The sequence below is a fragment of the Rhea pennata genome, chromosome 25, assembly GCF_028389875.1.
Source record: "Rhea pennata isolate bPtePen1 chromosome 25, bPtePen1.pri, whole genome shotgun sequence".
Lineage (NCBI taxonomy): Eukaryota > Metazoa > Chordata > Aves > Rheiformes > Rheidae > Rhea > Rhea pennata.
The window spans coordinates 4,261,059-4,401,589 of record NC_084687.1 but is presented as its reverse complement, the minus strand read 5'-3'; the positions used below and the strand labels follow the sequence as shown (position 1 = coordinate 4,401,589).

At 46.4% G+C, this 140,531-nt stretch overlaps 7 protein-coding genes across 24 annotated transcripts in view; 4 read left to right on the top strand and 3 right to left on the bottom strand.

The window, feature by feature from the left end:
• Positions 1-72,307: 72,307 nt before the first annotated feature.
• On the top strand, positions 72,308-78,636 carry LOC134150750 (polymeric immunoglobulin receptor-like). The gene is made up of 8 exons (XM_062594801.1): positions 72,308-72,367; positions 73,765-74,112; positions 74,492-74,806; positions 75,036-75,365; positions 76,391-76,487; positions 77,283-77,395; positions 77,849-77,898; positions 78,370-78,636. Exons 1-8 carry the CDS (start codon positions 72,325-72,327, stop codon positions 78,574-78,576), a joined length of 1,503 nt encoding a protein of 500 aa, XP_062450785.1. The 5' UTR covers positions 72,308-72,324; the 3' UTR covers positions 78,577-78,636.
• Positions 78,637-82,465: 3,829 nt separating this feature from the next.
• LOC134150914 (triggering receptor expressed on myeloid cells 2-like) lies at positions 82,466-88,131 on the top strand. Of its 2 annotated transcripts, none has more exons than XM_062595081.1 (4): positions 82,466-82,586; positions 85,264-85,605; positions 85,961-86,021; positions 86,466-88,131. In XM_062595081.1, exons 1-4 carry the CDS (start codon positions 82,544-82,546, stop codon positions 86,611-86,613), a joined length of 594 nt encoding a protein of 197 aa, XP_062451065.1. In that variant the 5' UTR covers positions 82,466-82,543; the 3' UTR covers positions 86,614-88,131. The 2 variants fall into 2 exon arrangements, with proteins under 2 accessions (XP_062451065.1, XP_062451063.1); XM_062595079.1 differs by having other exon boundaries at positions 85,261-85,605.
• Positions 88,132-89,042: 911 nt separating this feature from the next.
• Positions 89,043-94,532, top strand: LOC134150948 (uncharacterized). Its single transcript, XM_062595143.1, has 7 exons — positions 89,043-89,126; positions 89,792-90,145; positions 91,003-91,323; positions 92,047-92,146; positions 92,936-93,039; positions 93,281-93,333; positions 94,146-94,532. The coding sequence occupies exons 1-7, from the start codon at positions 89,084-89,086 to the stop codon at positions 94,407-94,409; spliced, it is 1,239 nt and encodes a 412-aa protein (XP_062451127.1). The 5' UTR covers positions 89,043-89,083; the 3' UTR covers positions 94,410-94,532.
• Positions 94,533-99,793: 5,261 nt separating this feature from the next.
• On the bottom strand, positions 99,794-116,531 carry NFYA (nuclear transcription factor Y subunit alpha). 16 transcript variants are annotated; one of them, XR_009960742.1, is made up of 11 exons: positions 116,384-116,531; positions 113,134-113,255; positions 111,391-111,477; positions 108,977-109,123; positions 107,469-107,600; positions 106,723-106,828; positions 106,018-106,184; positions 105,044-105,217; positions 104,575-104,676; positions 99,992-100,236; positions 99,794-99,834 (listed from the first exon to the last, which is right to left on the bottom strand). XR_009960742.1 is itself a non-coding variant. In XM_062595117.1 (10 exons), exons 2-10 carry the CDS (start codon positions 113,206-113,208, stop codon positions 103,777-103,779), a joined length of 1,044 nt encoding a protein of 347 aa, XP_062451101.1. In that variant the 5' UTR covers positions 113,209-113,255; positions 116,384-116,531; the 3' UTR covers positions 100,251-103,776. The 16 variants fall into 16 exon arrangements, 8 of the variants coding, with proteins under 8 accessions (XP_062451101.1, XP_062451104.1, XP_062451103.1 ...); XR_009960746.1 differs by having other exon boundaries at positions 106,018-106,166; XR_009960745.1 differs by having other exon boundaries at positions 111,394-111,477.
• Positions 116,532-116,850: 319 nt separating this feature from the next.
• Positions 116,851-120,887, top strand: OARD1 (O-acyl-ADP-ribose deacylase 1). Of its 2 annotated transcripts, none has more exons than XM_062594871.1 (6): positions 116,851-116,983; positions 117,283-117,347; positions 117,893-118,037; positions 118,185-118,243; positions 118,613-118,725; positions 119,062-120,887. In XM_062594871.1, exons 1-6 carry the CDS (start codon positions 116,908-116,910, stop codon positions 119,162-119,164), a joined length of 561 nt encoding a protein of 186 aa, XP_062450855.1. In that variant the 5' UTR covers positions 116,851-116,907; the 3' UTR covers positions 119,165-120,887. The 2 variants fall into 2 exon arrangements, with proteins under 2 accessions (XP_062450855.1, XP_062450854.1); XM_062594870.1 differs by having other exon boundaries at positions 117,280-117,347.
• Positions 120,888-121,180: 293 nt separating this feature from the next.
• APOBEC2 (apolipoprotein B mRNA editing enzyme catalytic subunit 2) lies at positions 121,181-131,328 on the bottom strand. The gene is made up of 3 exons (XM_062594869.1): positions 130,998-131,328; positions 122,374-122,921; positions 121,181-121,824 (listed from the first exon to the last, which is right to left on the bottom strand). Exons 1-2 carry the CDS (start codon positions 131,126-131,128, stop codon positions 122,381-122,383), a joined length of 672 nt encoding a protein of 223 aa, XP_062450853.1. The 5' UTR covers positions 131,129-131,328; the 3' UTR covers positions 121,181-121,824; positions 122,374-122,380.
• Positions 131,329-138,508: 7,180 nt separating this feature from the next.
• Positions 138,509-140,531, bottom strand: part of TSPO2 (translocator protein 2) — a 4,887-nt gene continuing 2,864 nt past the window's right edge. The window contains exon 4 of the mRNA XM_062594914.1: positions 138,509-139,919. Within this exon, the coding sequence (XP_062450898.1) occupies positions 139,737-139,919 (183 nt within the window). The 3' untranslated portion in view covers positions 138,509-139,736. The remainder of the gene's footprint in view (positions 139,920-140,531) is intronic.

Genomic DNA, 140,531 nt, shown 5'->3' with positions numbered 1-140,531 from the left:
TTTCCGAGACTCTACACATCCACCTTCACCTCCTCTCCAGGATATACCCCTGCCCGCGCCTGCTGAGCGTGCTCCCCGCGCCGAAGTCAAACGCAGTCTTCCTTCCCCAAAATCCCCCCAAAGAGGCAAGAGGACGCCGTGCCACGGGCGCTGCAGGCGCGCCGGTGCCGCTCCGCGGGCCGCCAAAACCCACTTCCAGCAGCGGCGGTGAAACTGGGGGAAAAACCGGGCGCTTCTCTCGGCATTTTGTTAGCTGGGCTGAAAGAAGGAGAAATCAGGGCTGGCGGATTAATACCGGGCCGAGAAAGAGACTCAGCGCCCTGGAAAGGCGGCTCGGCGGGGACACCTCCGGGGCCGGCGCCTCGCCGGAAGGAGGAGGCGCGAGGTTTGCCCCGCTCGGGTTTTATAGCTTTTCCCTTGCAAACAAACCCAAGCGGCGACTTCCCCGGCGAGGATGCCCTCCCGGCCGCCGCCGCCCCGCGCCCGCTCCCGCTCCCGGCCGAGGTGTTTATTTAATTGTTGTCCCTGCTCGGCGGTGGCAGCGCCTTCCTGCCATTAAACCCTGCCATCCGCCTTCTGACTGTGTAATTTAAAGCTATAGTTAAATTATGACTTCTCTGAACCTGTTGTGGCACTGACGCATAACCCTAATTAAATGATCACATCCATTCTAAAGCCAGTCTTTTCTCCCCTCAAACGTTAATTACAACATAAGAGGCTTTAATGGCTCGCCTCACCTCCAGCTCCTCGAAAGAAAGGTCATGCGATTAATTTTCGTCATTAATCTTTTCCCAATGTGGACATTGCGCTGTCACCGGAGCCTATTAAACCCCCTTTGTCCCCCTCCCCTTCTGCTGCCGTCTCCCCCCTCCGCGCCTCCCCCAGCCCGCGGCGAACGAGGAGCAAAACTCGGGAAGCTCCGCTTTGGGGCCGGCGGCGGCCGGTCCCGGCCCGCGGAGGCGCTGCCGGCCGGGCGAGCGCGGACCCGGCCTCGGGCGAGCGGGACGGGGAGGTGGAGGCAGCTGGAAGGCTGCGAGGGGCCGGGGAGCGGGATCAGGTCCCTGCGAGGGGCTGGGGAGCAGGACTGGATCCCTGCGAGGGGCTGGGGAGCGGGATCAGGTCCCTGCGAGGGGCTGGGGAGCAGGACCGGATCTTTACATCATTCATTTCTTTTCTTTTCCCCCAATGGAAATGGGCATTTTCCTAAATTCCGCAAAATCGGCTTCATCAACTGAGTCCCCCGAAACCTCGCAGCAGCTCTGATTTCGGGCTGCCCACCTCGCCTGGCCTGGGCCAGCCTCGCTCCTCGGCAGTGGGGCAGCAGGGAGCCCAGCGCACGCTTAGCTAATTTGCAGGATTTTCCCAGGCGCGACGTGGCCCCGAATAAATTCCCTTTCCTGCGGGGCGCCGGGGAGCAAGCGGCTGCGCGCTGGGGGCTGGCGGCGGCGGCGGCAAGCGCCCCGGCTCACGGCGTGCCCCAGTTCGGCCGGGCTCCGGGCGCTCCTGGAGCCCGTGACCCACTTCCCAGCCCTCGCTGCAGCTCGCTCGCATCCTTCCCGCCTGCTCCCAAGGACGAGGGCTCGTGGAGGGGGGGAAAATCCTGCGGTGTTTTAATAAAGAGGAGACAGATGGTAGTCACCTCGCTGGGTAAATACGTTGGTGGGAAATGGTCCAACACCGCAGTGACGGAAACCGAGGAGAGGAGCGATGCTCCCTCCTCCGCCATGCCCCGGCGGCTCCTCCGCGCCCTCGAGGCTCTCCCGCATCCAGGCATTACGGAAACGCTTGCGGGACTCGGACCTCTCCCACGAAGTGGTTGAACCGTCAGAGGAGTCTTTCTGCAGGAGCGGGCCTGGAAGAAGCCTACACGCGATCGCCGAGAAAGCAGAAAAGTGTCCGAGTGACCCTGCCTGGGGGCTTTGCCCAGCTCCGCACGGCGAGCGTGAAAGCGCCATCCCGCACCAGTGCAAAAGTTGTGCCGAGGTCAGTCGACGGTGCTGGTTTTCGCTCGCGGAGCCCTTTTCACCTGGAATGATGCTAAATCGTTGTTAAGAGAACAGCAGCCACAAAACAATCTCTGCGCAACGATCAGACATTATAATAATAAATAATAAATTCCCAACTGTTACTTTATTGTTACAAAATAGCTGATGGATAAAAGCCTCCCTACAGGCTCCCACGCGCGGGCACCTGCTGAATTTCAGACCAGCTACGGAATATAACTACCGTCTTCACGCAAAAATCGTGGAAAAAGGGGTTTCGACCGCAGCGCTGCGTCCCAGGCGGCGCACTGCCCCGGCGCTAGCGGGACGCGAAGGGCGAGGATGGGGCGGCCGGAGCCGGGGGCGGCTGCCCGGACCCGGGTTGTTAAGGTGAAACCCGTCCGCTCTCTGATTTTCCCCCTCGTTCAACAGCCAGCGAGGGGTAAAGCAAAATCCCTGCACAGAGCTTTGGGGCTGCAGATTTTTCTTTTTTTTCTTTCTTCTTTTTTTCTTTTCCCCCAGGAATTTAACAGCTGAGTTGCTCTCAAGAGTTGGGATAAATTTCTTCGTGGCTGGGTAAAACTAGCCAGGCGACCAAAGGGCGGAATAATCCCCAGCGCGCGCGGTCCGCGTGCGCGGCAGCATCCTCGCCAGCGCCGAGGCGCGGAGCTGGCCCCGGGGCTGCAAAATGACGGCCTCGAGACTTGTGCTCCTGTTTTTCTACGGAAAGAGGTTTGCCGCTATAAAACCCCGCACCAGGATTTCTGGCGCTCGCCGCTCAGATGAGCAGGACGGTTCCTCCCACCTCTAACAGCCGGCGACTCGGAAAACTCAGCTCCGAAGCCGGGTCCGGTTTGCAGAGCCCGGGAGGCGACGGCGCGGAGCCGACGGGGCTCCCGGCGGTCCCGGGGCGGGGGAGCGGAGACCCCGGCGGCCGCGTCTCTGCCCCCGCAGGCGGCGGGAGCCCCGGCGCTCCGCTCCACCTCTCCGGCCGCCGGGAGCCCTCCCCGGCTCGGATGCCCGGCGGCTCGGACGCCCGGCCCTTTTTTTTTTCCTTCTCTGTCCCAAGGACATTGGGGACATCACGTCCGCAGTGCTCTGTGTAGCAGGATAATAATAATTAATAACCATTAGCAACAATAAGGATAATACCAGCGCCAGGCCGGACTGACTGTGCAGAAGAGACACTTTTTTTTTTTCACTTTAATGAAAACAATGATTTGACTTTGAAGAAAGTGACTTTTTTTTTTTTTAAGTGAAAGCTGAATCCGCTCCCCTGCCCCCCCCGTCCACTCCTGCTTCGCCCCCTCCCTCCTTTTTTTTTTTTTTAACTCTCCTTTTTTCTTTTTCTTTTAATACTCTGCGTTCTATCATGCAAATCCCCTTTCAAATTATGAGAGTATTAGAGCCATCAGCGGTAATGTCACCGCCACAAAATGAGAGCAGGGACTTAAGCACCTAACGAACAATGAAATGTGCGAGCCCTGGGACAGGACAATTAAGAACTGGGCTTAGCCAGCCAGGGAAATTTATTGCTATCAAATCCATATTTCTATTTTCCCCCTGAACAGTAACCTATTTGAATATGATTAAAGGGTTTCATTAGAGCCGAGAGAAAGGCCCGTGTCCCGCCGTTCCCTGCGAGCTCGCAAACACGCGCGCCGCCGACCGCGCGCCGCGGCCGGGAGGGAGAGGCGCGCGGGACGGGGCCGCCGCCGCCGCCGCCGCCGCCGCGGCCCGAGCGGCCTCTCGAGCTTTTCCATCCCGTCCGAGCTTCGGCGCCGCTGGCGTCGGCTGCTTCTGCCGCCAGAGCAGGCTTAGCCCCCGCCACGCCGCTTGTTTACTCTCCGCTCCTGCACTACGCTGCGGCGAGCAGAGGAGCCAAGTCCCCGCTCGCTAGATCTTTTTTTTCAGCGTAACAACGTTTGCCCGCTGAATTGAGCCTCGCGGCTTTCGGGCTTGCTGCGAGACGACGCCACCGGATCAGGCGCAGGAGCCGGGGCGCCCGGCGGCACGGGCTGGGGGCCGCTGCTTGCGGCGCCTTCTCAGCTTATTAAATTGGGAAAACTCAGTAACGTGCCCCTTTTCCTCGCGTGCCAGCTTGATTCACTCCGTGCAGGGCAAGCGGCCTCTGCGCTGCGGCCCGCTGGCGACGCGCTGCAGGGACCGAGCCCCCCCTTGCTACGCCTCGGCCCGCCGGCCGGCCGGCTCGCAGCAGAGGAGAAGCCGCGAGGCTCGGCTCCTTCCCGAGCCCTTGGGAAAGGCGGCGCCGAACGCCGGCTCCCCTCCGGACAGCCGGGCAGGGCTGGGAAACCGCCCCGCTCCGGGTTTGCTCTCCTGTCCACGCCGCAGGGTTGCGGCGAGATGCTCAGATGTTGCTAGTTGTGTCTGGAGAAAACGTTTCTTTCCGAGCAGATGTTACCAATGTGCTATTTGCCATTAACATTTTGCTTGTAATCAGTCCAAGAAGCGACGGCAACGCGAGGGTCTGTGATCCTGCTTCGATGCTGTTGTTTCGGGAAGGGTTTGGCCCCTCCGGGTGTGTTTCCCACCTTGCTAAGGCCGTTCGTCCCCGAGCCGCTGCTTTGCCGTGGGAGAAGCACGCCAAGGGGAGCAAGGCACCCTGAACCCCCCGGTGCCGCCTTGCCCGGGGCCGCAGGACGGTCAGTCTGACGTAGGGGTATTTAATTCCAGACTACCGAGTGATTGAATTGCCAGCATCGCTTTTCATCTGCTTATAACATTTGTTTTTAAAAAAGCAGAGAGGATTTGAACTCAGATTTGAACTTCTGCCTCTTTTCCGAGCGCACACGGATCCGTTCCTCCTCGGCGTGTCTCACGCAGCCCCCCGCGCGTGCAGGTCCCGGCGGGGCCGGCCCCGTGGCAGCCCTGCGCGGGGCCGGCGCCTGAGCCGCCGGCAGGGACGGGCTCCCGCGCGCCTCCGCCCCGGCGGGACGCCCTCGGCGAGGCGCAGGCCTGCGGCCGGAGCGGCGGTCGGCCCCTGCGGCCCGGGCGCTGGAGGTGCCGCGGGGAGGCGCGGGCAGCCGCGTGCCCACGCCGCCGGGCAGCCGGCGGGGAGAGGGCCGAGGCCTCGGCGGACCGGGGCGGCACGGCTCCTGGGGGCTCTCGCATTTACTGCTGTGGTTTTTTGGAATAACACGGTGGTTGGGGAAAGCATCATTATTCAGGGCAGCGTTTAAGCGTGTAGTGAAGTCCCATTAGAGTCAGTCTGACTTATGGACATGCTTAAGTTAAGCACGCATTTAAACCCTTCCCCGAACGGATGCCAATAATAATAATTAGTGCATCTCCTGGCAATTACAGACCCCCAGGTTTTAAGGCCACAGAGAAACCTTCTGTCTCCGCAGCGCGACCCCCTGTGCTGCCCAGGCCAGAGGATGCGGCGCAGGATTTCCGACACGGGGCCCAATGCGAAACACATGTCGGCGGCCCCTCGCGAGCGCTCGTGGCCTTCCTCCCGCGGCGGCGCCCGCTGCCAGCAACGCCGCTCCTTCGCCAGCGCCGCTTTAATTACAGCTCTGCACGGAGCCCGACCCGCGCCGGGCCGGGCCGTGCCGTGCCGGGCCGCGCCGTCCGGCGAGCCGGGGGCCGCCCGCGCGCGCAGCCGGGCGCGGGAACGCTTTGCTCCCGCGGCGGGTCGCCCCTCGCCGCGGCCCTCCTACCGCCGCCTCCCGCTTCCCACCCCCACCCCACGAGGCATCGCAGCTCCTAACGAAACGGAACTGCTGCCAGATGAAATATATTACTATTAAATACTTAATTCTTCTAGTGAGCGGAGAGCAGCCAGTATGAATACGATTATTAAAGAAAATTACTTTGGCTGATCAGATATTTCTGCATACTAATTTCTGACCCTTCTTTCCTCTCTGCTTGCTTCTCATCCCTTAGAGACCAGGACAGATAAAATTCCATCACAAATAGCTGATTACTGGGGCTTGCATTAAAATCAAATTTTTTTTCCTCCCGGCGCTAATGTCCTTGCCTAAAGTAGAGGCAGCAGCTGTCAAAAAAAAATAAAAAAAAAGAAAAGAAAAAAAAGCCTAGAGATTGGTCTAGATCTGAATATCCCTGAACTTTGAGGCTGCCGGTGTTATCGTCTGGATCCAAATGTTGAAGCTGTCTCTCTAACCAGCCGGGCAGACCCGAAGGCCGGTGGTTTTGAACGGCAGCGCTGGCGGCGTCCGTCGGGCACCGGCTCGAAGGAAATCGGAGCCGAGCGGTGCCGCTCGGCGCGGGCGGGCTGAGCGGGGCGGCGGGGGGAGCGCGGCGTGCAGCCGCCCCGGGGCTCGAGCGCGCGCCCACGTGGCACCTCCGGCCGGCCCCTCTCCTCTTCCCGTTCGGCCAACTCCTCCAAGCCTCCCCCCGCCCGTCACCCAGGCCACGGGCACCCGGTCTGGTTAAAAATAATTCGCTCCTGCCTCATCCCTTCCCCTCCGCCGCCTCCCCCCGCTGGCATGCCCAACCTGGAAGCCTCCAATTTACCTGCCTTTGAATAAAGACACTTGTAAAGGTGTCACGGCGCTGAAGCCCTAATTACAGCCTGAGCATGTTAATGCTCAGCCGCGGATCTGCAGCGCCTGCCGCAGCGGGGGCTCCCGCCTGCCCTGCTGCCTTCTCTGCCGCCGGGAAGCGCGTGCCGGAGCGGGCAGGGAGCGAGCGCCGCCGGCACCGCCGGGGACCCGGGACACGACGCTCGACGCAGCAAGCCCCGGCGTTGCCTCTAGCAGGGCGATGCTGGTGGGGGGGGGGGTGAGCGTTGCGCCGGACGCCGAGGGCCCGGCGCTGCCGCGGCCCAGCAGCGTGTGTGCACAAGGACGAGGAGTGTTTATTTTTCCTTATTGACTTTCTCCGGATGAACGCGGGGCGGGCAGAGAGGGGCTCTGGCAGCAGCTGTTTACCCAGCGCTCACGATAAAGAGCCTTCGCCGTCCGGGCAGGTGGCCGCGGGTCTGTCCCCGGGCAGCGCCGGGGGCCACATCGTTAGTTCTTCAACGGGAAGGCAAAAATATACACTACACCCGGCGCCGGGCGCAGCCACGCGCAGGGCTGCGGCTCGGGAGGTTCAGCAAGGAGGCACCAGCACGTGGAGGAGACCGGCGCGCCGGGCCGCCGGCGGGACAGGATGGGAAAGCTGCTCCAGGCAGCTGTTGCAGAATTAGCCCTGGCTCTATCGACCCCCCCGGGACAGCTTTTTCCTTCCTCGGAGGCGGATCCATCCGTGCCCCTCCGTGGTCGCCCTGCAGGTTTAGCCTCGCACTCCGGCTCAGCCATGGCCTGGACCTAAAAATCTCGCAGTGGTAACGTGCCAGCTAATCTTCTCGTTACAGAAGGCTCATCTTCATCTACAGCAATTACAGGTGTATTTAAGAGATTTAAGATGCCTGATGGTGTTGCTATTATTTGCAGAGCAGGTTTTGGCATCCCTGTATTGGTCTGGTTTCCTTCCGAGTCTTGCTGCGCTCCTGGCCTCAACATCTCCTGGGCGCACGGCAGTGTGAAAAAGTACTGCCGTTTATTGCTGGTGTAGTAAGAGGCAGAGCGAGCCGGATTTCCACACCTTCTGGCTCTAAACCAGTCATCGCTTCAGCTATTATTTCCTCTGCCAACTGCTATACATAGAAATGCCAGCGTAGCACCAGCTCTGCACTTGTTTCAAGTTCATCCAGCTATAACCAGGCAGCGCGTGGGAAGGAGGAGCTGCTGCTAGGTCTAAGCATGGACAGCTTCATCTACTAGCGGTGGAGAAGCACCTCGGAGGTTCAGGTCATAACTTTAATGAATTATGCACAGGAGAAGCTTTGCCCAACTTGTGTCTCAGTGAGGCCCTCAACCTTGTTTCTCCAGACCCTAAAGCACATCACTCCATTCCCTGGGAAGAGCCCAGCATTTATTTATTTTTCTTATCCTTACAAGCTGGACATTGTTCTGCTCTGCTCTGGAGCAGGTGGGAGAGCAATATCAAAACAGTTCTCCTGAAGTGCCCCATTTCAAGGCGTTAGGCAGCCTGTTCAGACTGGCTCGTTAGTCTTGGATAATGATCTCCGCAAATTTTAGTAGTCAAAATGGTTGTATTTTCACCATATGTTGGCAGAACAGATACCTCCTACCCAGGAAGTCCAGGCAGTGAGTTAGCAGCAAGGAGGGATGGTGGAAGAGTCAGGAAGAGGTGGGCAGGAGCCTGGGAAGGGAACTGGGTCAGGAGAAAATAAGCTAAAGTCAGAAGGAAAGAAAATAGGGAAAGTCTGGATTCCCAGAGGCAGTAATGATATCTTTGCCCTGTGCCTGCTAAGCGCTCACCAGGGCAAGACTGCCCAAGCTGAGTCCTACTGTAAGGTAGGAAAAAGCAAGGGAAATAAACAACTCAAGAAGGGACAGGAAGAAAGATGAAGATAGGACCTGACACAGGGATTTTGGCACCACTCAACAAAAGACTCCCAACCTGGGCAGCCAACGGACAGGGCACTTGGAGGAAGAGGAGAAGCACCAGGAGGCAATTATCCCAGTGCAGGGAATTTGTTCCAGCCCGTGGAGCTCTTGCCACAAGGTATCAAGAGCTTTGCAGGATTAAAACATAGTTTGGGCATTCATGTAGATAAAAAGAATGTCCAACGTGATGGAAACAAGTCAAGAGGTCGGAAAGATGATTAGCATCTTTCAGGACATCTGAACTCTGATGGACAAGAACGAAGGGGGATTTCTGCCTCGGGCCGTGTTGCGCCAGCACAGCTTTGTGGAGTTTTTTGAACCTTCCCCGGAGCAGCTGGTCCTCATCTGTATCGGGGTGAAAATGCCCAACGGAGGGTGTTTGCTGGGCCCAGTGTAGCAACCTCCAGGGCCCAGAGGAAAGTCAGAGCCAACTCAGGGAAGTCCCAGCATAACCATGAAACTAATGTTTTCCTCCCCCGGATTATTCACACGCACGCTCAGCCTCTCTGCCTCGCATCATCCCCTACAACTTTGCCTTTCGGAGAAACCCGTGGGCCCGGAGCAGCCTCTCCTCCCGGCGCGAAGGGGAAGCGGCTCTCGCTTCGCCCATCCCCAGCACTGGCATCGGGAGCTGATTTCACTCAGGGCCTGGAACATTAACTTTGACACTGAAAAGGGGATATTTTATTATCCAGGAATATTTCTGCATCTCTTTAAAATTCCCCCCTCCCGCACACCCTTCCCTTCCCTTGTGATGATTAAGAGCATTTCTTCCGTTAACTCTTTGAGCGTTGCCAGGCTGCAGCCTGCCGGGGGGGAGCTTTGCCCATCTGGCACCGTCGCGTGACATTTAATTATCCTCCCGGGCATCACACCGCTACCCGGAAGATGCTCATCGGCCACGTGAATCTGCGGCGGATTCACCCGACCCCAGAAATGCAACTTTGCGTTTGAGCCATTCCAGTCTCTAAACCGGTGCTGCGTGGCCCAGCGTGGGGGATGCAGAGGGGCTAAACAGCCCTTCCCGAGCGCGGCCGGGGCGTTACGGCAGCAGAGGAGCGCGTGAATCCCGACATGAGGGCCACCGGCAGAATTCGCCTTCGCTCCCAGCCCCTGGAGCGGACCCTCCTCCAAACCCCTCCGTATCTTGGGTAGGATCGGCCCAAAGATTTGATTCCTGGGGATGCCGGAGCAGCAGGTTAGGACTTTGAGACAAGATTTGGTTTATACTCGGGGACTGATTCCTCTTCACTGCGTTATTCCCCATTTGTGCCAGGCAGGTTGAAATGAGGGCCTAATTCAAAGAAAAATGTTTCAAGAAGTTGCAACGCTTTACTTCCACTGTGCTGTGCAAACTCTCCTCTTCAGTAGCTAAGTCTAGTTGGGAAATGCCACGTTTTTTTGCTTGGGGGGAAAGAAAGGAAGAGTCCACTGAAAAACAACTTTTTGCCCACATTTTTACAAGTTTTTGAGCACACACACACAAAAACCCTCCTTGCAGAACAGACATCTGGAGTTTAGAAAGGGAGATGGAATTTACCCTTTGAGAAACCGCCGAAAACCTGGAAACTTTGCTTTTCGTCCTGGCGAAAACCCCTGCCAGACCTACAGGTCACTTCCCACGGCGGGAGGGAGGGCAGAGGGGAGGACACGGAGAGAAAAACGCGTGGCGGCGCCCCGCTGAGATTTTTCCCGCGGCCCCGCCGCCGTTCGCAGCCCGTCACCTGCGTCCCTGCCAGGGAGCGGGTCTGCTAACTGCTGCTGACACGGGCACCGAGCCGCCCCTCCCCGGCCCTGATAGCTCATGGCAGCAACACTTGCACAAATCTTTAATTGTTTAGTTTAAAGAATTGTGTTTTGACCGCAAGGGGATTTTGGCTGGAGCTCAAGAACTGATAATGATATTTTGCTGCCAAGACGTCTTCTTGGCTCTCCCTGTGTTAATGTTCACTTACAAGAAGCTCCAATTAACTGCATCAGCTCTCACAGAGTGAGAGCGGGAGAGAGTGGGAGAGAGATTACGTCTTTTTGCGAAAGAAACAGAGAGAGGGAAAAAAGAGAATGAAAGAAAAAGGAGGAAAGAAAGAAAAGGAAAACAGTCAATGTAACCAGCACGTAGCATTTAGTCCACAGCAGAAGACGACATCCAAGCAATCGGAGTGTGGAGCCCCAGCTCTGATCCAGCCAGGGCCACCTCCAGCTGACGGCCCCGTCTTCTCCTCGGGGCCACCGCAAGGGCAGGGCCGGGCAATGCAAAGCAGAAACCCCCCAGCGAGCCCGTTTCGGTGACAAAAACGGAGGCTGGGGGGCTGCACCGAGCTGCCCGGGCTTGCGACCTCCCCACCTTCCCGGCACCCCGTCACCGTCCTCGTCACGGAGGCTCCCACCGGCTGTCCGTCACCGCTGTGTCACCTGGCAGGAGCCCCCGGGGCTCGCCGGAGCCTGGAGGCGGGAGGCTCAAATTGCCCCCTCTGACTTCGCCCCAGGAGGTAACGGGGGGAAGGAAGGGCTGGAGGACGGGGCAGGCTGGCACCTGGCATCGTCCCGGAGGAGGGAAGTGCTGCAGCCGTGGTCCCTCCCGTGGGGACACCGGCGCCAGCCCCTCGCTGCGTCCCTCCCGGCTTCTCTCGGAGGGCGACGGTGCAGGTCGTCCCCACTTCCCTTACGCGGAAGGAGGTGGCCGATTGTCCTCCCCCCTGTCTGTTCTCTTCCCATCCCCACGTTTTGGGGGCGAGCCAAGCAAGCAGGTAAAACAGGAGCCGGGAGGCAAGGGCTGGGCTGCCCAGGGAGAAAGCGGCTGGGGCAGCGGGACCTCGCCCGGCCCTCGCTCCGGCCTCGGAGCCGGGGCACGTCCGGCGGGGCACCGCAGAGCCGTGATTTACCCTCCAGCCTGGAGATGCAGTCTCAACTTTGACCATGTCTTTCTGCAGCCTGGCGCAGGGAGATAAATGACTCGGGGGACGCCCGGCTTTCAGGCTGCCATGTTCGAGCCGGGACCAAATAAACAAGGTGCAGCAGAGCCAGCAGCTAAATGGAAGGGAGGTTTACGCAGAGCGGCTTTTACAGGGAGGCTGGTGGGTGAAGCCGCCGGCCCTGCGCGGCCGGCGCGGATGCAAAGCCGGGGAGCGCTGGCCGTCGCCCCCGCGGCGTGGAGGGACGTCCCCGTGCCAGCCCCGCAGCAGCGGAAGTTGGAGCCGGGCCCCAGGCGTGCGACGCCGGCAGGCAGGAGGGCAGCGCGGCTCGGGAGCTGCTCGGACGCCCCAAACGCCCGGGCTGATGCCCCGGGGTTTGCAGGCAGGCACTGCTGCTCCTCCCGCGTCGCCCTGCGCGTCCGCGGGTGCCGGGAGCCGCCGGAGCATCGCAGGCGACAGCGCTGCGGACCGGCTTCCTCTCCAAGGAGGACGCGTTTTGGCTTGTTAAGGAGCTTTAAGAGCTCCAACTGCGGGATTTCTCCTGCCAGAGCCGAGACTGTGCCCCGGACGGCTTGGCGAGAGGGTCAGATCCTGCCCTGCCGGCTCACATTACACGAACCCGAAGACAGGAAGATTTAAGAGTGGAGATGCCACACAGTACAGTGTGTTGTTTGTCTGCCTTTGAAATAGGAGGCAGCGCGAGCGGGAGGGGAGCGCGGGGGCACCGGCCTGCTCCTCTGACTTACGGTTCCTTCTCGGCTTGGAGGGGAACTGCACGGACTCTCTTTGCCTCTGTTGCTTCAGGTGCAGCTATGTTTTCTTACATGTTAATTTTTTCCTGTTTTATTATCCTGGCCCTCACCCGCTACCAGAAACCCTCCGCCGGCTCGGCGAACACTTCCTTCGGCCTGCAGCTGGGAGGCATTTGGCCAGGCAGAGCAGGGTCCCGGCCCCGCCAGCGCCGCCGGGGCGGACGGGTGGCTCCTGCCGCGGCCGCTGGCCCTGAGCCGGACCCTTCTCCTGGGCAAGGCAGATCCCCCCCGGCGCTGGCTGTGACCCCGAGGGCCCCTGCACAATCTCCCTTTCGGGGCCGTGTTTTGCTCTGGGTCCCCGCGCGAGGGCTGCAACGTGCCCGAGCTCGGCTCCGGCGCTGCTAACGCCGAGTCCGGCGCGGAGCGTGAAGCTCGCTGGGTCACTTGACCGGCTAAGCCGCCGGAATCCTGTTATTTGTCCTGTCAGCTGCTTTGCGCTGTCAAAACGGGTTGGAAAGGGAGCCCTGCTTGGGGGCAGAGCTGGAAAAGATGAGTCAGAGCAGGTCCCGCTCAGAGCAGGCAGGGTCGTCCCGCACCCCGGCGCTGGCGCGGCCGGGACGCCGCCAGCCCCGGACTCGCCGCATCCCTCGACTCCTCGGGTGCTCCGAACTATCCTTGGAGAAAACCTCTCCCTCTCGCTGACTGCCCGAGGAGCGTGAATGGATTAAAGTGGAGCGTTATGAATGTCCCCCAGCAGGAAGCTCTAAGCGATTTATTCCTCCTCCCCACGTCGCTGTCCTCCTTCCCCTTGCCCTTTCCTGGCCTAGGTTACAAATTCTCCGGGGCTGAGTTGCTCCCTCCCCACCCGTTCGCACAGCACCCGGCACCGCAGGGCGCCGGCACCGGCGAGGGCAACGCAGGAGAAGAGCGGGCGACGTGCGGTAAGAGACCGGGGGGATCCTGTGCAATATTCAGACCCAGCTTTGGAGCCCGTCGAAGCGCGGATGAAGCCCGAATTTCTGCCCGGGCTCCTTTTCTGCGGAGCGGCTCTGCCTGAGCAGGATCCAGCCGGGGCGGGGATGGGGCGCGAGGCAAATGTTCCATTTACATTTTAATTTCAATAAAATTGTTTTATTTTGTGTTTTATTACAGAGCTGGTGCAATAAAAGCATCCATTAGCTCGAGGGAACCTCTCTTCGCATTAGAAGGTTTCTCAATCGGTGCTTGGGCCGCACGGCCATGCGGCCTCCCGCTTTACCACCAAACCTGCTTAGCCCGCCCCAAAACAGAGGCCTCCTTCAAGTAAAACCAATGTGAAAGGGCAGCTGCAAGCCCTGAAATGCAACTTGGGCTCCTTTATGTAAATAAACCACAAAGATAAACCTCCTGCAGGTAAGCACTGGGTGTTCCCTGCTTACTGCAGCTCTGTACCCTCCCTTCAGCCCTCAAAACCATGAGTCAGATCTAGCCCAAACCCAGAGAATGACTTTAAAAATCATGAGGTTTCTTTAGATGAAAGGTTTTAATTCTATGTGCTCTTTAAAAAAAGGGGGGGGGGCTTGAAAGGGAAAACTTCTGGGTGCATTTTTTCAAGCTTTCCTCTTTCTTTATTTTAATGGAAGATGCTCTGCTTTTGAGTCAATAAAGATATCCAGGACACAGATTACCATTTGGGCCTCTGCTTTTCTACTGGATTAATTTCAGCTAAATTATAGGTAAAGAATGATTGATTATTGTGATGATTAAGAATTTATCCTCATATAATACCTTTCATCTGCAGTGGCACTCCAGATATTACAGCAATGAGCACAGGAAGAATTCATCTGTTGATTCGAATCACAAGCCCTTTGAAAGGACTATGGATATCCCGATCCCGGCTTCCCAAGGGGTAAAGCAGGGGCAGAGGGAGCAGGGTTGTACGAGGAGCTGGTAGCAAGCAGCAATGAGGCCGCAGTCCCAGGCAAGCCTTTCCAATCAGCTTTGACGAAGCAAAAAGTATATAAAAAAATAAACTCGACGCCAAGAGCTAAATGCAGTTTGTCTGCAGCGAGTCCTCAGCGCTGCCTTGCATCCGTCTGCACCCAGCTGGGGCCACCCTTGCAGCCCCCCAAAACGCAAATAAGCCAGCCAGTCCATCAGTAAATCACAGCGTTTTTTCTCCAGGCTTAGAGCTGCAGGACAAATTCCTGTTGTTTTGGGTCTGAAACGCTGGGGAGGTGCTGGGTGCCGTGGTACAGCCTTGGACAGACAGGTCCGTTCTCACTGAAACCCCCTGAACCTGTCGGTCCAGGCTAGGAGTCTGCGCTGTTAAATTCCTGTTAAATTGCTCTTATTTTGTGTTTCCAACAGGCCAATTTGCGGGCGCCGTGCCAGGAGTCACCACGACTTCATCCAGGGCCCCCGCCAGCACAGAGCGTCCCATCTTGCTCCCCGGCGGTCCCCGTCCGGCGGGGGGACGTCCCGGTGGGCCCTGGCCGCGCCGGGGCCACCGCGGCCACCCTCTCCCCTTGCAACGCGCCCGGGAAGGGGACGCCGAGGAGGAGCGCGGTGCCCTGGACGCCCGCTCCGTGCCGCGGGCCCCAGCGCTCCCGGCAGCCCCCCACTCCCCGGCCCCCCGCCACCCCTTCCCCGGCCTCAGACACTCCTCAAACAACAACTGTCTGCCGGGCGGGCTAATCCCTCGCAGGTGACCTCAAGACAGCCGACGCCTCTCGCTAAACTCTCGCATTCCTCCGCGCCGCGTTAACCCCTGCAGCACCGCGGCCGGGCCCCGGCTGGGGGGACCCCGCGCCGACGGGGCCGGGAGCCGCGCGGCGCTGCCTGCGTCATCCCCTTCCAGCGCTCCCCGGTCAGAGGTTAAAAGCCTAATGTATTATTATAAAGCCCCAAAGAAAAAGCCTCACATTCTCCCCTATAAATCTTCCTAACAGCCTCGGCACATGTGGGAGCCAGACGATGCCCCCGCCTCCCCCCGGGGCTCCCCTGCTCTCCGCGCTGCCTTCGCTCGCTGGACGGGGCCAGCTGCGGGAGGAAGACGAGGAGGAGGAGGGAAAGAGGATGCTTTCAACTGCAGGGCCTGCTGCATTCGCTGGGGGTGGGGGGGGACAGCAGGCTGGTCCCTTTTCTGGTCCCCTGGGAAGCAGCGTGGGGAGCCACAGGACATGCAGCAGCATCCCGGTGTCGCCGAGGCTCCCAAATTTGCCCCAGTCTGCTCCGTGCCTTCTTGCTTTTATTTTCTCTCTTTAACTCAAGTGAGACCTCGGGAACCAAATTATTTCTAATGTAAATAACCCGGCTTCAGCAGGTCCGTGCCAGCAACGCTGGACCACCGGCTGTTTGATCAGCGGCGAGCGTTTAATACCTGCGCGGAGATTTGCTACAGCATGACAACAGCTGTGGGGAACAAAGGCTCGGCTTTTCTCTTCTTCTCCTTTTTTTTTCTAATATATACATATATTTTTTAGGAGCAATGCCAAAGTTTCTGGAGATCAAAGTGAAACCAGTGTCCAGAGATGATCAAGACAATAAAACGGAAGAAAGAAAGAGAAAGGGGGGAAGGAAAGCGGGCTGCGATGGGAAGGCTGCGCTCGGGAGCGCGGCGAGCCGGAGGATGCTGCGGGCTCGGCGCAGGCTGCAACGTGCCCTCTGGTGGCTGCATCCGCTGCGGGGCCAGATCCGGACCTGACCCTGCGGGGGGGGGGGGGGAAGCATCCCAGGGGGCATCCCGGGGCCGGGACGAGATCTGCCCCGCGCGGAGGTGGGCAGCCACGGTGCGCGGCGGCTCCGCGCTGCCTGGCAAGTGCCGATTCCCGCGCGGCGGCCAAAATTACGCCTTGCCCGTGCTGAGAGTCCCCGCTGCGGCTTCAGGGGAACGGAGGGGGCCACCCCCGCCGGCCGGCCGCGTCCTGCACCATTGCACTTCGCCGCGGAGGCCGTGCCTCCTACGTACGCATCTCCCTATCGCAGCAGCACCTGGAGTTAAGAGCACGGGAAGAGAAGGGGGACGCCGAGACCTGGGGCCGCTGGCGCTGACCCCGGGCACCGCGTGGAGAGGCGCCGGGGTGAGGAGAGGCACCGGCCGCCCGGCATGTTGGCGTTACGGGCATCGCAGCCGCGGACGGCCGCTGCTTCACACGCCGCTGCTATACTTGTGGCGGAAGAGCCGCCAGGCTTCCCGGGGAGCACCGCTGAGCAAAGCTCTTCCCTTCCCCGGGGAGCAAAACTCCCCCGGAAATTGGCCCCGATGCCTGGGGACGCCAGGCACGAGCTTAGCCCAAGGGAGGGAGCCGCGAATGGAGTGCGTGCCCCCCGTCCGAGTGACGTTCCCATCGGTTTCAATTAAATGTTTTTTTTTTCCTTTTTTCCTTTGCATCCTCCACGTTTCCCCCCAAACTTCAAGCAAGCCTGAAATCTCCAACCAAACAGAGGCCTATAAATCACAACCTTTTCCCAAGCTTTTGCATATGAGCCAAGAGAAGCCATTGATTTATTCTTACTTTTGAAGCAAAACAGCACGGGGCCAACATTTGCTGGAAAGCAAATGGGCTAGACCAGAGCAAACAGCTATCGCGACCCCCTCAAAATTCAAACCCCAGATCTGAGAGCCCAAGCCCCTGGCAAAAGAGCAGATCTGCCCTGAAACGGGACAGTCCTCTTCCTCACTGCGGTTGGGGACTGGCTGGCTGGGCCCAACACGTGTAGCGCGAGCATCAAAACGCTCAGAAATGGCTTTGTCAGCCCAAAGGTCACAACTTCAAGGTCTTTAAAGAAACCCGGTGAGTTGGAAAAGGCTGCGGAAGAGCCGAGTCCTTCCCCCGGCTCCTGCACCTTGCTGAGGCTCGGGCAGCCTTTGCGGAGCCCGACAGAGAGGAGAGGAGCAGTTTTTGTTCCATCTCGCCTCCCCCCTCCAGCAGATCCATCTGCCTTTAACTCCCCTGCTTTACATGCCCAGAGTGGTGCGAAAGCGTCTTCCTCACCTGGATGTGCTGAGCAGGCTCTTTCCGAGAAGAAAGGGCTGCAAACAAACAAACCAGCAGGATTTGTCTGGGAACAAACTGTGAACTGCGACGGAGCGCCTTTCAACCCCCAAATCCACCTAAGCACCGCGCGCCAGCCGCCGATCGATCGTGCTGATCAAAAAAATGAATATCTGCTTCAAGGGCTCGCCAGATATCCCCAAGACAACTGGTTATTTGGTAACTTATTCTGTAAACATGCCGGGGTGGCTCACTCAACTTTCACAAGGTATTACTCTCTGCTCGTTGCTCGACTTTCTTAAGTCCGTTTTTGAGCTTCGCCATCCAGCTCGTCTCCTCTCCCTGCCTTTGGCTTAGCTGGGCTCAGCGGCTGCAGCGGAGCAGATTTGGGGTTGGGACAGAGGCTCGGTTCTGCCTGCTTGATTTGGGCAGATGTAGGACTTTAATCCTGACCATCAGGAAATCTTGGCTCGCGTCTCCCCACCTAAGGCAGCGGGCTTAAAAATCATCACACACACACACACAAATGGTGTTTATCTTTTGGGTTTCACATTGCTCCGGTTCATATTTTCGAGTTTTATCTCAGCCACAAGGGCAGGAAAGTATTTCTTTATATAGAAAAGGAAAGAGACCAGATTTTCACATAACCACATGATTCCCGAGGTTTTATAAATCTCCAACTTTTGAGAGTCTCACAGTAAAAATTCTAAGGATTGGTAAGATATTGGGCTGCTTAGTTTGGCTAGTCAGAAGAACCCACACGGAAAGGTCTGACCCCAGGTTTCATCCAAGTCCCAGGGTGGGTTTGCAACTGGGGCTTTGGTCTTCTCTTGTTTCTTGGAAGAGCCAAATAAATCCATCGCAGCAGCCTATGGGAAACACCTGCGAGCTCTGGGTTCAGAGGTGTAAACGAAACCAAGCCACTATAGTTTAGGTAAATTCTTGCTCCCTGTTTTTCTCTCCCAGCTCGCTTTGGATGGGCACAGGCTTCCCTTCCCGATTCTGCTCTCCTCTGAGGGCAGCAGACCCCTGCGCGTTGCTTCGGCTGGTGTTAGCTCCGTCCGGCTCCTGCAGTAACGCAGCCGAGGCGACCCTACGCCCAGGTCTGCCCACTCGCATCCTCCTTCCCCAGCTGCAAAGCAGGTCCTGGAGAAGCTGCGCAGGTGCAACTCGGCCCCGGCCCTCCAGACATCCCGCAGTGCAGCCGGGGTGCACAGCCTCAAGCACAGCCCTGGGGCACAAGCACAGTCCGTGGCGGCCCCGGCATGCTGGGTGATCAGCACGGTGCACCGACGGTAGCACCCAAGGGCTCGGCGCAGCACCGGACAGGAGACGGTGGGTGCTGGGGACAAGGGTTGGCTCTGCCAGGCGGAGCACGACAGCCCGGCCCCGCAGCCATGGGCGAGTGGGGCCGGAGCCAAGCGTCGCTGAGGAGCCCATCACTGCATGCACCCGCTGCCAAGGCCCCCGCCGCCGCCGGCTCTGCGGTGCTGCCCGTGACTTTCCCCTCTCGTCCCCACTGCCAGAGCGCCCGAGCCACGACGGAAACCAAGGGCAAACGGCTTATTGCCCTCTGAGCCTGGCACTAAATCCATCGATATCAGTGCCTCGGCTTAGCCGATCTTGAGAGATAAGTGAATCCCCCGCGCCGTCTGACAGGCGGGTAGACATTAATAATTATGTACTATTTAAGGCTGATTGAAAATGAAGAGGTGGAGGTGTTGGGACAGATGTGGCAGTGCCAGATGGATTGTGATTAGATTAGCACCGTTCCATTTGACGGGATCTGAACCATGCTTTAATCATTTATTGTGAAAGCTCAGCTCCGCGCAGGCACGCGGGCGCGCGGCGCCTTCCCTGTTGCTCCGCTCTTGCAACATTTGTTAGTTTGGATCGCCCCGCTACGAGTTGTCTTTGCTTGAAATGTGTCGTGTTTACAGCCTGTATTTCAAACCCCGATCCCTCCCCTCTGCCTCTCATCTCCTTGTTTGTACAAAGCCTCCTGCAATTGCCGAGCTGAGCCTGTTAGTCACCGCCATCGTATAAACAACACATACGAACAGTCATCTCCTCTGCCATGAAGCGAGTCACGTAAGGGATGAGAGGGACCCTGACCAAAGAAGGACCCAACGGGCAAGACTCAGTGCCGGGCTGGACGTGGTCCTGGAGCCCTCGGAGCAGCGTTTCCGCCCCTGCCAATGCTCCATGGCCGGATTCAGGGCGCTCAGCGCCCGCTCGGCCCCAGCGGTGCTTGGCCTTTGGTGGGGATCCTGCTCGTCTTTAACTGGCCGCTTTGCACCAAGCGCACTGAAAGCGCTTTGCCAGACCGTGCTGGGGGACAGAAGACGGGGGCTGCGCAGCAGTCCGGGAGGAAAGGAAAAAGAAAATGCCAGTATCCGCTTGAGATCCCAGGCGCAATAAAGGCAGGCAGAACAGGATTACCTGGGTAACTGGAAACTAGCTCAAGACCCTCACTAGCAGTGTCATGCAATTTTAATTATCATAAGTGGTCTGGATCTCAATGGATGGAAAAACTTATTATTGTTATTATTCCCTTCAAACGTGATAGGTTCTAGTTAAACACGCATCCATATCTATTAATTGTGCAGCGTTTCAGATGGAGCCAAATTAATTAGCCAAGATCTAGACTTCAGGGATCACCCTAACATAAAGCTCAATGCAGTTGCCTCCCTGCTGTCCCTGTTCAACTATTCTTACTTAAGTTTTCCTTTTTCTCAGATTTGGGGCATGGGGGCATAGGAACCTGCTGGACCCCAAACTCCAGCTTCCCTGTATCCTGACAGGCATTTCTACGTGGGTGATTGTCTGACAGTTTTGCACAGGTCCAAAGCTGCAGAGATGCAACAGAGGTGGTTGCATCTCAGTGGCAGTGAAGGAGCTTTTGCATCTATGTGACATTTGTGAAGCACGTCCAGATGAAAGGCAGACTAACTGTAAGCTATTATTATACTGTCTAATATAGTTTAATATGTGTGCGCTACTTTCTATAGAGTGCAATACAATCAAAACCACATTACTTCTCCATGTGGGTAGTTTTCCTGCATCGACTTGTTTCCAAAACAGATGTGAATTCTTAGTGAGGTCTCCCGCCCCTCCCTTTAGAGAGGATAAACTGTCATCTTTGCTCATGTGTGCAAAACCAAAAGGCTCAGAAGAACACAAAACTGCCACTTCCAAGCAGGTCAGGGGCCTGTCTGGCCAGTGTCACAGCCCTAACCTCAGCTGTTCCCATGTGTTTCCAAAGAGGGTACAAAAAGGTCTCATAATGAGCGATAACGGGATAATTCATCTCGCTGTTCCCCCACACCTCAGCCAGGCCATGGCTGGTGCATGCCCCAAGGCACAGAACTAGAAATTGGTGTTTTCTCTAATGGGACTTCAGAAGTTTTTATCATCTTTGGTAACACTTTATAGTGCTTTCTAGAGTTTTTCTTAGCCTCAGCCTCAAAGATTACTTGCAGCAGTGAGTTCCATGAGTTACCTGCTGCGCACGTAACCTATTGATAGCACAAAGTCGGTGCAGCTCTGCAAGCTGCAATCAAATAATTTAATGCTGAATCCAGGTCCAAACAACCTCTTTCTCCAGAGCTGTCACCTCTTGGTTGCTCACCTCTTGGTTGCCCCATGAGCACCTTTGGTGGACTCTGAGAGAAATCAGTGCTGGAGCTCAAGAGACGAGAGGCTCGGGGGAAATCCAGCGCTGCTGGGACGAGCAAGAGAAAACCCAGCGCTCTGGGACGAGGGAGGGAGCGCGGTGTGCACACAGCAGGGCAGCCTTCCCGAGCAAGCCAGCCAAAACACGCCGGAAATGCTCTGTGGATGCTCTGTTTCCACGCAGCCTGCAAGGGGGTTTCCATCAGGAAACGCCGAGTTCCTGTCTAACGGACGCTCCCTTCGTCCAGGCTGCCCTGATATATGGGAGGTGAGGGCTGGGCAGATCCCTGCACAAGATTGGAGCATCCCGGGACCTGGGGCTGAGCTGAGCAGCTGGCGCGAGCAAGGAGTCAGCAGCAGGGCAAGGCGAGGAGCTGGGCTCCGGTGTGCATCCCAGGAGAAAGAAGAGTTCACAGAGGGAGGAGTTGGGACAAGGGGACCGGAAAAAGAGGGCTGTCCGGGGCCCCACATCCTGCCCGGGCTCCAGCCGGGGTGGGGGCAGCTCTCGCCTGCTGCACCTTGCGCGGCGGCCTCCTCGCCGCCGCCGCCTCCCCCTGCCTCCGGCCAGCCCCGCGCCGGGCCGGGGCTCCGACGCGCGCCCCGCCACACGCTGGCTGCCGGCCCAGCCCAGCGGCTGCGAGCAGCGGGTCTTGCCGTTTTACTCCTGTTTACAGAAATGGGAATTTGCATGATGAAAATAACCTGGGACGGATTTTGATTTTACTGCCCTTGGCAGAAGGCTTGGAAAAAACCGGTGCATAGTCAATTACTGGAATTTTTAAACACAAATAATATTTTATGTGATCAGCAGGCTGGCTCGGGGCCTGGGCACCGCGCTCCAACGGCACTTATGAAAGGAACAAGCCATCAATTGTGCTGCCGTGCACAGGAGCCTGTGGGCAGGTGCAGCCGGTGTTGACCTTAGCACACGCAGCCCTCTCGGCTCGCTTAACCCGTGAGGCTTGGGCCGGAGATTTGCAAGCCTCAGGCTTGGCTCTCGCTGACTGCAGCCGGCTGCAAACTTCTTCCTTCCCTCCCTTTTTCCACCAGAAGCCCAAGGAAGCATCATCTCTCGGCAGACACGGAGAGGGAGCACCCGGCAGGCTGAGACACGAGTCCTTAGGGCTGGCGGCACCGAGCTGGCACCGGCCGGCGCGCCTCCTGGCCCAGCGGGCACCACGGTGGCAGCCAGTGAAATGCTGCTGGCGGGGAAGGGGTTAAGAAAAGCAGGGGCCCCCTGTCCATTTCCCCCAAATCCCCACCATGCTGGCAGGCGCCCCAAACCAACAGCCCTGGGACCTCATTCCCAGAAACGCTCGAGCCGGGAAGGCGGGTTCCGGGAAGGACCTGCGCGAGCCAGCGAGCCGGTAATGCGGTGCAGGAACCTCCCTGGCAGCCGCAGACCCTCCTGGGACATGTTACTGGGATCAAGGGAATTAGGGGAATTACACTCCCCTCGCTGCGAGGCAGCTGGCAGAGCCGGGGTGAGGACAGGCGAGGAGGCTGCATCCGTGAGGCCGGGAGATGTGTTTATCCATCTAGGTACTTATATGGTTTCCATTCCCAGAGAGAGCAAGAGAGACGACTTTGGGAGGCAGAACAATATTAATTCATTAATTTATCACAAATACTTTTTATTTTAAAGGGCTGGCCAGTGAGAAGGCTCTAAATTTCCAGGACTATTGCCAGTTTCCGCTTTCTCTCCTGTACTTGCTTTAAAATCTCGCCCCACGGGTCCCCTTGGCAAACGCTCGTTTACATGGTGCGTTCAGCACCGCCGCTTTCTGCAGCTGGCCTGAGACTGCTCCGGAGGAGCACGGCCCGGCAGCAGCGAGCGGCCGGCGGAGCGACCCCTTGGCAAAGTGACCACGTCTGGCCTCAAACAGCTTCAGATGATAACGCTGATGACAATAATAATTGTCTGCCCACTTTGTTCAGAAATAGTTTTTCTTTCTTTTTTTCTTTTCTTTTCTTTTCTTTTTTTTTTTTTTTAAGCACTGTTGTTGTTGTTCCTGGGCCAAGGGGAAGAAAAATTCTTTCTCTGTTTAAGGATTTTTAACACCTGGGTAGAGTTTCACTTCTCTCAGCTGCCTGCTTCAAGGGTTGATAGCTACTTCCTAATAACTTAGGGCTGGATCCAAAGTGCACTAAGTCAGACGGATTCTTTCCATTCATCTGATGCTGGTCAAACCTTTCTTGGCTGATTTAAAATCATCTGACACCCTAAGTGTGTGTGTCTGTGTGTGTGCGTGCAAGTAAGAGAGGGAGACTGTTTTCAAGTGGCTTTTTGAATGACTTTTTCATGCACACTTAGCTGGGCAAAAATTGATTGCAAAAAGCTCCCCCGTGAGTTTCTGTGTGCCGCTGGCATTGTGCAGCGGCAGTCGTGTTTGCCTCCCCAGCTGGAGAGGCACTCGAGCACTTCCTGCATGGCACAGGGGCACCTCCTGACCGCGAGCCAGGCCACGCTCTGCTCCTGCCGGTCCTGGGTCTTGGGAAGTCTCTGCCATCAGCTGGCCGCGCTCGCTTCCGGCAGCGGGGAGGAGGAGGAGGCTCTCTGGCACGTCAGGCAGGCTGTGAAATGCGCTCGTGGCCTCTGTCCAGTAGATTTCAGCTGTTTGTTCTCGGCTGTTGCAGGTGAAAGCTGTTCAGATTGAAAAGGCGGCTCTCCCTTCTGCAGGAAGTGGTCTGTGTGACTAAGCTGGATGCTCTGCTCTGAGTCAGGGCTGTCCCCAGTGCCCTGCGGCTGTGCCGGAGGGAGCAGGGCAAGCCCTGTGCTCCCTGGAGCTTTCTTCTCCTAGTCTGCGCTGATCCCATCCAAGTGTCGTTGTTCCTGAAGGGAACTTAGATGGGATCTTTTGGCTGACTCTGGCTGTTGCAAAAGCTAGAAAAAAGTGTTGCAGTAAGAGCCTTAGCCTGGCTGAAATTGGGTTCCTCTCTACTCCTTGACTGAATCGTTATGCCTGGTTGCTACGAGCTGCTGAACAGATGCGGCAGTGCCCCCAGCAAGGGCTGCATCTCATTAGGAGAAGAAATGAACCCTTTCAATAGTGGTCACAATTTGTAAAGGGCTTTGGGAACTGTCCAGACCTTGGCGGTAGTCACCAAGGACTGATTGTGCACCCGTAAAAAAGGCTTTGGGCCCAAAAATTCAACACAAGGCAGCCTTTGAGGGAATATGGCAACATCTGAACTGGAGGGGGGGGGTGGAACAGCTGGGAAGAGAGGCCTGAACAACCGGTCACAGACATGCTTTGCCCACCCAAGCAAGGCTCTTCGCAAGTGCATGATCTCTGGAGAAAGGCTTGGGCTCCTTCACTTTGCAGTGTCCCAGCTCTGCTGGACTTGTCTGCAGCACAACAGAGGTGACTTTAATCCACATCTTGGTCCCTGTATGCTCAGATAAAAACATGTGCGGACAGGCTGTGACCACTTATGTGCGCACTACACTTGATGGGTATGCAAGCATTTGGGTCCAGTGGCATAAATACATGGAGAGACTTATGTTTCTCACAGCATGTAGCTTTGGCATGAGCAAATCTGGCTGCGGCACGTGCAGTAGGTCTGTCACAGCAGTGCCTGTGCCGGGACAGAGTGTGATGCTATTTCAGGTACTGGTACCTCACTGCCCACTGGAGCCCTGGCCACGAGCAGGGAGCAAGGCGCTGTCTCTGCGTGGGTGTGGACAAGAATGTGCATCCTCCGTGCACCAGCACGCGTGTGTGCCAATGCATGTGTGCCCAAGGGCTGCTCGTGCCCGCACATGCACGTGTGCAGAGCGTGTGTGCCTCCATGTATAAACACGGCAGCAGAGAGAGCGCCTGCAGCCCCCAAACTTGGCATTCCCAGTGCAGTGCAGTTGCAAGGTTAAGTAAATATCTGACTGCGAGCTGAGGAAATGAGTCAAAAAACATTGAGAAAGAAGAAACCCAGATCTCCGGAGAGACAAACTCCATGCACAGCCTGTCCTTACTGTGACTGCGTGTTCCCGGCCTTCCGTCTCCCAACCAAGCCTCCTTGACCTGTTCCTTTTCAAACAGCCACCAAAAGCGCCACCTCCTAGGGAACATGCAGAACAGAAAAGAAAGCCTGGCCAGCTCCCTGCCTACCTCTACTACAAACCCACCAGGGCTCTGCCCGCCTCTTGCACCCTTTTGCAGGAGCCCCTGTGGCTGGGTGCAAGGAGGGGGAGTTGTGTCTCTTCCCCGAATTGCACGTTCATCTGCAACGTATTACAGCACGAGGAGATCCCTATTTTACCTGGGGAAATCCCAGAGCTGGGGAAAACGTGCCCAGGTGATGACAACCCCCTCAAACTGTCTGACAACCAAATGGGAAGCTAGTGAGTACTATTTGAATGGCATCCAGGAAACGAGATGCAGCCTCTCCAAGACATCTAAAAAGAGACAGAGAATAAAACAAAAACAGCAATCAAGCCTGATGGGAGAGGAATTGGATTCTGGCCTCCCCTCTGCTTCTCTCCCCTCCTCCCCCAGCCTTCTGGAGGACCAGGCTGACTGCAGCTGGCTTACTTTGGCTAATTGGCTCTGTCAATCATGTGTCAATCAGGTTGGCTCACACAGCCTCTCCTGCCTCGGTGAGAGAAGTGTTAAAGATGAGGGGTTGCTGGCTTCCTGGCTGTGAAAGCAAAGGTGACCGGCAGTTTCTGATGCTGTTTGAGGAAAGTGTTAAACCTGATGGGTTTGCAGAGCTGGTGGGGAAGCGTGCTGGAGCTGGTGTCTAGCACTGCCTCACTGTGCAAGCCTAGACAAGTTGCTGCCTCAGTTTCCCCTTTTCTAAGGAGACTAATGCTGACCACAAGGTCCCCAGAAAGCACTGCTGGCTGCAAAGACGAGAAACAAGGGGCTGAAAAGCCCCATGCTTGCCTGAAGGCACAGAATTAAGATTTCATTCTTTGTTTCATGTTTGGTCCTGGAGTCACTGTCTCCTCCTCTAGCAGCGTGCACCTAGGAATTAGGTATGAGTCAAGCAGGGAACTTCCCCTTTCTCCTCTGGCAGAGTGGTGAAGGGATAACGCCAGGAGGTTGCTCGGGAGGAGGCAGCAAAGGTTGGCAGAGATCCCCCTTCTGCGTCACAGCAAGGAAGCGGTTAAGCCAGAGGTGCCGCCCGGGGAAGCAGAGACAGGTCTGAAGATGCTTTGCCAGTTACTTCACTGTACAAACAGCTTTTCCTTTCTGTCCCCCAATGCTGCCTCTCCATGATACACTAATTACCTAAAGCATAAATCAGAAAAAAAAAAGAAGAAGAAGAAGAAGAAAGAAGGGAAGAAAGGAGGGATTCTGGTGCTGGTTTTCCCTGTGTGCTGAGAGATCAGGCAGCAGTGTGGGGAGGGGACAGATGCTGCTGCTCTGTTTGCCTGAAAACAAAGGAGGAGAAGATTACACTTGGATTTTGAGTTTGTTTATGGCAAGATCAAACCCTTCACAATTTCTTGTCTGGCTTTCAAGTGGCAAGAGCCTCCGGCTCGGGACTGCGGGGAAGCAGCCTCCTCCCCGGGAGCACGTGCCGAGCGATGCCTGGCTGGGCAGAGGTGGCACTGCCTCTGGGCACCCCAAGGACTGATACTATGAGCTGGGCACTGCGTTCTGCCATTGCTTTCACAACTTTCTCCCCTTTTCAAAGGTGGGGAAACTGAGACGGGGGTGATTCAGCATGTGTGCCCTGAGCAGCGGGAAGGGGATGGCAATATGTATGGGCATGGGTAGCCAACAGGGTATGGACGTGGGGATCAGCAAAGTGAGCAGGCAGGGTTTGATGGCCTGTGGAAGGACAACCAGAGGTTCATTTCTTGATGCTGGGGGTTAAGAGACAGGCTGACATCTCTGTGAAGGAAGGACAGGGCCATGGATATGCCATGTTTGCTGGAGCTGGCTCAAAAACGTCCCCCACCTGCACCAGTCCCTTATGCTGCAAATCAAATCCTTCTGCCCCAGCCACTCTGGTTAGTCCCATGGAGAAAGCCCTGAAGACCCTTCTCTAAGTCTCTCCACAGGGCATCAACTGGGGAACCCTCCAGGGTCTCACAGGACTGCGTGTCAAGGGAACCAAGGGGGTCACAGGAGCCCCCCATGCCTCCTCAGCAAAACTCCTGCCCTGCTCCCCAAACTGTGCACAGACGTTCGAGGAGGGACGACCGGGCTGGCACATCTCTCCTACAGCACTCAGGTGCCCTCATTTCTCTCCTCCTCCCGCTGCAGCCAGGGGAAACAGGCTGCTAAATCCAGATCTCCAGCAAAACTCTTCACTGCTTTAACTGCAGACTCCAGTCAAACACTCGCGGTGGTGAAGGAGTTAAAAGCTCTCGGCTGAGCACTTCTCTCGCCCATGGCTTCTTTCTCCCTCTCCCTCCCCGGTTTACAAAAAAACACATTATCAAAAACCTGCCTGGAATCCTCTCAGCCAGTGACACAGAAAATTCACATTGCAGAGGCTGCCAAGGCGACAACAAATAGCAACAGTAAATACAGCTGCCTGAAGCTCCCCGGCCGGTGCCCTGCCCGCGGGCTGGGGATCAGGAAGGGCGTCACGCTTCAACACGACACGCACTGCCTCCAGATTTCAAGAGGACACTCCGCTTTCTTGTTGCTGCCCTCAGGTCTCCGCTCAGGCGCGCACGGCTCTCGGGCTTGTCCTTCGTTGCTCCCTCGGAGGCATCTCAGAGCCGGCCCCGTGTCCCCGGCCCTGCTGAGCGCAAGCAGCTGGCTCTCTTTGAAGCGCTTCTTCACGTCCCTCCTTTCCCCTTCGTTCCTTTGCTTTCTACCTCTGCAAGGCTATTTTCCTCTGCTGAGCCAGCGTGTGTGTGAGATGGGGGCACTGCAGAGCTAAAAACCACGAGCAGCTCCGGCAGCAGCCGCGGGGAAGGATCGGGGTGGCCGTGCCCGCCCCGGGGGTGCGCAGCCCAAAGCGGGCTCTGAGCAGTCCCCCAGGGCCGTCCCTGGGGCACTGAGGGTCCCAGCACCACAACGGCTCGCATGCCCGGCCAGGCACGGGCTGTGCAGCCCCGTGCAGAGAGCCAGCCCTCTGCCGACCCGCTTGGCCTCAGGAGGCTCCTGGCAGGACCCCGGCCGGAGCAGGGTGGGATTTGCTTAGAGGGAATTCACTGTCCGTACACGCGCCCTTTTGCCGTCCCCACCAAGAAGCAGCTCAGCTCTTTCTTTCCTTGCCAGCTTGATGTTGCATCTCTGCCCACTCTCTCTTCCACCTATTTTTGCTTCCTTCCCTTTCCTTTTCCTTGCACATTCTCCTGTTTGCTTCCCCTTCTAGCCATCACTCAGCACTTCACACATCTGCCACACTTGTATTAGCAACAGGTAACCAGGCCATGTCTAGCCTAAAACCAGTAATGCTAAATAAAGGATACATTTTTTTTCCAGAGTCACTTCTTTTCCAAGTCGCAGCGGGTTCCCGGCCCTGCTCTGCATATCTGATGTTTATTTTAAGTCGGTTGCCGGGTGGAAGCTGTATCCCTGCAGTTCCTGTTCTTAATCTCTGCTTTTCTCTCTTTCTTTTGCTTTCTTTCCTCCCTCCCCCCTTTGCAAAGTTTAATTTGCCATCAGGGTCACCGAGGTGGCTGCGCGAAGGGGTGCGGTGGGACGGAGACTGCCCTGCTCTCAGGGGGCCAGAGGGACCCCAGAGCAAGGGAAGGGGTGAGCAGAGTACAAGGGCTTCCAGGAGGGCTCCTGACTGCTCCAAGGTGCAGCTGCTGCCGGGCGCCTGGAGTTCCCCTCTGCCTCCATCTATACCCTACATCCAAAATATTGCTGAGATGGAGCAGCCCTTCCTGTCACAGCCCTAATTTCTCATTTTTTCCAAGTTTTACCTTGAACCTCATCTGTGGGAATGAACCTGACTCTACTTAAAACCACCACCATGAGCCCAAACCCCATCGTTTAGGGTCAAAGCAAGGAACGGAGAGGCAGAATAAAAGGTCGATTATGTACAAGATCAGAAAACTTCCTCTTGGCTGAGCAGGAGGGCCCAGAACAAGCCTGGACATCCATACAAATAACAACGTCTGTCAAAATACAAAATTTTGTACCAAATTGCTATTTGCTAGGTAAGCCACCAGCTAAGCAGGCACCTTAGTGGGTTCAAAGCGTTCAGACATCCAAAAGAGAGGGGCTGGTTGCTTTGGGGTACTTGTATTAAAAGTGGTTTCAGGAAGATCCAGGACAGCCTCTCTGAACTACACTGTCCTCACCAGGAGGACGGCCAGATGCCACCAAAGTCACAGCAGGCTGGTGGCAGGCAGGGACAGAAAGGCAGGTCTCCTGCCTCCCACCTTGGGCTCTCGCCGTCACACTCCCTCGCAGTGCTTTGCGCCAGGGAAAAGAAAGGAAGATGGAGAGGATGTAGACAACGGGCCGCCTGAGGGGTTTGGGAAGCGAGATTTATGAGGCTGTGTCTCGGAGAAGCTTTCAGAAAGGGGGGAGGGGAGGGAAAAAACTCCTTCAGGTGGCTGGAGATCTGTCTTGCTGGTGATAGCAGAGATCCCATCCTGCCAGTCTGCACACAGGAGGCTCTCCTCTCTCAGACTCTACAGGGACGCTGTGAAGGTGCCCCTCTCTGCTACCAGCAGCTCTCTGCAGTGTCCCAGGAGCAGACAAGGGGACTTCCCCTGCTCATGGGGAGACGCCTCTGTGGGCCCTGGCTTCCTGAGGCGTTCAAGCTGTGCAAGCCAGGTCCCCCCATTGCACACTCGCTTCAGACAACCTGAGCCAGGACACTGTGTTGCTGATGTGGCCGCTGGTGTGATGGGGAAAGGCGATGCTCTAAGGGGACAAACTCAGGGTGACCCAGAAGAGGCACAATCCACCCAGCAGAGCCCCTGCCAGATGTCCATGGTTCTCAAGTCTCTCAGGACGCCCTGGGTCCCATTCTCAAGGGTTTGCATGGCAGCTATTTACCCTGAAAGCTAAGGATAGAGAGCAACAGCAGGAGTCTGGAGAAGGGAGGCAACGGGAGGCAAGGGGCAGGGCTGCGTGCCCCAGCTCTCCCTGCTCCTTCCCTGGCTGAGCGAGGGCTGAGCAGTGGAAGGAAGAAAGAGAGCAAAGCCAGGAAAACTCCTTCCCCATCATATTTACTGAACTGCTCTGAGTTATGACTGGAGGCCAAGATCTGGCTTCAGGCGATTGCCTAAATCATTTAGGAGCTGACAAGGTAGGGAGGGGGAAAAATGTTCTTGTAATTCTTCAGTCTGAGGTACATTAAGGAGCCATAAGCCATGTCGAGAGCTTGAATTACATTAGAGAGATTATCCTGTTACAGTTCATAATCCTGGATAATATACCATCCCGCAGCACACCTGCCAATGATAAATCTCACCCCGTAATGGGGCAGTCGTGACCCTGGCGGTCCTGTAGCCCTCTTGGCATGGAGCAGTAGCACCATGCAGACAGATGGAGTCAGGAGGGAGAGCACAGAGGAATAACAGCCTGGCAGCAGTGTCTGCACGGAGGAAAATTCATAGCCTGGCGGCTCCTTGGTGTTCTTGGTGTGCTGCAATTCACTGAGCCGTCACAGGCCCTCATCAGGCCTGGAGGCCTGGGCCAACAGCGATCTATGGGGAAAGGACACCTGGAGTCACCTCTCCCCATAGAGAACCATAGGAGTTCCCAACAAGTGCACTCAGCCCCACCGGTGGGACTGAGAACATGCCTCAGAAAGGGAGCGGAAACGAGCAGCCAGACCAAGAACAGCTCCCCAGCCCAGCCTGGGATGTCTCTCCCAAAAAGGGGATTTCTGCCACAAAGCCTCCTTTCTCTTTCAGTGTGAAGTAAGCAGGCTCGGGACTGAGTCTCAAAGGAATAAAGGAGAAAATTAGCCCAAGGAGACAGTCTGTCCTCTTGGAGCAGGGTACCACAAGGAGTTAAGCGGCCTTGGCCCCCTCTGGCATCTGACTGTTCCCCCAGGAAAGCAATCCATGAGAGAGATTTGCAGTGCAGAGACCCCAGGGGTGGGGGGGTCTCCCGTCAGGGTGCTGTCCCTGAGCCATCACGCCCTTTCTGACAGCAGGGGCTGAGTCGCCCGTAAAAGTGGAGCTGTGCCAGAGCCAGCATGAAGTACTGCCACAACGCATCGTCTTTGGGGTGGTAGGAAGGCTGGGGATGGCAGGCACTGCTGCTTCTCTGGGACTGGGGACTCCAGCTCTGCTACAAGCAGTCTGCCTTTCTCCAGTCAGTATAGGTCCCCTTCCTTTCCTGTGCACTAGGGAACAACCCCCAGACCTTTCCTCTCCTCTCCATGGCATAATCCTGCCCTACAATGTTTTACAAGAGGCCAAACACGCCCCAGGTCTCCCTAGGTCTCCTCTCTGACTCCTTCTTAGCCTACCCCCTTGGCTGTTCAGCCTCGGCTGTCTCCCAGCCATGCCCTCCTCCTCCACCTACTGCACCCCCCCAGGCTAACAACCCCTTTTGTGTGGGGCCCCTAGTCCTCCTCCAGCCCAAGCTATTTCTTCACTCTTGAGACCATCAATCCCGCTGTCCCCCTTGACTCTGGACTGACCATTCAGACATGACCATGTATCTCTGGCCTCTCTGCCAGGTGCAACTCCCCACCTCCAGCCTACACCCCCATGCTGGCCATTGCAGTTCCTCCATTTGATTTTACCAGTGTGTCCCAAGGGAAAATGCTCCATCACTAAGGCCAGGTTGGCTGCTGATTTTGCAGAGGGCTCCTGCAAACTGCATCTTCACCCTGACTACAGAGAGAGGACACCAATTTACACCAGAACCCTGAAGAAAGCGAAGGGGACTGTGTCCACCGGCTCCTGGATGCCTCCCTTCCCCTCCTGGCCCTCTCCAGACCCACTTCCTGCTTCTCGTGCCCTTGATCTTTTCTTTAATAGCTGCTCACTTCCAGACTGCTCCACTCTGATCTGCGTGAGGCTAAGCAGTTCCTACGAATTACTGTCATGTGCATGCTGGCTGCCAGCCTCCGGCCAAGGTAAATCCCTCCTGCTCTCCCTCTCCCCTGCGCTGATCACCTGCACTGGACCCAGCTCCACTGGCTGCACGGTGTAAAGAAAGAGCCCCTCTATCCTGCAGGGATTTGCAATTTCCCCTGTGGCCGAGGCGGATACTTGACAGAGCCTCTTCTCTCAGGCTTGTGTGTTTTGTTTAAGTGCTTTGAGATAAAGCCCTTTTATCACGTTAAGAGCCTGGTTGCCCTGGTTTCTTCCTCTGGCCTGAAGGCCATTCTTTTCCTCCCTCTTGTTTTTGACCTTAGGTTCAAGAGTGCTAGACCTCCCTGGTTTAGAGGAGACCTTGGCAGCGAGCGTGACAGCCAGTGTGGGAAAAGGCAGGGCAAGGGCCGGACAGGGCTGCCAAAGGCCCAACTTGTTCAGGAAACAGTTTCTAAGCCATAGGAAAGTCGGAAGAAAGAAATGCAAGTGGAGAGCACAATTCCACACTTCTTCAAACCACTAGTGTTGTCTCTCCTTCCTTTTACTTTTCTTTTTCTCTCCTTATTTAACTCCTCCATCCTTTCTCATTTCTTCTCCTTCCTTTCCCTCTTCTCCTTTCTCTGCCAGTGCATCTCTTTCTTCCTTTTTCTCACCCTTGTTTTGCTTTCCTTCCCTCCTTTCTGTCTCTCTCTCTCTCTCTCTCTCCCTTCCCCTGCGGCTTGCCAACTGCCAGCAGATGACATCTCCTTTCATGTTTGGGGCTGAGCTGAGGCTCTGAATGTTCGTTTGATTCCGTTAAGATAATAGCTGGTTCACTGTCAGATGCAGACTGATCAGTTAAAACCTTAATCACTGCCTGTCTACTCACATGGCACTTATTTTTTAAGAGATTAATCCCCTAAGCACTGCACCAGCATACATTCAGCCTCAAAGAAAAGGGTGGGTTTTTATTATTATTTGATGCGTTTACTGTTTCTTTTTTGGTCTCTTTTTTAAAATGCTTTCTCCCCCCACCTTTTTGAGCCCGATGCTCAGAAGACGCCTGACCTTCCCCACCTCAGCATGCCTCTCCCCTGCCGCCAGGCACGTGGAGGCCATCGGTCCTGGGGGAGGCAGAGGAGACACCGTTCCTGTCCCCAGCTCTGGGAGCTGAGGGGAGACTTGCAGGATGTCACTGGGGGCTATGGATGAAGGCGCAGGAGAGCTGGGCGTCGTCCACAGGTTTCCCCCATCAGTGCCTCCGTTTCCCTTCCCCTGGCTATTCAGATGCAGGAAATTGCACTGGAAAAACATCCCAGATCAGCAAGTGCCTCAGCTAAAGAAAGAGGCCTCAGTGCGCACATCAAAGCAGGCTGGGGAAGTTCGGTGTCCACCTCGAACTAGGATTTAGGCAAAGCTTCTTTAAAGCTCCTCGGCTTAGCACCTGGCTACATTAAAGAAGCGCCTCTCCAGGCAGCCCGCTCAGACACGGCAGCGCCCGCTCGCCCGGCAGCGGCATGCCAGAGCAGCTCCAGCTTTCCGAGCCACAAGGTAACCATGGCCCAAATCCCGCTGGCGGCACCACACCAGGATTTCCAGCACCCAACCGCAAAATATTGAGATAACAGCAAGCTTAAATCTCCTCCTGAGCCAGGATTTGAGTTGTTAATTAAAGGTGAACGTTACATCCCCCTCAACCCATTAAGACTTTCCAGTAGGTGCAGGGGAAGAAGCGGGACGGTGACTTGGAGCCTGGTCCACGTTTGTCCCAGGGCAGCAGCAATACCCAGCTCTTATGCAGCATTTTGCCTCTGCAGAGCCCTGAGTGTTTTGCGAGGAAGGCTGCCGCCTTTACCCCCGTCTTAGAAGGGAACGGGGCACTGAGAGCTCATCTGCCGCTACGTCACCCCGCGGGTGAGGGCAGAGCTCGGCTCCCGGGTGCACAAAGCCCAGCTCCAATAGGCACCCGAGGCGCTGCACGGCTCTCATGAGCCCCTGCCCCAGCGCCTGGGGGCTTCCTCGCCTGGGGGTTTCCTCTCGCACTGCCAGACTGCGTTCCCCAGATCAGCCAGCTGCAGGGGGCAAAGGAGACGCTCCTTTTCCTCTCCGCGAAGCTCAGCCTTGGAGCTGAATCAGGCTGGAGGAGGAAAAGGGGTTGTTAGGGAGGCAGGAGGTTTCCTTGCTCCTCCAGCATCATCAGTGAAGAGAAGCAACTTTTTCTGAGTGCTAAAAGTCGTGATTTTTTTTTTCACATTTGACTTGCAATCAAGGGAAAAGGGAGAAATAGAACAACCCCAGCTCCAGGCTTGCTTTAACACTCATAAAGAAAGTTCAGAAAAAGCAGATCTTTTGTTAACTCCTAGGTAATTCTTTTTCAGACTCCCATGGCCTGCAATAGCCATGAGAAACGACTGCTTCCTACACCCAGCCCACTGCAGCTTTTCTACTCATCTCAGCAACTGAGCTCACAACCTTATTTGCATCGCCCACAGCATTAGGGCCATGCTCGTCCCGCACACACAAGGAGTCCTGGAGACCAGTCCTCAGCTCACAGGGTGCTGGCCGTTCCCGTGCCCCGACCTCGGCATACCAGCGCAGCAGAGCAGCTCAGCTACACGATCCCTCGGACAGGCTCCTCTTCGCCCGCGCGCTCGGGCTGGGGAAGCTCTAGCAAGGTTTGCAAAAGCTCCGTTCACTTGCCAAACTGGCATCCAGAGAGCAGTTTCTCAACAGTTCCCTGTGAAATAGGGCCAAGGTTTTGCCACCTCAGCTTGTGATCTGACAGGACACTTGCCCCTGGAGGCTGGATTTCCGTGTCCTGCTGTTAACCGCACACCTGAAATTCTGTATGATCAGTGACTGCCCTGTCACCAGCTCCTGGATAAAAGAGGTGGAATTACTGGCAGCAAATGATGGCTCAGAATTTGGTAAAACAAAGATGGAAACCTATGAGAAGAGGTTTACGTCAGCTGCCTTTGGCATTTCCTATTTAAAATGAAAACGTAGTAAGAGAACTGAATGTATTTTGGCATTTTTTGGCAAAATAAAACAAAGCTGTCAAAAGGATCTATATTTATAGAAGCAGAGTTCACATACAGACATTATTCTGCTTATTCCCCAAGATATTCCCAAGGCCAGAGGTTCAATAGCATTGGAGAACGCATAAAGAGAAAAAAAGAAGGAAACTGAAATAAATAATACCTAGAATCTTAGGGATAAAATTGGAGAAAAGAAAGCTTAGAGAGGAAAGGGATGCAAAATTCTTCGGTGCAAAGGATAAAGCAATCTCTGTCTAATGGAGATTAGGAAGAAACTTTCCCAAAGGACTTGTTATCCCATAAATTAATAGAACCAATAGTGTTGCAGACCTCAGTCACAGGGTCCTGACTCATTGCACTAAGTGCTACAAAGGCCTGTGCACCCTCCTCCAACGCAGCTGGGGCTGGCTACTCTGCAGATTACATTATGGACAGACAGAGCCCACATTTGAACTGGCCATTCATATGTTTTAAACATAATGCCAAATAAGGGCCACAATATATTTAAATGAGTAAAAACACAAAATCTTTTTTGTTTGCTTTTTTTTTTTTTTTTTTTTTGAAAGGGAGAGTGCTGTAAACAAAACCCGATGTGACTTTGATCTTATATAAAGAGATCAGACCTTGCAAGAAACTCTTGGATGCACCCAAGTCTTCTAGAAGTAATCACCACAATGCATATACTCAGGCCAGAAACAGTTATCATCTCCATGAGCTACAGAGAGAGGATTAGCTGGAGTTCATACCAAATGCTATTCTCCTACAGGTTTGGTTGACACAACTGTTTGCAAAGGGGTTTCATTACTTATTGTGGAAATAACTGCTATGCAGAAGGGTAGATCCAAGCTACAGGTCCAGGTCTTCAGGTGGGTATCTTCTTCAGGGCACTGCTTCAGCTCAGTCTCATGGTATGATCTGGTACAAGAACCATTTGAATTTAAGTCTCTGGCCTTGAGTACATGGGAGGTCAGACCAGGTGCTTGCATTAGTCTCCTCCTGACCTACAGTCTAGGAAGAGCTGGCTGCCTTGCAAACAGTCACAGGGTTATTTAGAGCACTCATAGAATTGTATTGAGGAAATTTAGGTAGCCATTTTATGATAACTGCTACCTCTTTGCTGTAAGATCTCTGCTCTGTCGGGCTAACACTGTTGCATAGTGTCATGCACCATCACACATAGCTACAGTCTATGGAGATTCTTAATCTGCCCTGGAAAGCAGATTAAACTTCCTCCTCTCTTATCAAGGATCCTCCTCTGCTTGACCCTAAAATATGTGGGTTGTGCACAACACTCAGAATAAACAACCTGATATTCTCAGAAAGATCTGCCTGCTAATACAGAGCCTGTTGGGATCTGTAGAGAGAAGCCTCACTAATAAGAAGAATTCACACTCATTTAGCCAAACTCATTTTCTAAGGTTCCCAGAACAAGAGAGAGCTAAATGCCCATGCCTCCCTCTGCCCACCATCCCTCAAAAGAAGGAAGGACTGCAAAGGGCTTCCCTTTATACCGCCAGCATGGGATCGGGTGAGTGCCAGCTCCTAAAGCCTTGTCCCCACGGAGCTGGCTGTTAAAGGGGCATAACACTGTGCTTTGGGAAAAGAAAGCCTGCAGCATCACTAGAAGCTCTGCTCTTTTCTATTCTTGACAACTTTTACATCTCTCCCTTTGTGCAAACAGTGCCTTGCCCTTTGTACTTTGGAGCATGAACATCTAGAAAAAAAAATCTTGTTAAACTTTTAAGATGCTAAGGAAACAATTACCCAATTACCTTGTTGGTTATTTATTATTGTTGCTCAGGCTTCGCTTATTGCTCTACAACAGGAGTTAAGCTTTGCACTTAAGGCTGATATTAATAAATAATAACCGTGAATTAACAATACACCTCTTGCCATCTTAAAATTATATATGTGATCTCCATTCCAGTGTTTTTACATGCCTTTGTGTTCACACCACTGCTGGGCAGTGTTACTGGCTCCCTTGTACAGAAGGGGAAATTGCTGCATATGGAGCTAAGCTTATGGCCAAGCTTCCCAGGGATATTTAAGAGTTTAACTCCCACTGAAACTGTAAATTGCTCTAAGGCTCCCAGCCTAAGAGGCTTGCCCAAGCCTGTGGTGGATTTGGGAGTAAAACGGTGTTTCACTCAGGTTCACACCCTAACTACTAGATCCTCCCCTTCCATATCTCAGGATCTCAAGGCTGTTTAAAAGCATTAATAAACAAACTCATGCAGAAAAGAGGCCACCTCTGCTCCTCAAAGGGGCACCAATGCAAAGAGACAGATGAAGTAACTCGGACAAGATTGCATTAAGATTTGCTGGAAGCTCTGAAAATCGAGCGCGTATCTCTTTGTTCCCATCCCAGTGCCTTGACCTCCAGGACCATCTCTGCTCTCTCAACAAATGAAAACAGGCAGGGTATGACAGATTGACCAGCCGAGCTTCCTGGAGGTATTTCCCACAGATTGTTGCTGAGACATACAATGAAAGTGATAAATATCCTAGTGGAAAATATATGGCACCTCATCTCCCACTTGTGTTGCCGTGAAGAGCAGGGGATAAATTTTAAAAAGACCCTTTCCCTCTTTGGGGATAAATCCTTCAGGACCAATCCTCTGGTGGGAAGCAGAGAACAACTAGAAAACCCTGTGACCCTGCCTGAAATCGTGGAGTCAACAAGTGGTCAAGCAGAGGTCAAGAGGCCAAAGTGGGGCCAAAGAGGACACTTTCCACCAGGCCCATCTGCTGGCAAGCAGACAGCAATCACCCAAAAGGTGCAGCACAGAGCAAGCTCCAGGACTCAAATGTTTCTTCCCCCAGACAGTAGCAATTATCATAATCAAGCAGTTGACTCCAATTACGCCTTCCTCTCATTACAGCCGAGGGGATGGACACAGCCACAGCAGCAAAGGGAAAGTTCGCAGCCGTGTCGCCTTTGCATATCTTAATCTAAAATGACAGGGTGTGACACTGGGGGCCGGTGACCCTGCCAGCCTTCAGCTGTTCGTGTGGCAACAATTTCCAGCACCAAATTACTCCCAGGCAGAGCTTGATTGGAGGTTCAAGGCAGCAGGAGAGAGAAACCATTTAGGGGACTGCAACATTCTTCACAGCCCTATTTAAATACAATTTACATTCCAGGCTCTGCTGTTTGCGCATTGTTAATTGCATCTTGTACCTTAGTTTATTTTATAGTTGAAGGGTTTTTTTCTTTGCTGTTGTTTTTCAAAGACATGCTTGCTTATTTTCTTTCTTTCTTTTTTTTTCCTAAGGGGCTGTTGTTCTCAGAATATAGTTGTATTTCCTGGAAGGGAAAATAGATTAGTAGATTTAAAGGCCAGAAGGGACAAACAGATCATCTAGATGACCTCCTGAATAAGACAGGCCAGAACACTTTACTCAGTATCTCCTATGTCTCGATTTGTCCAGACTTAACTCAATACCCTGTGTTGGCTAAAACACCCCTTTCAGAAAGGCAGTCATGATCTAAAGTCATCAGTAGCTCCTGTGGTGGTTCACCCCAGGGTTCAGTCACCTCTTGCCTGGAGTGGCCACATGCAGAGACCTGAGCAGGTTTCAAAGTGCCACCTGGGACTCTGGGATCCAGCCTCTTTTCATGGTAGCATCACATGGCTTCAGCTGAAATCTGATACCCACTGGGCTTGGTGCTGCACACCCATTTCTTAAGAGAGAGCTACTGAACCCAGGAGAGCTCACCAGCAAAAATGCACAAGGCAGGCAAGGAAGAAACGTTATTTAAGAGATGGTGAAGCTGCTACCCACACGGATCAGCATTTTGCCTGTGCTGAAGTTAGAGGCTTTCACCTTCTTGCACTTTTGATCTGAGTCTGCATCAAACATGACTTGGTGACTTTTGTACAGACGTTTGGGTCTTCATTTCTCATCTTTATTGATACAATTTCCTCACTTTTCTCTAGCCTTATCTCTAAAATTTTACTATTCTTTGTGTGCTGGTTCAGGCTGGGGAGCCAATGGAGGGCAAGATGCATTGATTAGTGCTTCAGAACTGCCTAATGCATGGACTGTTGTCATCCTTTTTCTTGTCTATTGTGAATCAGCTTAAAGCTGAGCAAAGAGTTGTTGGTAGGTGATATAATCAGGTGGGAACACAAAATGATTTAGTTAGATTTAGTAGAACAAGCAAAAAGACAGAGCAGTTCTGGTCTGAGTGGCTTTTTGTCATTGAGCAGAAATGGAGCACACAAACCAAAATAAGAATTGCCACTCAGCTTTTTGCATTACTATAACATAGCACCAGGGATCAGATTTATCCCATAGCCCTAAAGCCTGTGGATACTGGCAATGAACTCTCTCTCCTGGCTGGTGCCAAACACCAGGCCAAATCCAGACAACACAGCTGACTTCCCTACCTAAAATCCCATGTCCTTGCACTAACTTTACAATACTGCATGTGACTGCACAGCATGGTGGATAAGAGAGAAGCCTCGCTTATCAATTTTACTTAACACTTACTGGATTAGTTGACTTGCACAAGGTTAATTTAATGAGTGTATGGATAAAAAATCATGTACAGCTGAATTTTGGGGTGCAGCAGTTTACCACTGCTCAGCTGAACTGTATTAACTGGGCAAAGGCTGACTTCTAGCCTGGTGCAAATCTAAAGTAAAAAAGCTTAACACCTCTTTCCCTTGGCTTTGAAGGAAGGGTAGTTGCAGGAGTGAAAAGGGGTTTTTGAATTTTCAAACTTGGATGGTATTTCAAATCTCACCACCTCCTGAAAAAACAACAACAACAACAACAACAAAACTCTTGGGGGAGCACTTTGTAGAACTTTTCACTCCTCTTTGCCAAAGTTCCTCTGCTACTGTGTTTGAAAATCCCAAACTCTTTTGTAACTATACTAGATCATTTGTGACTATGGGCTTTCCACTGGGTTTAAGCCAACTTTGGATGCCTAATAGCTGGAGCCTGAGCCCATTTCTTGATCTCAAAACCAGGATTGCTTGCCCTACTGAAGACTTGAGAGCTTTAACTTAGTTGTACAAGTTTAAAAACAATGGAACTATCCTCCAGGTAGCAGCCAGGAAGAAGGCAAAATCACTCAGTGAAATGTCCTGCCACACAGCAAATTTTGATTTTGCCCTGAATTACACCAAGCAGCATTGTCACCTTTCAGCTATTTTGGCATTCTTTTCTTTGAGCCCCATCTGCTGGAGTCCCGTGATTTCATGAGACACTTTATCGTTCATTCATTTGTATTTTAAAAACATATTTTTAGACTTCGTGACCAAGGATAGAAGCCATAAGCCCCAAAAAAGAAAGAAAGAAAAATGTTTAAATCGGAGAAATTTCAGGCTAGTCTCGTGATTTCACAATTTCTGAACACTTGTGTCTGGGAATATTTGGTGCTGGCACTGGAAAAATAACCTCCTGGGCCTGGTTCTTGTTTACGTGACGGCCCCTCCACGCTGGTCTGGCAGCACTGGAAGGTGATGTGATATAAAAAGAGGTGTTGGTGTAAATGACAGCTATGCCCACTTGACCCCAGTGAACCTACTCCTAATTTACTCCAGCTCCGGGGAGGTCCGAGTCAGACATCAGCTTGGTAAAACTTGACGGAGAGACAGACAAATATACGCTACAACCTGCCGCTGCTCCAGAGGCCTCCGAGCCAATTACTTTGGTGATCTCACTCCTCCCTGCCGCCTTCTTTCTCTCCCCCTTCTCCCATCACGTGCTCGCTTCCAGCAAACGCACGTCCTTCTTCAACAAAAAGCAGTGCCGCAGAAATATGTGGAGGGTTTGAAAGCCCCCTGAGAGCAGGTAGATCCATCTGAGCGAGAGCGCCTGCCTCCTCCAAGGCAGGAGGGGAAGGCGGGAGGAGATCAGTTTACATAAGTACTTTGCCATATGAAGAAATAATTTAGTGGTATTAATAGAGGTTAAAGTTTCCCAGGAATCCAAAGCAGGCCCCGCAGACACAGGTGGGTTCTTTCACTCGCAGGGACAGGGAGCGTAACCTGACTCCCTCCCGCGAAAGGGAGACGGGAGGGTGACGGGGGGCCGAGGCTCTGCGGCGGGTTGCGGTGTGCACGCAGGGTGTGGTGGGTCCCCGCTGCCTCCTGGCTGATTTACTGCCGGGCACCACGGGCTGCGAGGCACAGGCTCTGCTGAGGGACGTGGCAACCGCACTAACCCCCTCACGCTAGCTGCCTGCCGAGGGCCGAATTTGCAGGTACAGACCTTCGCAGGGAGGCTGGAAGTTGAGTTCCAGACCAAAGCCGTGACGAGGAAGAGATCTGAGTGCAAGACACGGGCAACGCAAGCGCCCAGGCGTGGGCCGAGCGCTGCCCAGCGTGCCCTCCCACGGCCCGAGCACGCTCGCCACGTGGGACAGAGAACCTGGAATCGCCTCCCTCTTCCACAGAAAGCCCCAGCTGATGCCTCGCTGTGACTCTCTGCTCTCCAGAGTCTCCTGGGGAGCAGGGCTTGATCCCCATTAAATGCATAAAATGGCATGGAGCTGAGAGATGGCAAGAAGCAGGAGACGAGGAAGCCTAAATCTCCCTTTGTTTAGCTTTGGCACCGAGATAACGTTGCTGATTCTCAAACGTGGCACTTTTTACCACCCAGTGAGTTTTAGGCCACTCCAAAAAGAATAAGCTCTCAAAGCTCTACTGATTACGGAGCTTTCACCCTGTGAAACACGTGGGACCAAGCTCCAGCCCACCCTACATGGGGCTGCACTGCCTTGCGCTGAGTCAGGATTTGGCCCCCGGCCTCTAGAACGCAGCACCGTCCGGCACGATGGCTGCTCTTCTGCTCCGGAAGGGACTAACAAAGGAACAAGGATATTTGTTAATATATTTTTTTCCACAGAAAAGCAGTTAAACCTCTTAAGACACTTTTTCCAGACATCTAAATCCTTTAAAAATATTCTCTAGACTCCATAAAACTTACATTTTCCCTGGGTTCTCCCGCGAGTTATTAAAAAACTGAAAGCCCTACCTTAAGAGCTTAGAGTTTGGTCATGATCAGAAAACCAACTATGTAAAATGGCACCTTCTTGTGTATTCAGAGACATATCTGCTAACTTTAGTGAGGAATATCAGCTTGAACTGCAGAGCCAGTATAGCCAAAGGAGAACAGCCAAGACACTGAAAAAGGATAAGTGATTTTTGGGGTATCCACTCTAAGAGAGGGTACACATTTGAGATGACACAGGCTGAGCGCTCTCTGAAAAATCAGAGTCCCTTGTTGGACATCCCAGACTGGCACAAGAATATTTGTAGCTGTTGAGGAACAGAATATTTTCAGTGTTTACTCTTTCCTCAAAAAAACACCTGGAAAAGTCAGTAAGAATTTTAATGGCATCTTTGGTTTCTTCCAAAGAGATTATTAAAAATCACCACATATTTTTCAAAGCACTCTAGATGTGTAGGCCAGAAAAAAATCTGTGTATACAGTCATCTGTCTGTCTACTCCTCACCACAGTATTGGAGCGCTGCTGTTCCCAGGAGGCTGCAATGTAGAGCCTCTCTCTCCCACCGCAGCTACCTGTATGGTCCCGTACGGACCCGTACGGACCCGTACGGAGAGCAGGTTGCTCAGACAGAGCAACTGCACTGACTCCGCCGGCTCACAGGTGCAAAGCCTCACCGGGGCGTCGGGAAAGGCGTGCGATGTGCCTCAAAAGACACCCAGCACGAAGGGGATTTTGAGAGTCAGAAGAGGGTGTTTCTTTGTAGCTGCTTCTCTAGAGCAGAGCCCTGCTCGAACACTGCTGGAATCAAAGGGATCGTAATACCCTCCCTGGTTCACTAAAACATCAGTTTGTCTGGGGCATGAACTCTGCCAACAGCAGCTCCTGCAAAGTGCTTAGCTCTTTCTTTCCCTCCTTTTTTTTCCCCTTTCTTAAAAAGCTTTCTCTTTTCCTCTCTGCTCTTACCTTGCTCCCTGTCTGCCTCCCCATAGCCTCCCAGAAGCGCTGGTGTGTTTTTAACCCAGGCATGAAACAATCCCACAGCCACAGATTGCGATGTTTCAGATAACATACGGAGAATGTAAATCCTGTCAGCAAGTGCAACAGCCATAAAAGGCTAAAATGGATTCCTGCGGATTAGAAATAAAACACAGAAAGGGCCCTGTTCTCTCACTTTCCTCATCTCACAACCTCCTCCGCCTCCCCAGCCCTCCCTCTCTTCACTCCCCTTAAAAAATCGCCTGGAAATGCAAGGGGTGTTTTTTTTTTCATCAACTTAAAAGAAAAATAAAATACATTCCAGGAAAAGGACTGCTGCTAAGAAAACTAAAACCAGAAAATGCTTAAAGATGTTTTAATGACTTAAACACAGGGCTGGGATTGTGTCTAAAATTTTCCACATTTAAAAAAAAAAAAAAAGCAAATTCAATATTAAATGTCCCCCCTCCCCGCTACCACTGCTGCTGTATTTCTCTCTCAAACCATCTGATTTAAGCAGGGTATTATTAACACAGCCAGTGTGAACAGACATCAGTCTGCATTTAAGCAAAGTTACGCTCCTGTTCCAAACCAAAAAGGTACAACAGAAAACACTCCTAAAAATAATGAAGGCCATGTGAGTGTGGGTCTGAGAAGCTGTTAACAAGCAGCTGACAAGTTTCTGCTCTAGGAATTAGCCCCTCATTTAGAGAGAGATTAGCTGAAATCTTCCTTCTAATTACAGAGCAAGTCCGGCAATCTCTCCGGTCCGAATTTGCTCCCTTCGGCGGACGCACGCCTGGCGCAGCAGACAAAGAGCCCGAGGTGCGGTTCAAGGGCTGCTTCAAAGCCTTGGGGTGAGGCGAGCCGGGTCAGTTCTCAGCTCCCTTCTGAAGCCAACCCATGTAATTTGTCACGACCGGTAGCTTGTGTTGTGGAGGGGCCTGACTGCTGATCTGGCATGAAGGGCTGAATCAACTCCTTTCACGGAGCAGACACTGTGGTTCTTCTAGGTCACGGCAGAGGTTAGGGCAGGGCGCTACAGCTGTCTGCAGTGTGTTTGGCCTTTGGATATGTTCAAAGCACGATGTGGGGAAAGCCCCATGCTAAAATGTTGGCTTGTGTTGCAGGAGCAGGAGAGACAAACCTCCTGTTAAACCCAGGAGGAGGGAAGTTAACACAGATTCACTGTCTGCAATGCACAGCGTCGGCAGCATTTTGTTTAAGCGAGCGGTATCTGGAGTATTCTGGGCTACATGTGAAAAACCCAAATTTGCGTTGCTGCTTTAAGCCTAGAGGGTAGATAAATAAATGGGCAGCAGACAGGCTGAGCTTGGCCTGCTGAATGTTGCTTATCTTGTAGGTAAATACATGGACACACACGTGCTCACACACACGCAGACTCAAGACATTCCTGCAGACACGGCTGCTCCCCAGCACAACCAGGCCCTGTCGACGGAGGGGTAGGAAGGAGTGCAGAAGTGCTGAGCAAGAACATGGCCAGGTTGGGAACCCCGGAAGGCATCTGTGTCTTGTCTACAGCCAGGCTTCCCACCAACCTCCTGATTTCACTACACCAACAGCAGCCTGCTTGTGGAGGGCAAGAGCCTGCCAGGAACACAGCACTGCCCCAAAGTGTGGGACAGAGAGGCAAATCCTGCACTCAGGCTGGCACATGCTGCCTGAGGCTGGAGAACTGCCCAAAGGTCCATGTGTCCCTCAAGAGTTCCTGGAGGCAGAAGGGAGAGAAGCCAAGGGAGTTTACTGCAGTTCATCAGTGTGCTCCAGCCGTCTCCGCGGGGTCTGGCCCTCTGTTTCCTCCCAGAGTAGTGCTGTCTACCTGCATCTTTCGGGGACAAACCAACAGACTGACATCAAAAACCTCCTGCCTACGAACAAAATGGGTGCTTATCTCGTTTCTAGCCAGATCCTCTGATGGTGTAAACTGACTTCAGAGCAACTGCCTTCAGAGGAGCTATGCTGATTTGCACCAGCTGAAAACCTGGCCACCCTTCTTATACACAGCCTAGTCATGAAACGAGCTGCAACAAGAGCTATCATGGAGTGAGAAGGAAGAAAAAGGCTCTAGTTTCTTTTTCCTGAAGTCAGATCTCATGGACCAAAGCTCTTCTCACAGCACTGAGAGGTAGAAAGTACTCTCCTGCAGGGACCCTCAGGGAAAACAAGCCTGGGTGGGATGAAGGGAATCCCCTAAACCTCAGCAGAAGGTGACTTTCCTTCCTTTCCACTGTCTCCTCTACTGCAGGAAGGACCTGCTGAGACTTGAGCTCGAAACAGCTCCTCAACCAACTGACAACCCGCCTCCATCTTCATCCAAAAGCTCATTTCTCTTTCCGATTCAGTGTTGGGGAGGGGTTAGGGGTTTTTTTCTTTTTTTTTTCTTTTTTTTTCCTGAGAACGTGCAAGCGTGTTTCAAACCCAGATTTCCATCCAAAAGAGTAGGAGGCCGAAGTCAGACTTCCCAGACCACAAAGACGCACAGCTCAATCTCTTTCCAGCCAGAGTTTCCATTGTATTCTTCCCAGATGAACTTTTAAAATGCATGTGTGTGTGTTTGTGTGCGTGCATATGTCTGGTGTAAGCGTATGCACAAGTGTGCACATTTCTTCTTTTAAAAGACAGAATAGAAAGAAAAAGGCAAGCAAGCGCATGAGGCTTTTAGGAGTTTAATAAACTGACCTGTTGCCAAGTTGGATATGTGCATGGAAGGGGGGAGCTGAGGGTTTTAATCCTAGCTTTTGATAAATAGAAGACATTCTAGTCATAATAAAACGTGTTTTACACTTGAGGGGGGGAGCGAGGGGGAGAAAAAAGGAAAGTTTTGGCCAGGCACTGCAAGCTCCTGAGCCCAAACAATGAGGTTAAGAAACATAACTGTAACGCATTAGTAAATTGACAATGAAATTGCAGTTACTTCACTGGCTCTTTATTAAATAAACACAGCCTGAAATGGACCTGTCTGCCCCGGAGGTATTTGTATAGGGTTCATATTACTAACTCAACACTGCTGCTAACGCACTCTCAGGCACTGCACACCCTGGAGTGCAAACACATTCCAGAGCAGACCCTGCAAGGTGGGGCCGACCTTGCTTTTCCCCTTGTCACTTTTTCCCTTTCGTTTAGACCCCAGATTTTATAGCCACTGGCTGCTACCATGACATTTTATCCCCCAGTCACAGCTCCTTTCAGGACCAATTGAGAGAATGGCGCACAGGAATACACGCATCAAGACTATGCTCGCGGACTAGCCCTCTTCCACACACTGTGCCCTGCTTCTCATCCCAGTCTTGCTCCCGGGAAAAATGTCCGCTCCTCCCAGAGTTCCCTTGCATCCTGCCCCCAGCCCATGGTGGCTGCTTCCCTCGCAGCTCCCTCAGTTCAGCCCTTCCCGCCTACTCACAAGCCCAACTAAAAATCACACACCCTATGACAACACGCACAGTTCAAACTAACAGTCATTTACCCCTTGCAGCTACACCCCCAACCAGCAACCATCATAATCTCCCATTCACTGGCTGCCCTACCCCTCCAGTGTCACTGTAACACAAGGGCTCACCATCCCTGATCCCATACATATACATCTAATGAACATTCCCTGCACCTATATCATGGCTTTACCTGCAACTATCCAACACTGTAGCTACATGTGGCAACCATAAGCAGCAACAATAAACTACTGCATTTGGAGATACAGCTGCAACTCATACATAAGGTAAAAGAAAAAAAAAAAAACTTACAGCGCAACACTCCCCCCCTAGTCCTAGCTAACCACTGATACATAACTAGCTCAGCCAAATCCCAGTCCCACTCACACAAGCGAGCTCTGGTAATCCATCCCTGTACACATGCACAAATTGAAGACAATAGAACTTCAGCATGTTCAGCACCTTGCAAGGCCTTGAACAGCTGCCAATGTCCTCTGGAGATGCGCCAAACCAGTTCATAAGATGTGAATGATAGAGATTCTCAGCAGCCCATGGGGTCTGTAGCAAACTGTGCTACTGTTGGCTTGCATGGTCACGACACACTTTTCCCCTTGTTTTAAGACATACCTCCTGTGGAGTCACGTTTTCTCAGTGAGGAATTCTATTCCTGTCTGCAGCTAGAGTAAAAGAGCCCTGCTCTTCTTTATATGTGACCAAAACAAAAAGAAGCAGTGGGTTAAGTGTTTTCTTGCTCCCACTGTCATCAAAAGCTTTATGAGAAAAGATCAGACTCTCAAGGAGATAAAATAGAGAGACAGAAACTAATGAAGGGTATAGAACACAGAATTCACCTGCCACAAATTCCACCCAACTAACTCTTTACCTAGACTCAAAATATCCCCAGCCACTCAAGGCTTGCATTTCCAAACCCTTACACAGAAGCAAAGCCTGATGTGATGAGGAAGTGCACCAAAATTCAAATTTTCTGGAGCAATTTCTTCAACACCTTTCACAGACCAGAGCTCAGAACAAGAACAAGTCCATCCAGTACATGCTGAATAGCCTTCATGCATGTTCCTGCACAGAATGCTCAGTGTCAAGTGAATGGAGAGAGAGCAGGAAGCAGAGATGAAGCCACTAATGGGAATCTGAGCAGTACAGAAGAAGAGATGGACATTTTGGGAACCTCTCTTAATGACAGAGAAGATAGTGGATGGAAAGGCCACACTAAAGACATAGTACAGTAACAGTTGATGTGGCTTTACAAACTCCAACTGCCAAAAACAATTACAGGGATGTTCTGCAGAGCACTTACAGATGGGTGTAGGGACCAGTCATGATTTGGGCTCCTCATTCTCTTCCCTTCTCCTCAGGTGCCAAACTGCATTAAAATCCATCAGAAGCAAGCTAACATTGAATACTTTCTTAGTCATGCTGTTTTTCCATATTAGCAAATGGTGTTGTTGGCACACCTAGCCTTTGGAAGAGGTTACCAAGGGTGGGAAGCAGCAAATTCTCCAATCATTTGAGGTCCTTAAATCAAGACTGGATGTCTCTACCTACGAGACAATGTCCTGGTTCCACCACAGTCAGCTTGGAACGTGCACAGGAGTGGTGGGTGGAATTCCCTGGCCTGCCATAAGCAGGAGGTCAGCCCAACTGGTCCAAAGGAGTCCATCTGGCCTTGCAACTGAATGTGAAATCACAGAGATGTCTCTTGGCTTGCCAAGAGGAGTTTTAATTTTGTAAGGGAGTGAAAAAGAGAGCGTTCCACCAAGTTCTTTCATTCATATAGACTAGTGGGTTTTTTTTTACTTTTTTTTTTCCAATCTGTTGAAGCCTCCAAGTTTCCTTCTGGAAATCCCATCCCTGGAATGGTTTGCCTTTTTGAGTTACCTTTTGCAGATTCCTCAGGTGTAAGCCACATGACTGCAAGGGCCACACACAAAGAAAAAAAGAAAGAAAAAGAAAAAAAAGGCACTCTGCTAATTTAAATGGATGCAAGTGATGAGAAGTTACCTTGTTCATAAATTCAAACTGCCTTTGACACATTCAGAATAGAGCTTCACAGTCGATCCACATCTGCTATAATCTACCCCATGAGCCAAGCATCACTGAACCAAATAGTCCTTTCTACTGACCCCAACCCTTGTCAAATGCTCTGTGAAAGGCAAGAGGGCTGCAGAGGGCTGCAGTGGCAGAGGGTGAGAGGGCTGCATTCCAGAGAAATCCAGGCCAACTTTGCTGGGTTTGTATCAGCAAGACTTCTGTCTTGGACACCTCTGTTAACCTTGCCTGTGAAGGGGAGGGGAAGTCTCTCAGGGAGACTGGCTCTGCCCTATGTGCTACTCCCTTCACAGAGATATTTTTGAAATAAAAACAAACAAACAAAAAAAAGCAGTAAAATAGTTCCTTATGTGTCCAAAGAGTGTTTAAAGAACACAAACTTGCCTAAGGGTCCTGAAAGGCTCACCTTCCTACTCCTATTAACAGAGGAACTGCCAGAGTCAAGGAGTTGGGGCCAGCAAGCCCAGTATCCTCTAGAGGAGGATGGGGAAACTCTAGCATTTGGACCAGCTCTGGCAAGTGGCACAGTGACATGGCAGCATCAGCCTGTCAGCCTCTGCTTCATGTCAGACTGCCTTAACTAGAGCGACATCCACTACTGGTGCCCAACTCAGGAGCCTCCAGCAATAAAACCAGGAGCTGAGACAGCTTAAGCCAAGATCTCATCTTCTCCTTCCACAAATAGAAGTATGCAGCACCTGAGTTTATTGCTCACCTTGTGCCAGCTCCCAGTCCTGGCAACGTGCACAGCCAGTCCATAGGACATGGGGCTCACCAGAGGCTTAAAGGGGTTCAAGCCTCTTCCTAGCTGGGATAGGTGAAGAGCTGAGCTGTAAGAAACTCATATCCTTTGCGGATAAGTCATAAGAGAAAGGATTGTAACACCTAATTTACAATGAGTAATACTATTCGCTTCTTGGAGTATCTTTCTTTCCCCCTCTGTCCAGGTGGTTTTACAGGTCCTGTACTCCTCACAGTGGTTTGTCCCTGCTTTCAGAAAACCTGGCATTCTCCATCTTTCTGCTACCCATTTTCTAGGCATTCACTTGACATCTGGTAGAAAAGGATATAAGCAATTCTGCAATGAAATCTTACCCTGTCTCTTTTTCCAGCCTGCCTGACAGAGTACAAGTCAGCTGTGGGCCTCACCAATGATTTTAAACAAAAAGCCCCACAATCCACAATCCAGCAGGTCAAGCCATTTTAGCATATGTACCTTTTATTTGTAGCCGACTGTTAATAATTAAGTGATGTCTTTCATACAGACATTTACAATAATTTAACCTTGCCCTTGCTGTGTAATTTATTCTTTGCAGAAGCCAATAAAAATAAAGGCCCCATATTTTGTCTCTCTCTCTCATTCTCTTTACATATATATAAATACACATATACATATATATATACACACACACATACACATAGATCCAGAACAGTGTAATAGATTTCACATATTGTTCCATAGGTATCATTAGAGTAACAGAGCCAAGTGTCTCAGTTCATACGACTCTCTTTATAGGTGCCTTATAATCCACATAAAATTGAGTTTATGTTTCCTTTCCATCCACTGGTTCTAAAACAAGAAGAGGAAGGGTTGTCTCTCTCTTATTTTTCCTTCTTGATTCCAGTCCTCACTGCACTAATTCAAAATTTGCCATTGTTGGTGAAAAGCAATCTTTAAAGAACCCAACCATGACCAAACTGGACATCATCTGCAGCTTATCACTTGTAGTGTCTTACCTCTCAAAATAGCAAGTATTAAATGCTCCAGGGAAAGGTTTGAGCAATGCTCATAACAGACCAGGGTCAAATTGCCTGCCCAAAGGAAAATCCATCCTTAGTTTGTAAGTGACCCATTATGCCTACTTCCAAAGCCACAAAATAGGGAACCGAGCAGGTAAAATGGAATAGGAGCAAGGGAAGGGACTGAAAACAGAGATTTATTTCCTTTCCAAAAAATAGAGAAAAAAGCAGAGGACAGGGAAAAAAAGAGCCAAAGCTAGTACTATTGGCTTCACTTCCCCAGAAAGTCCTAGAGAGGCTACACAGAGAAACAAAAGAAAAATATTTTCCCCTAAAGAAACATTAGCAAAAACACATTTATGAAAGCACAAAAAATTCCATAACACTTAAGAGACCTGATGATCTGGAAAGTACAGGGCTGACCGCTGCTCATAAGCCAGCGAGGCTAAGGAGACACGGCCGTGCGCCCATGCAGATTTGCTGCTCCAGCAAGGAGGAGTTGAAGAGCCTGAACTGCCATTCTATCTTCTCCATGTGTAACCAGGGAGACCAGCACAGCCCAGCTTGGCCAGATCCAGGCAGCGATGGAAAGGGGCTGAGACTTTAGCTGGACTATTCATATGCTTTAAGTAAGGATCAGTTTTACTGTCCTCCTTCCTGAGGTCTACCGTGCTCTTAAAAACCTCCGCCATTACATATTCCACAGTCTTGCCCATGCATGCTGAAGCTGCTAAAGCTACAGAGAAGCCAAAGCATGTACAAGCACTATAGATCTCCAAACACTGGTGATCTAAAGCCTGTGGGTCACATAAAGGACCTGTTTCCTCCATGCCTTATACCCATGGTGAAATGCCACAAAAAGTCTCCATTTAATCACAGCCACAGCTTTTTTCCAGGGTCTTTGAGAGCAGCAGCTCTTGAAGCACAAGAAAGTATGTTTGTTTTGCTATTGTTGTCATTATTTCCCAGTGTGGCAGGGGGAGAAAGGGGCAGGGACAACACAGCTACTGGTCCCTGGTGCATGATCTGCTCACGGCACATGGCTGTTTGGTCCATATGAGGTGATGGAAAACTTTCCCTAACATCAGGTGTTGCTGCTGAGTGTGAGCTGCTCTAGTTACACTCTCGGCAAGTGTTATAAACACACAGGCACAATCTAAATATTTATGGCACATGAAATCTCCCGTCTGCTGTTCCTCAGCAGAAAAAGAAAAGAAAAGGGAGGGTGGGAGGGTGAATTAAGAGGTGATTATTGTGCAGGGCCTGTAAAATCAAAATATGAAATCAAGATGTATTTGGTCCCCAGAAACGGTCACCACAGAGAGGAGCCAGGTGTCAGTTCCCTGACGTTGATGTAAGAGGTTTGCCACTGACGGGGATCAGCAGGCCCAGTCCATGCTGGGGGAAAGCACTCAGCTTCCACCAGCTGAAATAATGCTGGCCTACACCAGATGGAAATATGGCCCTGGTTTCGTGGTCTCCCTTTTCCTCTCAAGCACCTCCTCAGAGACTGATCGCTTCAACTTGTAAAATCTTTTTGGGGCTGTGAAGGAGTAGAGCAAGCTGGGAAATTATTTCTTAGCCCTTGACAAAAATTATGACAAAACTTTCATCTTCTGTTTTTTCTGAAATCTCTGGGAGTTTTGTTAAGAGCTAGAAAAAAAAAAAAAAAAAGGAGAAGAAGGAAGAAGAAGAAGAGAGAGAGACTCCCAAACTGGGAAAATTCAATGTGTTTCTTAAACAAATGCCCATTGATCCAACCTCTAAAGTGCTGGGTATCTGAGGGTGATAGGACTGTCCTGCCAGAAAGCAGAAGTGGTGCTCCTTTAGGAGAAATGCTCTGCTCTACAAGTTCATATAGACCTGAAAGGCCTCCCCTGCCAGAGAAACACTATCTGCACTGGTCTCTGGTGCTTGTAAGTGACATTTCAGCCCATGGAATATCACCAGCACAGCAGGAATCAAAGACAAGGTAGCTACAAGTGCACATATGAAACTGCTTGGTAACTGGCCGGCCCACCAGCAATATCCTCTAGATCATCACAGATGGCAAATACATATTCAGTAACGTGACCCACTGCAGTTCCCAAGGATGTGTCCAACCACAGATGAAGGGCCTGGAGGACAAGAGCATCATCCTCTCTGATAACATAAATTCAACCAGGACCTGTGTCCCACAACTGCCTTGAGAATACAACCCCGTGGCAGACTACCTGGAGGGCAGGCAGCTGGGCTCTCAAGGTACTACCTAGACTCCTAGGAGTTCTGTTTTCACAGTATTGTTAGAAGAAGACAATCCAGAGGGCAGCTCCCCTACAGGGGAATGCTTTTTCTTTACACTGATCTAAGACATCATCACTGTTAGATATTGTATTGGTGGCTTTGACTGTGGAGGCTTAGAGATGTCCCCTGGAAATAAAGCAAGGCCTTCCATGTACTGGAGCTGCTACTTTGTATTGTAATAGACCTGTTGACTTCTATTAGGAAGTGTGACAACTCCAAGAGTAATAGTTTTCTAGCTTCTGATGACCTTGGTTTCTGGCTGCCAGAAATCTAGAGAGAACCAGCACATGGGAATTTGTATACCGCTCTGTTTTCAAGAGAGTGTGCTCAGTTAAGATGGGGCCTCCAAAGTTATCTTTAGCTCAGCACAAATAACGGAGCAGAAGGCTTTGACGTTTTTCCTGAACAAGTCCCAGGACCAAAATAAAAAATCTAGGCATTTTCAGCTCCAAGGAGGAATTTATACAGCCTTTCACCTTGATTTGTCCTGGCATTGGTGAGTTTAAGCACAGGCTGGTGAGAGCAATGGGAGGATCAGCGGGAAGAAATGCACAGGATACAGTTGTGTTTTTACTGATTGACTCCTTGCATTCCCCCCGCCCCCCCCCCCCCCCAAAAAAAAAAAAAAAAAAAAAAAAAAGTCCTTGGTTTCTTCACAGATCTATTCTGAAAAGTTGCTGAACAGCAACTGTTGACTGTAAAGAAGTGCTCTAGTGCCTCACAGGGCTGACAGCTCACTGTTGCCAAATTAGAGTAAACAAGCCAATTTCCACGTCCCCGGAACTGCAAGCACATCGATAATCACTCAGGAGAAAGCTAAAGTGGAGCCGGGTCTTAGTAATAACAAAGCCAGGGCACGTTTTAGCTGGCACACCCAGCTGGGTGTTTACACTCACACCCACAGAGGCGCCAACCCCAATCTCCTTCCACTGCAATGACAGGCCTGACTTTGCAGGGCTTCCAACGGCAGAACACCTCCTGCCCTGCAGAGGAATTTTCCTGCCAGGAGACAGAGAAGCGATTCCATAGGAATCTCTGCAGTTGAGAAAGGCACTGTTTTTCATGGTCGCAATATGCAAAGACAGACATCATCTACTCCATTCATTCCATAGGTCAAACACCACCTCAGTGTCAAAACCTGGAGCAAAGGTACTGACACCAGGGCTGCCTGTTAGTGAGACAAGGGGTATCTTTTGAATAGAATTCTTGTTACATTTTAACACGATCCCTCCTGTAAGGCTCTCTTGTGGCTCTCTGCAGTCAACCAAGGGAAGCAAAGTACTTTTCCTCTACAGAAAACTCAGCTGACTGCACAGCGAAGGGTAAAGCTACCGTGGACATTACGAAGTCTCTGTACTACCCAGTGCCTGAGCTGGAATCTCAAAAAAGCCAAAAATTTCTAGCTCAAACTAATAGACTCATCTGCCAACAACTTCTAATTTTTTGGAACTATTCTATACATTATTTCACTGCCAAGAAAAAGAAGAGATATTTATGATACTGACTGAAAAGCCTTGCAATTCCAAGTCAGATCCTCAGCAGTGTAAACTGGAGCTGCTCCAGTGAGTCAAAGGGACATTGCCAATTTATACAGGTTGAATTGGCTCCCCAGCTTTACCTGTCTGGCTCTCCAGCACACATGTACAATCATAGGTGGCTTGTTGAGGTACTATCAGAATATCTGCCACTTTCCTCTTGACTCATCCAGTTTGGAAAGAAATACTGGAGCCCAAATACAGAAGCAGAAACCAGACATTTGCTCCTACCATGAACTTAGAGGTTTTGCAGCTTTAGCTGGGAGATGGGAACCCAAAGCTGGACTGACAGAGAATGCCTGCTGATACAGCATCAGGTGGTTTCCTTGAAGGCACTGGATCTGTTCTGTAAACCAAGGAAAAAAAACACCTTTATTTTTCAATAGGGCTGTGAGGATTAAAAGCATGTAAAGCAAGGAGGTGTTTCAATACCAAAGAAATGGGTGAATTCTGGAGATACAGAAAATTTGTGCTTAACATTCAGCAGGTGCTTAGGTTTATATAAAGTGCAGCTCAGTGAATTCTCTTGCTTTCCTGTTCTGAGGTTTTTCATGAACAAACTTTCCCCACATTAGTCTCATACAGAATCAGGACCTTATGTAACATCAAGGAGGTTCTTTTGATCCATCAGTCTCCTGATTCCCACTATGACCGAGACATATTTTCAGGAAAGTTAAGGAGATGTGTATTAAATGGTAGTGTTTATTCTTAGTTCCTGGAATAAAAAAAATGCATGCAGTCAACAGAAATTGCATGTGCATTGTGACAGCATACAACCGAGGACCTTCCTGAAGGTATGCATGGAGCAAACAGCACGCTATAGTATTGGCAAATGCATACACATATGAGTATCTATACTCTTGGCAATAGTTGCCATTCTCTTAAACTACTCACGCTGGCAAAGTGACTCCCATGATTGAGAGTTTTGCAGGGTTAGACCTTAAGTCTTCTACAATACCTTTTTTTTTTTTTTTTTTTAGTTTAAATATACCTAATATCTTAAAAAAACAAACAAAAAACAAAAAACAAACAAAAAAGTCATAAACCAGTTGTGACCTCCTGGCTTCCTATGACTTTAATGAGGAGTTTTGTCTGCACAAGGAACGATTCCTTTGTTAGACTGGAACATGCTAAATTTAATCTCAGAATGAATTTTTATGGCCAAGACATAACCCACCCTTGAAAAGAAAGGGAGTTTATAATGGGAAGGCTGACACAATCTGAATTATAGAGCTATAAATGACAGCACTCTAATCATTCGATTAAAATGACCAATCACTTACAACAAAGGGGTGCTCCATCTGAAGCTGTTGTAGCAAGTGGAAGGCTCCTCCACTGACTTCAACAGTCTTTGGATAAGGCCCATATTATTCACATTTTTCAACTGTATTACATTAATTTCAATCCTTATTCAGCTAGATACTTAAACACATGCAAAATATTTACTGTTTGTGTAATCTGGAACTAATCTTAAGTTTCAAGTTATGCCTAGGTGTAACTATTTTGCTAACTGGTACTCAGATGAGCTAGTTTTAAAGATGCTCTTGCTTGAATTTGGTATCATATTTTACCAATTCTTTTGGTGTTACCCTGATTACTTCAATGCAGTTGTCACCTTTTGCTAAAGTACATACTGACTGCAATGCAGTGATTTTAATTGTGTGGATTTTTTTTTAATCTCTCCAGTTATTTGGGGTTTCATTTTTAAATTTTCATGTTCAGGGAAGGGGAAAAGACACACAAAAAATTGAGGGAAACTGGAAGGTTGAAAATGATTGAGTTTCAGGAAAAAAAAATATTTTTGGCAATGAAATCAACAGAAGAAGCAGAGTTTTTGAACAGTGAAGCTCAGCAACTAAGCCAGGGGGAAAAAAATGAACTGAGCTCTGAAACTTTACCTTCCTTTAATTATACAGGTGACATTTCAGACATTTAGTCTGATTTTTTTGCATCTGCATATTGAAAACACCCTTTTAAAAATACTTTAAAAAATAGCTGCTACAGAACATTTATTTAGTGAAAAGTAAATCTTATAAAAATTCAATTGCAAAGTAGTTAAGGTATTTGAATTTTTTTTAAAGAAGAAGAATCCCAAGAAAGAAAGTATTTGATGGCTAATAATCTCATTTCAATATAATAGGACCTTTCTTTTGCAAAGAGCAAGACAGGTTAAAAGATATAATTATGACTTTGCAAACTCTCCCAAGTGCTACGAGATCATCTGACAGTTCTGATCCCGGGCTCAGCTCTCAAAGGGGAAAAGTCTTTGTCTAGTTAGAGAGTTAAAGAGACAGGATCCCTATTCCACCCTCTGCCTACATTGCAATTTAACTGTCAAAAAAATCCAAGCTGCAAAATTGTCTTATTCCAACACAGCGCAAGAAAAGAGAGAGGTTTGAAACTGACCTGTCAAAAGCACCCTGTTTAAAAATGTATAATATATTTTAAATATTTTTTTCTGGAGGTACTTAAAGGTTAAAGATGTGCCAAAGAAGTAGGATGGATTTTTCCCCCTTCACTAAAGCTTTTTAAAACAATTAAAACAAAAAAAAATCATTTCAAAATTAAGGAACATCACTGTAAAAAATCCCCTGAAGATCAAAAGGAAACACATTAGAATCACATTAATTCTGATTTTAAAAAAAGAGAGAGAGAGAATAAATCCCCTTTTTCAATGGAAAGAGAAACTTTGAGGACATTTAAATAAGTGTTTCCATTGTCAGAATTTACAAGAAGGTGGAGCAGAGTGTCGGAAAGAGCCAAGGACCTAGGCAAGCACTGAGCCACACGGAAAGACACAGAGGCTGCTGTTGACAGTCCGTCCTTGATATTCTTAGGCCTTTAAAGCTCTGCTTTTTTTAGTGTTTCAAAATAGCAAAAGAAGAAGAGGGAACTATTTTTCCCAAGTAGTCAAACAAAAGAAGTAATTTTTTAAGGCGTGTTTCCAAGGAGCCACAAACAAACAATTCCATTTTTTTTAACCTAATATAGATGGCAAACCAACAGCTGGATACGACTGACGGCTTTTGCACAGTGCCACTCTCTTGGCACGCTGCAGCACCGGGCACCGAAGCGGGTTCGCCTGCCGCTCTGCAGTGACCATCCCCTTGGTTGGCAGGATTGGGCCTCGAAGTGTGCTAGCAAAGCCAGCAGGAGCTTGGGGCCTAAAGAAACGTCAGACTGGCATGTGAGCAATGTGTTTATCTCTTAGAGCAAGCAACGCATCCCCCAAAGCAGGGAGCAGGGGTCAAATTTCCCTGTTACTCATCTCAGTGCAAGTCAGGAGTCAACCCTTCGTAAATCAGGAGGCAACTCCTCGGAGGCAATAGCTTCCCCACCTTACAAAAACCACAGGAGACTGGCTCAGGCCCCTTAAGCCACCTCTGTAAAGCTCCAGCACAAACCACAACAAATCAAAGCAACTGAGAGGGCTCTCACAGCTGCTGGGGGTTCATCCTGCAAGGAACCAGTTGGGTTTTCTCCCTCCTAATCAGCAAATTGTAGCCTTCTCCTTCCCATATGGGGTTTGACTAATGGCCTTGCCTTGTGTCTGGCAGGGGCACAGGCCAAACTGATTTTTCTAAAGCTCTCAGATGTGATTGCATGCGTCTGCCATGAATGGAGAGCCAAGGGAAAGGCAGAGCCAGGGAAGAGAGATCTGTAGTTTTCAGATGAAAGCATTGCAAAATAAGGCAATGATTTCTCCCTGTCCCTCTTTAGAGTTTTGAGTCTTTCACACAGAGCCTCCTTGAACCCACCCTCTCCAGGATGCCTGGCTCCCAGAGCCCGCTAAGAAAGAATGAGAATGGGCTTCAGCATCTGGATCTGGTCCTTCTAACAAAAAGGTTGACTGAAAAAGAGGCAGCAACCTGTTGTCTTATTCTCAAAGTCACAAGCCAAAATCTTTCTACAACTGAGAGCCAAAGGACACATGCACCACGTACCTCAGGGAGGTCCCGGACTAACTTGCAGGAAGAGATTAATACAGCCCTGCCTGCAGTGGTCCTGTAAGGCTGGACTGAAAATGCAGCTCTGGCCTTCCTGGAGCCATCAGCTTCAGCTGGTCTTCACCTTAATTCTGCTCACAGGCATGAGACTCCTGAAGGACAGAGTCCTGGCACAGGCGCTTTGCCCGAGCTGCGTGATTCAAGAGCTCCAGGTTGGCTGTCCACTCTATGCAGCCTGAGCTACAGCTGAAACAGCGCGAATTCCTCTCTAAGAGACCAAGACACAGCCTCCTGGATGCCTCTCTGGAGCTGGGTGCGAGTTTTCTGTTTCCTTATAGAACAGCTGCTTTTATTTGGGCAAAACTGAATGGTTTCATTGACCGGCATGAATGAACTGTTGACCGGAACAGCTCCTTAAGAAACCTGCCTTGTTTCCTGCCTGCTGGGGGTCTCCAGAGTCTGTTAGTGCAGGATTGTTCTGCCATTTGGACTGAGCCAGAAGACTGATCACTGGGCATCTGGGCTCCCTTTGCTCTAATATAGGAGTATGGGAGGTGCAGGAGCCTTGACTGAGTGGGAAGCTCACAGCCTGAGCCCCTGAGCTCTACTTCTTCCTGAATTTGTCTGTTTTAATTATCTTTTGAGAAGCTCTGTTCCAGGAGAAATATCAAAAACAGTATTTTCTCTCTCAACTAAAAATTTCTCTTTTTTTGAGAATTTATTCAGAATTTTGGCATTTTCTACTCTCATGGAAATTCCATCTCTGTAAACTGCTCTAGAGGTCTGCCACTTCTCCTTTAGTCCTTCATCATTGCACTGTATCTCTGAGGCGGAAAGACAGCAGACAGCAGAAAAAAAGAAAAATGTGTGGAAAAGTGCTTTATCCAAAACTTTGTGGTAGAGGAAGCCTGGCAGCTGGATGACAAAAATATATACAAAACACAAAATTAAATATACCTAAGAGAATCTGAGATGCTGTTGGAAGAAGGGATAGACAACCCTCAGCAGTCTGTGGATGGTAACACCCTTTTCCTTATCGCTGCTAATCCACAGGTCTTAAAGGAGTTTAATAAAAGAGGCTGCTGTCGTTATCCTTGTTTTATAGATGGTGGAGGGAACTGGGGACAAGCAGGGAAGTGACTTACCTGAGATCACTCAGGCAGCCAGTGACAGAATTCACTGTGGAACTGAGCTCACCTAAATCACAGTGCCCAGCCAAGAAGCAGTGCTTGCAGACCCCGACTTGCATTGCCTGCACGAGGACTGTGCAGCTGGGCTGAAGCCGCAGAATTTTAAATGCTTTTAAGCATACATGTGTTTGTTTAGATTTATGCAAACACTAGGGCCATAGACTCCAGGCACCCTTGGCATACCCAATAAATACACCCTAAATGGTATCAGTAGAATTTAAGATAACATGGCACCAGCTGGACAAGTGGCATAAAGTCAGCCTCCTCCCTACTATTCCCCTGCCAGATTCTCTCCAGTCCTCTTCCCTCTGTCATTTCCAGGTGCTGGGGGAAATAGATGAGCTTTGCAAGAGCACTCTGAATGCCACCATCAAACACAGGGGACTTAAGATGCAGGGGTAAAGCAGCATGTGTGCATTCATGTTCATGTTTGACATTTTAATATATACTTGAACTCTGAAAATCAGGACCTGACAAGACTAAGACGATGGGGGGCAGGGGACACATTGCGGCACCTTTGCAAATTGATTTTAAGACTTGTATACTTCCTGCTACTGCTGCAATAACCTGCATTAGGAAGTGTGTCAAGACAATCCTGCGTTTCCGTAAGACCTGCAGGGTGACCAAGCTTTAAGTATTACTCACTAAAAATTAAAGCCAAACTGGACTCCTGCTCTAGGAAACTTGCCAGATTTCTGCTCTTAAAGGAATGATAAGCCTTTGGGATGTTGCTCTTCTGACTGTGCAAAATCAGGGTCAAGTCTGGGATAAGAACTCCTCATTAAACAGCTCCAACACTGCTTCCTTTAAATCTGGAGGAAAGTCTTCCTCCAAGAACAGGACCAAGACCCACTGGCAAGACAAAGGTGTGCTCCTGACAGTGCAAATGGATTATAGTAGGGCAAAGGGCTTTTTAGAAAATGTTCCTTGTGTGCATGGTGCTCATAAGATGACAAGAAAGCTTTCCTCACTTTTTCCATTAAGCTCTCTGGTCCCAAATTCTCTCTCAGTTGCCTCAGTGTTTCAAGGCATGAGACAGTGACACAGTTGCACTGGTGTAACTGAGAGCAGGAGCTGGGTCTCCTTGCTAAATACTGCACACTAAAGCTTTCTTTCTCACACCCTGGAAAGACTACCATGCTTCTGCCCAGACATGAACCAAAATACATATGCTTTGCACTTTTCTCTCCTAACACAGCACGTTCTCTAGCTCACCTTCTCTAGTTTATGATCACTTTGGAAGGATTTGAGCCTTTGCGTCAGGGACGGGCTAGTCTTTTGCTTATGACAGCACAGCAAGGGCTGCAGGTGTCAAAAGGGAGTTCCTGCAATGAAAATCATGGGTGTAATACTGAGGAGATGCAAACAGTGGGGAGTAAGACAGGGTGAGTGTCACCTGGTGAGGAATCAGTAGAGAGTGGCAAAGAGCCATGACACACACTGATTTGGCAAATCATAAGTGTGCAGCAGGAGCAGCAACATGCACACAAAAGGAGAGAGGAAGCCAGCAGGTGTTACCCCATGAAACCACACAGCAGGACCCATGCTTGGTTCTACCATTTTGTTCCTTCCTAGTTGTTGCACAAACCACTCTCAACTGAACAGCTCTAATGCCCTTTTCCAACTGGCAATCCCCTATCAGCCAGACTAGGCCAGGCCCTAGCCATGGTTAGCTGCTAACTACTACTACCAGCGATGCCAGGATTTTCTCTGAGACAAGGGAAATTTGGAGATGATGTGAAACTGGTGATGCTGGCTTTACACAGCAGAGTGCAGCTCTACAGGAGCAAGGTATCTGCCCTCAGAGCAGTGTCTCGCCATCAAACGAGACAATTTCAGTTGAGCTGTGAGCTGAGCTGCCTTCAGGCTGGGACAGGCTCAGGCGACATCCCCCCCTCTGCAGTCAGTCCCCCCTCAGTGCACAGCACACATTTCGTTTTGATTGATTTTGTAATTGCTCGTTTAATTGAACAGTTACAGCAACACTATCAGGAAAAGGTTCCAGGGCTGAGAAGGGAAGGTGGGAGGGCATGGGGGAGGAAGGGGAATTAGAGCTGGGGAAAGAACAAAACGTTTTTTTCCCTTTCTCTCAAGATGAAAACAGAAGAGGCAAGGAGCAGAGTTCCCTTTTGCAGGCACTGAGGAGGAGAGCTAAAACCAACAAAATACGAAAAGAAGAGAAAAATGAGAAGTGGGTTGAAAAGTATGGCAGGGCTGGAGGGTCCCAGGGACTGCTCAGCCTCTAACTGACATCCTCTTCCTGCTAGCTGTGAATGCCTGCACAAGCAAAAGGAGCAGCAGAGAGGGAAACTTGGGAGGCTGTGTGTGCTGGAAGAGGAGTGGATCAAGCAGGAGAGGTTGGAAGAAGATGGCTGACTGCCTAAATAAGAGACACATGAGCAACATGGAGAGGCAAGGAAGGGATATACCCGTGTCAGAGAAGCTGCAAAGGGCAGAGAACATATGAAAGCAAAACGTGTATGGCAAGGTCTATATTTCAAATGTGTATAAGGAGGAAGGTGTATAAATCTACTGGACAAGGCACTGGGATGTACACAGAGTTATATGCAAGGAGTATGTGTGTGACATGCCTTTGTAGGAAAGGCAAACCACCAGAGGATGGAGAATGGAGCAGTGGGGATGTGAAAGCCAGGATGTGCAGGAATGAGAGGACAGTGCACAAATATGAAAGGGAAGTGAGAAAAATGGTGAAAGAGGTGAGATGGAACACCTCCACAAAAGGAGGTGAACTTGAGAGAAATCAGGGCACATGCTGGCCTGGTTCTTTGTGTGCCTGTGATTAGACATGCTCTGCCATCATGCTGTGATTTGAGTTTGCCACTTTTCTGGGTCTTCTTTAAAAATCTGGTGCCTTTTTGCCTTTTATGTCTGGGGCTGTGAGCACTGCTTACATGTGCTTTTAGGAGAGTGTTTCTGTTCCAGTCTGTGTAAACTGCCCATGTAGGTTTCCCAAGGAGGTGATCAGCCTCTGGTTGCGGGCACAGTGAGTGTCTGCATCGCTCTTTGCGGCATGTTTGCGTGCACCCGTGTGAAGAGTTGTGCATGGACACGTGTAATCTCACTGCTTGCCCATCTGCAGCGGGCATAGTGTGCTGCTGCCCGGTGCGCCCATGAGTGCAGAGGTGACAGTGTCACTGTGTGCCGCTCTGTGGTATGCGTGCATCTGAGTGAGGAGCATGTGCACTTTGGGTGTGTGTCAGGAAAAGGACAGGAGAATCCAGACAGGGTCAGGGGGGAAGGTGCACACAGAGGCCATGGTGCAGCTCCAAAGCAAAGGAGATCAGGTTTCAGGAGTGCCTGGAGCTGGGGCTGGAGGGGGACAGGAGGTGGGCTTTGCTGCCTGCATTCCCTGGCAGGCAGCACAAGGCAGGTTTAAAGAATATCCTTCCATTTAGGAGTTTGTTTATTATTCTTCACTAAGCAGCTCAGACAGGCAAGCCGGCAGCACCATATCCACACTGACTTCCCAGGAAGGCAGGGAAGGGAGGGACAGGAAGGCAGATTTCCAGGCTAGGGGACAAAGGGATTTATGTGCAGCTGGGTTAGGGAAGGGGCTAAAGCTCCTTTGCCCACCATTTCAAAAAAATGGGTGGAAGACACTTAGCTTTGGGGTGCCAGAGGGGTATGCAGCTGGGGTTTAGCAAACAGGCTCATAGCTGATTTGCTGTTCCAAAATCCAGGAGCATCTTTGGATTAGTTGCTCCTGTTCCACTTAGGAACTTCATGAAAACTTCCTGAGAATCAGGAGCAGAGACTCAGAGAGCATGTGTTTTCTAGGGAGGAGGGAGAAGTGATCTCTTCTCCCTCCTGTTAAAATCCACCCATTCCATCAGGAGTCACAGGGCATCACAAGTGCCTGTCACTCCTCCAATTCCACTCACAATAGAGATTCCCTCACCTTGTAAGTGTGTCTGTACCAAGGAGTCCATGCATGTCTCCTAGCTCTGCATTTTATCTTGCTTGCCTCATCTAGCAGGATTTCAGCTACTGCAGTGATGCCCAGGAGCACAGCAACCTAGATAAAAAGGAGAGACAGTATTAGTGCGTATTTGTCCCAGGGAGATACCATATACATTTCTGGACATGTGGATGATGGAAGAGGGAAAAGTTATCAATGTCTGTAAAAAGAGAAAAATACACACAAGTATTTTCCAGCATACTACTTGTTCACGCACTCCAGCTTGGCTAAACATTGTCCATTTGTGCAAGGATACACAGATCAGCATTTTTCAGCCAGCATCTTCCATGCCTCTGGACTCTTGCATGCACAGGAGCGCTGCAGACCCAGGCAATGGGGCACCCCTCTGCAGGAGCACACACCAAATCTACCCCATATGCAAATAGGTGAGTTAGTGTCCTTGCAGCTTAGCGGGCAGGACTGCAAAGGAAAGAGTATCTTTGCCATTCGCAGAGTGCTGATGTCTGTGCTCACACTGTCATGAAAATGAGGTCAAGGAAGGTCATTCAGATCAACAGTATAAATCAAGGAGGAAAATAGAGTGGAAGCCTGTGAGATCTCACCAGTTGGTGTGTGTGTGTGTGTGGCTGGAGTGAGATCTCACCAGTGGGGGGTGGCTAGGGGGAGCAGAGAAGGTCTAATGAGACCGAGAGAGCCACACATGAGCAAAGCAGAAAGTAACGGTGAATGAAAGCAGTCAAACGGCTGCAGCCAAAACAGAAGGCAGGAAAGCCCAGCCTCAGGTCCTTTATCCTGCACTATAACCAAAGCTTCACGTTAACTCGCAGGATTATTCTGCCAGAGCAGGCAGAAAGGCTCCACACCCTCCAGCCCCGACCCGCTGACAGGAAACCTTTCACTGGAAACTTGCTTGCGTTCAGTGCAAAATGTCTCACTTCTGTTAGCAATTTGTTCCCCATCACAAGCATTCCTGGTTAGAAGTTTGGCCGGGGTAGGAAATGGGCCAGGAGGGCTGCGCGCGGGGCGCTTCCACCTGGTGACCTGGTTAATAACACAATGGAGCAGACAGCTGTCCTTTCACCACCTCTCGCTCTCCTCCATGTCTCTCATTCCTCCTTTCACCACCTCCCCCCTCCATTTCTCTCTTTTCTCCTCTTTTGCCAGCCTCACCCCCCCGCTTCTCAGCTTCTCTTTCCCCTTCTCTAGTTCCCCTCTTCTTTCATCCCTTGCTTTTCCTGCTGCCAGCTCTTGTGCTCCTAGCATGTTTGGACTTTGCTCTCCTCCACTCTGCTTGCAGGCTTCCCAAACTCATCGCACCTGCGCCCTGTGGTGCTGTCAGGTACGGTGCAGCTCAGCGCTGGCTCCCGAGGCTGGGGCTCCAAAACACTTTCCATGCTCAGCTCCCCCCCACCCACCCACCCAGTGCTTGGTGGACAGAAGTCTCCCTCTCGCTCCTTTCCCTTCCCCCTTCCCTTTCTCTCCCTCACATAATATTTTCCATATGAAGAAGCCTTCCTGAAGCCGCACACTGCCCTCTCGGCAAGTCTTAGGCGGGTTAGAGGAGACCCTGGGAGCCTTTAATCCTCTCTCGCTCACTCGCTTTCATCCTTAGCCACAGCTGGACGCCCCATTGATGTGGAACAGACCAAACACCAGGCCTCTCGCTAAGCTGCTGCTGTGGGGCCTCTTCTGCTTTGGAGCAGAGCAGAGCCCATAGGCCATGGCCTGCTTACAGAGTGCCTGCCCCGTGCCCCGAAGCCCCTGCATGCACGCACACAGCCTGTGCCTTGTTGCCCACTCCGCCTGCTTCCTTCTCCAGCAAGGCTCCTGCTCTCCGTGCTCCCTAAAGCCACTGCTTCCTCAGGCCATCTTCCACTGCCCTGTTAAAAGGGAGCCCCATCTTCTCTCTTATCCCCAGCCCCCTCCTTTTCCAGGATTATGTAGCATCAATTCCCCACTGCCTTGCATCACCGCAGAGCATCAGGCCCGGATGCGGATGGAGGATCTGGTTTGTGTTTCTCACTGAAGAAGCAACTGGTGGCTATGTCCCCAGGAAAGGCCAGCCTGGCCTCCAGCATCTCTGGTGCCTTGATACTGCAGCCTGCTCTCATTTTAGGAAGAGGGGTCTTTGGCTGTCTGTTGAACCCAAGATCTCTCTTTGAGCACACTGCAGGGACAGGCAATGGCGTATAGCTTCTCTAAAGACTTTAGAGCACCCACAAGAAAGGCTAACACATTCACCTGCTTCCCTGAAAGCAAGGAGAAACTTAGCGAGTGACAAGCTGCTGTCAGGCTGTGTCCCAGATCCCAAGGCACTGCCACAGGACCTGTCTGGGCACCAGAACGGCATCTGAGCCGCATCTTCCCAGCCGGTCCCACAATCCTACACTGGGCCCATGGGTACACCATGCTCTGGCATGGGCACCGCAGTCCCTGTCTGCTCCCTCTGCTAGGCACAAAAATCTTTCTGCATGTGGGGATTGATAGCCCTGGCCTTTGCACAGACCATTAGTTGACCAGGACCTTTCACCACTTCCACAAAACTTGACAAATATCTCAAAGGAATTGTAAAGGCCAGCATTTCACCCTGGGCTGCCAGAGTTCACGGCAGCTTTGCGTGCTACCAGAGATGGCACTTTGCCACCAAAGCCACCCCTAGCCTGCAAAGCCCTTTCCTGCAGCACCCTATCCCCTTGGCCCTGTACCCCATTCCTGATCTTCCTCTGCCCTCTAGTGGTCTCACACCCCAAAACCGTCTTCCCTTCCCTTCCCTCCTACTCAGCTCTGCGAACAGCACCCCAGCACTGCCCAGATGCACAGCCAGCTTTGCCAGCTGACCCCGGGGGTTCTGCAGACACACTGACCAGTTCCTCCATTGGTGCTTCAGGGGCCCCTCTGCCAGATCACCCTGCAACAGCCCAAAGTGTTCAGCGAGGACTGAAAGATGTGTCGGGTAAATACTGAGTTAAGGCAGGAAAATCACTGTAAGGCCACTAACAGACCAAAAAAAAAAAAAAAATCTAATCCAAGGAGGTTTCTGTAGGTTTCATGGCTACACAAGTAAATCTACAGGAAGTAAGAATTTCTGCAGAAGGCAACAGAGAAGCATATGGTTTCAGCCTTGATTGATGAAAACCTTAAAAAAAAAAAAACTTCAAGGGGCTTGGAGGACTCCAAGTGGATAGTGCAGAAAAGAGATGGATTGACAAAAGAGTTCAGAGAAGAACTGGCGCAATCCAAGATGTCAGAAACACAGTTTAGGAGCAAAAGTGAAAAGAATTGCGGATGGTTAGTCTGGAAGAGAAAGACTGAGGGGACACATGGTAGCAGTCTTTGCATACAAAGCAAGAGAAAGGGAATAATCTATTCTCTGTGTTCACAGTGGATACAACAAGGAATGAGGGATTTAAATAGCAGAGAGGCTCAGATATTAGGAAAAGCTTTCTGATGGTAAGGACAGTGCAGCACTGCAACACGCCACCCAGAGAACAGTGCAACCTAAACTAGTTAAACAGATATCTTTAGACATGACATAGGAAGTGGCTACTACCTCGTATCACTGGGACAGATTAACTAGATAGATGTGCTCCTGGGATCACACATCCTATTTTCTATGCTATAATTAAAATCCATACTGATCTTCTGCCTGAGATGCAGCAAGAGGACAAACTTTACAACTTAATATCCAACTTGCAGGCAATCTGGAAGCCAAAGCCCTTCTGCTACCATGCTAGTCCTGTACAGACATCTCCTCATGACCTGTCCTGTCCCAAAAAGCTTATCCCCTTAAAGGCAGGACCTCCAATGGACATGGTAAATAAAGACACCATAAGAAAGGATGAGGCATTGCAATGCAGCATAGCATTTGGCTCACTTTGTGGGCAGTAAGTTGAAGAAACTGAAGTAATTGCAGACTCTTGGGATTTGTTCATAAGAGAAATAGTGCATTCCGTCTCCTTGTTATTGAGCATCAAGTGCCTGATGAGAGAGGGATTTGGGGAAAAGACAATGCGGAGATATCTAATACAAAATGATTAACCAGAATGTATTGTTAATAAGCTGCTTATTCATATAATTGGAAACTGTTTGCAGCCAGGGTGTCTGTACAGTCTCTCTGCACTGCTCTGATGGAGCGAGGCAGGTAGGTGAGGCCCAGGGGACACCACTGAGAGCACATCCTTGGGGGTTAGGAAGGCAGCGGATTTTACTGCCGCTTTGCTTCTTTACTGCCACTGGCTTGAAGGGCAGAGAAGGGCATGGGCATTTCAGGGGAGGTGGAAGGGAATCTGCCATGCCCCACTGATTGCTTCGCAGTATGGCAAGCACAAGGAGACATATCTGGAGAGCAGAGTGGAAGGACAGACAGTGTCCTTACAAGGAGTAGAATGAAAATAAGGCAAAGAAAGCCCAGAGACAGGACAAATAAGACCTGCCACCTGCTTGTGCTTCCCAAGGCAGCTACTTGAGCTCAAACCAGCTATGGAACAGACATGAGTGAGCCAGCCCCAGCAGTGTGACAGCTACTGCCACAGGGAGACTTCAGCTGCGGCTATGATGTGCACACTGTGGCTTGACAATTGAACAAGAAGTTTCTGAAGGTGGATTTGCTCACCTTGAGGAGAGCTGCCTTTCTCCTGATTTCCAGGAGATGAAATTCCTCTGAGAGGTCAAGGGAAAGGAGAGGAAAAGCTACAGAAGCCATTCCCCATTCCCTCCATTAGCTCTGCCCAGCGTGTGCACAAACATTGCACCACGCACATCTCAACTGCAGTTGAGCTCAGGCCTGTGAAGCACCAAGGCTGAGAATCAGCCACATGGGTGTTAATGTGCTTCTCAAAACTGAAACCTTTTGCCATTTTTCTGAGGCCAAGGGCCAACAGATTTTAATGATTTTGCTAGTGTGAGTGTGAAGCAGTCTTACTGAGTCTGTCCTATGGTTCTTTCAGGGACTATGCCAGAAGTGTAGCAGGACAGTGAAGTGAAGAACACTTGCTTCTGTTGATGCAAGAGGGAGAAGTGAACAGATTCCTCCTGGACTCCATCTAATGCTTCTGAGTCTTCTGAAATGGTCAGGCTCTGTTAATACAGACAATTAAATTATACAAGCACCAGTTTGGTTGTAAAACAGCAGTGAAGGATTTCTGTGCTGAGCCAAGTGGTAAGCCACTAAGCTCTGCCACTTCCTCCTGCAGTGCCAGTGTGAGCCAGGAGGATACAGAGAGAAGACACTAATTCTCCGTTCTGCCTTTGACATTGCCCTTTCTCTGAGCTCTAAGTCACATATGGAGCTGAGATTCCTCCTGCTTCTCTTCTTCTGTTTTTCAGGTAAGAGAAGGGATGAGGAGGTACAAGAGGCAAGGGCAATCGGGTACAATACTGATGATCCCTGGTAACACCCAGAAGGGGACAATCACCATCACAATGCAGAAGCTGCAAGTTGAAGACTCTGGACTGTACTGATGTGCACTCTATGCACATTCTCACTTTTCCCGAATAATGCAGATTAATCTGTTTGTTTCCAAGAGTGAGTACTTCTTTATGAGGAAAATGTGATTTTTTTTTTGTTTTGATAAATATCTGCTTCACTTTACCTGCTTGCCTTTTCTTTTCTCTTTTCAGTTTTTTTTTTCCCCGTTCTCCCAGGTTGCAGATGAATCATAGTTCATAGTAGATCACATCAAGGTCCATATAGCTAAGAATGATGCCTCCAACATTGGCCAAAGTAGCTAATTAGCAATGAGTGTAAAAACAGGGAGACACATAGGAACAGCTGTCCAGAGTACTGTTCCCACTTCTAGTGACCCCCTGGAGAGGATATTTTTGTGATATCTTTAAGTCACCCACTCATTCTCCTAACGTATTAAAACTTCTGGTATACAAACATCCTACAGCAGTGAGTTCCACACTTTATGCATGCAGGGAGAATTTATTTTTCTCCTTGTCTCTGTTAGCTGGTACTCTGCTTCTTGTAACAGAGAGTGAATTGGTGTTCCTGTTCTCTCTCTCCACGCTTTCTCAATTTTATTGACTTCTGGTATATCACCCCTATGTCATTTCCTTTCCAAGGTAAAAAGTTATTTTAGTCATTCCTTGCACATAAGGTGCTCCTGATCTTTGTCTTTGTCGTTTTTCTCTAGTTATTGATTCAGCTCATTAATTCAGAGCAAAGAGTCCTAATGTTTCTGTTTCAACAAACTTTGCTTTATTTTGGGAGATGATTATGTTATCCTAAACTTTCCTCAGAAAGATAGCATATTTTGTATTTTTTTTTTTTTACTCAGTACCCCAGCTCAATTCAACACAGTCCTGTAGCTAAAATGTATGTGAATTGGATTATAACATTGTGCCTATTCCACTTATGGAAAACTGATGTAATAGGGCTTGTTAGCTGGATCTTACTAACCAGTTCTGACCTTTTCCAGAGACCCGAGGATATGTTATTAGGGAGATGCAGACTCTGCTGTGTGTCCATACAACACACAAGATTACAGAGCTGTACCGAAAGCCTGGTGCCAAAAGATAGCTGGAAAAGAATGTGCTGTCTTGGTCAGTACAGAAAAGACAAACCATCAGTGTAAAAATAAAGCTCAGAAAGGAAGATACAGCATAAAGGATGACACCCAGAGGGGACTTCTCAACATCACCATGGAGAAAGTCATGGTGCAAGACATTGGAGAATACTGGTGTGCCATTTACGATCATTTGCACCTCTTCTGGATAATGTCAGCTGTTCATTTCCACTAGTGAGTTTTTTCTAATAGGAGAAACTAATTTCTCCTCATTTCCTTTGCAGGAGAATTCACTTCCCAGGCTTGTTGCCCTGCCTTCTCTATCCACTCTCTTCTCTCTGTACTATTCAGTTTATTTTCTCTACAAGGCTGCTCCTGAATCCCAGTTCATCCTCCTTGTCTCTCATTTCCAGTTCCTGAGTCATACTAGGAAACCAAAAGGATGCAAAGCCAGGAAGCCACGTTCAACTGTCCATTTTCACAATAAGCCAAGAAGCGGTCATCTCAGAAGCTGCTTTCAATGGCTTATTTCAATATTTACATATTATTTCCATTTCATTTAATATCACTTTGGTCATGTCTGTGGAGCCATTATGGCCTATACACCACCTCCACAGCTGTGCACTTGGCTGTCCATACTGTTCTGCTTTGTCTCCCATTGCTAACAAAGGTCAGTCCTTCCTCCAATTGTGCTTTATTTGCGGGTGAAACACCAAACACCTTTTCTTCTGGTTATGCAAATATTCCCTTTAACTCCTCTGAAACAACAACCCCCAGCAACATTGGAAGAAGTAAAACAGAACTGGAGAGTTGTCTCTCAGTGCCAGGTAAAAGAGACAGCACAGGCCAGTCTGAGCACCTAAGGGTAGGAAAGGGCAGGTTCTGCCAGGGAATGCCTCTCTTCCTCTAAGCAAGGAAAGACCCTCATGTTCTGTGAAGTCCTTACCCTTATTATGGAGACGCTTCATCTCTCCAGGCCAATTCTGCTTCCTTTTTTTTCCTTGTGTGTTTTGTTTGTTTGTTTGCTAGGTTGCAGATCATCCTTTGGTTAGTCATTGGAATGTGACCAACAGGACCTTGGCAATAGCGATCCTAGTGTTCTTCATGAGAAGGAGGAATTCCAGAATGGAGGTATCTAGATGATAGTAAGCAGCAAAATCATAGCGCAAAAGAACAATTCATCTCCAAACAGGAAATCAGATGCCTAGTGGTAATGCAAGTCACTTGGGCTTTTGGCCGAAAACAGAGCTCCCCAGAGCTTTTCCACTGGGGGAAGCGCTTGTAATTGCATCCTGGTCAGAGAAGCAATGAAATAGAGTCAGACAAGACAGAGGCACCAAGAGGCAGGCAGAGACCATGCCTTGAGCAAATTAGTGGGAAAAAGGAGAGAGGGGCAAAGAGGCTTGGGGGAAAAATTGTGCTACGTAAAGACACGGCTTCACAATTTTTTCCCTAACGGCTCAGAATTCCTCAAAAGCAACTCCCACCACCACATGCCTCTGAGTTGGTGCAGCTAATGCATTGTGTCCCTTCCCACTCAGATGTAGTTTAAATCCCACACAGTCTAAAAGCAGGCAGGGTGTTGGCTTCTCTGCCTCTGTTGCTCAACACCAGCCGATCTAGCTGGAATTTCCCTCCTGCTATTACTCAGAAAGAAGCTTTCTGCTTAGGAGAAGATACCCTTCTTGCAGCTTAAATATTGCCTAATATAAGGCCTCCCTTTTACAAGGCACAGCTGGCAGTTTGTATAACCAGTCAACCTGTCCCCTGCTCCTGGAAGTTTCTATAATGCTGTAAAGCATAGTAAGGTGTTTTCCCAACTTAAAGAAATGGTAGTGCATTTCTTTTCCTCGCTGCAGTGAAGTGCAAACGCTTCCCTGCACATAGGTATTTCATGAAAGACTTCTCTGTCCTTCCGTTCAAGGCAGGAGGTATCGGAATAGGAGAAAATTCTAAGAGCTTACATGACACCATGTAGCAATAACATCTCTGTGCCCTGGGTCAAAGAGGTCTCTTCCACCAAGCTGGAGAACAAGCTGCTGCCCTCTGCCAGCCTGACCGGAAGCAAGCCCTTAAATGCCTTTCTGCATGTAGCACAGCAAAGCCAAAAACAACATTGATGGAGTGGAAGAACAGCTTTGTCTTGCCTTAATTTTTGCTCCTTTTCCTCTTGATCTTTCACTTCTTTCCTTCTCCAGCCCAGCCAACAGCCCCACCCTCTCATCTACTCTTGAAAAAAGAACTAAAGAGCCGCAGGCCGAGAGCAGCACATGGCTGGCATCCGCTGCCTCTGCCTGGCCTCTGCCATCAGCAATCCCAGCCACCAGGAGGAAGCATGCCACCGCTTCATGCCGCAGAGCAGCCCCACCAGCTCAGCACCACAGAGGCTCACGCCACACCAGGGCTCTATGACTTTGCCTCACCACAGACGTAACATGCAAAAGCCACGTGGTCCTGGTTTGCTTTCTCCAGCCAGAGACTCTGGGAGAGGCACCCTGCCGGCTCTGTGCGTGGCAGAGCACGGGGCCCTAGGGGATTGGCTGTGGTGGTGGAGCACTGGGACCACAAACGGCACGGCCTGCACGAGAGTCCCTGCAGACGCAGCGCCGGACTCCTTGGCCCTGTGCCCTTGAGAGGCTTTCCCAGCACAGCCCTGGGCAGGGGCACTTTGGGAGCACAGAAAAAAAGGGCTAGGTTGGCCAAAGGGCCTGCTCCATCTCTCATGGCTCAGGGCAGGGAAAACCCTGGTGCAAGGGGAGAGCGTGACTATGGCCACAGGAGAGCAGCAGAGGGCCCCTCCCAGCAGGAGGGGCCGAGCTCTGCTCTCAGCTGCTTCCCCCAAAGCATCCTGAAACTAATCCTTATATCAATCTTGTTGCAAAACACGGTGAAGGATTTCCGTGGGCAGGCAAGACTTCAGCCACTTCCTCCAGCAGCGTCAGTGTGAGGCAGGAGGGAACACAATGCAGACACCTTCCAAGAGGGCACCGTGGGCAGCTCCCCGCAATGCCCCTTCCCTGGGCGTGAGGAAGGCCATGGAACTGAGAGTCCTGCTGCTGCTGCTGTTCTGCTGCCCAGGTAAGAGAGGGGCTATGCATAGTTGAGGCTTGCCAGCACACCCTGGAGGAGTGGGACACCCTTCCCCACCCCGGATGCGTGGGGAGCTGTGCAGACTGTGGGAATCTCACACCAGGACGACTCTGAGCTGGGGAACTTGCTGCAGGGATGGGAAGGCAAGGTGACAGCCCCGATTCCCACCATTGCACACCTCAGTCCAACCAGGCCAAACACCGTGTGAGCACAGAGCTGCTGCCTCCATGCAGCCATCAGTGCCTTCCCCAGGTGGCCTTTCCCACGGCACTACCTGACTCCGCTCCGCTGCTCCCAGCAAAGGGGCGTGCTGCAGTCGTGGGCTCAGGACAGTGGTCCTGAAGCATCTGCCTGCCTCTCCTGCCTTCCCGGAAGAAATCACAAAGCTTTCATCTCGTGGTAGCCTGGTGAAGTGGGGCAGGAAGGTCTCCAGCTTGTTTCCCTGGCCAATGGTTTGTTTGTCTCTTGGTGCCCAACCCATGTGTATGTACAGTGCTCTGTGCCCTCCGCCTGGGCACAGAGGAGCTCTAAGGACAACTCCTACCACACGGGCCTTGCCTCCCTCTTCCCATTCTTCTCCCTCTTCCCCCAGCAATTGCCACCTTTCTCCTAGTTCTTCAGACCTGCTGAAACCTCCTCTGGGATCACTCAGCATCAGCACACAGGCCCTTTGGTGCAGAGACTACCCTCCCCTCCAGGGGAGCCTCGCTCCCCTCAGTTGCTGGGTATCCTCTGAGGATGCAGTAAGGAGGGACCTGCAGGCTGCAGGAAGCCCAGCCTCAGGCCTGCTGGGGACACAGGTCAAACTTTCATCCCCATGGCAAACACCGTCCTTGCTTCTTCCCTGTCCCCCAACCACACACCCAGTGCAGACAGCCATCCCACTGCCAGGGAGACTTGCCTGCAGCTCCTCCAGGATGGTGACAAGCCAAACCACTGTGATGGGGAAGAGTTTAGCCCCCCATTCAGCTGCGGGTGAGAGGCACTAACAGCAGCGCTGAGCTGTTGGGGCAGCTCTCAACACTGCCCCATGCACAGCACTAGTCAGGCTCCAAGGGCAGACACCTTTAGCACCTGCAAGTTGTCAGGTGCCACACTTACCTCCAGAGTAATATTGTCATGTAAACTGTTTTTTAATCAAAGATACTGGGTTTTAAACCAGAACTACAATCCCAGCTCAAATCTCAGCACTTCACACCAAGCATTAACCTTCTTGTTACCAAGAAGGAGAATTTGGCAGAAAGAATGAATTCCTCTCTTCTCGGAGCTCCTCCAGCCACCCCCTCCCTCAGAGGAAGAGGGGCAGAGTTTGTCTGGGCCTGTTGGGAGGTGGTGGGCAGCCCTGCTTCAGCTCCCCCCTTCCTCACCACTTCTGGTCTTTGCAGGGCTCCAAGCCCAAACAACTGATGCTGAGAAGAGCGAACGAGAAGGAAGCACTTTCTCCATCCAGTGTCCTTACACAACACAGGCTGGCTCCCCTTCACGCAAAGTCTGGTGCCGAATGACTAACATACACTGTGAAATCTTAGTGACAACCTACTCAAGGTTTAATAGCTACATAAACAGCATCACAGAGGGCACAGTTACAATAGAAGATGACGTGAGACATGGGATCGTTTCCATCACCATGAGAAACCTCCAGGTGGAGGACTCAGGCAGGTACTCCTGTATTTCCCATGCTGATGCCAACACTTTTCTTATACTAAAGACAATCTCACTGAAGGTTTTCAAAGGTGAGTATGTTTCTCTCCATAGAAACTCAAGTCTTGTTAAAAAGGAACATCATTCCCTCCCCTGTGCCACCCCTCCTCCCCTACCACAGTTGAATGGCTTCCCCTGAACCTCTCAGCCCACCTCACCCTCCCCAGGCCTTGTCCACCGCCTTCCCTGCTCACACTAGCACAGTGTAAAGGAGCCTCACAGCCCCGGCTGGCCCTGGGGGCTCCCAGCTCTGAACTATCCTACTCCAACCCACCCCTTTCCTCACTAGCATGCAGGCCTTGAGCAGAATTACCCCAGTGGAGATTAGGCCCAGCTGCCCAGCCCAGTCAGGGAGGTGGACACCCATGTGTCCACGGCTACCTGTCAGTGACCAGATTTGCTGTTTCACAGAGTTACACAGGCAAGAGTTGGACTCGCTCTCCGTGCAGTGCCCATACAATGCCCAGACGTATAGCACAATGCAAAAAGTCTGGTGCCGAAAGGAAGATCACAATCCATGCAACGTCGTGGTCAGGACACATTACCCTTCAACACGGCATTACAGCAAAGCCCATCAAAACAGAATCTCAATCTGGGACAACACCAGGAACAAGACTGTCACCATCACCATGGAGAAGCTGCAGGAAGAGGATTCTGGCGTGTACTTGTGTATGCTCTACACACGTCCCATCCAACTAATGGAAGTCAGGCTCACTGTGTCCAAGAGTGAGTATCTATTTGCAGGAAAGTGTAGCTGCCCAAAGGTTTCAGCCCCATCTCCCCTGCTTTTCCTCCCCTCTCGTCCCATGCCAGGCCACTGAGGAGCCCCAAGCTCCTGCCACATGCAGACTTACAGCCAGGAACGGTTCAGCCCATGGCATGTGTTCCAGCCATGGCAAGGCAATGCCATTACATGTGTCTTGGAAGCTCACCAAACATGCCTCATGTCTTCCAGGGACTCAACAATATGCTGCCAGGGAGTCAGACATGCTCTTTGTCCAGTGTCCATACAGCTCCCTAAACTATGGGGCAGTGGCGAAAGCCTGGTGCAAAGCGAGAGCTGGCGGAGAATGCGCTATCCTGGCCCATACAGACTGGCAGCCCTCAGGGCATCGCAGGACAGCTCATCCAGGCACAACCAAGATCTGGGATGACAGCCAGAGGGGGACTATCACTGTCACCATGGAGAAGCTGCAGGCACAGGACTCGGGCGTATACTGGTGTGCACTTTACGAACACCCTCATCTTTTCCGAATAGTGGAGGTTTCACTCAATATTTCCAAGGGTGCGTATTAGTCTGTAGGGAGCCATAGCTGTCTGCAGACTCCAGCCCCATTTTCCTGCTCTCTCTAGTCACTTTGCTGCCCAGCTTGTATCACCTCCCAGGTCACACTGGGACTTTTTTGCCTGCCCAAACCCCACACCATTTTACTTTCTCTCTCTTAAAATTCTACCTGATTGCATGAGGAATTGTAACTGAACTACATGGATTTGCTGTGTTGTTTCTCCTTCAGCCATCTTCACAGAGGTGCTTCTTTCGCTCACATTCTCACGCTACTGATTCTGTCTCTTTAGAGTGTCTGACACCACGGTTTTCAAAGACTCTTAAGATTTTTACATTTGATTGCAAAGCTGGCAGATTCCATCTTAAGGAATTTTGACTTCTGTTTTTTCTTTCATCACGATGTCTATCAGTAAGTGATGATATTTAGCCACCTGATTGTGGCAGAGCAGTGCCTTTCTTTGTCCTGCCATTCAGGAATCTGGCAGAGCAGTACTGATGGGATGCAGCAGTCGAGGAGTGCAAAGGGGCAGCGAAGTTCTTATGTCAAAATCATTAACGCTTGGGACTGAATGCACTCTAAGCGAGCAGGCTACTGCATATACAATCTCCACTGGGGCACAGCAGCAGTCCTGGAGGCAGTTCTTACTGCTAAGCCTTTACACTCTTTGCTTACTTTTCCCAACCTCTACCTGCTTATGTATAGTGTTGTTAAATACTTCACTGACACCTGAAGATCTGTGCCGTAGATCCTATAGCACATACCCCTGCCACGTAGCGGAGTGGGAACACAAAGCAGAGCTCTTGCTGAGCACCTTCCCCCTCCCTCACACATTTTGAGCTTTACATTGCTTTCCCTGCTCTCTGCAAGTCTGGATGACACCGGTTACAGCCTGGACAACTTGTCTGCGGTATGTGTTACAGCATGAATGGATTCATACCAGTGGTAGCAATGGTAGAAGAGTTTAGCTGCTAAATGCAAAGTAGCCTGAGAATGACTATTCCTCTCTTCATCTTTATGATTTCAGTTTCAACTGAAATAACTTTGTTAGTTACTATAAACGCAAGTCAAACAACTCCTTCTGTCACTGATACCAGTTTCACGACCTCTGCACCACCAAAAAGGTAAGGCCTAAAGAAAGTCTCTGAGCTTGAACATAAATTAGAGTTATTAATGTCTCATCCACGATATGCCTCTCTTCCTGGGATAGGCAACCTCTGTGCTTTCCAAAGACTTCTGCTTAAAGTGAAGTTAGGTCTGACAGACATCCTTACAAAAAGTACCCTCTCCTCTTCCAGCTCTTGTCCAGAATGCAATTGCAAAGGGAGAAGTAGATTGATGAAATTAACTCGTAACTGTTCTGGGAATGAGGCTGCCTTTCCACTCTTTTACCTTTAGCTATTTGGGTTGTGCTCTTTGCAGCAAGAGAAACCCTCAGATTCTGCCCCAAAGTCTGCCTTGCCTTTGTGCATTCCTGGCCATGAATAGTTAATAGTGAAATAGTCTTCAGCTGCAATTTCATCCTTCTTCTATTTACCAGATTATTAAATAAAAGGGATTTTCTTCCTCTGCAAACAAAGGACAATAACACTTAAGAGTATAATCACACATTGGCTTTCAGTGTGCCAGGTGCAGAAAACCATAGGAGGAACAGAGAGTAGTTGCTCCAAGGAGTTTAGAATTGTTCTCTGAACCTTGAACACTGATTTGTTTTAAAAAGCTAGAAAGTAGTTTAGCTCAAAATATACTGCCAAGTAATAACAGTCTAGACAGCGTTGGTACATGAAAACCAAGCTCTCCTCCTAAATGCATAAAAGCTGTTCCTGCCCTTTGTTGGTCACTTTTTGGCAACAGGCCTTGCCAATATCATACTGTGCTGCCATCTAACACTGATAACTCCTTTGCTCCCCCAACTTCAGCTCCAGTGTAACTATCTTCATCTTCCTCTCCGTGGTCCTGGGCATCATGCTCATCCTGGCACTTATCAGCGTGACAACACTGTGGATCAAGAAGCGCAGGCAGCTGAGAAGAGGTATGTGAAGAGTGGTGACGCCTCCCATGTTCTAGTCTGTACTAAATAGAGTTGTATCTGGCCATCAATTTTCTACTCCAACTGACCTTATCCCCAGCTCACAATGCCCTGGAGAATATAAGGCAGGTGCAGCTAGGGAAGCCTCAAGGCAGGTCTTACGCTGTGATCTCACAGTTAATCAACCTCCTGCTCCTGTTCCTTCAGACTCTCCACAAGACACTTCCTAAATCCAACAAGGCGAGACATTCTAGGAGAGAAGTAAAGTGAGAGTAACATGTTCACTGACAGATTCAGGGTAGATAGGTCTCACTGGCACACTCATCTCTTCTGTCACATCCTTTACTAGGCCATCCCACAGCTTTCCCCTGAACTCCTAAGGCATAGTTAATGCTTAGTAAATTCCATGAGCTTCTCTCATGGTTCTAAAACCTCTGATTTTGGCTCATTCCTAAGGTAACAGACAAGCAGAAGCCATCTATGACAAACCAGATGACACATCACAGGTAAGGAAAACAACAGATTTCCCAAATGGTACCTAAATCCCCTACCAATACTCTGGGAGGAGTTAGCTGACCCATATGATAAGAAACTTCATGTTCATTTTTGGTTTTGAGCCGGAGGGAAGGTGATATATTTAATATGTCACCAAAGAAAGGAATGTTCTTAGGTGAACAGAGAGGGGTGGTGTTAGGAAACTACACTGGAAAAAAAAAAATCCAGTGGAGTAGATTCTACCAGTCTCTGAGAAATGACTCAACTACTTAGACTAAAAGTAAAGGTTGGAAGCTGAAGACATAATGTGTATCAAGGAAAGGAGCTGAAGGAAAGGGTTTGCTCTTCTTTCACCTCTGCCTTGACAAAAGGTAACCTTCTACATGACTCTCTTTCCTCTGAGACAATCCTGTTCTTTTGACAACCGCTGTGGCCTGGCACTGAATCATGCTGACAAGTGTGTGTGTTTTTTTTTTCCATAGTTTCAGAGCACTGACAGAATGAGAAGTCTCAGGAAAGACAGCAAAGACCTAAAATATGTTACCCTGAACTTTACAACCCAGTTCAGCTCTGAGGAACCTCTGTACGCTAATGTTGGACAAAGTCAGGCTCCCAAGAAAGCCACAGCTGAAACTGTGGAATATGCTGACATTGTGCTCAAGCAATTACCGACAAATGACAAAGGATGAAGCACAGAACTCAAACAATCCAGAAATGGGAGAAAAGAAATGCAGCACAGAGTGGGAATGGGGAGTACCAGATGTCTGCAAGGACATGGGGAAAACAGCTAAGGTTTTGCTGCCATGCATACCCTGCATATAAGACCTCTCTCCTACTGGAGGCCAGTAGTGAATTTTGTCATTGCTCCTCTCAGGTCAGAGGGAGGTGCTGGGTAACCCCCAGGATTCCTTGCACATCAGTTTTCTTGGATTCTAGTAAAATGCAGATTGTTTTGGAGAGGCAGGTATGGAGGAGTGACCTTTTTAAAAGAGCAGTTCTTGCCTGGCCATGGGTAGATCTGGTCTTTTAACTATGTTCACTGGCAGAAGCTCTATCCTGCTCCTAAGGGTTCGGCAACTATGTTCAGGAAAGCCCATTCCAATGCTGCTGTGTAAAACTCTAATCCTTATGTGACTGGGTTCATTTGCCACATAACAGGTGTGGGGGGATCAGTACTGGAGTTACAAGAATAAGCAGAATTAGCATCTGCCTAAAGGGAAATATCTAGAGGGTGCATGGCAGCAAGCTGAAATGCAAACTTTACAAACTGAGAAGGACCCTGCTGTATGAATCAGACCACCAGAAGGTCTTCTAACTACAAAACAACTGCATATATGTGCAAGTCCCTGCATAACCTAGATTTATCAATGTGCTTAGGTAAGAGAAATAAAAGGCTTCAAATAAAAGTAAATGTTTAGCTTTATAGCAAGAAATGGAGTGTGCACACAGAAGTTTAGGGTAGGATAGAGAAAGGTAGTGATGTGACTTCTGAGTGCATGCACAAGTGTCCCAGTCTGGAGCGCAGAAAGTTGGGGGGTAGATTCACTGCAGCTGCTGCGGATAGCATTAGAGAGAACCCCCAGCACTGCAACCTCTGCACAACTCAATTCTTTCCAAATTCGAGGGAGGAATTTGCACTTGGGCAGGGTTATCCAGAGCCACAGTGTATTTATGCAGTCTCTATGGTCTGTACACTGAAAACAGAATGAACTAGTGATTGAAACCTGTAGTGACAGGCATGATTTCCTATCTGTAGCTTGTGCAGGCTGCTCCATCCTTCCATCACCTCCTCATCAAAGGGCTTTACTCCATTCAACAACTTCTGGCTGGCCTCCTGGCCTACACCCTCTCTTCCCTGAGGATGCACAAACTGGTTGCTTAAACCAAAGCAATGTGGAATAAAGACAAGTTAGGGAGAACAAAAAAATGAGTATTTCTGAGAAAAAAAAAAAGCAACAACATGTAGTACTGCACAAGAGGAGCAGACAAGGTACTGGGGCTTTTTGAATAGGATTTGCCTTACTGTGTCTACTGCAAGGACAAGCCCTAAGGCAGATATGAGGAAGGTCTGTACAGACAGTGGTGCAGAGCAAGAAACTGGCAGGCTGAGCAGAGAAGCTGCAGGAAGCACAACAAAGACAGCAGAGGAAAAAGTATTAGCACAAGAGGGCTGGTTTCAACACCAGGTGGTATAACAGAAGGGAAGCAGCAGTTAAGAATGGATTATTTACAAAAGTAGATGTCCATGTGGGTCAGATATGCAATATATTTATAGATCGTCAGTGGAGGAAGGCAATCTCCAAGGCCTGCCACAGGAACAGTGGTCAGTCAGGAACCTCATCAAATCCCTGCTGTCTCAGATAATCTTGCCACAAACTCTCAAACACCTCTACAATGCACTTGATTTCTTGCCCCCAGTGTTGTGAGGCATTTCTGCATCTCTGCAGGAATATCCTCTCCAGCCAGTCACAAATGTAGCTCTCTTTTCTTTTGCAGCACTGTGCTGTAATTTTAGCAGCTCTTCCCAGCCTATCCACCAGCGCAGCTGGAGAAACCCTGCATGCCTACTCCTAGCATTTTTTTTTCTTTTTTGCCTACACTTTAGCAAGCTGAAAGCTAAATGTTGCGGCTTACTGCACAGTTGCAGGAGACTTGAATGCATGCAAGACCACATGGGAAAGCTCAGGCTCACGAAGGGTTTGGACAGTGGTATCATTACCGCCCTAGCTCTACTGGTAATACTCCACATGATACATTCGCTGCCTTTATCTAGTAAACATCTGATGAGCAATGTGAGAAGAGTTTGCTGGGGCTGAGCTCAGTTTCCCCCAAACACAAAACTTGACACTTTATTTGTCTTCATCAACCTCTGCAGACCCTGCAGACAGGCAGCAAATCAAAGGGCCTGAACCACTCCTTCCTCATAGGCCAGTGAAATCCAGCTTTCCTATAGACCTCTCTTGCTATGGCTGCAGCAGGGGAGCTGATTTATTCTTTGAGGTTTTCAGAGTTGACATTTTTAACTTGAAATAAAAGAAGGAAAAAGAAAATAGTTCCAGAAATCTAACCCATGATTCCTCCCTAACTCTCTGCCATTCATGCAGTCAGTGGGTCAAAAATGCTACTAGCCATCAAGAAACATCAGATATGAGACAGCAGAGAATAAACCTTCTGATATACATGAGGGTCAAAACAAGTCTCAGAGAAGAAGCTCAGGGAGAATAACGAGTGGGTAGACTCTGCAAGGCTTGAAAATAGAGCCAAGAGCAGGACTTCACTGTAAATTCAGAGTAAAAAATTAACTGAAAAATCCCCTATAGTGGAAAATGGCTTCATGAAAAAACAAGATATTTTGTAGAAAGTGTCAATTTTTGTCACGAATGTTCAGGTTTGCATGGAAAAGTGAGATGAGATCATGGAACAAAAAGAAATCAGTAAAAATAATTAAAAGAGGGTGAAGAAAATACAGTTTTTTGATCAGCTCTAACTGTAGTTCAAATGACACTCCAAAAGAAACAAGACTTGGGGAAAAAGCACAGAAAGGTTGAGCAAAGTGGCCAAAATAAGACATTAGAATAGTAAGACTAGAAGATGATTAAGTGGAAGTAAAAGATACATTTTCAGGGAGACAGTTCCTTCTGATCAAAGAGAAGCCATATTTTTTCCCATTGTAGCAAGAATGAACCTAAGCTGGAGTCAGTAAACCTCACAAAGAATTTCTGGATGCTGTAAGGGACCATTTCCTTAAACATAATTTAGATCAAAAAAAAAAAAAAAAAAAAAAAAAAAAGTAGACTCGTTTATTAATAGATAGATCTGCAGATTTATCTACTTATTTCCTGGCTAAGAAGCCAGGATCTATTAGTACTTCCATGGAAGATCTCCAAGTAAACAAATTCAACAAATTAAAAACAGCAGCCCATCCATGGTCTATAAGTTTGCTAATGCTATAGGAAGCTCCCTTCATTGCAACCCTAGCTTCTGCATCAGCATGGTACTGATGACCAATGCAAATTAAACTAATGCTCTTGATCTTATGGCTCTTTCCTCTAGGTACAAATTAAAGACACTACCCTCCCCTGTATGTTTATCTAGAGCACCTCATAGCTTCACCTCAACACAGTGTTCTTCTCTTCCTGCCCTCAGTCATGTGTCAAATAGGAACATCTCATTCACAGCTTCTTCTAAATCTCCTTTCCACTGAAGCCAAGATTACGTCCTTGCCTTCATGTCACTCTCTTGATACTGACTGAGTTACCTGGCAGTGTCTTAATAAGTGCTGTCCTTTCCCTTCTGGCATTCCAGAAATTTACCCCATGCAGAGCTTGGGTAAATTTATTTACCCAATAAATCATTGCTGAGCTCAGAGGAACTCCCAGTACCATGGTTTCAGGCCATCACATGATGTTCTCTTTCAGGCTGTCTAGACTAAATTCTGGCTGTGAGTGGGCACTGCTGATGCCTGAATTTTCAGCTTGCAAGAGAAATGCCTGCCCCTGGTAAATTGCTCAATGCACAGGATGAAAAAGATGCCAAGTTCCTGTGCTCATTCCTTCCGGCTGAGCAAGAAGGAGGGAAAAGAAAGCTGCTCTTCAGCAAGAGTCCTTTTTACTTTTGCTCAGACTCTACTCTTGTACCCTGTTCTGCTGGACAGACATGGAAAAGCTCATACACGTCACCTTCTTGGTTTTCTTGTCAGGTAAGAAAGCGTACAAGGCCTTGGGTTTCGGTTAAGGGATTAGGTACAGAATTGCTGCAAAACTTTATCTTTTTTATGCACCTAGCATGAGGTACCAATAAGGCTATGGGAAAAGACTGCGCAAGCCTTGAGACACAATAGCTTGTTCTGGATGCAAAGACAACATCATTGTAGCATGCAGCTCTTCAGGAAAGCAATACATTTGCTATGGATAAAGAGCTCTGCTGCCTGTCAGTGCACTGCAAGATCCAGTGCAATGCAAGTAGAGGAAGACTAGAGTGCTGCGGTGTGTTCTGCAGTCTACTCATCCTTCCCAATTGTACTGCAGCGATATCAGAGTCTTTCCTCAGAGTTTGTCTTTTCCCTTGATTTAATGAAAGGCCAGTGATGATTCAAGTGCTCAGCTCACAGGAATCTTTTGAGTCAAAACAGGAAACACTGTTGACAGAAGTCTTATGTGCCTCCTCAGAAAGTGAAATTGCAAAATCCTATCTGTTTGGCATTTTGTAGGGTTTTGGATGTAAAATGCAGCAGCTATGGTTCATGCAGAGCAAAATAAAGCTCAATACACTGGGGACATCTCCTCTGAAATCTTGAGGACAATGAAATGAAACCCTTAAAATAGGGAGCACATCTCTGTAGAGTATGGCAGTCTCTGACTATTTTCAGCTCAGAGAACAATGTTGATCTTAAATGAGAAACAAGGCACCAGGATCCAGCTGGTATTCCCAGTGGAGAGCTTTCTTTCTCTAGCCACACTGTGGAGATCTCAGATACTTAGAGCAGTGCAAAGAAAGGTAACAGATTCAGGCTTTGGGACCACAGAAAGCTGTTTCAATTACGACAAAAAGTCAGAATGAGTTCAGAAAAAAATATTCACTATACTTTTTTCATTAGTGAAGAACATGGCAGGAAAAACACAATTAGTAAATGGCCTGTCAGCAAACTTGCTCAGCAAGTTAACGACACAAAGTTTTCCATGGAGGCATCAGCAAATCTTTAAATGCCATGATGCTAAGTAAGAAATTTCTGCAACGCTGTTCCTAGTCAAAAAAGGAAATACTCGGGACCGTCCCATATCAGGAATAAAGGATGTAGTAGAACCAGGTGCAGGGAGGGGCCACAATAGACATAGAAGAGAAGATACAATGTTGAGATGGATTACACAGGACTGTGCTGGACTTGCAGGGCTTGGAAGAATATATCAGGATGAAGACTTGTAGGTGTTGGGTACTTGGAGAGCAAAGATCCATTCTTATGTTTTCTTCTAGTCAAGCCTGAAAATCCTTTTTTTTTTTTAACTCACAATTCACTCAAAATGGTTGAAATTATTTTTAAAAGTCTTATTAAAAGGCTCAGTCAGCACAAAGTCCTCACAACAACCTATTTTTAAATTTACTTCTGTTTTTAGCACTGCCTAGGATTTCACAGAAGCCACCAGGCTCTGATTTTTTTTTTCCCTTGAAATACTAATTTCCACAAATACCACATTGCACTTCTATCTGGAAGTATTAATAGCTTTGACTGTCCCTTCTCCGTTTGCCTACCATAAAGAGGAATGGAAATTAGAAAGAAGGAACTAAAGCAAGAAAGCCAAGCAGCTGAACACAAGTTGTCAACAGGACTAAAATTAGTAGGATACTGAAAGATAGAGTGAAAAAAATTACGAAGATCTAGCACTAAAGAACAAGAGTTGCATTAAGACTTAACCTTGTAACAGCTAACTGGATACTGGTCTGTAGCTATCACTTTGATTCCAGCTTTTGCTAAGGCTGTGTTGCTTCTCCTTGACTGTGTAAAGGGCCTTAAAATGGGGATAAACTTCATGGGCATTTACTTCAAAGATTTTTTTCGCAGCAGAGAGTACTTTTCAGAATCAAATCGGCCTGAATGAACACTTATAGAAGGGCACAAGGCCACAACCTGAACCAAACTACCTTGCTGCAGCTATACGCAAGCAAGCAGCTTGGATGCTGCAAAGGAGTGGTGTGATGTGACAGCAAGACATAACTAGCTGAGAGTTACTGAGAAACAATTTGACGTTATTGGGACAACTATGTGTTTATGAGCTATCTTGTACAAAGAGTTTTTGAAAATCAAGAAAACTTGCCTGGTCCCAAGACAATATACTTGAACGTTCACCTTTGTGGTCCTCAGCACCAGTGGAAAATGCAGGTTTATAGCTAATCCTTTAGTCAGGCCGACAAATTGCCTCCTGTTACTGGGCAGGATCCCAACAGCTACAGAAAGCATGGCATGGCTGAGCTCCGGATTGCAATCCAGGACAGTCATCACAAAGCCAGAAGAGGTAGATGAAAACCAAAATTTGCTGAGCTTCGGAAAATGTTTAAATATCAATGAAGTTGATACCTCATCCCTCCTTTAGTCCCTCACAAAATAACAGCTGCCTAGCAAGAGCTTAATGATATACCCATTAGAGGGATCAGTACAGAAGTACTTTAAGAAAGTCTGAATGAAGACTCTGAATCTGAGCACATTCATGTTTCACAAGGGAGGTGGATGGGTCACACAGCCCTACAGTAAAGATTCTACAGTAGACAGCAGCCATCTCTAGAGCTGTGAAAAAGGGAAAAGACATTCATTTAGCGTGAACATAGTGATAAGGGACAGGTAAGAGACAGGCTTAACTCACAGCTTCCTCCTTCTCTCCCAGCAGCCTGTGCTGCAGAGAACATCACTGTGGTATATGGAATGGAAGGTGGGACCATTTCTATCAACTGCACCTATAACCCCTGGCAGGAGCGGTGGAGAGAAAAGAGCTGGTGCAAGCAGGTTGATGAGATCAAGTGCCAACATGTGGTGAGTGCTCGCCGCTTCTGGCTGCAGTTCCTGAAGAACAGGAATGGCACCACTTCCATCAGTGACAATGTCCACGAAGGGGTCCTGACGGTGACCATGAAGAGGCTCAAGAAGCAGGATGCTGGGCTCTACCACTGCAAAACTGACTATCTGGGAGAAACAAAGACTTTACAGAAGGTGCAAGTAGAAGTGTTGACAGGTAGGTCCTGGGGCTCTGAGTTTCATCAGATCACAAGTTCTTACTTAAATTTCAGGCATGTTTGCAGAAGCCAGTGCCTCACTGGCAAACATGCAGTCTTGTCTGACCTCTCTCTAAGGAGGTACTGTGCTTCATTTCCCTTTTTCTAGTTCCTGATTTACAGCAACATGAACTCACTGTTGCAGCACCCCCAGTGCATGTCTCTTCCCTTGTCAGCACCCAGATTAATATTTGGGCACACTGCCCAGTGCCCAATCTCACCTTGGTTATCTATGCTTAGCCAGGATACTGGTGTTGGTAATACCAATGCATATCACCTTTAAACATTTGCAGATTAAACTCCTCTGTTTTCTAGTATCAGGTACAGTGCAGACTGAAATGCCACAGGAGCCTAGTGCTGTGCAGAGCATCTCCAGGTAAGTGGTAAAACTCCTTCTTATGCTGTGATCTCTAACCTTCCTAGGGCTAAAACAGGTTAGTATTTGTACCCCCTCTGAAGCTGAGAGGTACACCACCATGCTATATGTTCTCTGCTTCTTCCTAATCCATGACAATTTTCAGAGCTACTGCATGGTTCCTAAGTAGCAGTTGTTTCCTAATCCAGAAAAAGCAGCATTTCAATGCCAGGCAAAACAATTGCTGCAGATCATAATTAAACTTTATGTGAGATCTTACAGTTAAAACCTATCATCATAGTTGTTCCAACCTTCCAGACTCTGTTGTGCATAGGTAGGGACTGCCTATTGCAAAGGATGTTATCATCTTTGCATTGTATATTGCCAAAACACAAGAGTTTCTTTAAAGGTTGAACCACCCTCTTGCTAGTTAAGCCTTACTGCTGTTTTTATGGTTCCCCACAGCACCACTCCTGCGGCTGATGTCACTGTCTTCTACACTGTTACTACAATGCTGGTTACTAAGTTCCTGGTGGCTGTGCTGATCTTTACTGTTGCCAGCAGTAGGAAAAACAGACACAAACACAGAGGAGAAGAACCAGAGCTTCAATGAACAGCGGCTCCTCCCTTCCCTGGTAGCCTGTCTGAGCACGCATGGGATGGAATCAGACCCTCCTGGGAAAACACTGCTTAGAGCCAACTCAAAGATAACAGGGAATCACATAGCAAAGAAAGTCAAACATTCACAGGCAAAGAATGCTTTGCCACCTGCCATAAGGATCGCCTACTAAACATAGGTAGCAATGAACTCTACAGAGGGAATGCCAGCATCTGCCACCTTTTCTCATTGCTTCTGATCAACATTTTTTTCAACACAACAGAGCTGAAAAGTTGCTGCCAGTAACACCTGAGCCTGATGGAAGAGGACAGGGCTGGGAGCTAGGGGGAGAGGGTATATCAAGTACTTTCATGAAGAGAGCCAGCACAGACTTGCCTGCATGCAGAAACAGTTCTGCAGGAACTGGAAAGGTGAGAGAGCTCTGCTCAGTTCTCCCCTAGCTCCATGCCAGGCAGATAAACCTTTGCTGCTCTGCATGGCTACTGGCAAATGCTTTGTTACATGTTATTAGTTATAGACTACAGACACATCAGTGAATATAAAGGGAAGTTCGACTGATGGTGCTCCACCACCATATGTTTTTTGGGAGCAATTCACAAGCTCTGTAAACTCCTCATCCATAAGACGTAAAAAAGGAAAAACCTTACTGTGCCTCAAATCTCCAAGGAATTTTCCTAATTCACTGAAGACTAGTGTTAAAGAGCTAATAGCTTTTTCAGCATGTCTTACCTATCTCTATAAAACCCTTGAATGTTTCTACTCAAAAGCATGAAATATAGCCAGTAGTGGATGGTTTGTATTAAAAACTAATGTTACTATTTGTCTAGAAATCAGCTTTGTAACTGAGATTCCTCTCTCTAAAGACTGAAGCCACTGCCATAGTGATGGCAATGCAATTCTCTCTTACTATCTGTAGAGGGGCCAGTAAGTGTACCATACCACAGGCAGAGTAATTCCAGCTAGTCATCCCTAGTATCATTCCAGTAGGGTCTGAATTGAGACCCATCAAGTTCATGTCATCTCAGAGTCTTCAAGGCGATAAAAGGACTCACTCCCAAAGATTACCTTGGACAGTGTGGCTCTTTGCTGGACAGTCATATGAAGTTTGACCCTGTTTGAGCAGGGGGTTGGAATAGATGATCTCCAGAGCTCATCTCCAACTTCAAGCATTCTGGGATTCTGTGAAGGGCATAATGAACCGCAAAACATAACAAAATGGGATGTGAAGTCTACACTCAGCTCTGAGTCTACTTCCTAATTTCTCAAACGATTTTGCAAAGAAAGAACTGTCCTGCTGTATTTCTCCCTGTACTTTTTCCACTTGCTTAGGGGGATGTTACCAACATGTGATCATTGCTCATCACTCCCAAAAGAGAAACTGCATTTCAATTGACCAGGAGGAGATCTCATTACTAGTGCTGAACTTCACCAAAAAATAAAAAATCAACAAGCATTCAGCTAAGCCCACTTTTCTACTCCAAACCCAGGGCCATTCACCCCTCTTTTCCCTACATTGCTTTCAAAGCCAAATAAAATCAGCTTTGATTATCCTGCTTAGTGTGACTTCATGATAAAGAGTTGGAGTACATCAGAGCATAATACATCATCCGGAGAAAAGGTAACCTTTAGAGCATGCTAGTATGTTTATAACATACAGAAATGCTCTGAGCCCAACTCTGAGCCTCTTGACACATGCGACCAGCTCCATTTAGCAACAGGCAGAAATAGCAGCTCAGATCCCCAAACCAGTCCAGGATGTTCAGGGTTGTGTTCTGTCTAAACTAATTTCCTCTGCTTCCAGAGGGTAAATTAGCCCATACAGAGTTGCACACCAATGTGGCTGTACTATCAACACAAAGCTAGCTTTGATATTCCCAGCCAGTACTGCAGTGCCCAGTGTAGACACATGCTATAAGACAAAGGAATTGCTCTCCTAACCAGGAGGTCTGGGTCCTATTCCCAACTCCAATCTGTTCAGAGATCTCAGGCAGAGCCATTCACCATCTCTGCTATGCCAGTGGACATACTGCTGATTTTCCACCACTGTACAAGTATGTTGAGAATGAAGGGTGGAAAACTTGCATGGAAGTGCAAAGCAGCAGTAATGAAGAACGCACACATCTGAAAGCTGCTCTATAGCATTTAAGGTGGCACTAGAGACAGAAAATGCCTATTTCTTTTCCAGCCATACAGTCTGATTGCTAAATATGGCTATCTAGACAGTGATACCTTTAAAGTAAAAAGTAACCAGTAAACATAATGCGACCTTCCAATCCAAAAAGTATATTAAAATTGTGGTTAGAAGATCTTCCCAGCAACTCCCAACTGGCATCATCACTCTGGGAAAGCAGATGACAGTTAGTGACAAAGCAAGTTCGCTTCCTCCACACTAGACAATTTCTCCGTGATAAAGCTTGTGGGATACATTTTTTTCTCCATGACCTAAACTATTTTCTGCTTCAGGATGGAGGTTTTTTCAGCCCTGCTGCTCTTGCTGATACTAGCAGGTAAGGCTCAGAGACTCCATATCTCTCCAAAGGACAAGACATTCTCTGTCTTGTTGCGTGCACTGCACACACTACGTATTTGCTTGAGCACTTTTCACTCAGGTCAGCTACGGCAGGGCATGGAATAAGATTCCGAATCGTCAATGAGAAGAGGAAATGTTCAGGCTGAAATTTGCTTGTTTTAATTATATAAGCTTCTGGATCCTCATTTTTGTTTCCAGCAGTTCCGTATTTTCTCCAGAAAAAATGAACTTTATAGAGGGACAGTTGGCAATTTCTGGCCTCCTGAAATAGAGTCCTCTCCTACCACCAAGGAATCTTCACTCCAAAATCATTTAACATGTGGGGAGGAAAAGTGTTTTGTTTTCTCCAGATACATGATGGATCAGGTAGCGCGAACAGTATCATAGACAGGCTGTTTGCTTTCTTACTGCCAATAAAGACTGAGTCCCCAGAGAGGAACAAAGGAAAAACTTAATGGAAAAATTGGCAGTGGCACCAAGGCTAAGCATAGGTGTTTATTCAGACAACCCTGCAGAGTTAAGTTACTCTTCTCAGAGGCCCAGGATAAGAGTCATAGTGGGGAATTAGTGATGTACTGTAAGAAAAACTGGCATACTAAGCTATTACTAATTCTAGCATCAATTTTCTTCTTTCTTTGGAAGAATCATGCACGTCAGGAGAGGATCTGCAAGTGTTTCTGCAAGTAGAGGGAGAGTCCTTCAGAGCTAACTGCTCATATGACATGCACGACAGTTTACATAAGATGAAATTCTGGTGCAAAGAGCTGTCAGAGAAATCTTGTCCAGTCTTAGCCTTGAGTTCCCCTTTAACAGAAAGGATGAACCTTAACCATGCCCTGCATCGTTCAATTGACCTGACAGACATTGGACGTGGATGGATTTCTGTGATCATGAGAGCACTTCGAAGAGACGACTCTGGCATATACCAGTGCGGGGTGTGGGGTGATCTGCAGAATATTCTACTGCAAAGAATACAGATGGTGGTTTCAGGTGAAGGTGAGCTGTGAGGTCAATGGTGCACTGGATGGGAGACAATCAAAAGTAAATAAAGAGTGATGTTTCCGTTCCATTCTTTGTTAGCAGCAAAACAGGGTGTATCTAAACATAAAGATCTCACTAGAGGTTATCAAGATCACCGTAAAACTCTGTTATTTAGCTCAGTTTATGTATCTATAGGTATCTAGATGCAGAAGTGGATGGGAAATTATTTTTTCTTTGTGAAATCAAAAAGTTCCAAGGACAGAAAATCACTGTTTTAGGGATTACCACCAGAAAACATGAATACAATTTTGCTGGATTTTATTCATTCATTATAAAATGCAAATATTTGGAATTGGTATGGAAATATTTCATAAAAGTTGATAAAAACTACAAGTTAATGTTCTCTTCTGTCCAACTTTTCCATTTTGTTAAAAGCAGTTTCCACCCACAGAAAGTTTTCTTATAGGAAAGCTTTGACCCACCCAAGTCAAAGATTCATGAGATGGAGCAACACTATCTTAAACTTGAATGTTTATGAAACATGTTATGAGGCATAAGGATTCTGAGGTGACTTTGTATCACTGCATCTGGGGAAGGGACAGCAATGACAATCCTGGAATATGATACAGCCTATGTTCAGCAATGGTACTAGTAATCCAAACATCCCATTTGCCACCCCAGCTTCATTCCCGTGGATCAACCTCATTACACTAAGGCTAGCTTTTTGAATGCCTTTTGCAAATTCTTTTTGTGCTGAATTTAGATGTGCTGCTTTGCTGGGTGGGTTGTACACTGTCGTGTTTTCTTTTTTTTTTTTTCTTTTTTTTTTTATCTTTTCTACCTTTAATGAGTCATTGTTTTATTTTCTTTAGAACCTGTAAAGCTTTTTGCAAAAAAAGGGAGCTCCCTGTCCCTCCACTGCTCTTATTCCATGATAGACAACATCAGAAAACTTCAATATTTTACTTGGTGCAAAATGGTAACCCGAATTAGATGTCAACCTATTATCAGAGGTAACTCTGATCAAAGTATTCTTAAAGTAGGAAGGACTGAGATGATGAATGACTTCTCGTGGAAAATGATTAGAGTGCGTCTGAAAAAGCTCCAGTTTAATGACTCAGGAGAATATCATCTTGAGAGCCATTTCCAGGGGAGAAACAAACCATTGAAGAGGATCATGCTGGAAGTTTTGGGTGAGTTAATCAAAAAATTAATGATCTTCTATAAGTCAGCAAATTCTCAGCATTTGACAAGAAAGATTACAGGTCAGTGTTAGAGAGATCTCTTCTGAGCCCTGAGATTTCCTGAGATACAGAGAATTCCTGAATTCCCCTTTTTTAAAAAAATAGATTTTTGATACATACTAATGTAATAAACAAATTGTAGCCAATTCTTAGGGCAAGGGGGGTGTCTAGCTTATGTTCATTGACTAACAAAATTTTATGTTTACATCAGCAGAAGAAATAGATCCTAAGCAATCTAAACCTTTGTCTGAATTTCCTGGAAAAAATTGCCTGAGAATTTATTTTTTCCTCATTGTTCTTTAATAAACTTTCATATTTATTTTAACACTTTATTCCTTTTATGCTTTTAGCTAGTGCAGGAAGCAGAAATATAGAAGATATTTAGGGGAAGTTATTCCTTGATTTTTCTGACATGACTGAAAAATGGAAAACAAAAATCACAAGAAGTGTCTTTTCTCTAAGAGAACTCCTTTCTAACAGCATTCAAGCACCCAAACAAGCATCTCAGTTTTCATATCCTTCTCTAAAATGGTATGTCCTTTCATGGTTAACAAGTAAGGCAGTAATAGTGGAGCATCCTACAAGCCTCAAAGCAGTATTTTTTCCTATCACCAAAAAGTCACCAGGGATGGAAGTACATAGGAACATCACCTGCTCTTGTGTTTTTTCAAGGAGAAAATTGGAATTTGGATGCAGATTTGGAGGCCATTTCATTTCCCACTACAAAGTGGGGGACTGCCAAGCCCACAGATGACAGCAATACGGACCAGAGGTAAAAATAAATAAATAAATAAATAAATAACAATCCCAGACACCAGCTATAGCAATCTGGATACACTTGGATACACTGCAGAATTTGAAGGATCATGTTACAAAAATTTGAAGCATGTGCACACACACAGGCCTTCCCTTCTCTCCAGGCCTTCCCTTCTCTCCTGCAGTTTGGTCCAACTTCCTCAAGTACCACGAAAAGCTGCAGAAGGTTCAGTTGGTTTCAGAAGTTTGGTTTCAGAAGTTGGTTTCAGAAGCTGAGGCCTTAACTGAAGATGCTCAGTTTGACTATATTCTTCCTGCCTAATTAAAAAGGCATGACTCTTTAGCCCATGCAACACCTCTGCCTGTTGTATGAGCAGCCTTGCCTGAGACCAACCCCAGCTAAACAACATAGCAGGTCAGATGAGAATCATTACCAGGCCTGATCAAAGGAACCCTAATAATGATCCTTATCAAAGACGGACCCTGAGAAGGGCTATGTCATCCTGATGAGGGATGCCTTTGAACTCTAGTAGCACTTCAACTGAGTGCAGGAAGAGAATTTGAGCTCCCCAGTGCTACCCAGGTTTGCCAAAGAAAATACAGCTAGGCAGGATCCTCTGTGGCTGTAGATCACTGCTGACCTCAGTGAAACCATTTTTGTTAGGGACAGTAAGAGTAGTATTTGCATGCTGAACTTTATCCTGGAACCATAATCCATTTTCAAACACACCAAATCCCCTCCCAAATCAATCTAGTCTCTCTGGTGCTATAAATAGTAATGTTGATATCATGCCCTTCCCTGCAGGAATCTTTATGCTCTCCTGGTACTGAGTTCCTTCCTGGCCACAACTGCTCTGATTGCTACTGTTACACTCCTTGCCACCACTTACATCAGAAGGAAAAGGGCAGGTAAAGTTCCCTAATCCCCTTGTCTAGTTTTCCTGCCTTTAGGGGTTGGTTTCCCATTGCCCTGAATGTAAGGAAGGTCTCTTCATAGGTATTATCATCCATGAAGGCAATGAGACTGAGCTGAAAGTTAAACACAAAATGCGAGTTGAATGTAAAGGAAGGGAGAGGGGGAATTCACATTTAAAATTAAAAGGTTAAGGTGTGGGTCTACATTCAAAGGAATTTCTGTCCTTCCTGCCAGGAAAAGGGATGGACTTCGGCAGACATCCTGCTTTCAGACAAGCAGTGCTGCAGGTAAGAGGACATCAGAAATTCCACATTTTTGGTGCTTTGTTTTATCTCTGCCATGCATAGTAACAGATATAGAAGAGAAAGAGAGAGAAGTACAGTGAGAAGCATTCTCATTGTCCATGCTCACTTTAGCCATCAGTAAAACAGCTACGCTCTGCAGTCTATCCTGATTATTCTACAGGATAGATGAATCCAGCTCATTCTAGCTTAGCCAAGCTCACTGAAAAAATGAAGCTGTGGTCCTGTGGGCTTTCCCTTGAGCTAGCCACACCAGTTCTGTGTTCACCACTCAGAGGGGCTTATAAAGCACTCAGTAGCATTCATTGCTATGAACACTCAGGCCAGCAAGACTGAAGTTAGCTGTCTATACTTGTGATCATCTGACTTCTAGCCGCAAAGCAGGCACAATCTAACTCAATTGCTTAAATAAGTCATATCCTTTCTTTATATCTTTATTTATAGTACCCAGAAAATACAATAACAAAAAATTTTTTTTATTTACTGGCCCTGTATCTTCAGTAACATTAGCAAAGTTTCATACCAAAGGAAAACTTCACTAGTAGCAATCCCCTAAATACTCAGTATGCTAACTGTTGCTGCACCTTTCTACCCAGTCCCTTAAATACTGGGAGCAGAGCTTTGTACAAAAGTTCTCTGAACTTCTCTGAGGATACTTTCCATTTTCCCATGCATCCTCTCCCCTCTTCCACAGATTTAGGATACAAGGAGTAAATATTTATACTTGTAGATAAACTAACAGTTGGAAGCGAAAAAAAGGTAAATTTCTAATTTCTCATAATTCATATTTTTTTCAGAAGGATAGAATAAACAAAACAAGTAGAATGCCAGACAGGAAACTGAAGGACAATACAGTATATGCTGTGATAAGGCATCAACCTCAACTAAAGCCTGAAGATGTTATATACGTCAACACCCAACCTTCCCCAAAAGTTTTCTTCCACCTTCAAGAATCACCAGGCAACTCAGTTTCCTCAGGGCCTGTGGAATACGCTACCATTATATTTAGAGCCACAACTTCTCATTCTGGAACTGCGGAAGAAACAAACAGGTCCACCTAAACAAAGCTATATGAAGCCTTGCACTTATTCATAAACTTTTCCTGAGAAGTGCTTAGAAACAAGCCATCTGTAAGCAATTGTAAGCAATATAAATGGGGTATGAGGCAAAAGGCAGCATAAAGGATGTGGCACATAGATGTACAGAGGTTCCCTGAAAAAAAAAAGAAAAGAAAAAAAAAAAAGAAAAAAAGAAAACCCTTGCACTTTTCTAATAGCACAGCATCACAATTCAACTGTTGATAAGCAAATCCAGTGGCAGACTGTGGTATATTTGCTTTATTTAAATTACTCTATTTTTAAACAACAGGCAACTATAAACCCGAATACAGGAAACTGGTTTTCTCTGATAGCAACTGCCACAATGTCCTAGTCAGCAAAGTACAGTGAGATATGGGAACATAATACACTTCCTTTCATACTTGCAACTTCTCCAACAGCTCACTTATACACACATATATAAAATGTTAATCACCTCCCATGCTTATAAAGCCCATATCAGCAAAGTATTAAAGAATGTGCTTAACTGTAAGCATATGAGTTCTTTGATTGACTTCAGAAAGACAATTCACGCACCTGACATGTTTTAATAAACAAACATCTTGTTGCAAAATGTTTATCTACATTATTATAGTAAATGTCTTGAATTTAAATATGAGTACAGAATTAAGACTAAGCATATAACTATATTTCCATGCCTCTGGTGCTTGTTGTTTATTAATACCACTTCCATGCTACAGTATAAATCTATCTTGACTTTATTGTAAATTACATACATTTTGATCAAACTACTGAATCCCATTATCATGGTGATAGATGCAAACATCTGTGAAGAATTACAGATAAATTTCAAAATTCATCTGATTGAGATTCTCATCTTAGTCTGCGAGTTGGGCCCAAGGCTGCTGAATGTGATACAAAAACGTCCATTTTTGGTATTAAAGTTTGAAGGAAGATTCCAACTTAGATACTGGGAAGCATGGAAGGAAAGGACTGAGGAAAAAAAAAACAGAGAAAAGCAGTCCCTGAATTATATAATTTGTATACAAATGCTATTCTGCCCGTAAGTTCTCTTGCAACTCTGGGGAAGGAGGGAGGAAGGGATGGAGAGATGGGCAGACAGACAAAATGAACGAACGAACTTCTGTTGCTGTCAACATCTTTGCCGTTGTACTTGAGATAGTTGTCTGGCCAAACATCCTTATCCACAGCTCATGTTCAACCCTCTATTACAAATTCTCTGAAAGAAAAGCTAGAAATAACATTATAACAATAGCTTAACAGATCAATTTTTGGCTTCATAAACAGAGTCTCGCATGATTGCATTCTTCGCTTCCTCTCCTAACTTCTCATTTTCTGTTCTTGTACACTGTTATTTCCTTTTTGTTTTCCTCGTCACTGCATTGACCAACACTAGAAGGAATTAATACTGACACTCTTGTGCTTTGGATCTTTTGTGAGATGGCAAAGCGGTTTGTGTGGGGATGATACCATTAGGGTCTGAAACGATATCACAATAAGAAAGAGCAATGGCTATGTATTAGGCTTCAATATCCAAATTCAGTTCCTTATTTAATGTGTTTGACTTTCTGAAAGCACCTAAAATTCTGTATGTCCAAGTTCATTATCTGCATGCAATGGCATATAGAATAAAAGCCCTGAGGTGCTCAGATCCTAAAGTAATATGAATGAAACACCTAAGTTGCAACAGAAAGACTTATTGATGTACACTACATTTTGCTTACAAAGCTGAAGATCTACTGCCATATGAAGCTGAGGGTGTATCTAGGGACAGTTTATCTCTATGGACGGCATTATTTCTCTTTCACAAATCTAAATATGTAACTGCCTGTTCTAAAACAAAAGATGCAAGAAATATTCTCAAATCTTTCTAAATTTGAAACATCTTAGAAGTATCTTCTTCCAGTTCAAATGATGAAGATTTGCTAGCAACCTTAGTAGCCTAAAAGGAGGACAGAATTATCTGAAGACCTATCTTAGATTTGCATGTTTGAGAGTTAAGTTAGAAAAGCATTAGTAGCCAATCCGCTTCTCAGATGTGGAACTGCATTCAAGAAAGCCCTAATTTACATACATTTGGACATTTGGCAGATTATAAACCTGTCACGTCCTCAGATGAGCCTGATGGATACAGTTGGTTGGTAACCTAGTTCTATATCGGCAGTCTGAATAACAGTGTAGACTTGTATCTGGCTAACGTCTCAGGATTCTTCTCAGCTTATCTTTCAGTTGATGGTAGAAGAAAATAAATTTGTAGTGTTCTAGAAACTGGGCATATCAAGTGGACTTGGTACACCTAACAGGATGTAAGAGGACAGGAGGTTTTAAGAGACCAAGGCCATGAGTCAATACACTTCATTTTAGTGCCTCCAGATAGCTCTGTCCTTTTACAGGGTGTATAGTTAAAATTCACTCCAAATCTAAGCATTCTCTGCAGCTTTTGCTGAAATCTTAATCTGTTTCTTCTTTGTCTCCCTTCAGTAACAATACAGAGTAACTGCTTTCAACTTTACCATGCAGTAACAGTATAGCCGTATCACTAATGGCTGGGCTGCTACATCTTTTACCTCCTGTTGTCTGCAAAGAGCTCTTGCGCTAAGTAGGCTATGAGAACAAAGGAATGAGATAATAAATTACACTGTCTGTAGATTCTGCTATGCTCATCATTACTGTTATCTGAATGCCTTCCAGTAACTGATCTGCAGACTGGGTACATTTTGCCACTGGGTTTCTTCTGCATAAGAAACCACGGAGAATTGAGCAAAAGCTACAGAGATGGAAAGGACAATGTTTTATTAGCCACTATATAAACCATCCGGTTCTGCTCCATGTCTTCAAAGACCCAGAAAAAAAAAAAAATGGGAAAGCAAGCTGCATTTTGGATCTACTACCTGGGAACAAAAAATAGAGACCAACGAGTCTCCTGCTAGACAAAGAAAGGTTAACCTACTCATACCTCTCCTCTTCCTCTGAATGGCACTGAAACTTGAGAAAGTTTTTAGAACAAATGTTTGCCAGTAACTCTCTGAAGTGCAAAGAAAGCTTGAAGCTTTGCGGCATGAGGAACCTAAGGAGCAGAGAAATCCCATCACTCACCAAGCCTAGACACTTCACAGTAGCACACAATTTTATTCATTTTGTTCACTTTAGAATACCTGGTCATTCACTCTCAAATTTCTGCCTTCTTCCCCATCCCCCCCCATCCCCAGCAATTGTTGAATATTGATTACCATAAAACAAAGCAAAACAGGAGAAGATTCTGACAACTGTGACTAGCTCAAGATTAGCAGATACAAGAACTTCTCTCCAAAGTAACGGATTGCTTTAAATTAGTCTGCTCTTGGTCTTGTTAGAGAACTGAAAAGAATTTCAAATTAAGAATAAAAGAGAAAAAAAAGGCTGTAAAAATCAATTTTCTGATGTCTTTGCAATCAAATAACCTATTATGATCAGAGGGCATTCTCTCCAAGCCTACAGTGACTGCTTACTCCCTTGGGCCACTGCCCTTCATGCTGTTTTGCATTCATAAATCTTCAGCTCTGACATCCTTGAGGATTTATTCTGCTCTATTTGCCAACAATTACATTTCCAGTATTTCTGCATTTCACCATCATTGTAGAGCTGCCAAAAATTCAGTGACAGAAAGCCAGGCCAGCTTTCTTCGGGACCCATAATGACCACCAGCTTTGTGGGGCTCTGCAGCACAATGTCCAAGTTAGGAGGCTAGATCCTTTAAGACTGCTTGTATAGAAGATAACTCCAAACAGCAGGACTGAACTAGATGCTCTGAACGGCCTGCTGCAGGAGCTTCACTCCCAAATCCCCTGGCGGGACAACATCCTCCTAATTTAGGCACTTAAAAGCTAGGCAGTGTGGCTATGCCTCATTATAACTGACATTAGAAGTATAAATATATTTTCTGTTGGAGCTCTGGGACCACTTCAACATACCTAAATAAAGACTCAGCCAGCATCTCCAAGCTGTTTTACAGCTAAGGTAAAGATGTCACTCAGCTACTTCACTTTGAAAACATTATTAAGACATTCATTGCAGGAGAGAGAAACACAACAGTATTAGAGACAAAATTTTTCTTTGTTGTTATCTGTTGCCAGCTGTTGATGTTCAGGTAGGCTCTGAATCTCTGCTGGTGGAGGGCTGGTTTTTGCAACAGCAAAGGCAGAATCCAGCCCTAAGAACAGCAGTAGTGAATACTGCTCTTTCTAGAGCATAGTGTATAGCTATAAATACCTGTAAAGTTCAAGGTATCTCTTCTAAACGGGAGCACATCCCAGGAACATAGAAAATAATTTCATGTACAGCATGGTGTTTTTTCATATGGCTACTTCTATCCCAAAGAATTTTGTAAATTGTAAACATGCACAAGAACTTTTTAAATAATACTGACAATATACAACTACTTTTTACCACATAGAAAGACTGTCTAACTGTGCATGACCTCATTCTTGATAATAGTATTTACTTTATTGTATTTTTAATGTTTAAGTTACAATAGTGCTGAGAGATCCTGAGCAGCTTGCATGGAAGAAACAACATGCCCAAGAGGGATTAGCAGACAGACATGGAAGCTGAGTATCCTTAAACCTTTGAAAGCCTGCCCAATCCTTTTATGAGGAAAACTTCCTTTTGTACCAAAGCACAAGAAGTAAGCTCTTTCTTTGTAAGAGTGTCCATTCAGTCATATTTGGACAAAAAGTTAATAACATGATACTTAACAGTTTGGAGATGAGAAAAAACACCACCTCTGTGGAAGGTAACAAAAAATATAAAGATACAAATGCCTTGGGGGAAAAACAAAAAAAAAAAAAAAGAAAAAGAAATTGAGAAATGGGAAGTTGGACTGTCATTGCTTAAGCAACACACCTACAGGGCACTCCCTATGCTCCAGGGGAGCTTTCTATAACCACTGGATCCTCCTGCACTACCTTTCAGGGATAATTATTCAAGTTGTATAATGAATCCTGCAAAAAAAGGTATACACAAGATGGAACTGTCACCCCAGGGCACTTTGGGCACAAGGCCAACAGATATCCAGAAGATGGTAAAGAAGGGACATACTGTGAGTACTGGGCACATTTTTGTTATTAATTAAAATGGTATTTTTTCTTTCAAATAATAATTCGAGAGGATCCACCTTCATCTCCACTGGAAGACTCACCTAATGCTTATCTTCCTCATGTTCAGATGGACACACAAGAGCAACGCTGGCCAGCTCAGTGCAGCTTTCCTGTCCTCCCCCAGCTCAGGGCAGCCATTTCCTCAGCCAAGGGGGTTACACTGCGGCAGCAAGAGGCCAGCGGAGGCCAGGCCAACTCTCACTCCTCCTCTGACAAACCCCTCCTCAGCTCCCACTCAACAGCCACCATCTTGAAGCACCACTACCCCCAACCTGCAAGGAAGGGCAGGAGGCAAGATGGAGAACAGGCCTCTTCACCAGCCAATCAGAGCTGCCCCAGAGCAGCCCCTCCCCACAAACACACCCAATGAGCATTCGCAGCTGGATGCCCTGGCTTCCCTCGGCCAATCAGTTCCCACCACTCACTCACCAGCAGGCAGGCCTCCCTGGCAGAACTGTTGCCTCAGGCACCACCTCAGGCACCACGGCCGCCATTTCGCAGCTGGAGAGCCACGGCCTGGCACAGCAGCCACCATTTCACAGCTGGAGAGCGATGGTCTGGCCGCCCTCTTCCACTCCCCCGGGCAAGGAAAGGTGGCAGCACTGGAAATGCCACCTACTGACGCTGCTCCCTCCCTCGACGCCGCTGCCACGTGACTGGAAAGAGCGACAAGACTGGAAAACAGAGCTCAGGCTAGTTCTCAGTTTATAAATTTTTATTAGCTGGATAGTGTACACAGTACTTACAGTTGCATCTATTAAAGACCAAAATACACTTGAAAAAATGCATCATATAAAAAAAATTATAAACTTTTAACTATATACAAACTTTGCCTTACATTACGCAAATCTCAGTACCCCCCCCATTCACAAAGTAAGAATTTTTTTTTTAAACATGCAAAACCTTGAAGCCATTTAGCATCACTTGAGGACCATTTCCCATACCCCATTCCTTACACTTGTATAAAACTGGTTTTTGATAGGTTCACTGCTCCAGTGCTCTCTGGGTCAATCGACCACATTTTACATTCTCCACTAGCCCATTCTTTTATCCTCATCGCTCTTATATGCACTTCCAAAGTGGAGTTTTTGCTCAAGTGTAGCCAATCCACATGAATTCTTATTTAATTACTAGAGGTTTGAACTTGGTGATGCTTCCAATTTTATAAATTTACCCGAGAAAATAAAGTGGACTTTTCTGATAACATGGTATTGACTGTTAACTCCAGTCTCACCAAGGAAACACTACTTTTAGAAGTGAATACACGTAACCCAAAGAAAATGAAACATATGACAGTAGCACTCAGGCTTTCACATCACTATTGAAAGTATAACGATAAGACTTCCTACGTAACACAAATCCATAGGTCTTAATACATATTCTACAACAACAGATCAGAGAACCTATATCTGAAGGACTTACTGGAGAAAAAAGTTCTAGATGTTTTGAAGAAGTTTACAAGAAAACAAGTAATTACTCAGTTAAAAAAAAAAAAATCAGAGCAATAATCTCTGCTTCCCTAACTTCCAACTGTCAGAGGGGGGTCTTCAGGACAGAGATTAGCTGTCAGTTGAAGAGCAGTAATGTTATGGAGATGCTGTCTTACTCCAGCACATGAATACTCTAGACAGACAAAATGTACAGATGCTCTTAAAAAGTATTTACAATAATGCTGTAAATTCATCTAAAGCAGAAGTTTCATTATTCCTTCACTAGAAGAGAGCTACATTTTTCCTGAAATGGGTGACCTCACAAGAAATGCTAGGTGAGGATTTCATAGTCGCCAACTGATGAAAATAAGCACCATGCTCTAATTGGCCAGGTACTTTAAGGCGGAAGCAACCAAAGGCACCAAAGATGCCAGCAATGCAACAGAGGTAACCAAAAGCCTTTTGACTAATTAAAAAAATCCAAAAACTTAAAATGTAGTATTTGTGAACAGAGTATTAGATTACTAATATAATTTAAGACAAAATAAAAAGGTTCCTTTATCTGCATGTCAAGAACTAGACTTCCACTTCCCCCCATAGCTGCAGGTGTCACTTGTGTGTAGAACAGCTTCTTGCTCAGCTTTAAGTTGCAATGTCAACTATGGTAACACTATATGAAACTAAAAATTCAGCAGGGGAGATCCTGAACTTAATTTAGGAAATCCAACTGACTAAATACATATCCCAAATCTGCATTTCTTCTTTGTACTTTCAGTGGCAAGAGTCGATGTACCTTCACAAATGGCTGACTTAATATTGCCTTCCTTAGTATCTAGGAAGGCATATTCTCCATCCTAGCATGCAGCATCAAACATCTCTCCCCTTTTCTGCTTCCTCCTCTTGCATTCTTTCCCATCTGCTTTTACTCTTTTAGGTTTAGTATTTGTCTTTTATTCAAACTAAATAGAAGTTTGATGGCTCTGTTTTTTATACCCTTCCAGCCTTTTATCATGTACTATTTTGTCCTCCATTCTGCACAAACTGTAACTTTAGCTTTCAGGGAATGGAAAAAATATATTACCAGTATTTTCTCCCTTCTGTCTTTTTCCAAGGTGCATTTCTTTGTCACCTTAAACAGATTTCACTGAATTTAAACTAGCCTTGCAACCTTTGGCTGTTTTCCTCAGTAAAACATCTCCCTCTGCTATATTCCCTTTGCAGGTTCACAATCAAATCCCTCAATCATGAAGCCTGGCCATGCTTCCAAGTCCATACTTAACTACAGTGATATAGTTCTAATTGCAGAACACAAAAATCGAAAGAAACTATAGCATGCAGGTGATATGCAGCCAGTCCACATAACTCATTCAAGGTGGGAGGAAACAGACATGGAAAGATGCACGTTATCACCTGTTAGAAGGCTTAAGAACCACAGGGTCCACTGCCAAATTTCAAGTCAGTAAGAATGGACTAAGTTTGAAATATGTAATTAGCTACTGAATTAAAGACAAAAGGTATGTTTATTAATCCAGAAGCCAGCTAGAAGTCATAAAAAATGCCTTTTTAAAAAGCAAGCATTCTTTCCTCGTTCTTTAAGTGCCGCTTTTATCTAAAAGAGGGTATTCTGTAAAGAGCCTGAAAGGTTCATCAATATCTGCCTTCATTTGTTTAACAGTCCTTCAATTACATCAAGATGAGCTGAGTTGAATTGTCCAGTGTTTCTGGTGTCATAAAACAATCTCTCGCTCTGTACGATCAGAGAATTGTAGAACTAATACCAAGAAACACAGTAATGAAGATGGTCAAGTCCTATCACTCTGAGATTGCAGATTATTATTTCTTTTGGAGAAACCAAGCACCACACTTGCAAGTTAGAAGGAAGATTAAAAGAAATTATCTAGAAGAGACCCACTTAGAAGTTTTGATCCTTTTTATAGTAGCATCTGCTTTTCTTCCAAAGTGTCAATTACTGGCAATAAACATATCAAAAAACACATACACAGATTGCTTTTCTAATTACATTTTTATACTCCCATCAGTGTCCCTCTCCCCATTTGTTCCTAGGAACGAATATGCAATATATCAAGCCTTGTAATAATCTTGAACTATTTCTATCATTTTGACTGGATGGCTGAACTTTTCCCAGAGAAAAGCTTGCTGTTTACATATTTCACAGGATGGAGCTTAAAAGAACCCCCTTCAGTTTTGCCAGTTTCAGAAGTGCAAATGCAACAGCAATGAACAGTTCAGTTGATAGTAAGTCCAAAGTTTTAAAGAGTGCATGTAAATAACAAGTCTCTACTGGGAAAACAAAGCACTGTGGTGAAGCCATGTCAGTGCTGATTGCTATAAACTGGATTATGTCTCTGTACAGAAGGTTCATAACTCCACAACAGGTCTTTGCTGGCCCTGCTTCAGCATGCCAGAGTTATTGCTGATCATCAAGTCCGTGGCACTCTCTCCCATGGCCAATCTTAATTCTTAATGCAAGAGATATTAAAAAAAAAAAAAAAAAAAAAAGAGGCATGAACAGTCAGACTTTGAAATCCCTGCGCCGGATCAGAAGAGTATACCAATGAAGTCATTAAGTTTCTATTTGTTGTGTCCACTGCAGTTAAAATCTCAGCCGCATACTGAAAAAGTGGTATTTGTTCTGTAGAAAAGGATAGGCTGTGATATGGTGACTGTCCCATTGAGAGACTTGCTTGACACACTGGTAAGGTACGACAGACTTGTAGAAGGGACAGGAACTTTTTTCCAGTTATTTTTTTCTTTAAGTAGTGGTTAAGAAACTCTTATCATCTGTGTCATTGCTTCTTCATTGGCCTGAGATGGATCCTACAGATGCAAAATACGTACAGTGTTGTAACTTCAGCATTTTTCCATATCAGCACAGAATCATGCACTACTCCCTCCCTTGATCTCTGAACATGTTACATTTTTAACTAGGTTTTATAGATGAGTAGAAGAGAATTAAGTTATATAAATTGTAATAGCTCCTAAGAATGTTTTGTTTCTGCTGTTTGGGAACACCTAGTATGGACTGGTGTAGTATTTGGGAAGGATTTCACTTCAGAATAAGAGCCACAGGAATACATTAAAGCACTAATGGACAACAGCACTTGCTATTTCTGTTCTGTTCTCTCCTTTGAAAATCTTGCATTTTTTCTTAAAACAATATGCAACTAAGAATCAAATATTCACATTTTTTAATTTTTCATCAGATGCAAGGTAAGTTGTCTCTACCTTTAATTCAAGTCCTAAGAGAAGACTTAGTGTTATTCAATCAAAAAGAATGAGTTGTGTTTCTTAGGACAAACAACAAATACAAGCATTCACCATTTGTAAAACAAAAGGAACACATTTCTACTAAAGTTACTTTAACTGCTCGAGGCAAATAGATGCCTGTTCTCTTTAGGAAGTAAGAGATAAGGTTTCTTTGCAATGCCTTAAATCCGGATGCAGAGGGGGACAAGGACCAGCAATCTTGCCCAAAAGAACAAAAACAGCAGAAAGACAACCCTAGAGTGTATTATAAAGAACTGAACGTGTCAGCTGTCTGAAGACCAAAGCTCTGCTTACCTGCATATGTGGACTATCTTTTTCCTTTGGTGAGAAGAAACGTCCACCTTCTCCCCGCTTCCTGGCCATGGCATGACGATGCCGAGATTCATGCAAGTATTTCTGTAACAATACAGAAGAAAAGGCTAATGAGAGACCAGCCTACTATTTCAAGTTCAATACTTCCAGTAAATGAGAACACGGAGGAAAGTTCCTGACCACTGAAAAAGCCTGCCCAGTGTTTCCAGTAAATGCCTTTTTGCAATATAATACACATACATTTATACATATATATTCAACAATTAGAAGCATGGAAAGTAAGCAGGATTGCCTTTAAGGTACTTAAAGGAATTACTCTGATGTAATTATGAATGAAAACAAAACAAAAAAACAAAAAGAACACTTAGATTCCAATCCTCATCTTTTCAGCAGAAGTTTTCTATGTCTTTTCTCATGCAGTAACCCTGTATTAGATCTGAGTTAGTCTCACCCTTCTTTCTTTGGGAATTTTTCCCTCGGCTTCAAGCTTAGCACGTGCTTGCCTCCTCTTTAGGATCCGGTGATACTGCTTAGCATTTACATAGAGTGGCTCTTCTTCAAGCATTTCTGCTCCAGGCAAAGGTATTCTCTGGATAGCTGGTACTGATCCAGCTCCAGGTACCATCTGTACAGAGGAGAATGTTTTTAGTACCTGTGGCTCAGAATATGAAGTGCATTCAAAAACTACTAAATGCAAGAGCAAGTATAAAACGGGAAGTGTGTAACTTTTCTTCACATAATGCAATTCTACTTTAAGTTAAAAGTGGCAATAAATTTGGTCTCAAACCACAGAATAAATTTAAACAAATCAATTACACATAGCTCGTGCTTGCTTTTTTCTGGTAATGGTAACATATCAATACAAAACACAGTCCAATGATCACATTACTGCTTCTTATACCGTTAGGCATAGAGGATATGCCTATCTCTTCCCTTTCTGTTTGGTTATCACTTATTTCATCTCTGTGATTATTTTCAAGCATTCCTTAAGCAAATACAATTATAGAACTGCTGACATCTAGTGGAGATAAAAAATAAAACTCAAGTTAAAAATCCATCTCACTATAAAGAAATAAGAATTTGCTGAAAAAGCCTTCTTAAGAGTCACAAAAAGAAATACTAAGGCATCCTCAAGAAAGTAGTATTTTATTCAGGCATTTCAAACTTCTGCTTACCAATTTACAGCTTATTTTAAATCTCAGTTTCTAGATTTCTGAACTCCATAATGCAATATAGGAGAAAGTACAAAATACATACTTTACAGTAGGAAACAGGACATTAAAGCTAAAAACATGTATTATTGAATTTTAAACTAATGAGAGCCATAATAAGTAGCCATATTAAGTCAACATGGATCTCAAAAAATGGTTTGTGCACAGACTTCTTAAAGTTCAACCTTTAAACCATAGAAATTTAAGAACATACCATAACCATTCCCCCTGAATTGACGACATTTCCAGCAACTGGTAGTGTCACTGTCACAGTCCCTTGTCCACTGCTGGTTGTATTGGTGTTGGCTCCCGTTTGGACAATTTGTGCTCCAGCCAAACTGGCTGCTGGGATGGTGATCATGCCTGTAACAGGGACTGTAACTTTAAGAAAATAAAACGCAAAAGACAAAAAAAACAAAAACATGCACACAGAAAGAAGGGAACACCATTAGTCCCACTTCTGTTTTCACTCATTCACCCTTCCATAACATGCCAAAGGATTTTAAGAAGTATTACAAATTATTAATTGTTATTATTTATTACATCATCTGGTCCTCATACTTTTTTTTTTTTTTTTTTTTGAATTTTTGTCATCTGAACACTAATCCTAGCCAAAGATAAGACATCACATATTCTAAGGCTGAAAAGCAAACTTAAGTGTTTCTATTCTAATAGCCTTTGCCAAAGGAGAGAAGAATTTGTATTTTTCTGGGGAAAAGAACTTCAGTATTCAGTTTAAAAGCTGGTTGAATAATGTAAATATTTCTTCTTCCATTCACTATGCCAACCTTTGGCATGACAAAAATCATAGCACTGTCAGTACTGCATCTCAGTTTTTTCTTTGACATTAAATACAAGGTAGTAAACTTACAAAAGAGATATTAATACGTCATGATCGTTTTCACACTAAAGGTCATACCTTGTTGAAGAATAGTTCCATCAGCATTAACTGGCTGATAGACAATGGTCTGGCCTTCAGCTGTTTGCGCTACCTGTTGCCCTTGAACTGCTATTTGTTGCTGGGTCTAAACAAAACAAACAACACAGCAAACTTACAAATTGCTTACTTCCCAATTTTTACAATTCCTGTATATTACACATAGTGTTTAAGGTAGTTCAGGTACGTATTTCTTTTGCTGTATTATCAGCGTAAAGAAATAGGATGGAACACAAACCAATCAAACTGTAGATTAAGCACTTGAACAAACTTATTTTAACAGTGTAGTATTTAGTATCAAAAAACTTCAAGTTCTAGGTTTTGTATCTCACTACGCTTATGTTAAAGGAAGGACTGTTCTGCTCAAAAATTTAATTTTGGTCCTGAACAGAAGAATCAACAGAAAACCAGGTATGACTAGATGATTTCACAAAATGTGGGAAATATAAAATTAGCAGTACTTCATGTCTTTAAACTTCAACATATAGACAAACAGCCATGAACCAGTAATACAGAGAAACACAATTGATAAAAACATGCAGTCTACTTATTCTGCCCCAGGCTTATCTGTGAAAACACCACAAAAGTATTAATTTTATTCTCAAGTTCTTCTCAATATTAATAAATTCCCTTTTTTTTTTCCTTTATACTTAACCACATCTTAAGTTATTTGTCAAGTTTCTCTTCCTGTTCCTCTCAAGAAAATCCTTTCATGCTGGTGCAGTTACCTGTGTCTGGCCAGCAGTAACTGCAGTCTGTGGCTGCTGTATAATGATCTGCTGGGTCTGGCCCTGCTGCCCCTGTACCTGCACAGCCTGCCCACCTTGAATCTGAATCTGACCTGGCTGGACCAACTGAATCTGTGGAAGAAAGAGTCAGAAAGGAACATTAACTATGCCTCCTGTTTCTCCCTCCTTGGCCTCAGCATTACCAGATCATCTCTGAAGATGATTTACTGTTGCCAAGAAAAAGCAAGCACTGGTTCTTCTCTTTTTCCATTTTAAACTGAAAAGAGGTCTAATTTATTCCTCTCTGTGACACAGCAATCACTGATACAAAAGCAGGCAGGACCATACAGAAAAGAGGAAATATGCTAGTGTCACCATGCCCTAGCAATCTCCACTGCTTACACAATAAAACAGTCAAAAGAAATAAATTATTCACATGAAACTAGGAATAATAATACTTAAGTCAAAGGAAGAAAAAAGGACTGAGATTTAAGGTATCTATAGAGTGTTAATTATCCAGCATACAGAAGTATCCAATATATAATATACACATGTATGCATATATATACATACACACACACACACATACCAAATATTTTATTTATATGAAGACATATGTGTCTGTGTGTGTGTCTGTGTATACATACATAAGGGAGTATACACACATACATGCTTTCATACATAAAAATTATCTCCAGCTTTGCAGAGAAGCCTTTCCACCAATTTGGAACATTTCTTAGATTAAAAAAAAAAATAAAGAGGAACTGAAATATGTTTTGCGGATTCTGCTTAAAAATAAAGTTATAAGCTTTCCTCTAACAGATAGGCTGTACAGACCTTAACAGAAAGAATATAGTCTTTCAACAAAGGAAATATAAACAATCATTAAATAACCCTCTCAAAACACCACGACATCTGTGCCTTCCTCAACTGTGCTGAACTTGATTCCTAAATCCCATTCTCAAATAACAAAACACTTTCATTACGACACTACTATAGCTTGAGGAACACGAATTGAGCACTTCCTTAAGTTTAAAAACTGCCTATTACATAAATGTTTCAAAATTATTATTTTTAATGAATCCATCATATATCCTTCTAACATTACTTTCTGTGTAATGGGAGAGTTTAAATTCAGCTCCAGCCATCATACATTAGATGAACTCAAATGCAAAAATTTAAGGAACTTTCATTAAAAAAAAAAAAATCTCTTTAGTGAGCCATAAAATATAATAGCCAGTTAAATGCACAGAAAAGCTCTAGCTGTATTTTAATGGACTTCATTTAAAAGGTTTGCACCATCCCATAAAAAATAAAATCAAATACAAAAGTAAGTTTAGTTTAATATTTAACATGTAGTTCACTGTGATAGTTCCATAGCTAGAGAAGAACCATCTTTGTCCAGCCTATTTTAACAGTGCTCTGACAAATATACTCTATCTGACAAGGTAAAAACTTCATAGCTCATTCTTTGTGATCTATCTTTAATAAAATTAGAATCATCTCACCTGCTGCAGTCCCTGTGTTCCAGAAACGGGCACTTGCATGATTGTCTGGCCCTGACCCCCAGGCACTGCCTGCACCATGATCGGCTGACCAGTTGAGGTGATCAGCTGACCTCCGCTTACTTGTACCATTAATGGTTGACCCTGGACCTAGAAAACAGGAGAAAAACAAACAAACAAACAGAACAATGAAAAGAAGTCTGGTGACATGAAACCAAGAACAGAAGTGGCTACTACATGAGGCTAAATGCTTACCTATTTTAATGCAGTGACCAGAGAAACTGAGCAACAGTCACTAAGCTAGTTTCATAATCAGCATCAAATATCTTCAGTTGCTAAAATTTTCTCCATGTGATGCTGCTGGATTTTGTAAACTATCTTTTTCTGCCACAGTCTAACCAAAACTTCCAAGTCTAATTTCAACAAAACATGAAATACGCAGATAAACTGTCTAGACACAGTACTATCTTCATGCACAGACTGAGAGCAAACCAAAGTAAAAGAAACTTCATTATCCACAACACTATTATAAATCTTCAGTTGGAATTCTTAATGAGAAAAAGCTATAAATAAGTTATCCTGACAGAGATTCTGAAGTAGCTTCAACTCCCTCCAATTATATTCTTACATTTCCATTCCCTAACTGATATATAGTATGTGACATTCCTAAAGAATCTTTTCATGGTTATGAAGTGAAATTATTAATGTAACAGCACACAAACTGTAGATTGGTAAGGAAGAGTCAATGAAGACCAGCAGCAACCACTTCCTGGACCCACAAGGTTTACAGAGAATTTATAAATTCAGCAGGATGCATTCAAAAGTCTCTGCAATCAGTCACTAGGAGAAAGGCCCATGAAATAAACTCCTCCATTAAAAAATCCTTGTCTGCCAAGCCCCAAACTCCCCAAAATACATCTTCGAAAAGACTATAGAAAAACCATACCTCTACAGCTTAAATGTAAAATTAGTCTTATGAATTAGGCAATCACTCTTTACCATGCTCTCCCTGATCTGGAAACTAAAACAGAACATGATAGAAAAGTCACTAAATTCCTGAGTTTTCTACGTGAAAGCTTCAAGAGTATGCAATAGCCAAAGCTTACTCCACAATCCACCATCATTACAGAACACCGGTAAAACTAAACATCATTTTCAGTACATACTGAATTACCTAAAAAAAAGTTTCACTTTGCATAGGTCAAAACCCATAGTGAATTATAGGCCAGCATATCTAAGGAAACAACTATAATACCTCAGTAATCAAGGCCCTGCATAGAATATTCTGTCTTTACAGGTCATCGAATGCTCCTGCGAGACTGTTTGGTTCCGTCACTAACATAATCGGTAGTACTTGTTTTGAGTTACAACACAAGTAGAGAGATGTAAGCATGCTCATATCAGCCACAGAGAAGCACAGTCAGCAGTACAATATCCAATAAGTAGAAAGAAAAATGATAAATTCCAGGATTCTTGTTAATATATTAGAGCAAGCAAGAAAAAAAAAAAAAAAAAGAAAGAAAGCAAACATCGCAGTATGGGACTAAGAGGCCACAGAGCCCCAAGCAATCCAAGTCAGACAGCTTTTTCTATTTTAACTCTGAACATAAAAAATGCTGTGTTCAATTTCACATCTGGCAATACCATTCTAGCCTCTCAGAACTTCCTTCTTCTGAAGAGTTTAAAAAGCAAATAAACAAATAAAATTGCTACAACTATCCAGGGTTATCAACTCCTTTTAAAAGCCTCCTACAGGAGCTAATGAGATGAAGTTTGCAAGAGACAATACTTCATATTAAAACAAATCAGGGTTTGAAATAATCTTGCATTTCTTTCCAGTTTGTGACATATTTACTGTTATGATAAATGACTCTCCTGGATTTTCCTGTGTTGCCCAAATGTATGAAGGAAATCAGGTATCTCAATCCCACAGGATCTAGTAAGGTCCTCAGTTGCCTTTTCTAATTACAGATGAAGAAGTTTCACTCTTCAGGCTGGTGGTTACCCACTGCTTTTCTGGCTTCTTTCCATGCAGTGTAGATAGAAAAATCCTATCACTTTGGATATCAGAAACCTCTTATTGTTGAAATTGTACAAAAGTCTGTGGGTTGTATCTCTTATCTGTCTGGACTGCAATAGGTTACTTCTTTTTGAGTTTGAGTTCCATTTTAATCACTATTCTCTTTCATAATTACAGCAGCAGAAATTCATGAATGCATTAGGGTTTCTAGTGTCCACTTGCGAGCCAACGAAAAGCTGTAACCTGTTCTTCATGACCAGCTAGCAGCAAAGCATAGCTGCTGTTGGCCACAAATTTTCCTGTCCCTGTTTCAAACTCTGGTAAAAACACAGCATTAGATATGTGGTGATGGGGGGAGTCATGCAGTGCTCACAAACACAATTAGAGAGATCACCACTACCTGGAGGGTCTGGACTTGCTGGCCTGAGGCGGATGCCACCTGGGCCTCAGTCTGCAACTGGACAGCAGTGACACCACCCTGCTGCTGGGAATAGGAACAGGAATAGCTTGAAACATGGAAATGCACAGCTCTGACAAGAGACAACCACACTTTGCTGGAAAAGGATGAATTTAAAATTCATACATGCTGCACTTGGAACATAAGGTATGTGAATATGTTTAGCAAACCTAAGAATGGAATAGCAGCAAAACTGCATATGCATACTGACAGCTTCCACAACCCTCAACAAAAAATTAGCTACAGAGAACACGATAGATTATTTTTCAGAATTTTAAATCTTTGCTTTACAGTTTTACAATACTACTTTTCTGCTTGAGCTTCTTATTGTGAAGGGGTTCCAGATTTCTGTCTGATCTGTTAGTCATAATGAAGGCCATAAATTCCTTTATGTGCTGAACAGCAGTACAGATAACTACGGACTAAACTTCATCTATGTCACCCCCACATCAAAATATTCCACCACTGACCTTGAAGGACAATCTTGAGAATTTGAAAGAGCAGTTAAATATGAAAGCCTAGTCTATCTTTAGCCTCTTTAGTAAGAGTACCAAAATAATCTGTGTTAACTGCGTTAGCATTTTGGGAGATGAAGGACATTTCTAAAAGCTGTACTAGAATTGGCTGATTCAAAAGTTTCTCCTACAGTACAACACAAAGTGAGAACACATACTAAAACAAGTCAAGATATGTTTTTAGCTCCCCTCTACTTAAAAAATATCAATAAAATCAAGTATATTTGGTCACCCGCTGAAAGTAGTAGCACAATCTTTGACAATTCTTAATTTGTAATTTTTTTAACCTCAACTATAATCTTGTTCTTCCTGCAAGAGTTAACTTCCACTAAATTCAGCTGGAGAAGAATGCTGGTCCTGGTCTGTTCCCATCAAACAGACTGACAACAAAGCAAGCATAGTATCTTACTACAAATATAATCCACAGTGTGTCATTCATTTGCATGGTTTAAGCAAAGAAAATCCTCTTGTCCTGAACTAAAACAAACATCAGATGCAACAAACCAAAATTCAGCCACCAGACAACTCATCTGAAAATACCAAATACACGAATGGGTGAAACAATATCAACAAAAATATTCAAGTCCTTTACATAAAAGCAGCTGTACTTGTCTGCACAGTGTAACATGTGAACTAAAAACCTCTTTTAGAAGGCATGCATCTAAAGTTGTTTTGTTGCAATTCCAATGATGTATGTTCATTCTGATTCATCTCTAGTAATAGGATTTCAATAAATACTTGTTTTGTGAAAGCTGGAGAAAGCCTCTATTTGCTTGGACAAAATTTACTTTAATTTTTAGGGAGGAATGTACATTATTCCTTGTGGACAACCAACTATTCAGATTAATATTCTGTTCCCTCCATTTTCAAGAAGGATTTCTTATTTTCCTCATGTCACTACCAGTTTAAGTCCCTACTCCACCAAAACTTGGTAACTTACAAACTATAATTTTATTAATTTAGATTAAAAACACATTTACTCAGATTTCATTGACAAAACAAGACCCACTGATTAAGTGACAGAAGTTAGGTAAACATGCATCCAGACAGCATCATGAAGCATCCTGCTGGCTCTGTGGAACGCATTAGAGAAAAAAAAAAAAGTACAAAAAGGTCTATAGCGAAACACTGGGAGTACCAGCTCACCCTTTATGATAACTTTCCATACCTGTTGCTGAATCTGTCCAGCCTGCACAACAATCTGCTCTGTAGAGCTGTTACTATTTGCTGTGTACTGTTCCATGTCTCTTCAGTTCCAACACTGTACTTGGTACACCTCCGTCTGTGTATCTGGCAAGAGAAGAAAAAAAGCATGTGATTATTTTCCCAAGGTTTCAAGATTAGTATTATCTTACAGTAACTGAAAAGCAAACCATCTACTGGCATTGAGATGACATGCCTTGGTCAAACCACACAGTAAGAACTGCCGTTTAATCAAGGACCTACCTCTTTCATAACACCACCTTATTTTCATTTAGTAACAGATATTTTAATTTGGGTAACACATAACTTGACTGAGAATCAGAAAGGACCTCAGTCTCAGTTCTGCCAGTAATCTGCAGCAAATCAAATAGTAGCTATGAACCTCTTTCTACTCTATGTCTGTTTTATCTCTTGAGTGCGCACACTCTGGGCTATGGGCAGCTGCCTGCTGTGATTGGGAGCGGTCCTCTGAAAAGCTCACAACATATTAAGTTTAAATGTAAAACCAAACTTTCTTTCAGGAATTCAACAAGGTTAAGTGAAATAGTCTCTCCTTCTCAGCTATGCAGCACTCCTTCCTCATGTCTCTCTCTTCTCCTCCCACTTTTGTGTATTTTGAAAATAGCCAGCAGACTTATTGCTTCCACCCTTTTACTACCTCGCCTTTCTTGGACCCTAGCCTAGACATATGAAGAATACACTGCTGAATTGAAATACTTAGTTCCATTACCTCTTTCTTCCCCACATTTCTTCTCCTCTTAACTGATCAACAAAGGAAGAATTCTTATCATTACTTTTAATGAGGAATTTGATTTATGCTATAACTGAAAAAGTACCTGTTTCACTAATGAAAAAGCAGTCTATGACCTTCATCTTCGATGTTTAAAGCAGTTAAAAAAAAAAAAAAAAAAAAAAAAAAAGTCCCTTCAGCATTCAAAGAAATGCATATAACATTTAGTCACAACTCCCACTAACTGTAAAGGTTTTGTGGCTACTACTGTAAAGACACCTCTCATACTTCCTAGTCTTTAATTTTAAAATATCCATTGTACTTAAGTCTTGCATTCATCTTAAGAACATTTCTTTTTTTAATTGAGCTATTCCTCACTAGGACGTAAGAAAACACTGTGTCTTTACATTTTGTTGATTTCTTGTACATTAACACAAAATATTGTTTATCCACCAAAGACTAACCAATACGTATCAGGACAGATCAGAAGCAAGTGTATTATAGGATACATAATAGCCATAATAATGTAAACCTCCTCAATTCCTATCAGATATTTTGCTCAGAATTGAAATGTAACAGTACTAATGCTGGAAACTGCAAAAATAATCTAAGTCACAGGAAAAAAAAAGTGCTATGTTTTCCTGCAATTTTAACCCTATCTTTGACCCGTTAGCAATAGTTTTCCACAGCCTGCCCAAATAACAGGAGATAAATATTCTTTCTGAAGTTGATTCTGCCCGTCAGGGTTTTCATTGAGCACAGCATACTTATCTCTTCCCTAGAAGTCTGCTGGCCGGTCAGAAAACTGCTCCCACACTTCATTCTTTATGGAAGCATTCCAATAGCAACTACAGGATGCCACTAAATTATTTTAGCCACAAGTTCTCTGGTTTTCCTAGCACCACAACCAATAATTAAGTGCAGACCTACTTATACTCGGGAATACTTCTTCTCAGACCCCCACATCAAGCGCCTGTCTTGTTTATTTAAAATACTCATAGCATTACAATCCTAACTCTGAAGAGTTGTAGGTAATCACAACCACAAATGGAAGATTTTACATGTGCTGGATCACAGCCCTCCACAGGATTACATTTTGTTCTCTTCCTTGAAACAGAGTCAGTGTTGCTCTATCAAAGTTAAATTTTAAAGATCAGCGATGTACTCCAGTGACGGCATGCCCCTCCCATCTTACTAGAGAGCTCCCCCCACGCGCTTAACGACAGGCCCTTGTCCGGACTGGGCAGGACTTAGTGCTCTAGTTTTATCAGCATATATACATGTATGTATGTATGTGTGTATGTATACGTATATATTCATTTATATGGCATCCTAACAGCAACTACACCAACAGCTCCCTACACGGCTAAGTTCTCCTGAGACAGTACTCGTGCGATAATCTGTGCCAGAGCTCGAGTTAGCACGAAAGCATCATTTTAAACTATGTCACACCCTGAAGCAACATCACTAAGTGGCACAAGTTTCTAGGGCAGACCCTGCGAGCCTGCCCCTGCGATCGCTGTCCTCAAAGGACAGGGCACTCGCACAAAGCCAGGGACGCGGTTCCACCTAACCAAGAGCACAGGCCACAGCTTTATCTCCTGCTGCTGCACAGAAGACAGCACGACGTCTCCGCGTTCTGTTCCTGACCTCCTTATCAAACTCGCAAGTCAGGGATATCGCTCGGGGACGTTTTTATTTTACTGCAGAGTCACAGACGAGGATTTCCGCTGCGGGCAGAGGCCACGCAGGGGTGGACAAGGCAGTGCCCCGCCGAGGGGCACAGAGGTGACGCGGACGCCCCTCAGTCCCCCCCCCCCCCCCCCCGCCCCCCGAAGAGGCGGTTTCTCCCGTGCCGGGAGCGCGCTGCCGGCGGCATTTGGCGTCCAGGTGCCCTTCGCGACGAGCGGGCACCCGGGGGGCGCTGCCCGGCGGAGGCGGCGACCTGCCCTCGGCGTCCGGCTGGCGGCTCCCGCCCGCCCGCGGCAGGGAAGGGGGGGGGGAGGAGGAGGAGGGGCAGCGCGGGCCGCCCGCGGCCCATCTGTCAGCGGGGCCGGCGGGAAGCTCGCCCGCCCCTCTCCCCCCTCCCGGCCGCTCGAGGGCGGGGCCCTGCCGGCTCCCGTCCCAGCGGTCCCGCACGGGCAAGGCCGGGCCCCGCCGCCGCGCACCTCCCCTCAGCGGCCCGGGCCGCCGCAGCCCGCGCCTTCCCCTCCACGGCTGCCGCCCTCGGCCCCGCGCCCGCGCCGCCCGCTACGCTCGCCCGGCCCCTGGCCCAGGCCCGTCTCCTCCCGCGGCCCGGCGCCCCCCGGCCCCTCTCCTCCCGGTTCGCCCCCCCGCAGGAGCCGGGCCCCGGCCCCTCGCCTCCCCCGGCGCCCGGCCGGCCGGCCCCGGCCCTGCGAGCGGCCTCCTGACTGGTCACTCGGCCCCGCCAATCCCGGCGCTGGGGCCGGCGCTCGGGGGCTCCATATTGGCTGCTCGCACTCACCGTGCCTCGCTCCCCCGGTTCGGGTCCCGCGCTGATTGGCTCCGCTACCGGCCCCCGAAACCCAATCAGCGCCTCCACTCAGCCGCCGCGCAAAATGGCGCCCAACCCCGAACAAAGGCAGGGGGGGGGGCGTGCGCGCGCGGCACAGGCGCACTGAGGCGCCCGCGCCGCATCGCCCCGCCTCTCTCGCCGCGGCCCTTCGTATAAGGCGCCGCCCACCCGCGCCCGAACCAGCCGTGGCTACTGCGCCTGCGCCGAGGGGAGCGCGCGCGCCCCGTCAGGCCGCTGCGGCCAGCAACGCGCACGCGCCGGCTGCCGCGCCGGTCCTCTTTTCTCCCTAAGCTCCGCCCCCGCTTGTTCTGCGCATGCGCTTGGGGGCGGGTGCGTTGGCCTTCAGAATGTTCTCGGTGAGCATCATAGAGAGGGCGTTCCTCCAGTCTGCCTAGAGAGACAAGCGGGCAGGGGCGGCCATTTTTATGTGACGATGAGTCTGCCCCAGTGGAGAGGAAGGATTGGGTTGCCTTATGTGGGGAGGCTTGGGGAGGCTCTTCGTGGCGCAAGGCCCGGCCCGGCAGCTCCTTCTTCGCGCTGTGCCTGCAGGTCTGGCCCGCTGAAGGGCTTCCTGAGGAGATAGGGGTGGCTTGAAGGAAGGTGCAAGGCCTGTGGGTGCTAGTTGCTATGATACCCCCAAGGTGGGGCCTGCCTTGTACCTCAGTGGGCTGGAGCTGTGGGGCTGCAGCAGGGAAGCTGGCCTCCTTTCTTCATTCCCAGGGGCTGCTTTTCCTGCCCCACATGTGCTATTGAGATTGCTGAGGCAATCCCATCCTTGCACCTTCTGTCACACTAGCTTATTGCCAGTTCAAGGTTCCTAATAACTCTTTCTGTCATCTTTTCAGCAGAAGAAGTCTTCACCATAGCCCACGTTACCATGGCCACCCAGTTCTTCAAGGATCAGGGGGAGAGAGTGCGTAAAAATGGGTTATGTGGGCTACAGCTGTGATGTCTCTCTTTGGAAAGAGACCTTGTCCCCCTAATAACAGGGCAGTTGTACCATGTTGCTTTTGTGGGGAAGGAGACTGATATTAAAGTAATTATTGTCAGCTTTCCAGTGCTTTTGTGCTTGCATCAGTGATGCAGGTCTTGTATATCAGCACAGAGCTTACCTGCTTAAGTAAATATTTGGGGGTATTGGACATTGATGCATTAAAAGTATGCTGAAGGTGTGCACTAAAGTAGTTAAACTCTGTACTGTGTGATTTTTTTCCTTATTCAGCCTTGATTTTGTAAAGTAAACTGAGTAGGTGGCCTGTGATACTCATAACTGATCTTGTAGAAAAGAAATTGGGTTGATAATCCATACTAACTCATTTACTTGTAAGTTATTTTAATCTTGGTGCCTTGCAGTCCTTATTGTACAGTCTTGCCTAATACCAAGTGTTTTCTTACCTGAATTTACACTTGTGGATTTTTTTTTTTTTGATTTATCCTGGTGTTTGTGTTGCTTTTCAGATCAAGTGTGTTAAGGGGGACCTTTTCTCATGCCCCCAGACGGACTCATTGGCTCATTGCATCAGCGAGGACTGTCGCATGGGTGCAGGCATAGCTGTTCTTTTTAAGAAGAAGTTCGGAGGTGTACAAGAGCTGTTAGATCAACGTGAGTGATGCACATGATGCCCATGCAGGAGTTGATGGGCAAACCTTGATTTCCACCAATAAAAGTATTCTAAGCTACTTGGGGTATGAGTGAGATTAGCTATTGGATTCTAATTGTTTTTAAAAATCTCCTTGTTCTTCACTTTAGAGAAGAAAACTGGGGAGGTGGCAGTTCTCCAGAGAGATGACCGATATATATACTACCTGGTAAGAGCTGCGGGTAGCTCAGGTACTTTCTTGTGACTGAGCTATATTAGATGTGATGGTGAGGGCTGTAATAGTTGGGGGGGAGGGGTTTGTAGACATTCTAAATAAAAGGTGGGAAGTGCATTAAATCTCTCTAGCTGTAAGAAGCCAAACTGACTTGTGTATGTGTATTTAGACTTTTAGTTCATAGAACTAGCTGCTAAATTACACCATTTTAACCTATGGAACTTAATTCTTATCCAAGTAGCCATTCACAGTAGGAGGTCTGAGTTTGCAGTTTTGGAGTTTAGTGGAATGTGTTTTTCAAAAAGAAGATGGTTTGCAGTGACCGTGCCTAAAGCACGGTTGACCTTCTGTGTTTGTACTTAGATTACGAAGAAGAAAGTTTCCCACAAACCAACGTACGAGAATATGCGAAAGAGCTTAGAAGCCATGAAAACTCACTGTCTCAACAATGGAGTTACTGACATTTCCATGCCTAGGTAAGAAAATTACATACTGACATGTAAATATTTCAGTGTTTTTTAGGGCAGAAGAATGTTTGAAGCGGTGGTTCCCTACCATCGAGTAAGAGTCCAAGTATTCACTTTGATGTAACTCTTCTGTTCAATTGTGCAAATGAAATTTGTATTTTTCAGTGGAGTTAAACCGTAGCAAAACATTCAGACTTGATTATTTCTGCTTTTTAACTGCATTGTGTTGTTTTGTGGTGAACTGAGTTAGTGCTATGTAAAAAATGGTAGCTGTTTGAAAGGCTAGTTGTTTCCAGCAAGCTCCAAAAGAGCTCATGATAGCTGTTTTGGTGTCTTATTTTCCAGGATTGGATGTGGACTTGACCGCCTGGACTGGAATAAAGTTTCAGCAATACTTGGGGAAGTGTTTGAAGACACAGATATTAAGATCACAGTTTACACTCTGTGATCAAAACACTGTAAAGATAGCCTTATTTCCCTTGCTTTCAGGAGTGTCAACTTAACTGGTGGGGGAGGAAACTGCATGCTGAGCACCTTCTTCTGAGCATAGCTCACTGTTTTGTTGTCAATGGCAGTAGCTTTAAAAAGACAAACAAAACCCAGAGTAGCTAGTTTGGGATGTGGTATTAAGAGATGCTGTGAAGAAGGCAAGGGTCTTGTGGGAGCGCTCGGAGTTTATGGTGTGCCCTAGCAATCCACCAGATGTCACTGGTTATCCATCTTGCACCTGCATGCACTGGAGCCTCTGCTTAAAGTTGACGGTCCCCATGTGGAGTGAAATTAGAGCTGTCTAGCGCTTTGATACCTGTTGGTTTGTTGTTCTGGTTCATAATGATGAGCTGTGGAGCCCCTGTGACTTTAAAATAAAGTTCTTGCAATGTTCATATACAGAAAACAGGTTATATACTTTGTTCTTTAAAGGATTATAAATTAATTTTCTGGGCATAGAGATTTTTTTTTATGAGACTGTACTTGCTAAGAACCATGCTGTCCATATTAAGTAAATAGCTTTCCAGTACTATGCTGTCAGATCGGAGCACAGTTGTCGTGAAAAACCGTACCAATGCCTGTGAAAAATCATACCAATGCCTGTATTTATTGTAGCTGTATTCTAGAGGAAAGCTGAGTTTTGAAAGAGAAAGCTGTAGATGTAGGGAAAATGCCTAGTAGGTGCATATAATTGAAGTCTGCAGAACTCAATTTTCTGAGAGTCCTTACATACGAAGTTCTGATGTGCTTTAAAAGGTTGTAGTGCTGAAGTAACTGAAGTAACAGGTTGGTTTTCATACTTATTTTTTTAACTGCATTTGTAGTTTAGCTGTTATATCTGGTTTGGTGTCTGATGCTACCAAATTGCAAAAGCAATTCAGTAAGTAACATGCTTAATTCATCAGACCATTGGTAAACATTTGGTTCTTTGGAAAGTTTCCTCCTAGTACTGAAGGACTGGCATATGATTTTGCTATCCTTTATTCCTTTCTCCCTCCTGCCCCACCTAACCCCATAATAACAAATCTTTCAATTTCCCTTATACTGAATGCCCAGAAAAATGCCAGGCACTTGCAGATAGGCTGAATGAACCTAAACAGATGAGACGTAATGGTTAGAGAAGTTTTTTTCATAAAAGAGCTTTCCTAATAATTACTTTTTACTAAATATTAAATGTATGGAGCCTTTTCTTTTTTTGCCTGAGCGTTGTGGGTGATTATGTATTGTATGTTTTCTTTGCTAATTCTGGTTGATGTCTTTAACAGCTTTGTATTACTTTTTTCCCTGATAGTTGACCATCCTTTATTTCTTTGTAAACTTGTTTTTTGGTAGGTAATTGCTGTAGCAAATACACAATTGTGGGAAAAACCCTCAAGCTCCTATTTGTCTTACTCAGTATTAAGTTAATCAAGGATGAGCATCATTGATTTAGTCCTTGTACTTATTTATATTTGGGGTTTTTTTTATATCTAGTGGCAAAGGAATTAAATCCACAGTGGCTCCACAAAGGTGATCCATTGCAGCTCATTTTTTTTTCTGCCTTGAAAGTTTATGCCAGAATTTAGTGCAGCTGACTGAGGTAAGAGATAAGTGCAGTCAGCAGTTTTTTATGTATATCTAGCACTATTCAGCTTGTAACAGTAAGACAGAAACCAACATTAAAGACTGATTGAAAGAACAAACCCATCTGATTCGTTTTCTTAGCTAATGAGCTTCCCTGTGACCTTTGTTTGGTCTGTCTTGTTTTCTGTGCAAAGTCGTATGCCCCTATTTTCTTTCCCTGGGTATCTCCCACACTTGTACACACTCCTGAATATTTTTTTAGCATATGCTAATTCTCCCTTCTCATCACACTGCACTTCAGCTATGAAATATTTCGTGTATGGCTGTCCCAGGATATCTTGCTTATCAGATTAAATTCAGGACCTCCTTCAGATAGAGAAAAAGGGATAAACGGGATAAACACTGCTATACATTTTTTTGCAGTGGCTACCAATTTTATTTCACTCATTTTACTTCCCCAGTTTTATATTGCAGACATCTCTGAATAAGGGGAGAAGATACTTGATGTATTTTAAATCAAGTACATGTTTTACTCGATGGATTACATCATAATCCCCTGCGCTAGAATAGACCAGGTAGCTTTAATTTAAGTTCTAGTTCTGTTTTTTGGGGATGACAGAATAAATCCTCTTATTCCCCCCTTTTAGATGTCTTTCTCTCTAATTCTTAAAGTGCACACTTTTTAAATGCATTTTTTTTTAACTGGCAGCTTTGCTCTAAGATCTTTTTCCTACAATTGTCCCAGTATGCAAGACCCACACTCTTTCTTGTAGGTCCACTGCAATCCATTTAATTTGAGGATTTAACCACACAGTATATTACTTTCTCTTTTCCAATCAGCAGAGGCAGTGCAGGTTTGTTTGGGGAAAGAAAAAGCAAACCCCAAAAGCCTGAACACCAAAGAGCTGTGTGGTAGATACATTTGTAGTCCATCAGGGCCCAGTTTTCCATGAGTTGATACTGCATCCTGCTGGAGTCAAAGCTTTGGAAAGCTGAAGGAGTGTCCCAGATGTCCAACTCTTTCACATCTCTTCACAGATCTTTTCTAAGTAGGTCCTGGGGGAGGGGAACATAGAGAGAGGCACATTAGAAGCTTTGAATGCTTCCGTATCTTATGACTTAAAGTAAGTTACTGACACTTAGTAACTCTTAAAAAGAAATTTTGCAGTGATGATTCTGATCTCCTTTATTGTTTTTGTAGAGGGCTAGATTTTGTGGCAGGGAAGAGGGAGAGTTTCCCATTTTCTCTGCATTTCTTCACTGCTTTCATGTGTGTGCATGCAGGGAAAAATGAGGCATTCTTGTTGCATCTAGTGACCCTGTGTTTTAACTTATTCTTGGAGGGGTTTACTCTGGGGAAAAGAGTTCTGAATCCTTTGAATGCCTGCTGTGGAAGAGCCCATCCTAGTATTACTACTCTTCAAGGGGCAAGGCACTGCTAAGGAGAATTTATGATATTTAGGCACTGGCAGTCCTAGCCAGGTACATACAGAAGTAGCAGTGGCTGAAAATGACTCCGTGTTGTGCCTTTAACAACCTGAAGATAAGAGGGGTCTGTAGTACTGATGGAAGGAGCTGGGTGAGCAAATGGAAATCCTCACTCACATGAGCTTCAGTGCAGAATCTCAGCCAACTTTTCCTCATAATACTGGAAGTTCTCTTGAATGTCTTCCCATGGCACGAAAGCCTTCGCTTCCTGCCCTTCCTCCTGTTCCACAAAGTTCTGCCAGACATACTCAAAGTCTTGAGGCTTCATAATCCTCAGCTTGCAGCCAGCTGCCTTCATTTTTTTCAGAGCAGCCTGCATTTCTGGCTCTTCCCACATGAAGAGGCGCCCTACCATGATGGTCAGACGCAGGTTCTTGTTCTTCTTCAGGATCTCGCTTATCCGATCAGCACAAGTCACGCAGGGACTGGAGGAGACGTACCAGGTGACATTGTAGCGGAGGCTTGATTCGCACTTAGGCAAAATAGTGTTAAAGAAAGCAATTTCTGCATGTGCTGCCACATGTTCATCTTCCAGATAACCCCGAGAAGTTACTGACTCTTTGCCTTGGGTCTCCACGACATAACACAGGAAGGTTTTGTTCCTACCTGAGCTGTATTCCACATTCCTGAACTGGAATTTGAAAAATATGGCTGGGAGGCGTTCCCTGTAAAGAGGGGAGAGGAGAGGATTATCTTACAAGCAGGTAATAAGGGGTTATAACATTGTGTTAGTTCCTGTGTGATATTGGACAAGTTACTCAATGTACTATGGCCGTATTTCTCCATATATTGAAAGGAAATGCCTTCTCTTGGAGGATAAAAATTACATTAGAAGTTACAAAATGCTCAGCTACTTCTGCCATGTGGTGAGGTTTCCAACCCAATTCTGACATCCTAGTCTTTTTTGTTTATTTTTGACAGACTTCTACTGGGAATTTCTAGTATCTGTATTAAGATATTTGAAGAGGAACTTGCTTCTTAATAGTATTTATTGAAAATAAGCTATTTACTTTTGGCAAGGTGGTCAGCAGTTGGCTTTTTTGCAGGTTTAATGCTCATGAAGCCTGAACCATCTCTCTATTCTGGAATGTTAGCACAGTTCTGGCAGTACATTGCAATGTTAACTTGCAAGGTCTTTTGTTGTAAATTGGTAGGATGATTACTCTGGCATTGCCAATTTATGTTATTCTCAGTGCTTTTGCAATCTCGATTTCCTCTGAGTAGAGGCAAGTGTGACTGACTATTTGCAGTATGTATGTGTTCCGGTTTTATTGTTCTAGTATCAGTTGCATACTAATATTCAGTAGAATTGTGTGGCTTTGCTTTAATATGAGGATGGGAGATCAGATCTAGCTTTACTATGAACAAGTGTATTTCTGATTGAAGTTTAATTATCTCATGGCACTACTGATAAACTTGTCCAATTTTTTTCTGCATTTCTAAATTAACATACTCCAAAATATTAAGCTATTCCAAAAACTGTTGCTGTTAACCTATTTGTAGTCCTCTTTCACCCAAACAAGATAAACTTTACTAAATAACAGTAGACTAAAGTTAGTTCCTTAAAATACTGTATATAGCTCTTACTGCAGAGTGAAGAGAATCATGGAATGGTAAGGTTGGAAGGGACCTCTGAGTGAAAAAGGAAAGCTGCATCATCTCATAGCACTTGTTTCTTTCTAACAGAGTACTAGGTTTTCCTGATTATCAGCAGTATGTTTTTCATCCTTCCACCCGACATCCTTTAAGCACAAGTTCCTGTACTGATGAAACTCCACAGTTAGATGCTATGGGGGGACAAAGTGCCTTGTGACTTGGTAAATGCTGCGAAGGATGGGAATGAAGATTGCACAGAGTAGTTAAAACCAAAGTGAAGTAATGAAAAGTAGTAAAAAAAAAAAAACATTTATTATATAGTAGTAATCTTCTGGCATGTTGTACTCTTCTCATCTGAGCTTTAAGTGGACCTGTAACCTTGATATTCCCAGTGAGGCAATAATGAATCTTTGTAAAACAGTGAGTGTCTTACTCATCCCTGTCTCATCCATAGTCAGATTATAATGTCAGGCCTCTCCAGGGGGTACACTGAGCAAAGGTCAGGAGAGATTCTCAGGCTCTTGGAAATCTTAATTGGGGAGAGCAATGAGGCTGCAGGAGTAAGTGGCAGAGTGTTGTTCTGCTGAGGAAAGAATAATTTGAACTGCATCATCTCACAAGGTGTTTCCAGAGCCAGTGGAAGTGTATGGTGTAGAAAAGAGTGAATAGACTACAAAATCAGTACATTATGCTCACTTAGTGTGGGAATAGCAAGTGAATATTTTGTTTATTTGCTAATGGGAAATCCTGATTTGGGTCACAGTGAACATGAAGTGGTTGTGGGTCAGAATAAGGACTGTACGTGGAAGGCTGAGTCTGATGTCTTTTAAAATCAGTGGCTGTCTTCCTATAGAGTGCAATAAATAGGGTCATGGTAGGATTGCATGTAATGTCCTAAATAGTATGATACGCTCTGCAAATCAGGATGATTGGCCTCAACAGAAGGACTAGCTTAGGGACAGCCATTTGAGTTCTTCACTAATACCTGGTTGCAAGTATAATATTATATATTGCAAGCAAATGGCTTTTTACATAGAAGAGGATTGACAACATGTGCTTTCTAAATACATAATTTGGAATAAATTACATCTACCATCAAGCTGCTTCTGCTGTGTTATTTTAAAAGTGTAAACACAACTTTTCATAAATGTTTAATTCTACTTAAAATGCATCAGGAATTTCTCATTGCTATGTGTATGTGCCACTCTTGCCGCCTTAATGCATCCAGAAATTTTCTCGCTGCCAAAGTCCTGTAGCGTTTCTGGCTTTTGATAAGTTAAGACATAAAAGAACATCCTCCCTCTTTAATTTTTATGATATTACAGTAGTATCTGGGGGTCCATTTGTGCCTGCTGCAAAAATTCACAGTAAAAGGCCTGGACTTAGAGTTCACACTTCTGATTTGGATTTCCCAACAGTGTGATTTTGCAGTTGAACAACTTCACTTGGAATATCAGTGTTCTATACCAGTGAAGCGGCGCAAGTGTTGGTGTGGCTAGGTTGGCCAAGCTGTTCGTTATACGGAGAGGAAGATGATTAGTCTTTCCAGATGCAACGAGATACATGAGTCAATTTTGTTCATGGCATTGTATTTACACCAGGACTGTCTACTGCTGCTGCCAGTCAAGGACTCCCGTAACTCTTTGCATATATCATTGATTTGTAACAATGGAAGTTTGGTGTATAAGTCTGGCTTTAGAAATTATTTTAGCAGGTTTTCAGCTTTTTCTTAAAGTTTACATAGTTCAGTTCTGCTTGGATAAGATCTGCACAAGACAGGAGTTAAACAGCAGAAAGCCTATTTGGGAGCCTTCCATGTTACCGCTGTTGTAACTGACACCATATTAATGGGGCTGAGAAGCAGTAGTATAGATACAGCCTTTTATTTTGATTAATGAACAAATAAATCATACTGTTTTGGCATGATTTGGTCTGTGGTTTCCTGGTTTGCACTGAGAGTTGGCACAAGCCTAGATAATGGAAGTATGTACTAGCATACACAAATTCTAAACTATCCAGCAAGACTACTTTTAACAACCTTTTACATCTTTTTCTTAGTGTTGTGACCTCTTCCCCTTGATTTTTAGATGACTTAAGTTACCTGTTAAGAGCTAGCCTCTTTTCCTTTAAGAAGAATTGCAAAATTTTCACTGATTTCATTAAAGAGCTTTATAAGATTGTAATTTAGCATGGTGTCTTTTTTCCCTGAACAGTGTAAGGTCCTTTCCTTCTGTTCTTTGAGACTTAGGAGGATATATATATATATACACACACACACATATATATATATATATACACATACATACATACACACACATACACATACATATATATATATATATCCTCCTAAGAATAGCACTTCTCCTGCTTTATATCCTACGTAATTAATGATTCCCTTTGAAAGTCCAGCTGTGTTGGGTCTGACATAAGCCACCCATTGCGCTGTTTCAAAAATAAGTTTGTGAGGCTGCAATAAGTTGTTTTAAAATAATAGATCTTATGTGTTCAAATGTAGCACATCAGTGTCACATGGGTGTTAAATTAAGAATGAACTCGCTTGACTGCAAAGCAGTCACATTAGTGAGGAAACTGAGTGCGTTTGTTCAGATGAACGTTTTAAACATGAGTGATCTGATCCAGAATATGTTGTCTCAAAGGTGTGCTTAGACAGACCTTGTAGACAGATCTTACTGTTTATCATCTAGGCATCTGTCTAAGAATATCCGGGACGTCCACCTAAATCTGTCCTTGCGATATGGACTGTGCATCAGTTCAATTAATAAGTTTCTGGTAAAGAAGACAGACAAAGCTAAGGGCTCTTTCCAAGCCTCTGAGTAGCTGACTAAGAGCTTGGAAACATTGCTGATTGTGAATACATGAGGCAAACAATGAGCAGTGTGTACTAGTCCACAAGGATCTGTTTAATCCCATGTAAATCAGAGCAGGGAGGACATTCCAGCACAAGTTTAAATTGTAAACATCTGTCCTGACAGGACTTAGCTAAGTCACCACCCTGTGACTTGCTGCCTCTCTTCTCAACTGTGGAGCTTTGGATGAGTTCTATCTATCCCTCTCACAAATTTCATTCCACAGCAAGTGATTCAGCAGTGAAAGGCTGGGAAAGAACAAGCCATGTGTACCGTAAGACTGCATGCATACTTAGATGGTGTGTGTTGCACAGTCTGACCTTAGAGTTACAGCAGATGATCCCAATGACTGATTAAAAAATGAAGTACAATGTTGCTGTTCATCTGGGTATATAAAAACACTTTACAAGCAACTGAGCGTTAAAATACATCCTGAAGTGTCCATGCTAGCTAATATATAAAAGTCTGCTTCTTTGGAAACTTGAGTCTAGCTTTGACTAGCCTACTGGCTGTTCCTAAGTAAATCACTCATTCTTGGCAAGACTGTTTGCCCATGTTTGAATGACAGGTGGTGTATGCACTTTAATATTATCCCCATTCACAAATAAGTTTTTGTTCCAAGGTCAGGGAAAGATAATGCTAACGAAATAGGAAATCCAATTTTCATTCTCATATTTCTTCTCCCAGGATCTCTACCACTGTAGATGCTAGACTTAACAAATTGTGTCATCTTGCATGTGATTCTGCAATTTATTAAAATACACAAATATCAGATATTTCTGTGACTAAGCTAATTGTTTTTCTGCTTTTGATTTTGTGAAATCACGGAGGTAGAGAGTTATTCTTGCCATTTCTCTCTCTTTGGTAAAGGCATCATATTCAGTGCAAAACTTGCATAGGAGATTTATGTATGTGGAACTCTTTTAAAGATCATTTATAGGCACTGAACAGTCACAATACTCTAATAATCCTCTGGTCCAATGATGGGATGCAGGTGGTTATACAGCTTGCTTACAGTGTAGGGGGAAGGTAAAAGCTGAAATATTTATATTAGCACTTCTCTGGTGATCTTCACTCTTCATCCAAGTGCTTGCCCTGAGTAACAAAACTCTTTTATGATCTTTACGAATCACGTCAAGATGAAAAAGATTCAGACTTTATGGCAGAAACATCAATCCCAAAGAATGCTATTAGACTGAACAGATAATGTGCTTTTAAGCTTGTTGCAATAAGGTAGGCTGGAGGAGGGCAGCAGCTACCAGTCTGTTCTGCCCAGCATGTCCCTCACACTATTGCATTCTGGTGAGAGATGAGAACGAGAACTTCCAATGATAAAATAAAAACGTGGAATGGCCTAAAGGATGCTATAAACCAGTAGGACATATTCTTTAAATTTAAATAGCTGTTAAAAAAACATTTTTTTTCAATATGTATTTGTACTATGGAGTTAGGTTATTTAAGCCTATAAAACAGTGTCCTCCTTTTGCTTGCTCTTTGACAGCTATTCACAAATAAATATACCCATGCTGGGCTCACTGGTTATGGAAAGTCTGTAATGATCAATTATAACAGGAGCCAAGGATTTGTCACCTCTATAAGGAGCCTCATTTACACCCCAGGAGAAGTGTAAATAAATGTGTCCACTTAAGTGTCATGAAATTTGCACAGCCAGAGCTTTTATTTATCCAGGGCTGAGTTGAACCAAATATTGACAAAAAAGGGGTTAATATTTTTAGGCAGGGTGATTAGGTTGCTAGTGCTTTCTGTATAAGCTGAACTCCTTAGAGCCATAAGCCACAGGCTGAAAACTTGGCTGTGTGTCATAAAATACTCCTAATCCAAGTACTAAAACTGAAATGCTTGAATAATACACAGTGTAATTGAATTTAAGTGCTTGGACAGTTAGAATTAATGTGTGTTCTCCTAATTTACATAACTGGCTTCACTGGATGAAAATCTGTAAATGATTAGAAAATCCAGTGATTACACTAGGCCAAGGCACAGCCTGTAGTCACAGGGTAATTATTAAAATGAAAGTAAAAATTGCTGGATTTTTCTGTACTTCTTCAAGGATCCTTTGGTGTTTGTGCTCTGCTTCCTCCTTTCTCACCATTAGCAGCTGGCATATCAGTAATAAACTAGTCATTAGAGGAGAGTTAGCCATGATTCCTGCAGGAGTTCACCAGGTATTTGTAAGCAGTTTCCAAATAGATTTAATGAGCACAGTATAAAAACACACATGCTGACAACTCTGTGGTCCCTCATCAAAATATCCAAATACTTTCAGAAACTTAGACTCCTGTCTGGCTTGGTATCAGTATATAGAATGTGAAAAGTGGCTAGTACGACCTTCATGTGTGTAGATACCATATCAAAGACTTCAACTCTTCCCTAGAAAACCTTTACCTGACACTTCCTAGCATCAGCTTTCAGTCTTACTGTAGCACATGTGCCATGGTGCAGTTCCAGTAGCACAGTTCACAGCTAAATTCTAAATCTCAGCAACTTTATCTTTCGTATTGTTCCCTTTCCCTCTGCAAACACCCATCACCCTTCATGTTCTCGCTCTTGGCTTTCCAGAGTGGAAAGTCCTGGCAAGTTCTGCAACATCTTATAATTTTGACAAATACTTTAATTGAAAGAAGATACTAAGAAAGGTCTTTTCATCCATGATTAGCATGGCAATTCCTATCCAGGTCTTTGAGGTTAGTAAGGAAGTTTGAAGTTAGAACTACAAAGGAATTCAGGAGTAAGCTGAATGCTCCAAACAAATAGAAACAAATAGATTTCTCATTTAGAGATTCATTCAGTACATGTCTAAAGTGAGTAGAAGCAGTCACCCTATGTATATTTGGTCCAGTGGCTAATACAAATGTTTTTTGGAGTCTTAACTCAGTTCCTAGCAGACAGATGTGCTTTTCTTAAAGTCACTGCTCCAGCATACATGTATTATTTCCATGACTGTCTGTAACAGTTACAGAGCAAAGGCTGCGAACAGTCACACTCCAAGAGGTGGTTTTCAGAACAGACACATTTTAAGAAGAAAACTGTTTTGTCACCCCTCCCCAAGAAAGTAATCCAGTCGTGTGAGAGAGGAGATACAGGTGCTGTCCTGCCTTATGCATCATTTTCAGATATGCCAGCCAAGTTGCTTTCAGTATCTGTCTTATTGGTGACAATGTCACAGGCAGAAGGCTTCTGAGTGGGATTGAAGAGCCTGAGGTTTACATCAAAGATGGATAGAAGAAATCATGGTTCTGGTTTATAAATTAAGAGCATTCGTTTTGTGACTACTGAGGGAGACCAGAGGAAAGAACTATGCAGGGCATCTTGATACTACTACAATGAGCATTTTGAAATGCTTAGAGATTGTGGATTACACTTTTTTTTTCCTAGTTGCAGCTGCCAATTATGTGTTACTAGTGCACATTCACTTGTCTGTGGACTAATAATTATTAAAAAACAGTCCTATTATCACTATAGTCCCTTGAATTGGAATTTCATAAGAAGCATTTTAGGCAGGACTTTGCAGGAGGGTTAAAAATTCACGAATAGGACCAGATTTCTCTCAGAGTTCAGCTTCCTCCTGGTAGATCTCTGCCATATCTGCCTCATTCAAAGACAAGTTCATTGGAACAAAAGGAGCTGCTTGCTGCTTTGCAGTTTTGAAAATTGTCTGTTGTTTTGGTGCCTTTATGTGTGTTAGGCTCATTTGAACATCAGGTTTCAGTTGTGGATGTGGAGCCCTTGAAAATGTGGAGTTTTAACTCTCTTGAAAAATCTACTGCTTAGCTCCATAAACCAAATCAGCCATAGCAAGGATATTTTTTCTAATCCACAGATAGAGAAACTTTCAGATGAGAACCATTGATTATCCCAGGAAATCAATACTCAATATTCATCAAGGGCCCATTTCTTCTCTCCTGATATTATCAGTCAAGTGATCCCACTGCAGTCAGTACCACTACTTGCACTGCAAGAGAATCAGTGAAAACAACAGCAGCAGACCTGCTTGTATAAAACAGATTTGGCTGGCTGCCTGCCTGGTGTGAATCCATGCTGTATAAACGCAGTGGAACTTTTAACAAAATCTCAAAGTAATGAGAAAAATCTCACAATAATCTCACAACAAGCCTGTACTTAACACTGTTTAAGAATACACAGAATTGCACTGGCTTAAGTTTTCACCTTTAATTACCCAATATTAGAGCTGAGGCAGAGACCTTTGAAGATCTCCACTTCAGTCTCTTGCACATTCTTTACATCTAAACTTCTTACCCTGTCACAATTTCAAATGGTGGCAGATCTTCCCGCTTCACCTTCTTCTTCTTCTTCTTCTCCTCGCCTTCTTCTACACTGTCAGGTTCACCATTCTGGGTGTTGCTGGGCTCCTCCTGCTTTTCTGCCATCTTCTTGGGTATAGAAATACTCAGTTATGGCCACTGGGAAAAAGAAAGAGCAATTTCTGAGAGCTGTCTGGGAGCAGAGACAGCAGTTGGGGGAGGGAAAAAACAGAGCTGGGAGTTCTTGCACTAGACGCAGTTGTCAGGAGCTAAATATGGAACAAAGCAGCAGTGATAGAGACTGGATGGAGTAGGATGACCCAAGGCTCTCAGATGTCGCCTCCTTGCCTTGATTTTGCTAGGTCTTTTTAATGATTCCCCTTGCTTCTCTTTTAATTTAAGATTAGGTGACGACTTCACTGTGGGCGGGTTAAGCAATAGATGGAAAATCCTGGAAGGATATGTATCTGTTCATTAGACAAATAGCTGGCAAGATGCACAGCTGGCAGCTTCTTCATCTGCCTTCATTTGCCAGTTTATTACATTGGTGACCTTGAAGGAGCACTGTTTGGCCAGGGCAAGAGCGGGGAAAAGTGCTGTGCATTTGTTTTGTTGAAAAATCCCATTGTTGGTGGATTTGGCCAAGTTGAATCCTAATGGAGCCACGTGGAGTTTTACAGCAGGGGTGCCCAGAGGAGCAGGAAACCTACTTTTCCTTCCACCCTGCTCTTCCTTGAGGGGGACAATGAAAACGAGTCTTGAACAGGATGAAATCCTGGGCTTACTGAAGTTAGTGTCACAGATCCAGCTGACGTAAATGCAAGCCAGAACTTTCTTCCAAATATTTTAAGTTAGACTTCTAATTCACAGAGGGACAGTATTTCTGGTGCAGGGCGATTCCAATTATTTGTGCTGAGCATCTGTCCAGTGTTCTCTATTTTTTCTCTCTGTTGCCTGAATGTTTGAAAAGCGCATAGCATACTGGGGGTGATAGCATAGATGAGAGTAAGCATTTGGAAAGTGCTCAGTTTAAGGACTATTGCAGTATTTTGCTGTTTCTTTTGCCTTTGCTGTTGCCGAGGATGCAGATGCTGAACAAGTGACTGCACTGGGACCAAAGAATCAGACAGATGGGAGCCTGTGGCTGAGGTGCGGAGATGTGCAGTGTGTTTGTGGACCTGAATGTTATATGGTAGTAACTGGGATGGATGCGAGCAGTGTGCCAAGGACAGAGTACTGGAGAAATTCTGGTAAGGTGCTTATTGTGGTTTGTCTGAACTAGTGTGGGTGTGGAATGTGTCTTGCATACAAAGAGAAATGGAATACTGTTAGGGAGGCTATAAAGATTTTATTGACGCAAGTTTGGGATGTTCGATTTGCTTGGCACTGAATCAAGCAAATCTCCCATAGAGGCTATGGTAACTTGTAAGAATACTCAGGATTAGTTTAGGTTTCACATTAGTGCTAAAAAGGGGTTTATATGTTTGGGTTTGAAGTTTGGGGGGTTGTATCCAGGATTATGTGAAATCTTTCTAATTTCTGACTCCAAATTTCAATTACTTAAAGAGAAAGTTCATATAAATCCCATGTGAACCAAGCTTAATGAAAACCTGAGTAAGATTTTTCTCAGAGACGAATCCTGTTATGTCGTTAGGCTGGAAATAAATGGAAAGTGTGTAGTCGTGCAGAACTGATGTCCTAGCCAAAGCATATTGGAAATCAGACCTCCAATATCTTGGGCTCTGCACTAATTTCAGAACCCGTGATCATCAAGGTTTGGACAAATACGGAATATTAAGCCATATTTGATTAAGTATTCAGTCTGCACTTATTGGAAGACCTGCTTGTTGGTTTGAGGAGATAGACTGTATTCTTGATAGAAATCAGAGGCACAAATTCCTGCTTTCAGGCAAAACTCATTCTTTATGATAATGTTGTAACCATCTTTTCTACAATTTTAGAGTGGTCTGCACTACCAGAAAGTTAATAAACTTGTGCCATTGCGTAGATAATTTGTCTTCTGGCTACTTGTTCTAGTGCCTTTGCTGACAACAGCCCAACCTTTCTGCATTTCTATGAGAATCATAATACTCTTTGCAGCTCTTCATTAGTAGCATCATTGAAATGCAGTTGTTCTGAAGAGAGAGCACACCACCCACCCTCTTACTCCCACAGTGTTTACTAGTGATGAGAAGTTGTTTATTTGATGATTGACATAGCTGGCATGGAGAGTATTGTGACAACAGTGCAATCAAGGATTTGACAAGTTCCAAGACATCCTATCCATGGAACATATATTTTTCCTTTTCATGATTCAGGATTTTATTTATTTTTAAGCTTACAGTACTTTTCTTGGAGGACAGTTGTAGTGTTTTTCCTCTTGCTTGGTAACTATGCTCAAATTCCATCTCCCATGTCCAATTACTTTCACCTTTGACATTTGAGGCGTGATTTTAGGGATGGGGATTCTCTCTTAATGAGTGTTTGCTTGTCTCCTTCTTTTTCCTAAACTTAAAAAAAGCAATCCAGCCTCTCTTCAGTCTCTCTGACCCACTTTTCTTTATTTTTGGAAGCTCTTGACTACTAGGGTCCCATGTTTCCTGCAGCCTTCAGCTTTCACTGGCCTGGCGTCTCTGCAGAGTTCAGTGCTGAGCTCTAATCTAATCTCCGGAATGTGGCACTGAGATGCTACCTCTACCCAGCCATTACCCAGCTGCTTTGCAGCTCCATCTAGGGCAGTGCACTAAATAGTCATGATTCACCCCCCTGCAGCGTCTGCATGTGCCAAAAATATAAAGGGACACCACTGAGTTGCTGTCAATCTGACATTTTGCATTAGCCTCAGGGATGAAAGCTTTGATCGATTTTGTTCAGTTGTTTTTAAATGACCCTAGTTCCCCCCAGTGGGTATGTGTGTATGAAAGTGTGCATGCATGGGCCTAATGACTGAAGTCAGTGATGGAAATTTTTTTCCATCCTCTAGTTCAGAGAAGGAGCTAGGGTGTGGGTGCAGAGAGGTGCCAGAGATGCAGCTAGCCTCCTGTAAGGACTTCCCAGTGGCACTTAGGTTAACTAAAATCATTGCACTTGCCAATCAGCATTTGTATCAAAGCTTCTTTCCACCTGCCCTTCTCCCTACTGATTTAATGTTTTATTTAGTTGACTGTGAATTTCTGAGAGCCCTGCACAGTGGAATCTGTTTAGCCACAGAAGAGGCACAAGAGATCTGCATGCCTGTCAGGTCTCGCGTGGTGGGAATGAAAATGAGCCAGTTGCCTCTCACTGGTTGTTCCCCCACAGAAAGGGCTAAATCATGCTCATTTACAGCAGAATCCTATAGCCTCTCCCCGTGACCCAGCATGCCGGATGCAGCTGGTAGCTCTGGACTCTTCCCCGGTAGGTAATCCTGTTAGGCAGCTGCACCTTGCATGAGGTAGCCTCCAACAGGAGGGACCAAGACCCTGCCCTGCAGCTGTGAGATGGGCCATGGAGCCACATCCCTCTCAGCGGCACAACCCCAAGGTGTGGTTTCCTGCCAGAGGCCATTCTCCATCCTATGACACACTGTTCTGCCACATCTGTCTCCACCCTGTAAAATGCCTGAATCCACTGTGTCAGGACCTCATGGCTAGAATGCCTGAGCAGAGCTAGATGAAGTAGTACGGAAAGGAAGGGGTAGCCTCAGAGACACCAAATCTACAGTAAGACTTGAAGAACTTTGTCTACAGTAAGTGGAAATACTGCCAGGAAAGTACGCTAGCAGGGCAAGTCTAGGGTGGCAACCTGTTCTGGGAAGATCTTTCTGGCTTTGTTGGATTCTTGGATATTAAGATCTGATCCTGCATCCATCTAAGTCCAAAAGAGTTTTTCCACTGACTTTACAGGCATCTTCAAACAATTTAGTGACTTTTCTCCTATCTTAAATGAACATCTCATGTAGAAAATTAAAAACATTGTACCTCATTCCCTTGATCCAGCCTAGTCATCTGCTGGTCCTCTCCTAATTGCAGGAGTTACTTTCCTATGTGCAAATGAGTGTTACCCTGTGCTGATCACGGAGGGGCAGTAGAAGAGACCTGGCTGTAAAAGTCCTTGCTAGGGAAGGGAGGCTTTACTGCATTCTCAGGCAGGAGGAACATTTTTGGATAGAGCTGAGAGTGAAATAAGATACTGGCTACGTGAGTCATGGCTCAGACGTGCTCTCTATTCCTAGGGGACAGCTGGTGGCAGTAACAAAACATCTCCCTAGATACATTGTCTGGCAGCGATCCCCCTCCTGCTTTTTCCAGCTGTAACTACCGTTACATGATAAATAAATAAACACTCTCTGACAGTGATGTGCAGAAGCAGCTTTCCTTCCTTAGCCATGGTAGGCCCTCACCTGCCCCTTCTACCCCTTCCAACCTGCTGCAGGACAGTAGTACCAAGATTTAAGAAAAGGCATAGGAAAACACTGCTTTCAGGCACTGCAGAATCCTACAGGTTTGCCCTGAACACTTGCCCCTTCTACGGTGGATGTTAGTTCCCTGCCAAAGGCAGTACAGCAGAGCTGACATGAGCTGTAGTGCAGGGAGAGATAAGTGATGCTCTCGCCTCCTTGCCTTCTTTATCTTCACTGCTAGAGCCTGACCTCTCTGGCTCTCGATCCCCAGTGCCCAGCACACACACCCATTAACTGCACTGCTGTAGAGCAGGGAAGGAGTCTGTTTTGTTGGCAGATGCTGCTGGCTGTCTGATTAACTGGAGGCCCAATTTAAAGTTAATGACAGCTCCAGGCAGCATAACCTCCTTCCTGCTGGGTTTCTGCTGCTGCAGTTTTACTGGGAGCTGGTCAAGGATAAGTTCAGCACCAGCCATCCTGTGGGTGCTCAAAGCCACAGGAATGCATATTCTGCACCACGCAGTGCTGTCGAAAGGGTGGTGGGGAGAGCTACAGGCTCACAGTCGGCACTCTTAAGCTTGCATATGCACTGTAGCAAATCCTCTAGCGTTTAACTCCATATTTTAAGATAGCTCCGCAGACAGCAGTAACTCATTTAAAGTTCCTTACCATTGGAGCCAGGGTGTTTTCTGAAACAGCTGGTAAATTATTAAATGAGACAAGGGTTAAGAAAAGAAGCTGAATTGTAAGTCAGGAAGGTTTTGTTTATGCATAAATACTGTGTAGCCAGTAGTCAGGGGATGTGCCCAGGGGGCTAAGATCAAGTGTACAATCAGTTTAATATCAGATAAAGAGAGGGATCATTATTAGACATGGTGATCTGAGAGGTGTCTCCCTCTCTAAATGCCATGACCCAAGAAAGCTGTCACCAATGCATGGCCTTTGTCTGAGTCACTGCTGGATCATGTGGACCACAGCAGGTCCCCTCATGGGTTGTGGATGTTTTCTCACACTGGGACGGAACATAGTATCCGTTCCATAAGCCAATATGGGGGGGTGGGGGCTGAACAAAAACCTTGCGTGCTACTAAGGTGGTGGGGATCCACTCTGCCAGGCACTTGGTTGATGCTGGCATAAGCAAAACTTCTCAGTGCTCCTTCTGGATTCAGTGGGGAAAAGGACCCTTCGGAAAGACAATGTACTGCAGGGAATAGGGCCCTGAATTGACACAGAAGAGACCTCAAGAGAAATCCTCTCACTCATGAATGGGGAAAGTTTCATTGATTTCAGCAAGCCAGAGTCCTAACCTTGGGTTTAATCCTTAGCACCTCTTTAGGCCTTTCTTTCCTCTTCCATTTTATCTGTTTGACTGTAACATAGGGCAGGATACAGGCAAGGTCTGCAATGCCATGCGTGGCCATGTGCTTGTTCATGCCAGGATGTCACCCGGAGCAAAAGTCTTTTCATGTAGCAGTAGCGGGAAACCCAGGCCCCTAGAGTTGCACAAGGGCAGAGACTGCTTTTGCTGTGCACTACACAAGATGAATAAGAAATTTTCTAGATGGCTGACCGTGAAATGCTGTTAAAGTTATTTTTATAAAGAGTTTTAGTTTATCTGTTTAAATAGCAAGCATACTAAACAATGCTTTAAATATTAATACAAGAGGATGATTTGCAGAATTTAAATCTGTCAGTTGATTTTAGGCTATTACATATATTGCATATAATGCTTAGGAACATTTGCTATTTTTGTTGCCTGCAAGAAAATGCAAGTAGCAGAGAGAAGCTCTCTGTAGATTTTTATAGGTGGACTGGAAGGAAGAGGAACTGAAATGATGACAAGAACAAGCCAGCTAGTCACACTGGTTGGAAAAATGGGAAGATAGAACAAGCATGAAAAGTTCAAAAAAAAATAGTAGTTCTTAATGCAAGGTTTTGCTTTACCTGGCTGAAAAAAATGGGAAGAGGAGGGAGGAGGAGTTTATGAATCCATATGTATCCATACATACAATTTAGAAATGTTATTAACGTGTTGCAGGTTTTGCTTTACTGACTTAAATGTGATTTAAATATTATCCTTTCCCTTTTTAGAAGCAGAGAACCCTATACAAACATGCCTTATTCCTCGTAGCTTCACTAGATGGCTCTGCTCATCTCTAGGCCTCGTGGCTTTGCCAGGCTAACTAGGAGAGGACATAACGATGTTCAGACACCCTAAATCATTTTTAACGCCGATGAACTGAACCTCCAGTGCAGATATTAGTTTCTTTTTAAAAAGAAAGTTTATGTCTTCCTGCCTTTGACATGTGGCTCCCTGGAAGATACAGACTAGTCATTACTGTAAATAAGCACAGTGATAATACACAGCCATATAAAGCCCTGAGATATATAGGTGGGTGTTTTTAAGTAGCTTATGATCTTTCTAGTGCTGCTTGTTGTGCTCAGTGCTTTATAGCCCTACACCTGCTTACAGTCATATCTATCCAGGGGCCTGATCTTACGTATCCTTTATTTGGGAGGTGTCAGCAATATGCTTGCAACAGCAGTCCTGAAGAAAGGTGTCCTGCAGCAGGAAGGGAAAAATAACAGATGGGATCAAAGTGATGAAACAAGATATAATGCCAAATTTAAAAAGGATGCCACAAATGTCAAATGCTTTGAACTATTGCTATTTGTTTCTCTTGGGCCTAGCTTTCAGCCCTGCTGAGCACTCGGCTCCTCTACTGACTTAGTTGGACCTAGGAATATTCCCTGTTATGGGAATGCATCTCCAAGTGAGTGTGTCTCTCCTCTGGAAGGGCCCTGACAGAAAGGATGTTTGGGACCTTTAGGTTTGAAACCCACAAAAGCACTTTGCTCCTAACATGCACTTAGGAGTTTGGCTGCTGGAGCCCTGCAGAGGCTTGTTGCCAATCCCCTTCTCCTTGCAGCCAGAGCACAAACCATGAGCTCCAGACAGGATGTCTTGAGCTTTTCCCAGTCCCTTTTGCAAACCTAGTGCCACACTAGTAAAGCAAGAATAACTTGGTTTTATTTATTTTCCGAACAAAATGTCTTGTTTCATTGAAAGCAAATACAATTTATTTTACACTCCCAGTTAAGTTCCCCCCCCCTCGCCCCAAAATAAACCTATTCTTTTACCCATTCACCTTAATCTACAGTCAGCTGCCAGGAAGAAGGTACATTAAACCACTTTTCTTTGATTACATTGCTTCTATCAATTAACAAAAATAATAGTAAATATTCCCAAACAGACATCAACATTTTAAGTCTTAGATCTAGCAAACACAAGGGCCAGAATAAGGGATGGACAAGAGCTAGTCCATTCACCTTTTGTATCTGATTCTGTGTCGTGGGTTGGCCCATTTCTCTTGAATGTTACGCATAGTTGAATCTTTCCTGATTGACTGATTAATCTTTAGGAATGGAAAGATCCTAGGTAAGATATCTGTACTGCACCTGACAGACTTTGCGTGGGACCTTTTGGCAGTCATGTAATTTCAATCTTCAAGGCAATGTGAAAAAAGCTTTTAATTTTACAAAAGCTCCTGTGTTTCAGTACTTAAAAATATTTTAAGTATTTTTTCAAAAGCACTGATGTTAGTTTTTCTTTTATGGTGAGGAATAGCACACAAAGGTGGGAGAGAAAAAATTTCCTCTTGGGGCAGGCATTTGCATTCTAGTCATTGTTGCTTTATCCTGGAGCATGAAACTCAAGAAGTGTGATACTCCACAAATAGAAGTCAGAGTGCTCAGTCTCCTTTCACTGGCAGAACAAGACAGATTACCACTTGCTCAGTAACTGTCAGATAAAAAGGTAATGGTAAGAAGTGCAGGCCAGATGAGACATGAAAATGAAGCAACAGCAAGAAGAGCAAAAAAAAAAAAAAAAAAAGAAAAAGTAAAAAAAGTTTGTAAAAATTAGTGAAAGGCATTTTTGTTTGGTCCCAGAAAAAGATCTACCATATGTGTGAACAAGTTCTGTTGTCTTGGGGACTGGTAATTCAGAGTGGTTTCACTGATTCCAGGATTGCTACTCTGAATTATACTGGTATAAGAGATCCTAGTTTGGCTGATGGAATTTGACCTGGTACAGTTAAGGTCACCATACAACTGTAGCCCCACAACCTCTGCAGTGCTGGGAGAAAAGGTTCCCAGGTTAAAGATGCATGGTTACCTTAAAGCAACACACAGATGCGTGGTGCAAGCTTTTCTTTCACACAACCTTGATGAAAGGGAGAGGAAGAGGCATGTTCTGATGCCTGTCCTAAAGTGAATTCCCCTAAATTACTAGATCTTGGTTCACATCAGCATAATTTAATTTCACAAAATGCCTTCATTTCTGTCCAGCTCTTATTCCGTCTTTCCTGGTTTTCTCTCAGGGTTGTCCTTCCAGATGCGGATTGTGAGACAAGTCGCCATGGCCAGCCAGCCCAAGTAAGGCACCATCAGCAGTGTTGCTATCTTGTTAATGTGGTACCATGAGCACATCGTGCCTATCACTAGGCCATCTAAGCATAGGATGTCAATCAGTGCCTGGAGAGCAGAGAAGAAAATTACTCTGATACTCACTCTTGGGACAAGACCATAAGCACTCCTCCTAAAGGCAGTGAGGTAAAATAGCACTCAGGGGAAGTTACCTTTACAAAGCTGCCTAAACTGGTCCTAAACCTCAGAACCTTGGCTCTGAAGTCTGGTTAGTGAGATCCGAATTCATCACACCGGGAGCCAAGGCCAGTGCTATTTTTTTTTTTTTTACTATCAAGTTCCACAGGTTAATAGACTGTTTATGATGATCAGTGGCTCCTACTGATAATGCCTATGTAGACAGATCAGCAATATGCTTATGACAGTATGAATAGCTATTATCACTTCACAGACTTTCTAAATGTATCTTTTGTACACAGAACGACAAAATTCAGATGAAAACATAGGTCTTACTCTGTGTCTCTGTAATCCCCGGACCTTAACATCTGAGCTAAGTGCTTTTTGAATACACCACCAGTGTTGGATTTTACTACCCCACGTATTTCTTTGGTGTGTATCCTCCCACTGACTCCACTGTGCACATTGCATTGTATTGCCTGATAAGCCACTCATCGCTAATATGCCTCTACAGAGACCCTAACTTTGCTGCTTGCTAGGGGA

Bases quoted from the DNA above. Each gene is read 5' to 3' on its own strand.
- LOC134150750 (XM_062594801.1), top strand. From the start codon at position 72,325: ATGGAACTGAGAGTCCTGCTGCTGCTGCTGTTCTGCTGCCCAG. The intron at 74,113-74,491 runs GTGAGTATGTTT...GCTGTTTCACAG, and splicing joins CTCACTGAAGGTTTTCAAAG to AGTTACACAGGCAAGAGTTG. The intron at 77,396-77,848 runs GTATGTGAAGAG...CTCATTCCTAAG, and splicing joins GCGCAGGCAGCTGAGAAGAG to GTAACAGACAAGCAGAAGCC.
- LOC134150914 (XM_062595079.1), top strand. From the start codon at position 82,544: ATGGAAAAGCTCATACACGTCACCTTCTTGGTTTTCTTGTCAG. The intron at 82,587-85,260 runs GTAAGAAAGCGT...CTTCTCTCCCAG, and splicing joins CTTCTTGGTTTTCTTGTCAG to CAGCCTGTGCTGCAGAGAAC. The intron at 85,606-85,960 runs GTAGGTCCTGGG...TCTGTTTTCTAG, and splicing joins GCAAGTAGAAGTGTTGACAG to TATCAGGTACAGTGCAGACT.
- LOC134150948 (XM_062595143.1), top strand. From the start codon at position 89,084: ATGGAGGTTTTTTCAGCCCTGCTGCTCTTGCTGATACTAGCAG. The intron at 90,146-91,002 runs GTGAGCTGTGAG...TATTTTCTTTAG, and splicing joins GATGGTGGTTTCAGGTGAAG to AACCTGTAAAGCTTTTTGCA. The intron at 93,040-93,280 runs GTAAAGTTCCCT...CCTTCCTGCCAG, and splicing joins CATCAGAAGGAAAAGGGCAG to GAAAAGGGATGGACTTCGGC.
- NFYA (XM_062595117.1), bottom strand. From the start codon at position 113,208: ATGGAACAGTACACAGCAAATAGTAACAGCTCTACAGAGCAGATTGTT. The intron at 107,601-108,976 runs GTGAGATGATTC...TTTCTTCCACAG, and splicing joins GAACACAGGGACTGCAGCAG to ATTCAGTTGGTCCAGCCAGG. The intron at 106,829-107,468 runs GTAACTGCACCA...TGTTTTGTTTAG, and splicing joins TTACTGCTGGCCAGACACAG to ACCCAGCAACAAATAGCAGT.
- OARD1 (XM_062594870.1), top strand. From the start codon at position 116,908: ATGTGGGGAGGCTTGGGGAGGCTCTTCGTGGCGCAAGGCCCGGCCCGG. The intron at 117,348-117,892 runs GTGCGTAAAAAT...GTTGCTTTTCAG, and splicing joins TCAAGGATCAGGGGGAGAGA to ATCAAGTGTGTTAAGGGGGA. The intron at 118,726-119,061 runs GTAAGAAAATTA...CTTATTTTCCAG, and splicing joins ACTGACATTTCCATGCCTAG to GATTGGATGTGGACTTGACC.
- APOBEC2 (XM_062594869.1), bottom strand. From the start codon at position 131,128: ATGGCAGAAAAGCAGGAGGAGCCCAGCAACACCCAGAATGGTGAACCT. The intron at 122,922-130,997 runs GTAAGAAGTTTA...CCCTCTTTACAG, and splicing joins CCATTTGAAATTGTGACAGG to GGAACGCCTCCCAGCCATAT.